This window comes from Delphinapterus leucas, chromosome X (genome assembly GCF_059928025.1).
Source record: "Delphinapterus leucas isolate spDelLeu-1000000601 "Yukka" chromosome X, BTC_Dleu_Yukka2, whole genome shotgun sequence".
Lineage (NCBI taxonomy): Eukaryota > Metazoa > Chordata > Mammalia > Artiodactyla > Monodontidae > Delphinapterus > Delphinapterus leucas.
This window is the reverse complement of record NC_143150.1, coordinates 125,060,911-125,205,089: the sequence shown is the minus strand read 5'-3', so window position 1 is coordinate 125,205,089 and position 144,179 is coordinate 125,060,911.

The window sequence follows — 144,179 nt, the reverse complement described above, 5'->3', positions numbered from 1 at the left end:
ATGTGTAATCATTATTCGATCATGGTATATTTGTACTTTATCATCCTAAACTTAGTTTCCTATCTCTTTATATCCCAAATATAAAAAGTTTAGGGCTTCCCTGGTGGCGCAGTGGTTAAGAATCTGCCTGCCAGTGCAGGGGACACGGGTTCAAGCCCTGGTCTGGGAATATCCCACATGCCGCGGAGCAACTAAGCCCGTGCGCCACAACTACTGAGCCTGCGCTCTAGAGCCTGCAAGCCACAACTACTAAGCCCGCATGCCACAATTACTGAAGCCCATGTGCCTAGAACCTGCACACCACAACAAAACAGCCCCCGCTTGCCACAACTAGAGAAAGCCCACGCACAGCAACAAAGACCCAGTGCAGCCAAAAATACATAAATAAATAAATAAATAAGTTTGCCTATTTAAATATTCAGTATAATAGAAAAGTCATTAAAATTTTCAAAAACAATTCTTGTAAAAACTTACGTATATGCCGTCAGATAATAGAGTCTAATAATCTGACTACAAATATTTTTATTAACTAATCCTTTCTATATACATTTACTGTCTTTAAACGCAGTTGTTTTTTTTTTTTTCGGTACGCGGGCCTCTCACTGTTGTGGCCTCTCCAGTTGCAGAGCACAGTCATCCAGACGTGCAGGCTCAGCGGCCATGGCTCACGGGCCCAGCCGCTCCGCGGCATGTGGAATCCTCCCAGACCAGGGCACGAACCCGCATCCCCTGCATCGGCAGGTGGACTCCCAACCACTGCGCCACCAGGGAAGCCCTAAACGCAGTTTTTAAATCTGTAAAGTTAGGGGCCTAATTACAGTGTCTGTTTGGAGTATTCCTTAGATGGTGGAATAGTAATGCTTTAGGAACAGTGTTTTCTGAATTACGGGAATTGGTCTCTGTGGTTCCATCTGCATATAAGAAGATGACTTGTTTGTCATTGTATATGAATTATTATGTGCTATCAATTTATCACATTAAGTTGGAATCGACACCATTTGCCCAGAATGAAATTGTACCTCTTTCTTTAAGACAAGTACCACTTCTGTTCTTAGGTATCCGTCATTTAGAAATTGATCAGTGGCAGGATTTGTCTCAAAAACACTTGGGAATTATCCCATCAGATTATCCTTGACAAATGTTAAAAAGTATTAGGAGAGGAGAAAAAAACTCCTTGCTTAAAAATTGTAAATAAGTCTTTAACTTCAGGGAAATCTGGATGCTGAAGCTTGACAGAAGGACCCAGATGGGAGGATTAGTGTTTCTCCAAGGAAACCCTTTTTTCATGTCTGAAACAGTTTGTCTGATATCGGTTCTTTCTGTGGTGGTCAAGATTATGCAAATACTTATTATTAGAGTATTCCAACTGCTGTAACAAACTCAGACTTAACACGATACAATTAATTTCTTACTCATGTCATATTGTCCAGTGTGTGTGGGGGGGGAGGGGGTGGGGGTGGGGAAGAGTTTCTGCCCCACACAGTCATACAGGGACCCAGATTTTTCAGTGTAGGAGGCTAAGCATGGTTTTTACATTTTTCCAATGTTTAAATGGCTTAAAAATAACACGAAGAATAATACTTGGTGACACATGAAAATTATATGCCATCTAAATTTCTGCGTCCACCATCCAGAGCTTAGCTGGCACACAGCCATGCCCATTTGTTTATTGTCTATGGCTGTCTTTCTGCTTCAAGGGCAGGGTTGAGAGTTGTGACAGAGCCCGTGTGGCCTGCAAAGTCTAAATAGTTTCTATCTGCCCTTTACAGGGAAACATTTGCCAAATCCCTGGTCTAGGGTCTTGGCTGTCTTTTAGGGTGTCATGGTACCTCATGGCCAGGGAAGAGAGAGGGAACCTGGGGGATCTCGGGAGAGGTTTCAGGGCAAGGCTGACACGTGGCTGTGCCCACACTGTTGGCCAGAACGCAAAAATGTGTCCCTGATACCTGCAAGGGAGGCTGGTCAATGCAGTCCAGTGAAGCGCTGTGGACGGGAGAGCACAGATACTGGTGGACAACAGACAATGTCTGCCATTTTGTACGAGAAATGTATTTTTGTAGACTCACCCTTGAGCCGTGGCCTCAACTCTTGTGTTCACATGATTTCAAGATCTGTAAATGCATGAGCTCTTTTATTCCCCCTCCCCACGCTGTCATTATTTCAGCTCATCACACTTTTTTTTCTCAATGTGCGTAGTCGCAAAATGAAAGACAGGTTGTTTGGTTTTTGTTTTTAGATTTGTTTTTTTTTTAGATCAAGATGAGCAATACGCTGAAAACAGCAGGGGTGTCCAATAACTGAGTTGGGTTTGACAGGCTCATTTGTGTATTTACTGAACTAGTCATGCAATAGGTGTTTGAAATCGTGATCAAAGCATTGTTTTATTTTTCTGGATCCTGTCGTCTTTCTTTTTGGTCTGATTGCACTTGCCAGTGTTTGTGAGGTATTGTCAAATGGGCACCTTCTCAAAGGGTAGTGTTTCATTGGAGTATAAATTTCATGTGAGAGTAGAAGCTCCTATAAATCCAAAGATTGTGATCAGCCAGATTTTTCTTTAAAGACAGAAGAAAGATTTAAATAACATAAATACAGCAATCAGAGATTTTAATATTTCTACAGGGAGGACTTTCATAATAAAACCCAATAGGAGCCTTGATTTTCTTTGGGTTCCTGGGAATTCTCTGACATCACAAATAACTTTTAAAAAGCTGGCAGTAAGAGAAATTTCAGACGTTTATCAGTACACCAAAGGCCATGTAAAGAATTGGTGTTTGAGTTATTACATTCAGGAGATTTATGTGTTTTGGAGTTGAGTTGGAACAGGACTGACTCAAATGTTGTCCAAGTGGGTCACTTCGGTGCCATCAGCAGTGGGTCATGAGAGTTCTTGGGGAACCTTAGTCACAACTGCATGGGTATTGGAGGGGGAGGAGCGTTTGCACGAGCAACTCAGCGCTGCCTAGAGACGGGCCACTGGGCGTGTCAAATTTAACCTTTACTTCCTTTGTGTAATTTATGTTTTAGGCCATTCCAGCCTGGGGTTCCTTCCGTCCATACATGCTGCTGCAGGCCTTTCAGCCTCTTGCAAACACCTCATCCCAGATCCCCAAACAGGGCCCGAGTTCTGTAGAGCACTCCGTATATTCCTGAACATATATTCATGAACAAGTCCTGACAGTTTCGGACACGGCCTCCCTTTTCTGACTCCTGCCCACTTGAGTGATGGGCTCTGAGGTGTCTGGTGGGTGAAACTAAGTGAACCTATGCAGTATATAGCTTCCATCACATTCATTGGTTCTCAACTGGGGGTAATTTTGGTCCCAGAGGCATTTTGGGGTGTATGACTGGCAGTGGGGCATATTCCTGGCATCTAGTGGGTAGTGGCCAGGGATGCTCCTAAACCTCCTACAGTGCACAGGATGGCACCCACCGCAAGGAATGATCTGGCCTAAAATTGTGAAGTCTAGTGCCAAGGCTGAGAAACCCTGAGCTAGATGATTTTTCTAGGCTGAGTGACCTTGGAACCTTACCAATACTCCAGTTATGACCAAAGTGAAGCCCCTAGGTATCCGAGCCTAGTGACCGAGTTCCCTGCCCCTTCTCTTTGGGCAGACTTGTGTCCTGTCGGGAGCCTGGCCATGCATCAAGAGGTTGTCATGATGTTCACGATTCATTGCCTCTTCTTTCTTGAATAGTATCCCTGCAGGGCTGCCATCAGAGCCACCTGGAGAGCTTTAAAATAACTCTAGTGCCCAGGCTGTACCCCAGGCCAGTTACACTGGAATTGCGGACGATTGGCCCCAGGCTGGGTTTTTTTTTTTAAAGGTCCTCATGTGAATCCAGTGCACAACTCGAACCCAGGCCACTCACTGCCCACCATAATTCTGTCATCCTTATTCCTGGCGTGACTGTGGACCCCTAAAAGCACCACCATGGAGGTGCCAGGGCAGCTTCTGTCCCTCACAGAATCAGCAAATGTACCTTGTTTGTCATTTACAGCTTTGTAGCTTACACATGTCAATGTGTTGCTGCCAAACCCCGGTATCTGAGATTTTGAAGTGAAAACACACTTTTTTTCCCCTCATTTTTCAGCTTTATTGAGGTATATCTTTTTTTAAATTTTATTTTATTAAATTTTTTATACAGCAGGTTCATATTAGTTATCTGTTTTATGCATATTAGTGTATATATGTCAATCCCAATCTTCCAATTCATCCCATCACCACCCTCCGCCCCCACCGCCCCGCGGTTTTCCCCCCTTGGTGTCCATACGTTTGCTCTCTACATCTGAGTCTCTATTTCTGCCCTGCAAACCGGTTCATCTCTACCATTTTTCTAGATCCCACATATATGCGTTAATATACGATATTTGTTTTTCTCTTTCTGACTGACTTCACTCCGTATGACAGTCTCTAGGTTCATCAATGTCTCTACAAATGACCTAATTTCCTTCCTTTTTATGGCTGAGTAATATTCCGTTGTATATACGTGCCACATCTTCTTTATCCATTTGTCTGTCGATGGGCATTTAGGTTGCTTCCATGACCTGGCTATTGTAAATAGTGCTGCAATGAACATTGGGATGCATGTGTCTTTCTGAATTATGGTTGAAAACCCACTTCTAACTTTTGCGTAGAGCTGTTTCTCCACTGCCATCATAGGGAGCCTGACCCTTGACTGGTGCTGCTACAGTGGTGAGTGTAAGACATCTTGAGGTGGACTCTGAATTGCTCCTTGGGGCCCAGCAGATAGAGAGAAAGCAGAAAAAGAAATTGCCAGGATTTACCCAGCATTCAATGGCCTCCTCTCACAGACTTCATTTCCTCTAACCTTTCAGTAGGTGCAACATCTACGTTAAGGCTGTTACCTGTCACAGGGATTGTCACTGAAGTTCAATGTGAACAGATCTGTATTTTAAAGGAATTACTATTTTTTTAAATTGAAGTATAGTTGATTTACAATGCTGTGTTAATTTCTGCTGTACAGCAAAATGATTCACTTATACATATATACATTCCTTTTAATACTCTCTTCCATTATGGTTTATCCCAGGATATGGAATATAGTTCCTTGTGCTATTCAGTAGGACCTTGTTGTTTATCCATTCTATATATAATAGCTTACATCTGCTGACCCCAGCCTCCCACTCCATCCCTCCCCACCCCTTGACAACCACAAGTCTGTTCTCTATGTCTGTGAGTCTGTTTCTGTTTTGTAGATGGGTTCATTTGTGTCATATTTTAGATTCCACGTATAAGTGATATCATATGATACTTGTCTTTCTGACTTACTTCACTTAGTATGATAATCTCTAGGTCCATCCATGTTGCTGCAAATGGCATTCTTTTCTATGGCTGAGTAAGGAATTACTGTTTTTCAGCTTGTAATTAAGAAGATTTAATGTACCTGCCCACATAGCCAACTCACCATTCTCCAAATAACTCTACACTTCTAATAAAATAAATGATCTTATTAGTTGTCTCTGCTCATGAAACCTGTACTTTAATTCATTGCATCCTTTCCAAACCTACCTGTTCTGAGAAGCATGCTGGATGGTGACTTTAGATAAAAGGAGTCTATATAATTTTATTTTAAAAAGGGAATATAATGCATTCCCAACTCATCCAAAAACTCCAAAAAATTTCCCCCAAATATCACTAAAGTACTCTGTAACAATCCACAGTGGATTTCTGCAGAACATAAAGTGTATACAACAAAAATGACCGAATTAGTTGACATTTGATGAATGCATTAATAGGTTTGTGTGCATACGTGTGCAAATTAATTATGGCAGGTTTTCAATTTAGTTAGTGAATTTGGAGTATAAATGTCTTGCAAGTTGTTATAGCAGGTATTTGGAAGGAAGAATCAGGGACATCACTTTAAGGCTGTTTTTATTCACAAAATGGGAGATTTTCTTGTCACTATATAGCATCCAAAGGTTCTTCAAATGGAGGAAGCACACTGTGGTTATTTTTTTTTTTTTTTTTTTTTTTTTTGTGGTACGTGGGCCTCTCACTGCTGCGGCCTCTCCCGCTGCGGAGCACAGGCTCTGGACACACAGGCCCAGCGGCCATGGCTCACGGGCCCAGCCGCTCCGCGGCATGTGGGATCCTCCCAGACCGGGGCACAAACCCGTGTCCCCTGCATCGGCAGGCAGACCCTCAACCACTGCGCCACCAGGGAAGCCCCCGTGGTTATTTTGATGGAAGCTTTTCTCTAAGACTGCACGGGAAAGTGAAGCAAGAGAAGCATTGATTCCAGTAGCTGTGCAGTCATCCTGGACCCACATTCCTAATGCAGAGTGAGCGGCAGGCAGAAATGGTTGAACCTGTTCTGTTCTTTTTCTTTTTTTTTTTTTTTTTTTGCACTCTGCATTCATTCTTCCAAGAAAGGACGTGTACCCAGAAGCTGCATGTGATTGGGTAGGCTGGCTGTCAGTTGGAGTCTTGCCCCCTGCTCAGTAAGTGACCCTTGCTTAATCTCATGGCTGGGGGAGGGGTAGTTCCACCTCCCATCAAGGCCCCAAGAAACAAGTGTTGATATATGCCTCTTCAGACAACTCACTCCACTATTTAGTGGATGTGAGGAGGATTTCCTTTTTTTCCACTTGAGGTCTCTCTTCTCTTCAGGCAGTGGAAGAAATTTTCCTTTTGCCCGTTAAGGAAGTGTTAACCGAACGCAAGTTCGTGTGCCCGATGCACAGTGAGGCCAAACAATACCGAAACGTTGGAGTTTGGAGCAGAGAAAGGTCTATTGTAGGGCCATGCAACGAGAACGAGGGCCTTATCCCCTTTCAAACCCCGAACTCCGCGAAAGGTTTCAGCAAAGCATTTTTAAAGGCAACTTGAGGGAGGGGTATGGTAGGATGTGGTAAACTTCTTGGTGTCGGAATCCTTTGTTCTTGCAGCTGTCCAGGTAGGTCAGGTCACAACGATGCTCTTGTAAATCTCCGACTAGACAAATGTTAGTCTCTGTGTTGCAACTTTTTGTCTCTTTATGAATGGAAAAGGGTTACATCCTTAAAGGTCAGAGCCTTGAGAATGGGCTATCCTGTATATGTCAGGCTATAGGTAGCATTCTTAACTCAAAGCAAAAGCAACAGAACACAAAGGTTAAAGTAAAATAAACGGATCTAATATGGAGTCAGATTTGTTTTTCCCTATTACAGAAGGAGTTCACTGTGGGCAGCTCAGCTAACCGGTGCCCTCCTTCTGATTTATTGGAGGGATGTTCAGTCTGAGCCCCGGTGTGTGGTTACACATTTTGAGGTCAGACCAGGGCCGAGCAGGGGGAATGAGAGTGGGCTGAAATCTAGTCTAGCTGTGCTTTCTCCCTCTGGCCACAGCAGCAGTGCAGTCTTTAGACCAGCAAGAAAGCAGGGACCCCACACCCTAGAGCAGCCCTGTCTAGTAGAACTATATTGCCATCCACAAGTGTTAGCCACGTATGTAAACACAAATGTAAATAGAAATTTTCTTGTAGCAACATTTAAAAAGGTACAAAAACCAGGTAGAATTAATTTTAATAACATTTTATTTTACCCCCTCTATCCCAAATGTCATTTCAAGGTCTAATCAATATAAAATTAATAATAGAGGTATTTTGCATTTTTTCGGTACTGAGTATTTGAAATCATGTGTTTTGCACATATAGCATGTCTCGATCTGGACCATCCACCACATTTCAAGTGCTCAGTTGCTGTGTATGGCTGGTGGCTCCTGTGTTGGACAGTTCTAGAAGGCCCACTTTGGTTCTCCAGGCATGCCTCTTCCCATGGTTCAGGGAATTTCAGGGACCAAGGGGATGTGTACTCTTGAGCCCGTACCCTCCTGCCTTCTAGACCAGGTTCCGGTAAACAGTGGCCTCTGGTCCATCGCCTATGTTTGCAAATAAAGGTTTGGTTTGGAACACAGCCATGCAATTCCATTTATATACTGTCTGTGACTGTTTCTGTGTAGTAATGGTAGAGTTGAGTAGCTGTGGCAGAGATAGTATGGCCTGTAAAGCCTAAAATATTTACTCAAAAAATTGGCTTTTTATGGGAAAAATTTCCCAGCTCCTGTTCTAGACCGTGTCTGGGGGCCTGGAATTCCTCACACCAACAGTCCAGAGCCTGCTTCCAGGCCCCTGAGGGTAGACCCACCAAAGATGGCCAAGCGGGGCTGTTTGCAAAGGGAAAGCAGACAGCGCTGAGGTACATGGGCTCTTGAGTAGGCCTGAGCACAAATTCGGAGGATAAAACGCTTATTTGATTTAACAGATTTATTAGCTGGATTTGGACCCTTTATATATTTAGACATTTAGTATGTGGGCCTCCATCCGTGTTCTTGTCCAGGCCCATGAATGTTGAGGGTGGGCACGCACAAAAGATGCTTGCCTCACTTAACGTAAAGGCACTTGTGTGCACAGGGAGATAGTTGCCTGCCTGAACCACCCTTTAATCTGGCCCTGACATCCTTTTAAAGCGCCTCTGCTGCCAGATGATAAGGAAAGCAGGGAAACAGTGGTTGGAATTCTTCCTTCACAAGAGAAGTGTGTCTGTGGCCTGCCCTGAGGCTCATTCAGCTCATAAACTTCTTATCAAGAGAAGAGGTCCCAAGAGTTGAGAAGTGCCGGCATGTGCTTTGTCAACCCCCAGATATTTACTGTGGGTACTCACCCAGAACAGTAAAGATAATTGACGTAACCCAGTGTCTTTTCTCCTCTGTCACGTACTCATCTTTCCTTGTCCCAGGTCCTTGGCTTGGTCCCATAGAGAATGTCCAAATACAGTCACCACGGATGGATTGCCACAGAGTTGCCTGCACTGTAAAAGGTTCTCGCCCCTTCTCATCCAGCCACAGATGCCAGTAGTGTTCATCCCGCCTTGGGCTTTGCAAACAGATGTTTTGCCAGCTCACCACTGCTTCTTGTGATTCATTTCCTTGGAATTACTGAACCCTGGACCTCATGGAGGTTCTGAAAAGAAGGCTTCACAGTCTGACTGCTGCTCTGTTAAAAGTTGAAGTCTTGGTTCATGTTGCATCAAAATGAGGTGTGATCTATCCTCCTGTTTCTAAAAGCTGACCATGCATTCATTCACTTGACTGAAACGAAGAATTTCAATCTCCCACCATCTTTTGATATGTAAAGGTTGCATTTCTGTGCTCTTAGCAGAGAAGATGCAAAAGTGGTAGAGAAATACTTGCAGGACTATTCAGCTCTTAGCATCCTTTCTTCACTGATGGTCCAGGGTACAGTGACTTGCTTTGGAACCACTGTGAATTCCAGGATGAGCCTGTTAATTTCCTTGGGCTTTTTGGTGTTCATTCCTTGAAATTGGAGTAAGACTAATTGTGAGGTTACTTTTAAGGATATAGTTTTCACATTCTCTGATAATGCTGTTAAACCACTTAGAGTCACAGGAAAAAAGCCATATTTTTTCTTTGCGTAATTCTTATGATAATTTCTATTCTTTTTTTTTTTTGCTGATGAGAAATAGTGCAGACAAAAAGATATACATATTGCATGAGATTCCTGAACCAGTTTAGCATTTTTTAAGCACATTTTAATATAATCTTTCCTGGACACCTTAAAATTAAGGTCTCACTTTCCATTAATGTGATGGCCATAGAGTATCGTTACATCTGCCAACAGATGGGATTCTTATAATTTAAAAAGAAAGGGATGAAAAATTCAGAAACCAGATTTGTATCAACCTAAGTCTATGATTTAAAATGAGAAGTGTGGGCAGTATTCCTAGGAGCAGGTTTTTTGGTCTAATGGACCAGTGGTTGGTGCCAACTGCAAACTTAAGGGGATTGGCAGAATTGGTGAAATTTGGCTTGAATTTTCTTGCCTCACGCTTTCTTTTCCCCACTTTCTTATCTTTAGAGCAGGGATTCTCAGACTCAGCACTGTTGACATTTAGGGCAGGATAGCTCTTTTTGGTGGGGCGGTCCTGTGCATTGTAGGGTGTTGAGCAGCAGCCCTGGTCTCTGCCCATTTGATGCCAGTAGCATCCCCTCCCCAGCTATGACAAACTAAAATGTCTCCAGACATTGTCAAATGTCCCCTGTGGGGGGAGGAGCAAAATCTCTTCCGGTTGAGGACTTCTGCTCCAGTGCTTTCCAGTCTCTGGGTGCGCCATGCTAACCCATCCCCAAGTGCCCTCTGGAGTACCCATGCTCCAAAATCATTGCTCTTTCTCCCCTAAGGCATGAGGAAGGGTGTTATTTGTCACCAGTTTAACGTGGTTCACACTAGTCCATGAATGTCTCATCGGCTGAACTCAGACACCTCTGCATTTTAAAAGAGGGGTTTGTTAACCTAAATGTCTAATTAGTAAAAAAATAAGAAACCATCTGTAGCTTTACTATTTGTCACATGGTCTTTTTTGAGACTTACAGCAATAAGGTAAGATTATGGAAGAGGAAATTGAGACTCGGGGAGATTATGTAATATGAACAAGGTAAGGCAGCTTGGTATAAAAAATAGGAATGCCATTCCATTTACATCTCTTGGATCTTAGCCTGGTGTTCAAGGTATTTTGAAAGGTCAAGACCCTTTCTAGGTGATCCCCAGTTGTCTCAGGTGATCACAATACTCTTCCTTCTCCTCCTCTACCTCCCACCTGGCTTAGAAAGTCATCTTCTTTTATACCACCTTGTTGTTCCTTGTAAATGAAAAAAGAGTATTCAAGAGGTGAAATTCCAGGAAACTTAAACGTCAGTTTCAGCTTTATTGAAGTTGGGGCAGGGGTTACAAAGTACCGATATAATACCACCCGAGGACACTCAGTAATTTTCTGTATAGGCATCTCTTTCTTTCCAGTTTCAAGCCTCACTTATCGCAAACAAAACCAAGAACAAGACTCTTCTTCATACTTGTCTTACAGGAGATGATATGCTCTTGCCTTAGTCATTCTCACAAGAGGTATTTTGACAGTCCTTCTAGAGGTCCGACTTACTACCTGGTAATTGATTTCTTGGTTTCCCAAGGAAATGTTATGGGTTTCTGTAACATGTTAGCAAACTTCTAAATACTGGGAAAAGTTGTTAAGGGTCATGTGCATGTATTTTATACTTAACAGCTGTGAAATTATTTTTTAAGGTGTACTGTTTTTATAATTATACTGTAGCAAATTTGGAAACAATGTAAAATGACAAAGAATAAAGCAAATTACCCATAATTCCACTGCTCAGTCATAACCACTGGTGACACTGTGGTGTCTGCCCTTTTAGTCTTTTTTTTTTCCCTTAGTCATACACATTTATTAGGAAAACAAACAAATAGGAGTTGTGGTAGTCATAGTATTTTTATGCATAAAAGGTTGTGGGCATTTTTTAGAATCATTATGTATTTGATCTTGGTGACTACCTGTGCTCTGTTTTATGTCATATCATGATGTTATATGTTTTTGAATATATTCTTCTGTTCAGAATCTCGAATATAATAGGCACAAAAAACATTAAAGGCATTTTGGGGGCATACTGTAGGTCCCTTGTGGTAGTAAATTTTGTTAGGAAAATACAGAGAAGGTAGAGGGAAGCATGGATGCCTGGACTTTGGTTTTTGTGAAAGTTGCAGGTCCGACTAGGCTCCATAGAGAAAAGTTGGTACTAACTTCGCCAGTCATATGCTGTAGGGTAGCATAGACTGACTGTACAAGCATGGGTAGGTCTGGCTGGCACTGAAGGCAAAGGAAGGATTACCCAAGAAATATGAGCTCGTGTTTCCTGCGGACATTGAGGGGCATTGGTGCCTTGGAGCAGCTGGATGGAGGGAAAAGGGGAGAGGGGTTTGCCTTCTATTTAATCTAGTTTTCCAGGGCAAGAAGTGCTACCAGCATCATCCCCAACACACATTTATCGACTATGTTCTGTTTGGTGGACCTCTAAGGAAAGTGGGATGCATTTGAAAGTATCTGCCTCATACTCCAAAGTATATTGGGAGAGAAAGAGGACCATTTGGGCAGCTTTTACAGAGACTTAAGCCATCCAAGTCATTCCCTCAGGAACTTTTCTAAATTATCAGAAGACAAAAAAGGTGAAAATGAGTTATTTAATGTTGGTTAAAGTGGATGTGTTAGATTTAGGACAAAAACCGCCAAGCTCGTCAAGTTGCATCGTGCAGTTATGTGTGTAATGGGTATTGACACTCGGAGCCCCTTGTGCATCAATGTGCCCATTTTGTAGGACTTAGTTTAGAATATAATTTTTATTGGATGGAGTATCATATTTAAGCTTATTTTTTGTTGGTTTTAATTATTAATTCTATATATGCTTATATCCTTTTGTGCAAGTTTTTTTTTTTAGTATAGTAGGCACAAAGGGCAAAAAAGGATTTTTTTTTTTGGTGTGCTGAAGGTCCCCTGTGATATTATTCTGCAAGCGAGGTTTGCTTGGTGACTTCATTTCCAGGAGCACACTGTGATACCAACTGGAAACTGCTTGTCCGTGGAGCAAGTCACAACTGAGCATTTAACCGTGTCTTCTGCCATCCCTAAATGAAAGGTTGTTTCAGGGTTGTTTTTCTTAACATTTTTATTTGGTAATGATTATTTTCACAGCAGATCACCAAACACGTCTGAACTTCTGATGAGCAGTTTAAAACATCTTATGAATTTTAAGGTATTTTTTTCAGAGTACCATATACAAATACTTCACTATAAAATCAGAATTTCCAGGTTTGACTAGATGTTTCTTTAGCAAAGTTCACTGCTAATGAAAGGGTATATACCTTTGAGGAGATTGATACATAGTATAGAATTAATTTCATAGAAATCTCTTAAGTGGATAGTTTCTGTATTTCAGTCCAATTGACTACCCTAGGGTAAGAAACTAAACATTTCACTACAGTGAAAATGAAAACTCATTTAAATTAATTTAGTGACCTTATGTTGTCAAAATTTTAAATTTAGCATAGAACTGCTTTTAAAAAGAGAGATCAATACTAAAAAAATATAAGCTTCTGCTCTCTTAATCCTCAACCAAAGGGTCATAACTGACAATTTATCCAATGGTCAAAGTGCTTTGTCTTAATTTGAAAAAACAACAACAACCACCACCACCCAAGTAGCAGGGCTGAGGTTGGATGGGAGCCGTGCCCCTTGTATGGGGATTGTGGAATTGCAGATGGAGAAGCCAGAAAGCACATGCTGTGTAGCTGATGCCTCCGGTCAGATGTCCCCAGTTAGAGCTGGCTTGGCCAAGAGCCCCTTGACCTCCACCCTTCTGTTCCCTTACTCCTCTTGGCCCTTCAGGAGGAGAGGCCTTTGCTCATGGAGAGTCCAGCCAGGCCCAGGGTCTACCCTCCCGTTGCTTCTGGCCAAGACACCAGAGCACCCAGCTGGAGTTCTGTTCTTCCCCTCTTTAAACCTAGCCTCACTGTGAGCACCGATCTGCCAGAAAAGGAATAACACTGCCAAACATCACAAATGGAATTTACGATTTGGTAAAATGGCCTCATGTTCAGAAATGAGACACAGCCAGTGTCTCAGCCAGTTCCCTCGAAGACTTAGGAGACCCACTTGGCCAAAGAACAGGGAGCAGGTGTCGTCCACGGGGAAGTCGGGCAAATACTCTGTGGTTCGCAGGTAGCGTAGACAACATCAGGGTCTGGCCTGGATTCCTTCATATCCTTTGTACTGTTTTTGTGCCCTCCATTAACCCTTTCTTGGTGATTCCCCTTGATTACTAGAACCCACTTTGAATCTACTTTGCCTGATTGCATAGAAAGCTGGAAGGACCTGAAAGTTTATGGCCCTATCCCCACCCGCTACATGCAAACACATAGCTCTTGAGCAGTGATAGGCTGGGACTGGAGCACCAAAGCCCAAATCCTTTGGCTCAGGTCAAGACAACCCTGAGGTTATGCATCACACTTCAGAATCCCCTGTGGGAATCAGGCTGGAGCTACGCTGTACTGGACATTTCCTGGGAGTCTGTCCCTCTACGCTTACTCTCCTTCCCTGCGCTGCCTCCCCTCCCCCTCAGCAAGTGTTCCTAGGGAGAGCTGCCTTTATGGTCCCTTGCACGCACGCCTTCAGCTCACTGTCTGCTTCTGGAGAGCCTGCACTCAGACTAGAGTAGAGGTCGGCACATACATTTGGGGAGGAAAGGAGAGCAAAGGAGCAGTGACATCCACACCAACAGGTTACAGGTGGCCATGTGGCCTCATAGTTGTGGCCACCTCTCTGAGCTTCACTTTCCTTACAAAGTGGAGGAAAAATAGAACCCAGCTCATGACGTTTTGTGAAGCTTGAAAGAAAGAACGCTCATGGCACATAATCTTTTCATGGCACATAATAAACCCTCAATAAATGCTAGCTTTATAGAAAATCCTGCTAAGATTCAACGGAGTCCATATGTTTAGGTAATTTTCTATAACACCACTCATAGAAGCTTTATGAGACAGAGCAAGGTCCCCATTTCGTAGGGAAGGGGATGGGCTCAGGAAAGTTAAGTGACTGTGTGTTAGGCTGCATGGTTTGTGGGGTCTGTGACTAGGACTGAGGGCTCTAGATTAGCAGGGCACTGCTTTATCCATGGTACACACAGTCTCCGGGCATCCAGTGGTCTGACATTTTGGGAATATGTTTGCTTGAACCAATGAGCACGTTGAATTCCAAGTATAAAAATGACCATGAGGGCTTCCCTGGTGGCGCAGTGGTTGAGAGTCCGCCTGCCGATGCAGGGGACACGGGTTCGTGCCCCGGTCCGGGAAGATCCCACATGCCGCGGAGCAGCTGGGCCCGTGAGCCATGGCCGCTGAGCCTGCGCGTCCGGAGCCTGTGCTCTGCAACGGGAGAGGCCACAATGGTGAGAGGCCCGCGTACTGCAAAAAAAAAAAAAAAAAAAAAAATTACCATGAGATTTTTAAAAACCAGAAGTAGTCTTTTATTAAAGAAAGATGTGTAAGATAACCCAGTAAGAGTATGTCCTCTAACAGTTCTTTGAATGCCACAAACAGTAATTATATTTCATTAAATGAGAGTCTTTCTTAATTTTGAATGATTCCAATCTCTGATATTGATTCTTCTACTGTATCTAGAGGAAATGAAAGAGATTGTAGATGATGATGTTCTCAGAAGCTATTGAATATGTGAATTTGAAAATGTCACATGGAAAATCTGAAGGTCATGTGCATAAATCTACATATGATTCCATCCATGTATGTGTTAATTACTTCCACAGAAATTCAGATCAGACATATGGAAAACCATATGTACTGGGAGGAAAAGGCTCAGGTGTGTTCAATATATCAAAGCCCGGAAATCTCACCTGGTCAGACTGATGTGTGGAGAGCACGTGTCACTCCGGTCTTTAATGTATAACGCAGCAAAAGGGACTGCATTTCACTAGTTTAGGTGGGAAGGTCGAGGACAGGAAACCTATTTAGAAGTAGGACTTTGAATAATGTATAAAGGACTTCAAATTATATTTGAGTTTCCTGGAGGGTTTGGGGCCGCCAGGTCTGAGAGATTTCAGCTATCTGAGAACGTCCAGAGGACAGAAGAGTTGCAATAGGAAAGACACAAAACAATGTCCTATAAGTCAGGGGTCTCTATTTTTCGTTTGTTTGTTTGAAGCAATGTACAGATACAAGCAACACATGCAGGAATGTCGGAATGTACTGGGAGGATTGTGATCTGGATGGATGAAGGTGTAGGATTATTGCCCAGGCTTCTGGAAGGTAGAACAAAAATCGGAGGAGAAGAGCTTTGGTGTCTTAACCAGGATGCGCTTTCTTACAGCTCAGCTGTAAACAGTGAGTTGAGTGAGTGGTCCATCACTAGAGGTGTGGACCTTTATCAAAGATATTATAGAAAGCTTCGGGTAAGATCTGACTCTCCCCAACTTCTATGAATATTTCATTTTAATTTTCATAATCATGTGTGGTCCTTATAATTGAAACAGAATCAATGTTCTTAATAAGATATTTTTAAAGTGTCATGAATTTTATACCCTGGTGATTTCTGTGAGTCTAGTTAAGAAGCTGTCTGTCTTGAAGTCAGATATACCGCACATAATGTCATCATCCTCTACTAAAAGCGATGGGTATTAATTATTCATGCTACTTCTCATATAAAGTTGAAGATTATATTTTTTCAAGTGGACAGAATTATTCCAAGCGTATTTTTAGTTAAAGTAATTGGGAAATGTGTGTGCGTAATGTAATAATATCTTGACAGTGCTGGGAGGGAGAGAGAAGGAAGGGACAGACGAAGGAGGGGAGTGAGGGTGGGAGGGACTCGACACCAATAATTAGGTATCCAGAAAAACTACTTCTCAAGCATGGGTTGAAATAAAAGATATTTTCCAGTAAACAAAATACAAGAGATTTTCTACTGAGAGATGAGAACTAAAGAGTGTACTCCAGGCACAAGGGGATATTATCAGGAGAGCATGTAAATAAGTTTTCTTTTTATCTTTTTCCTTTCTCCAGAAAGGGAGGGTCACCACGAAGGAATATATTTTTTAAAAAGAAAATATAGTGGTGCAGTATTTGTTGGAACAAATTAGATTGGACATAGGCAAGGGAGGCATATGAATGGCCAGTTTGTAGGCTACTGCCGTGCTTTGGGCGTTGGAGGAAGAGGGGTATTGAAAGTAGAGAAACAAAATGGTAGAATCTACAGGACTTGATGACTGACAGGATGTGAGGGGTGAAAGGCTAGCGGGGAGGCCAGCGTGAGCACCAGGGTAGAGGCCGCTGTCTTTTAGCAGGATAGGAAGTGGACTGACTTGGGGACAAGACTATGTGTCTAGTTCGGAGAATGATTACAGGATATTTGTGAGACATCCAGGTGAAGATGTCAGGTGGGCAGTTGAAGGTATTGGTATAAACTGCAAGGCAGCTGAGGCAGCTTGCTTTGGGATTCAAATGAACTTATGTAGAACCCTAGTCAACACACAGTGGGAGACACACAGCCCTCCCAGCGTCTGGGATTCCTGATGGCAGGCCTGGTAGTAGGGAGGCCTGCCTGCAAATTGTTTTGTACTCACCTCAGTCTGAATTTCTGCCTCCACTGAAATTGTTCAGTAGACTGATAGTGTTCTTGTCCTCGTGTGCTGTCTTTCTCTTCTTCTATATTGTCCCAAGTGTGGAACAGAGGCCCGTTTTATTGATCGCATCAGTAACAGTTCTATGCACAAGGCATTTATTTAGCCAAACTGAAGTTCCGGGGAATTGGAGGGGTTAACATTAGATCAGTTGTCTTTCAACTGCCTTGGCACCAGATTGTTCAGCCATCTTCTTTCTTCTTCACGACACTTTTTTCACTGTTTTCTGGATCCTTCCTCCAGACTCTTCTGGGAGTCTGTTCTCTTCACTTTGTAAAGCACAGTACTTTATGTCTTCATAGTCTCACTAGCTTGGTACTTTTTTTTTATTTATTTCACAATTAAAAAAAAACTGAAGTATAGTTGATTTACAATGTTGTGTTAGTTTCAGGTGTACAGCAAAGTGATTCATTCATATATATATATATATATATATATCTATTCTTTTTCAGATTCATTTCCCATATAGGTTATTACAGAATATGGAGTAGAGTTCCCTGTGCTACACTGTAGGTCCTTGTTGTTTATCTTATCTTATGTATAGTAGTGTGTATATGTTAATCCCAAACTCCTGATTTATCCCTCCCCCACTTTCCCTTTGGTATGGGTACTTACTCTTAACTTTCCCAAATCTCATTAATATCTTCCCCTACTCTGAGATCTAGGTCCTACCCTTCTACAGCCCACGGCTGCCAGAGCCATTGAGATTCAGCATTTTCCTTCCTGGTATGACAGCAGAAAAGCACTTAATTTTTTCCTTTAAATAAAATATGGCAGAAGTAGCAATAATTTTGATTTTAAGTAACTTTTATTCCATTCAGCACTGATTCTTCCGTTTAGAGAAGAGATTGACACCAGGGATACAATTTTGGATAATCAGCACACAGATCACGAAAGGCAGAGTGGCTGGGATAGGTGACTGCACTGCAAGCACAAGGTAGAAGGACAAAGGGGAATTGTCAGAGTTTTCTGCTCAGCTTTTCTGTGCCATATTGCCAGGAGAACCCTGTGTGGAGGTGGTACGAGAAGGGGTAGAGGGCAATTTCATGGTCAGGATATTGAGGAAGAAATACTATCAAATTACAGGCCTTGATTTGTCAACTGCTGTATTTCAAATATTCAACGAATACATGATTATTTCATCTCTGTTTATTTTTATTACAAGTTTCAAAACTTAAATTCCAATATATTAGATATTCAAGATGAAGTATTATTCTCCAGTGCGGTTGAAGGGAGAATTTGGCCATGTAACTGAATGCCTATTCATCAAGGTAATGGGTTTGCAGATGGAGGACAGAAGCCTCTCTCTTGCTTTGGTGTCTCTCACAGTGGCCATGCTGCACAGGGTGCCATATTGTTAACTTTATTTTGTGAAGACAGATGCAGAGGGCTGGAAACAGGACAAAGCCATGTATAGTAGTACTGGGCATTCCTTGTGTTTTGGGTACTTGATTCCGGAAGTTGGAAGCTAAGTTCTATCTTCCATGGGCCAGATCAGCAATCTGACATTGTCAGGTGCATAGGCTACATCTAGAGGTTGGATGCCAGTTTCAAGGGCAGGTGGCCAGTTATAATCACTTGTGCTTGACCATCACCCCACTGGGAGGCCCCCATAGGGTGGAATGTAGGCATATAATATGTGTGAGATTTCTCATTGGGTTGGCCTATGTGGATTTCTGACCCCAAACCCTGGGGTGTTCCTGACAAGCTCCATGGAGGTGTTGGAAACACAAATCTCAGACGCTTTCATGTTTCATCCAGAGATGTCCCTGTCCCAGCCAGTCCCCTTTCCCACAAACACTAGAGGAGGGTAGAACATAAGATGATAGATTGGGTCTACATGTCACCAGGTAGACACAGCTGGAACCTTTGCCCCAGGAATCTAGCCAGGTCTTCCTATAGACTAGTTAGGTCCATGAGCAGATAACCAAGACCTGTGCTAACCACCCCCTAGGGAGGTGGGCCAGGGTTTGACCCCGGTCGTCCCACTGAGCGGCTGTAAGCCTTGCACCCTCATGGCGGGGCATTCTTGACTAACCTGTAGCTGGGATCATCTCAATGGCCTGTGGCCAGGAAACAGTCAAGAGCAGACCCTATGAAAGTGTCCTGTTCATAATGTCCTATTCATGATGGTAGCACCTCATTTGTGGGTGTGTCAGTGCTTCCCAGCCTTTTCATGTCATGACAAAGGCAGAATCCAGTAAATGGGTGAGGTTATTTGTAATAGAAGGTACAGACCCAGAGGCTCCAACTGTCCTAGGCCACTTCCTCTGGTTAAATTATCTGGTTAAGAATCTCTAGTTAAATATCTCTGCACACTTATAACCCATTTATGGTATACCAGTGTACATTGGCTTTGGACATTATTTCACAATTCTTCCTAATCCTCTAAATGTTTGTTCCACTAGCACTGATGAAATCAAATTATTATCTCAGTGTTCTCATTTATTTAATGACTAAGGTATAGTGACTTTGTAAACATGTTTCCCAGAAAGGATGTTTACTGCCAAGCGTTAGAAATACCATCCAGCTTCTTATTTAAATTTTTCTTTTTATAAATTTATGTATTATATTTTATTTATTTTTGGCCATGTTGGGTCTTCGTTGCTGCACACAGGCTTTCTCTAGTTGCTACTCTTCATTTGCGGTGCGCGGGCTTTTCAATTGCGGTGGCTTCTCTTGTTGTGGAGCACGGGCTCTAGGTGCTCAGGCTTCAGTAGTTTCAGCATGCTGGCTCAGTAGTTGTGGCTCACGAGCTCTAGAATGCAGGCTCAGTAGTTGGGCTGAGTTGCTCCACGGCATGTGGCATCTTCCCGGACCAGGGCTCGAACCCGTGTCCCCTGCATTGGCAGGCAAATTCTTAACCACCGCGCCACCAGGGAAGCCCTCTTATTTAAATGTTGATTATCATACTAGTTGAAATGATTGTTCAGAGTTGATGTTTCTTACTTGGTTTTACTGGTGTAGTGTCTCTTGCCAACATTTTCCTTTTCTTTATGCTATGATTGTTTGGAGCTTACAAGTCATTTTGTTTCACCAGTATTTGGCTTTATGACCTTTCCTTGCAAATTCTCAAGGCCCATATGCCTGGATGAGGACAGCTTCTTAATTGAAAATGAAAATGTTGTCTTGGGTTTTATAGCACTTGTATTTCCTTTTTCTTTTCTTTTTAAAAATTTTTATTATTATTTTTTGCTCTCCCACCATCTTACAAATTTTAGATATGTGATTTACTCATTCCCCTCTCTTCTAACACCAAAAATAAACAGCAGCAACAACAACAAAAAACACCAAAAAAAGGTCATGCTTTGATTCTTGACTCATTTTCCATCTAATGATGCTTGAGGCCAAAGACTTTTCTTGTTATTTTATCTTGCCATTTCCAGCTTCATGGAAGTCCGTGTAAATCTTTCACTTGCTTTGTTTTTTTTCCCTTTTCTTATTTTTCCGATTGGACCGTGAGAAGTGTCATGGTAAACAAGATTGCATGAGAGACCTTTCTAATCTGCCAGGTGTATTGGAAAGAACATGGGAATTGTTTTTGGTAAACGAACCTGGGTTCCCATCTTGACTCTGCTGTTTATTAACTGTATGATCTTGGAGAATCACTTAATGCTCTGAGTCATTTCTTCACCTGAGAAAAAGAAAATCGTAATGCCTGCTTTATGTACCTTGAAGAACTCTTTTAAGGAGTCCATGGATCAACATTTATAATTATCTTGCCCCGTGCCGGGGACATAGTAGACATCAATAATTGCTGCTTATACCCTTGTGATGTTTTCTACTTAGAAAAACCTGCATACGTGCTTCCCTCCAGTTTCAGAGGATAAGGTGTCCCTTCATTTATTGAAGTTACCCCTCTACCTGTATTCCTGATCCCAGCCCTCTCACCTTCTCCAGGGTCTTGATGTTCATGAGGAAGTGGACGATGGTGGCTACCGGGTGCTGAGTTCCTGCTACGTGCCAGGCCCTAGAGCAGCTGCTTGATGTCTGTTATCTCAGACTCTCACAACACCTCTGCAAAGTAGGGATTATTATCTCTTTTCCCAGACGACACTCTCCCTGTGGCTCAATTTGTTTTATCTCTATGACCCCACCTAACTCCCTTGGGTTTCTGTGGAATAATAATAATAATAATAATAATAATAATAAATAAATAAATAAATATGTATATATATATAATACTCAGCCCTGGGTTTCTGCTACCATGCTCCTAAATCCCTTGGGATTTCCTGAGTGATAGGAATGTCTTTTGTTCTAATGTGGTGACTCTTGGTGAGCTCCTGGATGGGTGGGTCCTGGTCACCTGAAAGACTAAGCCATGATTAGAAGCTTGGAACTTTCATTTCCACCCCCTATTCTCCAGAGAAGGGTTAGAAGTTGAGTTAATGATCAATCATACGTACATGATGAAGCGTTCATAAAAATCCCAGAAGTAAGAGTTTCAGGGAGCTTCCAAGTTGGTGAACACATAGAGGTGCTGGGAGAGTGGGACTCTCGGAGAGGGTGTGGAAGGTCTGCATCCTTTGACCATATCTTTCCCTACTCATCTCCTCTATCTGGCCACTCCTGAGTTATATCCTTTTATAATAAACTGGTGATCTAGTAAGTGAAATGTTTTCCTGAGTTCTGTGAGCCGTTGTAACAAATTAATTGAACCCAAGGTGGGGGTCATGGGAACCTTCTGTTTACAGCCAGTCTGTCAGAAGTACAGGTGACAGTTTGGGTTTGGGATTGGCTTTTGAAGTGGGAGGATTTCTATGGAACTGAGCCCTTAACCTGTGGGAATGATGCTGTCTCCAGATAGTAGCACACCCAGCTGGTGTCACAGAGAATTGCTTGGTGGGGGCAAACCCCCTGCACTCAGAAGTGTTGTGAGTGTGGTGTTAGTGTGAGAGTAAAGGAGAACACCCAGGAGAAGTGAGTGTTTCCTACTCAATTTCCGTGTCTTTGAGTGTTGTCTTCTTTGTTACTCTTGTAGGTTCTTCTCATATCAGCATCTTGGATTTGGGTGTGTGTGGTTGTGACCTTGGCCTTTTGTCCTTCTTTGTCAACACGCATTCATTTGGTGACCTCATCCTTTTGTGGCTTTACCTGCACCTGTATGTTGGCGACTCCAAAATCTAAGTCTCCATTTCTCTTACCTGAACTTCGAACTGCATATGTCCCAGATACCTAAAAGACAGCTTCTCGCAAAAGTACTTCTCCAATTTCATCCTAAGAATTATTTTCCTTTTGTGTTGTCACAGTAAGTGACGCCACCCAGTCACCCAAAACAGAAGGCTAGTGGTGACCATCAATCCTGGCTCTTTACCAATGTTACGTCCTCTGTATGACTTTTTGAACCAGCTTCCTCAGCTTCTCACCATCCACTGCCTGGTTCTGTGTCATTATTCCTCACTGGATTTTATTTCACTAGTCCTTGATGGTCTCACTTATTAATCTTACCTCCTTCAAATCCATTATCTCCAGTAGCATTCTGGTGCCAAAGTGTTCTCTCTGAAATGCCAGCCGTATGCATGTTTCCTGTTCACGCATCAATGACTCTCCATTAAAGTACCAAAATCCAAGCTCCATAGCCTGGCGTCTGAGGCCGCGGGTGATCTCCGTCTCGCTCTGTCTCGCTCTCTTGTAGTCTTCTCTCTGCACTATACTTTACCCTCTAGTAAAACCGAACTGTTCTCGATCCCCCAATATGCCATGCTGCTTCACTCCTCTATGCCTTTGATGAAGACGGTGCCTCTCCTTAGATGCCCTTTTCTCTTTCCTCCATGTAGCTACCTCCTCTTATTCTTCAAGTTGACTCAAGTATCTCTTCCTAAGATGCCTTTAGGTTGGCTCAAATCGCCCTCCTCTGGGCTTTCCTCACACCCTGTGGTTTTCTCTGTTTACACTTAGAATGGTATGCAGAAATCCCTATTTATGGATCCTCTCCCAAGAGTAGCTTCCCTGAGGGCAGGGTAGCATGTCCCAGTACCCGACATAGTAGTTTCTGGAGCATAGTAATTGCTGAATTGTCAATAACATTTGCTGAGCAGAGCTGAGCTTCTTGCAGAGGACATGCTCACCTGGATAGAGATCTTGAGCCTGGACATGACTACAGATGATTGCTCATCATCCCCCAAAGGAGAAAAAAAGATGCCTTACTTAGTAAAAATCTGTGAAAATTGCATTTCAGAATCATTAAAGCTGACATGAATAGAATGCAAAATATACAAGGCTCTAAATTCTCTCTGATTCTCCTGGGTTTTATTGGTTTGAGGGAAAAAAAAAAGCGCAATGTTTTGATGCTTCCTAGAACCTCTGACTTCAAAAGCTGGTGATTTGCATTTATCCTCTTAAAATGCCATCCGTGCATCTTTCCTGCCTGCGTGCACACCACCAGGACTTGACATTTAGGGAAGAGGCTATCCGAAGCTGGAGGACTGGCAGACATAATTTTGGTGATAAAAAAGTACAAACAGCTTAGCCCAGCGAGATGTCAGGAAGAAAGCAGACTTAGCCCCCCAAGGAATTTAGGGCGCCGTGCACATTGTATTCAACGGTAAGTAAGGCTTTTATGTTTTTAACTGTTATGAAAATTTCTAACAGACATAAAGTAAACAATAGTAAAACAGCCCCTCATGTCATCCGGCTTCAACAATTATCAACACTACCATTTCTAGATCATCTCTACACCCAGACGGTCCCCATTTCCAGTTCTTTTTTGTTTTGTGGTAAAATTGAGGCTTTTTACATATTCAAAAGAACAAGGCCAATATACCTATGTTAAAAATATTTCTATCATGAAATTAATAACATAAATATGAAATATTAAATTTTTATTGCTTTAAATTATAGCAGTATAACTTATTTTTTTGTCTAGTTTACCTAATAAAACGTGGCAAAAAAAACTCACAAAAGTAATCAATCTTTGCTTATATGAATGACCTTATTTGCACTTCTCAGTTGTTTCTAGAAGTACTTTAGTATAGCAGGTTTAGAGTGGGAGCCAGCACACTCCAACTCCCAGGCCAAATCCAGCCTCTGCCTGTTTTTGAAAATAAAGTTTCATTGGAAGACAACAGTGCCCATTCATCTGTGTCATGTCTGCGACTGCTCTTGGGCTACAATGGCAGAGTTGAGTATCTGCCTTAGACCGTGTGGTCCACAAAGCCTAAAGCATTTTCTGTCTGGCTCTTTACAGATAAAGTTTGCCAGCCCCTCATCTGGAGCATGAACTTCCTCTTACCATCTGTGTGGCCTTAGACGAGTCACTTAACCTCTTTGAGTTTGTTTAATCATCTGTAAATAGGAATGGAAATCAGGAGGATCAAAAGAGTTAATACGTGTGAACACTCAGAAGTGTATTTAGCACATAGTAAGCAATAAGTGTTAGCTTTGTCACCAGTATTATCGTTATCAATATTATGATGGCGATGGTAGTGGTAGTATTGTAGTCAGATAAACCATGGGGCTTCAGATTGCGGCTATGCCACTTAGGGTTTGAAGAAGTAAGTCATTCTGGCCAAGCCTGTATCTGTAGCTGTAAAAGGGAGATAATAGTCCCCTCTCTGTGAGACTGCTGTAAGGAACAGAGATGACAAAGCTGTGGGTCATGGTGAAGGTCCATGAAACGGGGCTGTTGTTCTTAGTGAGTTTCTGTGGTATTCTCCTTTTGGATGCAGATTGGGGCATGTGGATCTTGTGGAGATCGGGGTAACGGGTGCTCAAGAAACCTCATGGGATAACACTCTAAATCTTGGTTAAATTGCTGCAATCCCAAGTCTAGGCCTCAGCTTTGAAGGTCTAGGAACCTTGTGTTGTTATTTCTCCAAGAGCAAGTTTCTCCCTCTTGAATGGACTTGAGGTCATGAGACTGATGTATCAACCTGGAAAGTCAGTTTGTACATTTCCTTTAAAATTAGAACTGTTAAAGGGATTGGCTGCTTGCACCCCCAGACTTCATGTTGTCATCCGTCCATGGAAGGTTTCGAGGGGATTTGGAACAAGGGCCATGTCTTAAAGCATTTGCCTATTTAATGGCTACTGCTTAGCAAGACTCCATCTGCACCTTCCAGCAGGGGCTGTGCCTTTGGCTGGCCTCAGACAGGGCTGGGATAGGTAGTAGCAGCCTTTGGTTGTTTGAGTCTCCACTTCAAGTAGAATCCGCGGTTTGTTGGCATGCTTTCTTTTGGTATGCACAGACCGTGAATCAGGTTATGGTCTGCCCTGCAGAACAGCAGACAAGTCCAAGGAGCCATGAGGTGGGGGACCTGGGAGGCAAGGGTAGCAATGAGTCACCCACTGACGTGGAAGGGGTTGATTTTTTGGGGGGGGGTGGTTGATTTTTTTTTACACTAGAATTTGGCGTACTGGTTGATGAGCAGCGTATGCCCTGAATTTTATAAGCCTCAAACTCTGGATGGCAAAATATATCCAGAAAGTGAAATCAAAGCAGTATTCATAAGACTGGGGAAGGAAGAAAAGCTGTTGGGAATTTAAGATTTGCCTCTTAAAATGAGATATTTATTTGGAAGGAAAACAAAGACTCCCTCAGCGTATCCTTGCAGTAATACAAATTTGTTTATGAAGCCAGTTGTGGGTGAAATGAGGTAATCTCCTATTGATTATAGTTCTTACGTTCACCAAGGAATAATATTGATCCTCTATTATCATCTTGAAACAATTTTGTCACCTTGAATCATACATATTACCCTGGAACATTTATTATATAGTATAAATAATTATTCCATTCAGAAAATATTTACTGAGCATCTCCTGTGTGCTAGGCGGTATTCTAGATTCCTGGGAATACAGCGGCAAATAAAACAGCCCTCACGGGCTTACCTTTTAGTGAAGGGAGTACGAAACGAAACCAATTAAATAACTAAATATAGAGCGTGTTAGATGATGATAAGGGCTCTGAGAAAAAGGAAATGATGAGATGGGATGCGGATAGGTGGGAGAGGAAAAGAGTCAGTTATATAAATAGAGGTAATGAGCTAATAAGACCCAGTGTGAGGGGAACACCAAGGAAGGCATCTGGGAGGAGGAGAGGTAGGGGGACCAACTCGTCTTCGTTTGTCCCGCATTCACTGAAGGTCCTACATCCTCTGAAACCTCTCAGTCCCTGGTAAGCCAGCGTGGTTGGTGACCTTAGGAGAGGCGATAGAGGCGATGCACATCACACGTTTAGGGCTTTGAAGGGCCAGCTTTGGCTTTGAACGAAATGCAGAGGCAGCAGGGGGTTACCATCCGAGCGACGTGGCTTGATGAAGGCCCATGCTGGCTTCTGTTTCAAGACTAGAGAAGGGAGCCAAACTGGCAGCAGGGAAAGGACTCGGGAAGCTCCCACAATGGCCTAGGCTCAAGAGGACGTTGGCCCTGGCCAAAGCCAGGGAGGGAGCCGTGGAAGTGAGAAGTGGTGGGATTCTGGATGTGGAATGAAAGAACGAGAAGCATCAGGGGGACTCCTAAGGTTTTGTCCTGAGTAACTGAAAGGAGGAAATGGCCGTTTCCTGAGACTGAGAACAGCTTTTTAACAGGCAGATCAGGAGTTAAGTGCGAGATACCTGTTAGATATGCAAGTGGGAATGTTGCATAGGAAGTTGGATTTTAGAAACCCAAGGTTCAGAGGAGAGGAGAGGGTTGGGTGTTGTCATGGGGGCTTAAGACATCCTCCACGTCATCAGTTCATGATGGGCGGGTTGATGCACTTCACACTGCAGCTGCTTTCCACAAACACTCTATTACAGTTCTGCCCTATATGAATATGTCTAACAATACAATGTAATAATTAATAAATCTATCTCTCCACAACAGGTGTTGATTAGAATTAAGTGACATGTAAGTGTAGACAACTGTATGTTTGTTTTCCTACAAAACTTTAATGAGTTTGTTTAACATAACCAATTTCTGAAAATCAAGAAATATTTGATGATGCCATAGTATGTTCCTGAAGAATGCCTAAAGCTACTGTTTGATTGATTTAAAAGCATTCTTTTACTAATTTTCAGAAGACACAATTATTTTAAATTATTCTGAATGGGGGAAATTCAGATAGGGAAATATGGAGTTGGGTTGTATTAATAAGCCTAGTATCTCCTGTGAAATCTACTAGTAAAATAAGCTGTTTTACTCCCCCATTCTCCTAAATAGGACCAGGGCAAAGCGCAGAGGTGCAAAGTAAGCCAGTTTTCGGTAGAGGAAAAATGAAGGCCTAATGCTGTACGTTACCATGGTGATATACTGCAAAAGAAAAAAAAAGTTCCCTTGTTGACTTTGGATTAATAGAAAAGCAAGGGTCACCAGTGTTTTGCTTTCAGCCTGTAGAAGTAATCAAAGACAAAGTACATGGTTCTCAACCTTGCCCGCACTTTGCAATCACCTGGGGAGCTCTAAAAATACCTGGTTCCCACTCCCAAAGATTGTGATGTCATTGGTCTGGAGTGTGACCTGGGCATCAGGATTTTGTAAATCTCTCGAGATGATTTTACTGTACAGCCCAATCTGAGAACCTATGGTAGAGAAAAAATTCTGATACTGTGGTTTGCTTGTTAGTTCAACAGTGAAGATTCTTATAGTAAATTAATCAACTTCTAAGAAGGAAGAAGAAGCCCAATAAGTGTAATAAGAGTCTTGTGTTTGTATGGGTTCTCATTCCTTAGAAGTCTTCTGTGAGTGTATTTAAAACTTTGAATTAAGATAGGTGTGGTTCATGCATATTTTCGCATTTTTATCATTTCCTTAGGAAATAATGTGGGAGATGCATCTCCTATGATTGTATGTTCAGAGTGGCCTAGAGCAGATTTGGGAGACTAAATTAGATGTCTGTATAATCAACCACTTGCCCTCTTTCTGCACACTGTAGATCTATCCATTTAGATGGAAAAAAAACCCAAAAAACTTCAAGCATGACTTTAAAAGCACCTTGTAATTTCCTCCAATTTGTTCTAGAATACCAAGCACTGGTAATTTTACTAAGCTTGGTTATTATGACAGCCCATTTCCCTCCCTTTATAATATAAAAAATGTGTGGTGCTCTAAATAGCTCCTTCTTTTTTCTAAGACAGATGGGATGCTTGGAAGTGAAATATTGAAGCATGTTTATTAGTGTAAGTCCTGATAAATTCAGTAACAAATTATTGGTTCACTTTTGGGTTGCTGGCTCTTGGCGGTGTGATGATAAGCTGTTATGTGTTGTGTTAGTTTACATGTATGTTTACAAAATGTTTGGGAGGAGGGGTTCACTTGGATATTATGGAGGTCTCCCAGAGTCATGTTAGGAGAAGCTAGCATTCCTTTCATCAAAGCCAGCCTTCACTAGAAGTATTGCTGAAGAGGACGTTAGCAGGAAAGCCCTTGGGAATTGAAATCCTTGAATAGAGGTGGAAAGGGTTTTATGACAATGCATGCCCCACAGTGGGAGACTGGCCTTGGGACTCTATGGGGAACATCTGTAACTCTCTTCTATAGGCTGAACCCCCAGAACTTGCCTGACAGTCTGCGGGGCATTCCCCTCCCCAAATGTGTTGCTGTCCTCGTTGTTTTTGTCAGGAGCAGTGGTGGTAGTTAGTTACACCCCAGATCTCAGTGGTTTGATACAATAAAACTTTATTTCTCGTTCACATCCCTGGTCAATGCAGTTTGGATCACGATGGCCCAGCTCCACCGGGTCATTCAGAAAACCAGGCTCCTTCCATCTGGTGGATCAACCTTCCTCTAGATCTGTAGAGATTGGAGAAAAAGAGTGAGGACCTCAAGTGGGAGATTTTCAATTGGTCAAGCTTGGAAATAGCACATTCACTTCTCCCATTGCATCAGCCTGACACAGCTATGGCCAGTATAAGGAATGCTGGAAAACCTAGCCTTCCTGTTTGCCCAGGAAGTAGGGGAGAACGGGAATACCCATGAGTGATAGCAGACTCCGGCATAGCCATGGACAGGAACATTTCAGGAGTCCAGATATTGCCAGTGCCCAAAGGCAGGAGCAGTGGACTTCACAGCAGGGAGTCTGGGTTCCAGTCTCTACTCTGAACTCATGAATGGTTAGGGGTTCATCCCTCATTTCTTCACCTATAAAAACAAGGGACTCAGCATCTTAGGGTGATTTTGAGGGTCAAATGAGCTAGTAGTTGGGAAAAACTTGGCAAGTATCATCTTTCTGTTGTATTTTACATCTCTGGCACAGTGCCTATAATTGCCTTTCTGTGATTCTTTCACATAAGCTGTTTTCCATTTCCCTGACAAGAGTAGCACATCATTAATTCCTCAGGGCGCACAGCCTTCTGCAAGGAGTTATGTTTCTGATTTGGGGGCGCTAACTACAATACTGAGGGCGTTTTGATATCATCGTCACTTTGAGTTTTACATTCCCACTGAGAATGGTCTTAAAGATTCTTCACTTTTCTTTAAAAAATATCTGCAGTTCTTTCCCTCCAATGGCAGTTTGGCCATAACCTGCCAGAGGGTGAAATTTGACTGTTTTTTTGGTTCTATTGCCATTTCCATCTTCTTTTTCCTGCTATTGCTTACCAGTGTGGCAGACTGGGATTATGGCTTCACATCACATAGCTAGTAGGTAATCTACAGCCTGTCAATAAAATGTAACCTTTGAATCATATGATTAAGAGTTGGGGAGAAGCCAACATGGCCGCCCAAGGTAACTGGACTAGAAACCAGACAGCTTGGCTCATTGGGTGATTGTGGAAAAATGCTTACGTCTTCAGAGGCCCTCAGTTTTTCTTCATTAATAAGATAAAACTTAGTCTTCTCCGAACCTCTTTTAAACCTTCTAGCTGTAGCTCTATTCTATATATTGATTGACCAGAAATTTTTTGAAGTTGGAATAAAAAGCTTATGACATCTCTGGGATCCACTCACATCATTGATAGGTACTGTTTCTAGTTCCTTCACATTATTTTCAATTTATTGTTGAGGCCGAGAAACTCTGAATTGAAGACAGAATGTGGAGACTCAAATTACCCAGCTCTGTGCCATTGGGATAAGGGGGATGCACTTTCAGGAGGGAATAGGTATTTGAATCATACGCAACCTAGAATTTGGACTAGGTAGATGAGGGGAGTGAGAAATACAGAGACTAATGAGAAGGTAGCCCTAAAACTCAGGTACTTAGGTTTGGTAACATTTAGTCCCCAAAGTTCTAATGGGCTGGTAGAAAGTTCTCTCTGGTGAAATTACTGATTCCTGGATCCTTCAGAAAGAACTTCTAGATACAAAAATAGCCGCCTGCTCGCTCTACCTAATATCATTTGCTGGCTATGGTATGGGCCAGTAAAATTTCTTTTTTACTTCAGTTTCATCAGTTTGATGTTTTTATCCTGAGCATTTCTTTATAATGTCATTCTGATGAGGAATATTAGTTAGCATGCCAAATGCCATTATCGTTTTCCAAAATATGCATTTAAAAATACCTTCTTTGGTTTGCCTTGGATGAATTGCTTAATTGAGCTATGTGTCAAATAATTTTCTATTCTCTTAAAACTCTACGACCATCTGGTTGATTCATAACTCCGGCAAACTGAAATCAGTGCATTAATTGCACTTAAGGAATTGTAAGAGAGGTGAAGATATAGAGCAGCCCCCATATTGCAGTTAGGTAACTGGTAGGACTAAATGATTCTGATCAAGTTATGTGACAGTGTCATGAACAGGAAAAGTTAATTTGCAGGTTCACCTAATGATCGCTTTACTCTTCAATTTCAGATATACATGCAGAGCTATAGATATGTACACATACATGTATATGGGTATATAGCTACATATAGATTTATATGTATATGTGTATATATATTCACATATATATGTTTATATAATGTGTATGGAAAGAATAATATCTCACAGTCAAAAATTAAGCAACGTATTTTTATTGTATTTACTTACGCATCATTGTTTCCTTTGTAAATCTATGAAGAGGGCCACAAAGTATGACATTGGCAGCTAAGGCAGAATATTTTTTTTAATTTAATTTTTATTCTATATTGGAGTATAGTTGATTTACAATGTTGTGTTAGTTTCAGGTATACAGCAGAGTGATTCATTTATACATATTATACATATATCCATTCTTTTTCAGATTCTTTTCCCATATAGGTTATTACAGAATATTGAGTAGAGTTCCCTGTGCTATACAGTAGGTCCTTGTTAGTTATCTATTTTATATACAGTAGTGTGTATATGTCAATCTCTATCTCCCAATTTATCCCTCCCCCCTTTTCCCCCTTGGTAACCATAAGTTTGTTTTCTACATCTGTGACTGTATTTCTGTTTTGTAAATAGGTTCATTTGTACCATTTTTTAGATTCCACATAATAAGCAATATCCTAAGATATTTGTCTTTCTCTGTCTGACTTACTTCACTCAGTATGACAATCTCTAGATCCATCCATGTTGCTGCAAATGGCATTATTTCATTCTTTTTTATGACTGAGTAATATTCCATTGTATATATGTACCATGTCTTATTTAGCCATTCATCTGTCGATGGACATTTAGGTTGCTTCCAGGTCTTGGCTATTGTGAATAGTGCCTCTGTGAATATAGGGATGCATGTATCTTTGCGAATTACGGTTTTCTCTGGATATATGCCCAGGAGTGGGCTTGCTGGATCATATGGAAAGACAGAATATTCTTATTGGTGAACTCTCAGTAGAGTCTGTAGTTGAGTTAACAGTATAGTGCCAGTGTGAATCACCTGGTTTTGACAATATTTTATCGTTAGAGAAGATTGAGTTAGCATTTGGAGAAACCGGATGAAGAGTACATGGGATCTCTCTGCATTATTGTTGCAATTTCTTGTGAGTATAAAATAAAATGTTTTAAAAAAATCAAAACAACTAGAATGGTCTTCCTGCTTCCAACAGGAAAAGAGTGTAAATAGTTTTCCTAAGAAGAGAGCACACCCTCCTTTTTTGTTGAAAAATGTAGTTATATTCCCATGTATACTGTGTAATTCCTAGCACTCAGTTATAAAAACTATTATTTTGCCTCTCTGTTAATTAGTGAGACTATTTTATAGAAATAGTGATTTCTTTTATGTAAACTTTTGGCAACATAAAATATGCCTGCAAAAATCCCAAGTCTACAGCTAGTAAATTTTCAGAAACTGAACACACCTGTGTAACGAGCACCCAGAGCAGGAACTGGAGTATGACCAACATCCAGAGCCGCTATCACCACCATCGTCACGCCATCGAGGGTGCTTTTTCCAACCCCCACTCCTGCCAAAGGTGACAGGATCCTGACTTGTGGTGCCGTAGATTAGTTTTGACTGTTCCTCACTTTGGCCTGGTGCAGTTTCCAGTGCCTCACGTTTTCTTCCAGGAGAAAGGTGTAGGCCAGCAGCCACCATCACGCAGGTTTCCATTCTCATGCTGGTGTGAAGAGCCGCTATGGAGCTCTTCTCTTAGCAGCTTACCTGTGCCAGGTGAGCTAACCTAAAGCTGGGCTGGGCACCCCAGATTTTTTTTTTTACTTTTGCAACTTAAATTTGTGACTTTGGCTTGTCATTTTATTCAGGTGAAAGTGGGAGATTTTGCAGGGTGATCAAAAAGTCTGTACTGCATCTTCTGTCATCAATGAGTTCCTTAGACAAGTGCTTGTCATACTTTGTGAGAATCTGCCTCCCCTGGGGATCTCTTTCAAATGCAGATTCTCATGCTTTGAGTGGAGGATTCTGCATTTCTACCATGCTCCCCCCCCACCCCCCCACCCCCGCTACTGACACTGTGGGTACAAGGACCACACTAATGTAGACATTTTCTTATAACCAGGGGCAGCACTCTGTGGCGGCTGACAACAGGGACACCGGGGCCAGATTGCCCAGATTCATATCCTTGTTCTGCCGTATACCTGTGGACTTCAAATAAGTTTCCTATTCTTTCTCTGCCTCAGTTTACACATCTGTCAAGTGAGGAAAATAGTAGTAGAGTTTTGTAAGGATTAAATGACATCATACACGTAAAGCGCTTTAGTGCCTGGCTCACAGTAAGCACTCAAGAAATGTCATCATCGTTATTCAGTGACTGGGCGTTTGGGAATATTCTCTGTCAACCATGACTTTGAACTTGCAGCCGCCTGGCCTTCTGGGTACGTAGTTATATATTGATATTTCTGGGAGAAGCGTTGAGGATAGAGTTCAGTCTTGGCATTTGGATTTCGGTGGGCATCATGAAAGCAGTGACAGCAGAACGTGGCATCCAATAAATGACCGGGGAATGACTGGAGTCATTAAAGCAGTGAAAGAATACAGGCTCCTGATGTCTGAGCAGCACCTGATGAAATAGATGAGCAAGGTGGTTGTGTGAGGACGACTTGTAGAAGGGGCAGGGCAGTCTGTAGGACTTTTTTTTTTTTTTTTTTTTTTGTGGTACGCGGGCCTCTCACTGTTGCGGCCTCTCCCGTTGCGGAGCACAGGCTCCGGACGCGCAGGCTCAGCGGCCACGGCTCACGGGCCCAGCCGCTCCGCGGCACGTGGGGTCTTCCCGGACCGGGGGCACGAGCCCGCGTCCCCTGCATCGGCAGGCGGACTCTCAACCACTGCGCCACCAGGGAAGTCCTGTAGGACTTTTTATTAATTCATCTTCTCTTTTTAAAAAAAAAAAATTTTTTTTTAATTTAAGTATAGTTTTATTGGCCACGCAGCACAGCGTGTGGGATCTTAGTTCCCCGACCCAGGAATTGAACCTGGGCCACCGCAGTGAAAGCGCCGAGTCGTAACCACTGGACTATCAGGGAATTCCCTTATTTAAGTATAGTTGATTTACAATGTTGTGTTTAATTTCTGCTGTACAGCGAAGTTATACACACACACACATACACATTCTTTTTCATATTGTTTTCCATTACGGTTTATCACAGGATATTGAATATAGTTTGCTGTGCTCTACAGTAGGTCCTTGTTGTTTATCCATCCTATATATAATAGTTTGCATCTATCTTCTCTTTAGATCATCTGATCTCAAAGTTCAAAGGTTGACCCTTGACCTATTTGAAATCTGTAACAGTTCTTCACTAGTAATGATTAGCTAGCTTGTGGAGAAATAAGTCAAGGTGGAGAATAAATATCATACGCAAGATATTTTTAAAAGAAAATACAATTCTTGCGTGAAACCACAGCTTAATAAAAGGAAAATGACTATCATTTTAGTTGCCAGTGTTACTGACGTACCCATTTAGTCTTTAAAGGAAATCCAGTTCCTGCCCTCTACCATTTGCGGTCTTGTTCTAGAAACATACTTTGAAAGCATTAACAAGTAAGTGTCTAAAATTGTTAAAGAAGGTTGCTGTCCATTTTACTCAACTTGGTTATATTTTATATTTTCTGCCAAAGTACAGTGTGACTTTTTTTTTAGCACTTACGGTAATTTGGCTTTCAAAACAGACACATTCGGAGACACTAGAAATTTTGCAAGCATAAAAGTTGACATAGGTTTATTTTCCAAATACCAATTGTTCCATGAATTAAAAAAATGAAAATGACATAAATAATATTTTATGTAAATGCATATCCTATGATATGCTAAGGTGATCGTACCCTCTTAGTTTATAGAAGCTTCTGGCTGCTTGTGGTGCCAGTGTCATCAGTGGGGATGGTCTTTTAACAGACACACACTAGAGTATATAGTGCTGGTTATTAAGGATATTTTTCATGATTTGCTCTTTGAGTGTTTGTGTCCTGCTGAGAGCCTGAAAGTCTGTGTGCTTCGTACATTTCATAAAAAAGAGACTTCTCGTAGAAGTCTCTTTTATGCTTCCTATACAGAGAATTACGTTGGGAAGACTTCCTGTTTGTACTGCATTTGCATTTCTGGGTATCAGAAATGCCTGTGATTTAATTTGCCTCCTTGACTGGAATGTTTCTTTAATGGGTTGTCACTGTCACTTTGTTTTCCTCCACAGAGGTGGTAGTATTTCCAGGCTGCTTTGCCATTTTTGTAAATGTGCCTACTTCCCTGTTATGGAGCTGTATGACATCACAAGATTTCATTCATATATTCATTCATTTAGTCATTTGTTGACTCATTCATTCACTCAAAGAGTGTTATGGGTCTTTCGTGTACAGAGCAGAGGCCTAAGAAGAGCACAGAATGTGGGATCAGTACATTCCCATGGGTTTAGGGGCCCCAAAATGGCCTCTAGAATTTTATTTTTTTAAGAGTGAAAAAAATAGGCTTAGGTATCTGCTCTTTCCAATGAAAAATGAAAAGAGAGCTAAAATCAGGCAAAGATCCAGGTTTTGTGGAGCCAGAGGCAGTTGCATTATGAGGAGCCCTCTTTGGGAAGAATAGTGCAAAATGATGAATACAAATGCCAGAACCTCACCCAGAGCCCCGGAAGGAGCCTTGCAATTAGGGCCCTTAAACGGAGGCATCATTAGCCTCTCAGTCAATCTGCTCTGAAGTAAAACCAGGCCACTTTACCCTGAACAAATGCATGCTCATTCTTGACTTCTGTACAGGAGAGATAGCGGCTAGAACAATAAAGCAAAGGAGCAATGTGATTGGGTTTTATCGTTCGCATCAGCGCCAAGCGATCCATTGACTGTGGGCCTCCTTTTGTTTCATGTATTGTTTCAGTAGCATTTGTTTCTGGAGAGGTGGTAGAAGAAGGAAGCAAGGATGGGGCCAGTCCGTGGTGCTCCTGTCCTCAGTGTGGGCCACTGTGCTAGTTCTACTTGGGACAGAAAGATGGGCCCTGCTTTTCATGAGCGAGTTCTGGAGATGACACGTGCACATAAATAACCACTGCCCAGCATAGGATGCGTTTCCTTTCTTAGAAGGCAGTGAGACATGCTGTTAAAGAAACCCAGAAGAGCTAAGTTTACTGCCAGCTGGGGAAATACGAGCTCTCACAGCAAAGGTAACATTTCAGTGTGCTTTTGATTGATGGGTGACATTTGAAGGTGTGGGGACGCAACGAATCGGGATTTCAAGCAGAGGACTTGCTGCAAAGCACGGAAGAGGGAAAGGCATGAGGCCAGCTTCCTGTGACAGTAATGCAGAAAATGTGGGAAAGGAGACCCCACCGTGGAACGCCAGCAGGGCTAGGTGGAATCTTCCTTTTTGTTGAGTGGGTAGTGGGAAGCCATGAAGAATTTTGAATCGGGAGTGACAAGGACTTTTGAGGAAGATTAATTGATAGTATTAGGGTGATTTTGGAGATCAGTTTAGCTCAACTTCTCACTTTACAACTTGGGTCCAGAAGGGGCAGCGATGTGTCAAGACTTCAGTGTGAGTTTGGGAGCCAACGTGGATCTCCAGATGGACAATTTCCCCTTCTTGCAACCAAGACGTTATGAGTCAGGATCAATCTCCAGCCCTATAACTTGGATCCCAAAAACCTTGTCCCTTCCTACAGCAAGGGGCTGGAAAGTGGCAAGATAAAACAGTTTGATGGTTATCTAAAATATAGGAGATTTATTTGACAAAAAATCTATTTTAAGTTCTTTTTATATAAAGTAGCACTGTCCAATAGAAATGAGATAAGAATTAAAAATTTTCTAGTAGCCATATTAAAAAAAGTTATAAAATGGTGAAATTAACTTTAGTAACATATTTTACTTACCCAGTAGACTCAAAGCATGATCACCTCAACATGTCATCAATAAAGAAAGTATCGTTAATACACTTTACATTTTTTAAAAGTAAGTCTTTGTAACTGTACAGTTAAGGCACATCTCTATTTGGACATACCACGTTTGTTATATGAGCTCAGTAGCTACCTGGGGCTATTGAACAAAGATGTCAAGCTTTAGACTAAGGTTTAAAAGAGGACAGTTTCTGAATTTCTACTATGGTATTTCATATTCTAATTAGTCTCACTTATGTCTGATCCAGCTAGTATTAGGAATTGCAAGAAATAACGGAGTAAATGTCCCCGAAGTCAGACCTCCTTGTGAAATGTGGAGTCTCACTTTTTGTTTTCTAATTAGAAATCTGGGTGAGGGCACTGCATAGATCTGAAGTCCAAGGCCACTCTTTTCCTTGACTCACTGGTCTCAAAAGAGTCCATTCTTCCAGGAAGGTGGTGAGTGCCTTTTCTTAATAATTTTTTTCCCACCTAAAGTTCAGGGTTCAACGTTAACAAAAAAGTCCTAAGAAGTACCAAGCCTGTTTTTTGATAGGAAACGCCAGGGATTGATTGTTTTTTTCCAGCCCCTATTTGAGTTTCACCCATTTCAGTTGCTACAGCCGGTCATTGATGTTCCCAGCCACCTGTTCTCTGAATATATTCTTTTCCCAACTGACGTCCCCATTTGTTTTGATACTGGAGCAAAGCAGATTCTAGCCATCACTCATTTATTAAGCCCATTCAATCCAAAAAGCTTTGTCCACATGCAGCCAGGAAGACAGAGTCAAAGGCATCATTTCCACATCTAGTTCTAAAATCTCAGAAAAGCTCATCAGTGGATCTAGCCTGTAGCTTAAATCCAAAAGGGAAAATTCAGAGGAAGGAAGGACACTCATCTCTGATTGGAGCTGAAGTGGAGGCTATGAGGGGGCTTTAGGAGGCCTTGATTTTTATATCACCCAGAGGACTTGGGGTAGCAAATGTTTTTAGGGCTCTGCACAAAACCCCTGGATGTTCACTGTGCCTGGACACATTGAGGGCTTCCTGTTATAAGCACCTGGGGTTCACTGTGTGATACCTGTCTCTCTCTTCTGATCTTCCATGGGGCAGGAAAAGTGCTGGGGAGTTGACATGACAGACAGGAGTTGGAGGGTAAATACCCCAGCTCCCTCCTTCCTCAGGTGGACCATCTCTGAGGCTTGCTCTACAGGGTCTCCCAGGGATCCCCAGCAGGACTGAGCTCCAGTTGTCTGCAGTAGTCACTTATTTATCAACATTCCTTTTATTGCCTTCCCTTCCCTGTCTCATTTCCCCACTCTCCATCAGAGCTTCCTAGAATTATTTCCCAGATAAACTGTTTTCACCGAAACCTTTGCCTTGGGGTCTGCTTCTGAGGAACCCAGCCTGAGACATCTGCCCTTGCCAGCATTGCTCAGAAGTCAGTTGTGTTTGGTGCCATGGCACATGCATCAGTCTTGGGCTCTGAGTGCCCCCAGGATAACATTCAGAGTCCCAAGTCTTTGCTCTGCAAATTCCTTCGCTTCCCAGCAGTGCCCAGGGATGGGTCCAGCATTCTTCCTGGTGGACCCAATCTTCTCGTCTACCATCACTTGTGCAGCCACCACCCTGCTGCCACCCTGGCTCATGGCAGTGCAACATTTGCCACCTTCCCACTGACCTGGGCGCTTTTGCTGCTGTCTTATCAAGCATAGAAGGCTGTCTGCTTTTAGGGATCACAGTGATTTTTAGGTTTTCAAAGAGACTGACTTTGTTCTTTCTTTCTTAAAGACCACCTTGGATGGGCTCGTGTTAGCCATTCCTGACAGCTCCTTTAAGCCAATTGAGGCAAGTTCCCTCGGGGCTGAGACAGGGGACTTCTTGCCTTGCATCTCCTCTGACAAATGTGTTCCTTTTCGCAACCCTCTTCTCTTTCATATGAGGTCCCAGCTCACCCCATGCCTCGTCCAACATACCCAGGGATTTCACTGCTCTGAATCTCAACATCCTGGGGAATCAACCATCCTCACCCTTTGCTCCAAGAGCTTCCCAGGTGCAGAGGTGGCATGCTTCTCTGTGCAGGCTGGGGGAGTCTGCAGAAGAGTGGGATGACCAAGACCACAGACTCTGACCAGAACCAGACCGCTCTCTGTGCCCCAGTTTCCCCATTTATGAAATGGGGATGACAACATGACTTAGCTCATAGGGTTGTCTGGAAGATGAAACAAGTTTGCAGATGTAAAACATACCATACCTGGGGCACCCTGTTGCTTCATGATTTAGCATGCACGCGCACACGTACGCATCTACCCTTGAATCTCAGACACGTGAGCACACAGCCTTGCAGTAAAAATAGCCTGAATAGTCAGGCTTCTAGTCTAAGCTTCTGCTACCAGTGCTTCATATTCAGTAAAACTCCTTTAAAAAAAGGATACGAAAACGAAGTTTAAGAGAAGATAAAAGCAAAGCTGTCCAAGGGAACACATCTCTAGTATAAATATTGAACCGGAAGTGGCTTGGAGGTGGAGATGCGGGTTATTTCTTAAAAGGAGTGGTCAGGGAAGGAGGGGTTTGGGCTTCAGTTCTTTGGTCTTGAACACCTCCTGGAACCTGAAAGAACCCCTGTGCCATTCCCTGGCAGTCAGGGCTCCCCCTTCTGGTAAATATTCATGGCCTACTGTTCAGTCGAGAGAGTTAATGCACGGCAAAAGTTGACCTGCTTCCTTGGAGCCAGAGGAGGCATGGGGATGGTGACTGCTCACAAACCTTGAAGCCCCAACATTGTAGGGGGAGCAGATCCATCAGGCTGCTGATAGGGGGAACCCTCCCATGCTACTGACCAGGACATTTGGAGCCCCCGTCTAGGGTCTTCTTTCCACAGGTCATAGCTTTCCCACTTAAACTACCTGTGACTTCAGACTAGAGACACACCTCTATGTTTCTGTCTGCCCACCTCAAAGTGGAGACACACATAGCAGACTTTCGGGGCTGCTGACACTGCCATCACCAGAGTCGCTGTCATCGTCATCCTCTCATTGTCATTGGCTGCCGCGTGCCTGATGGTGAGTCCATCTGCTTTCCGGTTTCTGCCTCCTTTCCCTAAGAGGATACTACGCCCTGACGCTGTTCCCTGAGGGTCCTCTCTCTCAAGTCTTACCAGTATTTTCCTAGCTTCTGTCTTCCATTCCTTGAAGAAAGCAAGCAAACAAACAAAGAAGCCCCAAGCATTATTAGGGAAAAAGGAAACAAACAAAACAAGGCAAAACAAAAAGCCGGCAGCTGCCTCTCTCTTCCTTTCCGTGGTGAATGCTGCTTCGTCCAGCCCAGGTGGCAGGGAAGTTTGGGTGATGGGAGGCCAACTTCTCTTCTCAGTAGAAAGTTCCACATAAAGTTAGGGTGGGGCTTCCCTGGTGGCGCAGTGGTTGGGAGTCCGCCATGCCGATGCAGGGGACGCGGGATCGTGGCCCGGTCCGGGAAGATCCCATATACCTCGTAGCGGCTGGGCCCGTGAGCCATGGCCGCTGAGCCTGCGCATTCGGAGCCTGTGCTCCGCAACGGGAGAGGCCATGGTGGTGAGAGGCCCGCGTACCGCAAAAAAAAAAAAAAAAAAAAAGTTAGGGTGAAGTACAATTTTCTTTCTTCAGGAATTTCATTTCCCAAACCAAGGGACTATACCAAAGAAGACAAAATCTGCCATGATCATCATGAATTACATTTTCAAAGCTAACAATTCGAAGCCAGTTGAATATTAAAAAAAAAAAAATCTCTTCCATTCCAGCAGCCTTTTATTTTGTTAATTTTATTACCAGGAATGGGATTTATGCTGTGAAAGACATTGTGCTTGGCAGATGTTATCTTATTTAATTGCCATCCCAATCTGGTGAGGTAGCTATTAATTTTTTCAGTGCGTTACTAGAAAATTGGGGTTCAAAGATGTTAAGTAACATTCCTAAGGTCACAGAGTTAGCAGTAGACCCAGGATTTGAATCTGAGTTAATGAGATTCCAAAGCCCATGATCTTGATCTGAGTTTCTCTCTGTACCAACCCTTTATCTATCCACGAATTCTTTTCTTTTTTAAAAATCTATTTATTTTATTTTATTTTTGGCTGCGTTGGGTCTTCATTGCTGCGCGCGGACTTTCTCTAGTTGTGGCGAGCGGGGGCTACTCTTCGTTTCGGTGCGCGGGCTTCTCATTGCGGTGGCTTCTCTTTGTTGCGGAGCAGAGGCTCTAGGTGCGTGGGCTTCAGTAGTTGTGGCACGCGGGCTCAGTAGTTGTGGTTCGTGGGCTCTAGAGCGCAGGCTCAGTTGTTGTGACACACGGGCTTAGTTGCTCCGCGGCATGTGGGATCTTCCTGGACCAGGGCTCAAACCCGTGTCCCCTGCATTGGCAGGAGGATTCTTGACCACTGCACCACCAGGGAAGTCCCCACAAATTCTATAGTATGACTAATATGTATCTGTTACCTGGGAATCGGGTATTAATGGACTATTGATACAGATATGATAATAGGTTAAGAGGCCCAGGGGATCGCTATGCTATCCTTTAATTGGGATTCTCAGTATTTTTAAAACAAATGAACTCAGATTTTACCAACTTGGAATTTATGCCTGGCCTAACTATATCTGATATTTCTCCCTTTGTGAAGCCCCTCACCCTCTCCTGACCCACAGATGTTCCTTACTGTCTGCCAAAGCGCCCGTAGGAAGTTACAGATCTTCAAAAACTGGAGGTCCAGGCCCAGGTGTGGGGCTCAGGAGGGCAGGAAGCCGGCTCTTGCTTCCCCATCAGGCAGGCACAGGGCTAAGGACTGCAGTCATTTTCATTCTTTTAAACACTGAAGAAAAAAACTGAACTTTTAGATGAAATGAAATGGTTTAATGTATAATATTAATATAATTGATGTCTTTCTACCAGTGTAGTTGTAAAATAAAACTTTTAATATTTTTTTATGGGTGAAGGGATGTACAGAGTCAAAAGTGCCTTGGGCCCAGTGGAAGCATCATGTGGCACATGGCAACTCACACCAAAGCCTGAAGCAAAAACTAACCTTAGCAAATCCAGTTGTATTATTTTGAATGCTTATGGGCATTTGAACTGTCCTGGAACTGGGCTTGGAGGAGTTCAGGAGAACACCCATATAGTGATCACAGCATCAATTTGCCATCTGCCAAACCAAGGAAATTAGAATCACCTATGAGGAGAGGGGGGCAGCCTTGTTTGAGCTACCTTTAGGGTCTACAACAGCTTGCTCTGAGCTTGACCACTTGGCCACACAAACTCTATACCGAAGTACCACAAGGCAAACAGATGCCTGTCATCAAGACAAGTCTACAGTGCGGGTCTAGAAATCTCCACGTAGGTCAGTGTCTATAATGGTGCTGTTCGGTACGAAGCCATTAGCCACAGGTGGCTATTAAAATTGAAATTTAGCTAATTAAAATTGATCACAATCAAAAACTCAGTTCCTCAGCTTCGCTGACCACATTTCAATAGCCACATGTGGCCAGGGGCTCCCTTTTGGACACTGCAGATACAGAACATATCCATTGCTGTAAAAAGTTCCATTAGGCAGTGCTGGTCTATGCTGTATGCACAGCTTGTTTACCATTATTGGCTTTGTGGTTTCCCAAGAGCAAAATCTTAAGTCACAGACCCCCACAGAGAAGAACGCTTGGACTTTCAAATCTTGATTCTGCTGGTGGCAACGCTGCCCTTGCAATGTTCCATCTGTTGCTGTGAGAATCCAGTGTTTCGGGAGGCCAAGTAGAGAACCAAGTGGGCGCGCCTGCTTTAATGAAAAGATGGGAATGATTTGCAATCAATTCCGTCATTACTTCTAAGTGAGTGTTTTTCAAGTCCTTGAGATCAGTTTGTTCTCGTGGGCAAATTAAGCATGTCTTCAAAAATCTCGTTTGTGCCATTAAACTGATGAGCGCACTCTTCCTGATGCAGAGATAAATTTCAGCTCCGACAAGGTCCGCGGATGACACATGCTAAATTGGTGAGCTCTTAATTAATGAGGTTTTAGTAGAACTATCATTTTCTCTAGTAAACATTTCGTTTCAGTTGCGCTTTCAGAATTTGAGTTGCCTAAGAGACTAATTAACATATAAGAGACATTGAATTCCTCTGTAACTATGTGAATGATTTCCCTTTTTCCCTTTGCTGGTATTTGTTCTCGCATTCATTTCCCAGACTGGCCCAAAGAAGCAAAGAATAACACCCTAGGCAGGCCCATAAGGTCACGTATAATATTTGTGGACTATAATATTAGGGACTCTTGTTCTTGATATTTCCTTAACATAAATTTAAGAAATTCTGGAAAACCTCTGTTTGAATGGAAACAGATGATAGGTAACCTTTCTCATCTAGATAGCTCAAGAACTATCTTTTGCTGTTCATTATACCACCGCACATTTCCCGACACTTGTGTTTTGAGTTACCCTACAGTTCCAGGAGCTGTAATAACAGGTTTTCAGAGAGAATTTAAAAACCTATGGAGAACTAGTGTGGGAAATGCTCACATGACTCACATAAAGTTTCTGAAAAGTACTTGAGCCCATAAATCTATTCAAGATGTTCTTGTTCAGCATTTCACATTTATCTGGTTATAGATCACCCCTTTTAAAAGCCCCTCAACGTTAGTGTATGTTAGTGTTGTTGTATGTTAGTGTTGGTTCTTGAAACTTTGGGGAAATACAGTATGGGCCTCAATATGAACTCATGAACTGCCCCTCATTCTGGTTACTGGCTCCCTTTGAAGTAGGAGCCCCTAGTTGGGAATCTTTGTTTTATATAAAACATTCCTTCTGCAAGGTACCCTGGGTGCCAGGCGGGTTACCTGACTGCCCCTTCCCCTTAGTCCTTCTGTCGCCAGACACTCCCTATGTTCCCCGAGTAGTATCTCCACCCAAACTGTTTCATGGTGCTAGCGCTTGAGCATCATGATGGGGTTTTGGTGTGCCTATCTTAGATGACTGTGATAGTATAGAGATATACAATTTAAGTTCCCAGTGGTACGCAAAGGAAGAAATGAGAAAGCTCTACTGTGTTGGAAAAATTATACTTCTTACTTTCCAAATTCATCCTATCATTTCAATTTTGGGCTGAATTTTCTTGCCTTATTCCTTTAGAATTTTTCTCTGCCAAGACGTAGCATCTTCAGTTCATGCCAGGCCAGCCTTCTCTTGGTGATGAATGTGCTGTGATGCGAGATAGAATATGTTGTACTGTATCATTTGGCTTGGAAAAAGTGTTAGTCGCTAACAGAATTGAGTACTAACACTATTTGTTCCTCCTTTTAAAAAGAGTGCGTTGGGACTTCCCTGGTGGTCCAGTGGTAAAGAATCCGCCTTCCAATGCAAGTGACACGGGTTCGATCCCTGGTCGGGGAACTAAGATCCCATATGCCGCGGGGCAACTAAGCCTACGCGCCTCAATGAGAGAGCCCACACGTCACAAACTACAGAGCGCGCGTGCCCTGGACCCCACATGCCACAAGTACAGAGCCCACAGGCCCTGGAGCCCGCACACCGCAACTGAAGAGAGAAAACCTGCACGCCACAACTAGAGAGAAGCCCGTGTACCGCTGCAACTAGAGAGAAGCCTGCATGCCACGACGCAGAGCCTGCACACTGCAACAACAGATCTTGCATGCCTCAGTGAAGATCCCGCATGCCACAACTAAGACCCGACACAGCCTAAATAAATAAATAAATAAAACATAAAACGAGTGCATTGATCATTCATTATTTAGTAAACACTTTTCTTCACACATATTCAAATTTGGCTCTGAAACTTGAGGCACAGGCACGTGGATGTTCAGCATGGTGCCTGGTTTCTGACTTTGGGGTCAAGAGAACAGTGTCTCTCTGGCTGTGTATATAGTAGAGCTAATAATGGGTCCTGCCTTGCAGGTGTGTTGGGAAAGGAGCTGATATAGCACAGAGTTAGCATGAGTGAAAAAAATGATGAATATTTTTATATTGTTGTCCATTTATTTCCATGGTTTTCTGAGCAACTGAATTGTGCGGGAGAGAGTCAGTGGTTTATACCTCATTGTTTTTCCTCTTTTTTCTTCCTGGGTCTTTCTTCCCTTCCATGCCTCTTCATACCCATGGTGTCTCTATTCTTTGCATTTGTCTACCTTCTTCTCGCTTCACTTCCTTTCTTCCTCTTCTTCGGTCTGATTTTCAAAATCCAGCCTTACCAGAAAGGGTTTAAAATATGTTAGGCTTGGCATTTTCCCATTGGTTTCTGACCTGTTTCTTATTTGCCTTGCGCTCCTCCTATATGTCACTGGAATTGAATCTTTTAAAAAAATATATTTTATTTTATTTTTAGTTGAAATATAGTTGATTTACAATGTTGTGTTAGTTTCAGTGTACAGCAAAGTGATTCAGTTATACGTATATAAAAGTATATGCGTATATATTCTGTTTCAGGTTCTTTTCCATTATAGGATATTACAAGATACTGAATATGGTTCCCTGTGCTATACAGTAGGTCCTTGTTGTGTATCTGTTTTATATATAGTAGTGTATTTGTTAATCCCAAACTCGTAGTGTATCCCTCACCACCCTTTCCCCTTTCGTAACCATAAGCTTGTTTTCTAAGTCTATTATCTGTTTCTGTTTTGTAGATAAGTTCATTTGTGTCATATTTTAGATTCCACATGTAAGTGACATCGTATGGTATTTGTCTTTGTCTGACTTACTTCACTTAGTGTGATCATCTCTAGGTCCATCCATCTTGCTGCAAATGGCATTGCTTGGAATTGAATCTTTTTTTTTTTTTTTTTTTTTTTTCGGTACGCGGGCCTCTCACTGCTGTGGCCTCTCCCGCTGCGGAGCACAGGCTCCGGATGCGCAGGGCCAGAGGCCATGGCTCATGGGCCCAGCCGCTCCGCGGCACGTGGGACCCTCCCGGACCGGGGCACAAACCCGCGTGCCCTGCATCGGCAGGCGACCTCTCAACCACTGCACCACCAGGGAAGCCCGGAATTGAATCTTTTTATGTTTACATTGTATTCGAATCTCTAGACCTATGTAGTCCAATACAATAGTTAGTAGCCCACATGTAGCTAGCTATTGAAATGATATTTTAATTAATAACACTAAATAAAATTAAAAATTGAGTTCTCTGTTGCACTAGCCACATCCCAGTGCTTAAAATCACACGTAGCTAATGACCATTGTACTGGATAATGCAGCTAGAACATTTCCATCCTTGCTGGAATTTCTATCGGAAAGTAATACTCTAGGTACTTGCCAGTCTTGCCTTTTTTGTTGTTTTGGAATATTTGGGGTGTACGGTGAGTCTCCTTAGATGAGGACTTAAAGAGGTGAAGGGTATTTCTGACCCAGCTCACAATGGCTTCCAAGCCTTCAGTGCATGGGTTCAAATGTTGGTGCGGATGCAGAAGAAAATCCTCAGCCCATGAGAAGGCTCAGGTTAATACTGAGCAAGTCCAATGCCTTCTTGCAGGTGTGGGAGCCTTAGGCCCAGACCCACCATGACACCCAGATAAATACAGCATTTCCCAAGAGCGGTCTCAAAGGTATCTGCACACCAGGATCCTGGTGAGGAAGGCCCACCATTCATTTGGGTAGTGTAGAGTGAGGAGGCCAGAGTCGACACTGCCATGTGTATGGGGGCACTTCTGTTTTGGGGTTTTTTTTCGTTTTTTTTTTTTTGTTTGTTTAATTTTCACATCTTTATTGGAGTATAATTGCTTTACAATGGTGTGTTAGTTTCTGCTGTATAACACAGTGAATCAGCTATACGTATACATATATCCCCATATCTCTTCCCTCTTGCATCTCCCTCCCTCCCACCCTCCCTATCCCACCCCTCTAGGTGGTCACACAGCACCGAGCTGATCTCCCTGTGCTATGCGGCTGCTTCCCACTAGCTATCTATTTTACGTTTGGTAGTGTATACATATCCATGCCACTCTCTCACTTCGTCCCAGCTTACCCTTCCCCCTCCCCATGTCCTCAAGTCCATTCTCTACATTTGAGTCTTTATTCCTGTCCTACCCCTAGGTTCTTCAGAACCTTTTTTTTTTTTTTTTTTTTTTTTTTAGATTCCATATATATGTGTTTTTCCATATGGTATTTGTTTTTCTCTTTCTGACTTACTTCACTCTGTATGACAGACTCTAGGTCCATTCACCTCACTACAAATAACTCAATTTCGTTTCCTTTTATGGCTGAGTAATATTCCATTGTATAGATGTACCACATCTTCTTTATCCCTTCATCTGTTGATAGGAACTTAGGTTGCTTCCATGTCCTGGCTATTGTAAATAGAGCTGCAGTGAACATTGTGGTACATGACTCTTTTTGAATTATGGTTTTCTCTGGGTATATGCCCAGTAGTGGGATTGCTGGGTCATATGGTAGTTCTACTTTTAGTTTTTTAAGGAACCTCCATACTGTTCTCCATAGTGGCTGTATCACTTTACATTCCCACCAACAGTGCAAGAGGGTTCCCTTTTCTCCGCACCCTCTCCGGCATTTACTGTTTGCAGATTTTTTCATGGTGGCCATTCTGACCAGTGTGAGGTGATACCTCATTGTAGTTTTGATTTGCATTTGTCTAATGATTAGTGATGTTGAGCATCCTTTCATGTGTTTGTTGGCAATCTGTATATTTTCTTTGGAGAAATGTCTATTTAGGTCTTCTGCCCATTTTTGGATTGGGCTGTTTGTTCTTTTGATATTGAGCGGTATGAGCTGCTTGTATATTTTGGAGATTAATCCTTTGTCCGTTGCTTGGTTTGCAAATATTTCTCCCATTCTGAGGGGTTGTCTTTTCATCTTGTTTATGATTTCCTTTGCTGTGAAAAACCTTTTAAGTTTCATTAGGTCCCATTTGTTTATTTTTGTTTTTATTTCCCTTTCTCTGGGAGATGGGTCAAAACGGATCTTACTGTGATTTATGTCACAGAGTGTTCTGCCTATGTTTTCCTCTAAGAGTTTTCTAGTGTCTGGCCTTAGGGAGTGTTCTAATTTCATTCTTTTATATGTAGCTGTCCAGTTTTCCCAGTACAACTTATTAAAGAGGCTGTCCTTTCTCCATTGTATATTCTTGCCTCCTTTATCAAAGATAAGGTGACCATATGTGCGTGGGTTTATCTCTGGGCTTTCTATCCTGTTCCATTGATTTATATTTCTGTTTTTGTGCCAGTACCATACTGTCTTGATTACTGTAGCTTTGTAGTATAGTTGCTAGTAGTAATCTCTCATGATCCTTTGTGTTTCTGCAGTGTCAGTTGTTACGTCTCCTTTTTCATTTCTCATTCTATTGATTTGAGCCTTCTCCCTTTTTTTCTTGATGAGCCTGGCTTATGGTTTATCAATTTTGTTTATCTTCTCAAAGAACCACCTTTTAGTTTTATTGATCTTTGCTATTGTTTCCTTCATTTCTTTTTCATTTACTTCTGACCTGATTTTTATGATTTCTTTCCTTCTGCCAACTTTGGTGGGGTTTTTTTGTTCTTCTTTCTCTAATTGTAAGGTAACGTTGTTTATTTGAGAGTTTTCTTGTTTCTTGAGGTAGGATTGTATTGCTATAAATTCCCTCTTACAACTGCTTTTGCTGCATCCCATAGGTTTTGGGTTGTCATGTTTTCATTGTCACTTGTTTTGAGGTAGTTTTTGATTTCCTCTTTGATTTCTTCAGTGATCTCTTGGTTATTTAGTAGTGTATTGTTTAGCCTCCATGTGTTTGTATTTTTTACAGTTTTTTTTCCTGTAATTGATATCTAGTCTCATAGCATCGTGGTCGGAAAAGATACTTGATACGACTTCTATTTCGTTAAATTTACCAAGGCTTGATTTGTGACCCAAGATATGATCTATCCTGGAGAATGTTCCATGAGCACTTGAGAAGAATGTGTATTCTGTTGTTTTTGGATGGAATGTCCTATACATATCAATTAAGTCCATGTTGTTTAATGTATCATTTAAAGCTTGTGTTTCCTTATTTATTTTCATTTTGGATGATCTGTCCATTGGTGAAAGTGGGGTGTTATAGTCCCCTACTATGATTGTGTTACTGTCGATTTCCCCTTTTATGGCTGTTAGTATTTGCCTTATGTATTCAGGTTCTCCTATGTTGGGTGCGTAAATATTTACAATTGTTATATCTTCTTCTTGGATTGATCCCTTGATCATTATGCAGTGTCTTTCTTTGTCTCTTGTAATAGTCTTTATTTTAAAGGCTATTTTCTCTGATATGAGAATTGCTACTCCAGCTTTCTTTTGATTTCCATTTGCATGGAATGTCTTTTTCCATCCCCTCACTTTCAGTCTGTGTGTGTTCCTAGGTCTGAAGTGGGTTTCTTGTATACAGCATATATATGGGTCTTGTTTTTATATCCATTCAGCCAGTGTATGTCTTTTGCTTGGAGAATTTAATCCATTTACATTTAAGGTAGTTATTGACATGTATGTTCCCATTACCATTTTCCTAATTGTTTTGGGTTTGTTATTGTAGGTCTTTTCCTTCTCTTGTGTTTTCTGCCTAGAGAAGTTCCCTTAGCATTTGTTGTAAAGCTGGTTTGGTGGTGCTGAATTCTCTTAGCTTTTGCTTGTCTGTAAAGGTTTTAATTTCTCCGTCGAATCTGAATGAGATCCTTGCTGGGTAGAGTAATCTTGGTCGTAGTTTTTTCTCTTTTATCACTTCACATATGTCCTGCCACTCCCTTCTGGCTTGCAGAGTTTCTGCTGAAAGATCAGCTGTTAACCTTATGGGGATTCCCTTGTGTGTTATTTGTTGCTTTTCCCTTGCTGCTTTTAGTGTTTTTTCTTTGTACTTAATTTTTGATAGTTTGATTAATATGTGTCTTGGCATGGTTTCTCTTTGGATTTAGCCTGTATGGGGCTCTTTGTGCTTCCTGGACTTGATTGACTCTTTCCTTTCCCCTAATAGGGAAGTTTTCAACTATAATCTCTTCAAATATTTTCTCAGACCCTTTCTTTTTCCTTTCTTCTTCTGGGACCCCTATAATTTGAATGTTGGTGTATTTAATATTGTCCCAGAGATCTCTGAGATTGTCCTCAATTGTTTTCATTCTTTTTTCTTTATTCTGCTCTGCAGTAGTTATTTCTACTATTTTATCTTCCATATCACTTATCCGTTCTTCTGCCTCAGTTATTCTGCTATTGATTCCTTCTAGAGAATTTTTAATTTCATTTATTGCGTTGTTCATCATTGTTTGTTTGCTCTTTAGTTCTTCTTGGTCCTCGTTAAACGTTTCTCGTATTTTGTCCATTCTATTTACAAGATTTTGGATCATCTTTACTATCATTGCTCTGAATTCTTTTTCAGGTAGACTGCCTATTTCCTCTTCATTTGTTTGGTCTGGTGGGTTTTTACCTTGCTCCTTCATCTGCTGCGTGTTTCTCTGTCTTCTCATTTTGCTTAACTTACTGTGTTTGAGGGTCTCCTTTTCACAGTTGCGGGTTCATAGTTCCCGTTGTTTTTGGTGTCTGCCCCCAGTGGGTAAGGTTGGTTCAGTGCATTTTGTAGGCTTCCTGGTGGAGGGGACTGGTGCTTGTGTTCTGGTGGATGAAGCTGGATCTTGTCTTTCTGGTGGGCAGGACCGTGTCCGGTGGTGTGTTTTGGGGTGTCTGTGAACTTAGTATGATTTTAGGCAGCCTCTATGCTAGTGGGTGGGATGTGTTCCTGTCTTGCTACTTGTTTGGCATAGGGTGTCCAGCACTGCAGCTTGCTGGTCCTTGAGTGGAGCTGGGTCTTAGCATTGAGACGGCGATCTCTGGGAGAGCTCTTGCCGATTGATATTACGTGGGGCCCCGAGGTCTCTGGTGGACCAATTTCCTGAAGTCGGCTCTCCCACCTGAGAGGCTTAGGTGTGACGCCTGGCCAGAACACCAAGACCTGGTCAACCACACGGTGTGCTTTTGACCAAAGACTCTTCTATTATTCTTCCTGAGATATTATCTCTACATTTCCAACTTCCTGGTTTCTTTTCTTTGAGTATTTTCTCTTTTATAGGATCATTCCTGGAAAGGACGGTGACTAGTCATCCAAAGAAAGATGGAGTTTCTGCTAGTGTTGGAGGGTCTCCTGCAGAGGTGGGGAGGTGGCTGTGGCTCACCGTGGGGACAAGGACACTGGCAGAACAGCAATTGTGTTTTTAAACAGAGAAGGAACTTTATCCAGAGGCAACCATCTTCAGTAGCCATGGTCCTCCAAGTTCATGGTTCTCTCCCCCACAGCAGCCTGGGAAAGGCCCAGACCTGGAGGTTGCCTGTTCTAGTCACCAAAAAGCAGTTCCTCCCTCAGAGAAATTAAGTAGATTTCTGTGTTAGCATCAGCAAGATAGAGATATCAGATACTTGCTTCGTGTTGTATAGGAGCAGAGGTGATGAAGAATTTACTGCCTGACTAAATTAATCTGATCCTCAGTCCAAAGAGGACTCTGGTGATAGCTTTATGTTGTTTATGGTGCCCAAACGTAGAAGAAAGAGACCAGGTTATGAAATCAAAAAACCATGTGCTTCATTTGTGGCTTTGCCAGTTCACCAAGTATTAACCATTGATTAAATTCACCAAGCCTCATTTTCTCCCGTCTAAGTGGGAATGAAATTTTAAACTCTTTTAAACGTGGCTAATAATGTAAGTACCGTGCTGGTAGTATCTTACTTTGTCATTGCTTTTCAAATGAGCAGGAAAGACACTTGTACATATTGACGAGTATTCATTTTAGGAGGAGTAAAACATTTCACATATATGACGCTTTTGGAAAAGGCAATAATGAGAAGTACAGGCACAAGATTTTTCTTAATGTTATGTACTACCCATATACTATATTTCTATCAGTCAAGTTGTTTGAAAACATAGTTACATGGTGGGGCTAGCAAGATGTATGTGTACCTGTATATTGCTCTGTTTAATATCATCCTTTTTGATATTCCCCATTCCAATTTCTACCACCCACTACACACATACATACAAATAGATGAACTTACATTTCACAGAGAAGTAGAGGTAATATTCAAAACGTTCCCTAAACACCTCAGGATGGACTCCTTACTTCGTTATGGCTTGATTTTTGGAAGAAGAGGGAGCTCCTTTCTTTTGATGCCATCCCTTCCAAAGCCCTGGATTTCTTCCTCTACCTTGTGACTTTAATTATCACTTCTCTTCTCGCATATATAATCTTTCTAGCTCCCTGGCTATATCACCAGGGTCAATTAGCATCTCAAATTGCCCCTTGGTTTAAAAAAAATCCCAAAAGACGTTTATCTTCCCTGTACTCCTTGCTACTCTCTCTCTCTTTTGAGTAGTTCCCCTAGGAGGCTTTAATTGTCAAATCCAAAGGCCAGTGTTTGATCTTCATGTTCCTTGAACTACTTTGTAACATTTCTTGATACCCCTTTTACTTTTCAAATCTTTCTTTCTCTTTGATTTCTAGTTCTTTGGTTTATCTTAATTTTTCTTATATTTCTTTGATTCATCTTATCATTCTTTGCTGGCTGTTCCATTCCCATCAAACCTTGTGATTCCCCAAGAATTGTTCTTGGCTTCCTTCAGGGCCTCACAGTACATTCTATCCCAGGATGATCTTAAATCCTCCTGGCTTTAAGTGTCATTTATATGCTAATTACTCTTGAATCTTTGGCCCTGGCTTCTCCCTCAGTCTCCAGATCTTTACTTGTAGATACATGACATTTTCTACATGGATATCTTATAGCAATATCAACTTTACAATTGCCAACTTTTATTATTGCTTCTCTCAGTGGTAGCAAAGTTTGCTCAGTTTGCCCAATAGAAATCACAGTCATTCTCATTGCCAAGTCTCTCCCTCCCTCGCTCAGCCACAAGTCACTTCTTAGTTCTACCTTGGACTTTTGCCTCGAGTCTGGTTTCCTTTCGTCCTAATGGTACTCATGCCTTAGTCTTATCTCTATTCTCTCTACTAGGAGTTGTTGCTTCCTGCTTAGTCTTTTTTCCCCTTTCTTTATTAATTAATTAATTAATTTTTTAATCTGCGTCGGGTCTTAGTTGCGGCACGCAGGATCTTTGTTGAGGTGCGCAGGCTCTTTTGTTGCGGTGCGCGGGCTTCTCCCTAGTTGTGGCGTGCGGGTTCTCTCCCTCTAGTTGTGGGCGCGGGCTCCAGAGCACGTGGGCTGTCTCATTGAAGTGCGCGAGCTCAGTAGTTGTGGCTTGCCAGCTTAGTTGCCCTGTGGCATGTGGGATCTTAGTTCCCCCGACCAGGGATCGACCCTGTGTGCCCTGCATTGAAAGGCGGATTCTTTACCACTGGACCACCAGGGAAGCTTCCTACTTAGGAACTAGTGTCAGGTGATTTGGGGAGTGTTCGAGAAGCAGGACTTTGCTCTGGTTGGATGCTTCAGAAGTAGAGGCTATTCTCTGAGTATAGAGAGGATTAACACATCGGATCTCTGAATCTTATCTATGAGGAGGAAGAATAAATTGAAGCTAAAATTATTTAGTAAAGAAGCAGCAGTCACTCACATGAGCCAAGTAGAGTGACGTTCGGCCATTTTTATGGTTTGGACAGTGTTCTTGTTTCACCTGAATGCAGATGTAATTATAGAGTGGTCTTGTGTTTGTCTTGAACCACTGTGGTCACAGAGTGGCTTTGTCTGATGTTGATGTTCTGTGGAATTGTTCCTGGTCGACAGGAGAACACCAAGGCCCAGCTGTGAGTATCTGCCGGCTCCTAGATGTCGGGGCTACTTTTTACTTCTCACGTTTTGCCCCCTGGTTCCAATGGGTCCCTCTAGCCTTCTACTCTACCCTTGACACACTCTCGCCCACTTGTTTCTACTGTTTTTCCTGCTTTTGCTGTTTTTCCTGTTTGTACTGTTTTTGTGATTTTGCAGCCACACTGAAAGTCTCATAGTTTTCGTAACCAGGCCATGCCATTTCCTACCTTTCTGTCCTTGGCTTTTTCTGAAAACTGACTCTCATTATCACTCGTATATTTCTGGCTGGAAAACACAAAATCATCAAGTGTCTCCTTCAGTTCCATTATGGCACTTTCTGTCTCACACTGTCATGTATTTGTTTCCCTCACTGTATTATTCCCTTCCCAGTGAATAACATGCCAGCTTACAACTTTGAGCCACTTATCCTTTAACCTTCTCAGTTTGTTTCTTTGTACATTGGGTAGTACCAACCCAAAAGTGTTGTTGTGACACTTAATACGTACGAAGCGCTTAGACCATTCCCTGGGCCATAGTAAATAACAAATAAGTTCTATTTATTATTATTATTATTATTATTGGTGGCGTTGGTGGCATACGGCAGTGTTGTCAATTTTATTATTGCTTTAACAATGTTTCGACAATGAATTCAGGGCCTGACCCACAAAGTGGTGGTAAAAGAAACGTTTTGTACTTGTATATTTCTTTCCACTGTAAAGCACTTGCGTGGTTATTATTTGACTTAGATTTAGGACAATATAAGGTAATTCTTTTCATCCCCAGTTTGAAATTGAGGGAACAAATGTAGAGTCATTAGCTGGCGTGCTCATGATCACACTCAAAAAAGTTGAGGTATGATACTTGAACTAGCGTCTTCCCATATCTGATTCAGTGTTTCTCAAACTGAATATGCCGAGTTAAATAACAACTTTTCCATATGCATTATTGTAATCAAACCACACTTCCCAGGTTGTGCGGTCTCTTGATATATACTCGAGAAAATACTGAATGATCTCAGTCATTTTAGTGTATTGGAGTCTAATTGAGAAAACTGAGCCAAAAGTTGAGTCTCTTCAAGGAATCCACATATAATGGATTTTGATATATGGGAGCATACACACAGACACACATACACATCCTAATATTCTTATATGAAACATGGAATATGGATTTTTAAAATGAAAGTTTGATAGTAACTGTAACTGTTCTCTCCTAGCAGGTTGTTCATGCCTAGTGACTGGTCTGTTTTTACGAAAATTTCAACTCTAATTTTAGCTGATTCAAGTATGTGCTTCCACGAGTTTGCAGCTAGAAGGCTAATGCTAGCAGCTTACAATATTAAGAATATAGTGGTGTGGGATGCTGGGCTGGGGAAAAGGATACTAAGAATTATGTAGCAGAAATAGATCAGATCTGGCAAATAGATTTAGTGTTTCAGTGGAGTCCATTTGCAGGGTTGCAGTTGGTATGCAATGTTAACGATTGCCTAGAGAAGGGCAATGATTTGAAATCCAACAGCAGAGAATAAATAGGCAAATTGTTCCATTCTTTGAAATAGCAAGATAGAATTATATCTTAATTCTCTTGTGCTGTCACTGTCCATTTTGATACGGAAACACTGGATTCTTTCTACCTTTCATTTGGTCATTGCCTTTCGTTAAATTTTCCTTGTTGTAGTGGGTGGCCACTGTTATAAAACAAGAAAGACTAATAAATGAAGATTGACTGCCTTTTATTGCATAAGCCAACGCCACAGACTTTGGAATTAATATTTGCTAATTTTGCTTGAATTTAGTGCAAGTCAACTGTTGTGATTTTTAAGTATTTTCGGTTTTAGAATGCATGTGGCAGTGTTTTTTATAATCTTATGTAATATTTTAGTATTGATTATGCTACAAATTAAATATTTCTACTTTGGTCCTTCAGTTGCACGCTATTGTATTACTTAACATGGGAATTATTTTACAAACCTAGCTTTTTCTCTGTACCTAAAGTTGAAATGTTTTATGTACTTGTCAGTAAATTTCATTTTCATCAAAGGTATCTTTGACTAAGAATAGTAGAGAGGCCCATGGAGCAATGCAGTATGCTTGGAGAAAGAGTAGACTCACCAGTCAGGGAGTAGTTACTGGGGACTCACTGGCCTAAGGTGGCAATTAGGTTCTGAAACAGAGCATAACACATAGTCCTGTGAACTCCAGAAGTTTACACTCTGTATCAGTGTTTACAAATCCCTTTCCTCTCTTTCTTCTTTCCTTCATGTCCTAGAATCTGTTTTTCAAAGAAGATATTACCAGATTGTTCTGTTGCAAGGAGGTATGGTGGGGTTGAGGAAGGCCACTGGTTTGCCCAGGTGGCCCTGAAGGGCGTTCCCAGAACTCTGAGGTCGCTTAGAATAAGGTGTGAAGGCTATTGCTCCACATGATGAAATAAAATGTTCTTTTGAAAAGCTTGTAGCATTTCATGGCAGCAAAAGCTGTACACCAATGAGGGCCGTGGATCTGAAGCCCAACAGGAGTTCGACAGTGAACCATGAGATCTAAGTAATTAAGTTTGTTCATCACAGAAAATATTTGAAACAGTATATGAATATCAGTAGCCAAGACCTGGAAGCAACCTAAGTGCCCATCGACAGATGAATGGATAAAGAAGATGTGGTGCATATATACAGTGGACTATTACTCAGCCATAAAAAAGAATGAAATGATGCCATTTGCAGCAACATGGATGGACCTAGAGATTATCATACTAAGTGAAGTAAGTCAGAAAGAGAAAGACAAATATTATATGGTATCATTTATATCATAAGTGATCTAAGTGGAATCTAAAATATGATACAAATGAACTTATTTACAAAACAGAAACAGACTTTCAGACTTCAAAAACAAACTTATGGTTACCAAAGGGGAAAGAGGGTGGGGGGAGGGATAAATTAGGAGGTTGGGAGTAACATACACACACTACTATATATAAAATAGATAAACAACAAGGACCTACTGTATAACACTGGCTACCATACGCAATATCCTGTAATAACCTATAAGGGGAAAGAATCTGAAAGAAAAATATCTATCTATCTAAGCTGAATATAACATAGACATGTATAACTGAATCACTTTGCTGTACACCTGAAATTAACACAACATTGTAAATCAACTATACTTCAATAAAAAATAAAAAAGTAATTAAACATTTAGAAAAATGTGTCCAAAAGCCCATAGCTGTAAACATACATACATACATACACACACACAGGTTCTTCTTATGCATGGTAAGTAGTAGTTAAATAAAATGTATTTGACCAAGATGTTACTCCATATGAGATGTGCATATGTCACAGGGATTTTACTAGATGGTGTATGATCTTTTTAGAAATGTGTTTGATTTATTTTGCAAAAGGTCAGTGGTAAAACTGGGGCCTCCCCAACTGAAGAGGGTACCTCTACCAGAGCAAGGACCATGTCACCCTAGTTATTCCTGTATCCTCACTTCTCAGTGCAGTCCCTGGTAAATACCTGTTTGATGAATAAGTGAATTCAGAATGCCAGGTGATAGACCTGATCAAGGAACTGGTCTTCAAATGCTTAGTCTGAGAATCACATTTTATTGTCCTACTGAGCATAAATTGGCCTCTCAAGGATGGAATCCTATTAAGGAAGTTCATAGAATTGAAGTGTCAATTTACATATTTTATTTATTTATGTAAACACACAGAGATCATATATGTAAGTTTCTTTCGCAATGGCAATGTATGAATCTACCTTGAGAAAGAAATACAATTCTCAAACAGACCGGAATACTCATTTTCATAGCAATACCTTCTTTTCCTGTAATTGAGCTATGTGATAAGTTAACTTATAATCAGACTTCCAGTTTATAAAGGCGTAATGAGAACTCTTGAGTCAACTCGAGGTTTGTGGAGGTTTATGTCACCTTGACCTGCTCACTGTTCCCTTGCAAGGAATCTACAGGAGAAACCAAATTTTCAAAAGGCTACTTTGGTGAGGCTGGAATCAGACTAAAGGTTGTGAATGATATCAGTTGACTGTGTAATTGCCTCAGGTTTTTGTAGTTCTGGGCATGCCCATCAGGAAAGGGTTATTTTGTTTGTCTGAAGGAAGCCTGTCTCTTCTAGCCAGTACGTGCATGGATTCTGCTATAGTCTCCTTTCCAGAAAGAACTGTTTCTTAAAATAGTAACATAGAATTTTTGTGAGGATCCCATGATATAGCCTCTGTAAGGTACTTACTGGGCATATAGTAATTATTTGTTACTTAAATAATGTGAATTTGTTAGTCCTTCTTTGTACCTGCCTCTTTTGGGTCTGTTCATCTTATTTTCATCTCTGCTTTGGATGACTAACCTTTTTTCTGATGGCCACCCTCTTTCTCTGTAGGTGTTCATCTTTTCTAGCTCTTTCTCTTCAGCCTAGGAGTTTTTTTGCCACTATAAGGAGTGTTTGCATGTCTCTGATCTAATTTATTATTTATGTATTTTGAAGTTTAGTTGTCAAACGGTAACATTTCTCATTTCCAAGTTTTTGAGGATTGTGGGGAACTTTGCTTTAGCATCTGCATCAAGAGCAATTTTTGTCATTTAGTAGGGAGGGCTGGCTGAGTCCAGTACCTGATGTGGTACCTGGCGTATGGTAGACATTAGATAAACATAGATTGAGTTAATTGTAGCCTTTAAAAACCCCTTCCTGGGCTTCCCTGGTGGTGCAATGGATAAGAATCCACCTGCCAATGCAGGGGACACGGGTTCGACCCCTGGTCCGGGAAGATCCCACATACCGCAGAGCAACTAAGCCCACGTGCCACAACTATTGAAGCCTGCCTGCCTAGAGCCTGTGCTCCGCAACAAGAGGAGCCACCGCAATGAGAAGCCCGCGCACCGCAACAAAGAGTAGCCCCTGATCGCTGCAACTAGAGTAAGCCCGCATGCAGCAACAAAGACCCAACACAGCCAAAAATAAATAAATAATGAAACCCCCTTTCCTTTAGAGCAGGCCCTATTGACATTTTAAATAGAATTAAGGGCTGGATAATTATTGTGGGGACTGTCCTGTCTACTGTAGGATGTTGAACAGCATCCCTGACCTCTACCCCCTAGATGCCAGTAATGCGTCCCCTTCCCAGCTGTGCCAATTAAAAATATTTCCAGACATTGCCACATATCCCCGGGGGGTCATGATCATCATCCCTGGTTAAGAATCATTGCTTTAGAGCAAAGGTTGCCCGTTAATGGTGTTCATATATTTATTATTTCCCTGAATTTATTAAATTTTCTCACCAAAAATACATGGGAGGGAAAGGCACTTACCTTAATATTAACTAGTTGCCACTAACTTAAGGACAGTAGCATTTAATGCTGAAGGCCAAAAAGAGTCAAAGCCACTCAACAATGCCCAAGAAAGGAAAATAACACGTTATTCTTTTACCAAGAAATTTTTGCTGTGAAAAAATGTCTTCTCTGTTAAACACTGTGCTTAATCATATACTAGTTTCACATTCTAGTACAAGTGTATCTCAGGTTGGATGGGTCGCACTGCCCTCTATCACTCAGTTCCCAGTGTATAAATGGACAGTCACTGAAGAAGTCGGTAATCAGACATTGAAGGCATAAAGGATTCAGTGAATTGTCCAGTAGTGATCAGTGAGGGTTGCACTCTGGGAAAATGCTCTGATAAATGTGACCAGCAGGTGGACCACAGTGTGTGAACTGGCCATTGCTGATGGGACACATTTTGATGAACACTGATATATATGATAAACACGTAATAAGAAATACTTTAAAGTTAAGAAAACTCATAGGCAGGTAAGATAAATATATATTTAAAGACATAATTGTGGGAGTAAGGGGGGAACTGAGGGAGAGGTAATTGTGGCAAAGAATTTGTGGAAAGATGGGGAATTGTGGGAGAAATGTGGAGCAGTATAAGGAATTGTGCAGACATAGGGTCCTGGGGGAAGAACAGCGAATGGTGGAGGAGGAAGGGATTCTGGGATAGAACAGGATTGTGGGAAAGGACAGAATTGTGCCACAGTGCAGAGAATTGTGGGAGACGAGAGGATTGTGGGAAGCACAGGGAATTGTGGGAGACAGTGCAGGACTATGAGAGAGAAGATTGTGGGAGAGACAAGTAATTGTGGGAGGGAATGGAGGATTGTGGGAGAGAAGAGGAATTGTGGGAGAGAATGGAGGATTGTGCAAGAGATGAGGAATTGTGGCAGGGAATGGAAGATTGTGAGAAAGAATGGAATTGTGGGAGAGAAGGGGGAATTGTGGGAGGAAAGAGAATTGTGGGAAAAACATGGAGTTGTGGGAGAGAATGGAGGATTGTGGGAAAGAATGGAATTGTGGTAGAGAAGGAATTATGGGAAAGACAGGAATTGTGAGAGAGACAGGGAATCATGGGAGAGACAGGGAGTTGTGGGAAAGAACTGAGTATTGTGAGACAAAATGGCGTATTTGGGAGAGAAGTGAGGATTATAAGAGAGAAAGACTTGTGGGAAAAAATAGGAAATTTGGAGAGAAAATGGGTAATTTTATAAAAGTAAGGGTAATTGTCAGAATGAAAGGAAAGTACTAGGAGAGAAAGGAATTATGGGAGAGAATGGCAAAATCTGGAATAGAACTGGAATTGTGGGAGAAATGGAGATATCTGGGAGAGAACAGTGACTTATGTGAGAGAATAGAGAATTGTTAGATAGTACCAAGACTTTGGGGATAATAGACGTTGTGTGAAAAAACCTGAGAATTATGGAAGGCAACAGAGGCTTATGGGAGAGAAGGGAGAACTGTGGGCAACACAGGGAATTGTGGGAAAGAAGTGAGGATTGTGGGAGAGAAATGGAATTGTGGGACAGTGCAGTGAATTGTGGGAGAGAATGGAGAATTGTGGGACAGTTCAGGGAATTGTGGGAGATGAGAGGATTGTGGGAGACCCAGGGGATTGTGGGACCATACAGGGAATTGTGGGAGACAAGTGGATTGTGGTATAGTGTAGGGAATTATGGGAGATGAGATTGTGGGAGAGTATGGAGAATTGTGGGAGAGAATGGAGGATTATTGGAGAGATGGAGGAATGTGAGAGAATTGTGGGATACAATAGTAAATTTGCAGAGAGAATGAGTAATTTCGTGAAAGAAAGAGTAATTGTGGGAGTGAAGAGAGAGTGGTGGGTGAGATAGGAGTTATGGGACATGGGAAATTCTGGGAGGGAAGAGAGAATTGGAAAGAACAGGATTGTAGTTGAGATGGTAAATTATGGGAGAGAATGGAGAATTGTGGGAGATGTGGGGGGTTATGGGAGATAACAGAATTGTGGGAGAGATGCGGAATTGTGGGAAATAACAGGATTGTAGGAAAGAAGGAATCGATGGGAGAGAATGGAGAGTGGTGGGATAGAGTGGAGGATCTTGGGATGCAACAGGGAACGTAGGAAAGAGCTGAGGATCATGGGAGAAAATAGAGCACTGAGGTGAAAAGAAAGCTTAGTGGGAGAGATAAGATACTGTGGAAGAGAAAAAGAATTGGCCCTTTGGGCTCTATCCCTCCTGTAGGGCCATGTCCCTCAGTTCTGGCCTTGTCACATGTGCTCTGCCCTAACCAATGCTCTCTTGTGCTTTCCCCACCAGAGCTACTCCCCTGCCACTCCCCATAGGGCTACATGGCCGTACCCCTCTCGCCTGCCGGGCCAGGTATTGTTCCTGATGATAGGTCTGGAAAGTTGTTTCTCTCTGGCTAGAAATGACAAGTGAAGTAATGTACCTCAAGACAGTTCTCTATCCCAACACTCTCAACCTTAGTACTCTGGGTTATGATCAGGATTACTAGTCATATCAGTTTTTTTCTGGCCGCACCACGTAACTTGCAGGATCTTAGTTCCCCAACCAGGGATCGAACCCGTGCCTCCTGCAGTAGAAGTGTGGAGTCCTAACTACTGGACCACTAGGGAATTCCCAGGATTAGTTATTTCAGTTTTATTAAACAATCAAATATTCATGGGCCATGAGAAATGCAAAAACGAATAAACTATCATCTATGCCCTCCAGGAAGTTTCAGTTGTGTAAGGCACAAATAGATGCATGTAGGAATGTGAATAAAATAGTATGAGAACACAGAATAAGGCAAGAATCACAAATAAGTGGATTTGGCAAGTCAATTATAAACTCTACAACAAAAGCGAAAGAAAGGAAAGGTTTCTCAAAGGAGGTAATTGAGGTAGACCTAGAACAATAGCAAAGATGTCTAAAAGTTAAAAAATGAAAGCTCACAGTATTCAAGTTAAGGAAATAGTGTAAATACATACATAAAGAACAGAGGTAGGACGTGGCCCCCGCCAGGACTGGCTGGTAGAAGGGCTCAGAGGAGGATGGGGAGGGGGCGATAGTGTAGCTTCAGATCTTAGATGCCAAACAGTTTGGATTTTCTGTCATAGGCCCTGAGGTGCTAATGAAGATTTCGATGTGGAAATGACCTCAATGTAAATGACAAGAAGGAGGACAAGGAAGGTGGAACAGCTCTCCTGACGCTCAGTGTGCCTGTCGGACTGGCAGATCCTAGTGCGTCTAACCGCCAGGGGGCGCCAGTGAGGCTCTGGAGGCAGGAAGGAGAAGGGACAAGAATCACTAGAACAAATGAATGAAAGGGGAAGCAGGAAAAGGGGAGTTTGGCCACAATAGGCAACGTGGACTTCATGCCACCCTTTCTGGACCTCAATTATTGTTTCCACTGGTGGAAAATCAGATCCACAGGGCCTTAACCCACGGGACTCTGGGACAGGTTTTGACTTGGAACAGAGTAGTGGATTCCAGGACCACAAGGAACAGAAGAGATGAGCACGTCGGCTGCCTCCGTTCTCCTCGCTATCCTGTGGGGCTCTCAACCTTAACGTGCCTCCTGCTGACCTCGCTCACTCCCTTCCCTCCCGCCCCTCCTGAATTCCGTGAGCAGAGTAGCAGTGTCTCCTTCCGCTCAGTTTTCCCGGGCTAGACATCCCTGTGGTCCTTGACTGCCTTCACGTCCACTTTCTCCAATCAGTAGCCAGGAGGCCCTGTAGATTCTGCCTCCTAAAGGTCTCTTGCTTCTGTCCCCACTTCTCCGGGCCAACTGCCCCTGTCACCACTGATGCACCGCCACCTCCTCCCTGACTCATTACCACTGGCTTATGGCTGGCATCTTGGCACCAGTCTGTCCCACACCATGCGCTGTGCTGGTCCTCCAAGCACATCTGAGCGTGTCTCTCATTCTTGAAAACTTTAACTAGCCTGTCATTGGCCACCAGCTGAAGATCAAACTTCTTAGCAGAGTCTTTAAAAGCACTTATCATCTGGTCCACCCCTTCCCTCCAGCTTCCCACGAGCCCTCCACACCATCCGGGCTGCAGCCATCCCCAAACCATACACACACATTCTGTTCTCCGTCTCCACACAGGCTCTCCTTTGGTTTCTCCTCCTCCCGTGCTGGTCTATCATGCCAGACTCAACCTGCACATCAGCTTCCGCAGAGACTCACCAATGCTCCCCAGATGCAATATGGTACCTGTAATTTCTTTCTTCCAAGTAAAACAATAGTCTTGTACTTAGTTATGAAATTTGTTAGTTTTATACATTATCCTGGTCAAGGACACTTGTCCCTCTGGATAAAATGGTGCTGACCATACAGTAGATGCTCAGTGAATATATATTTAGGATCAAATTCACCTAACTTGTGAAATATCCCTAGTGAGAGCCAGACACCATGTCAGATAGTTAATAATAGAAGCTCGATTCGAGCCGTTTGGCCTTGGAGTAAAGTAGTAGATACTTAAGGATACGATAAATAAGTCAGGCTTTGTCATGTTAATTTAAATAAGGAGAAGCTTATCTGTATTTATCATCTGTAGTTTGTATCTCTGGGCTTTTCCTCCCACATGTAGCAAAGTACTTCTTGTGTTATGGAAAAGCTCCCTGCCTTTACACAAGAGACCTACAATGAAGCAGCTGGAAAGAAGGAAAAGGAAACGGTCCAAGACTAACCCATATCTCAGTCCCAAGATGACTACTTTAGAGGAGAAGGCTGCCTGCTCCTCTGGGTTCTGGCAGCAGCACATAGCCTGTGGTACAGTAACAGGAAGCTGCTGTGTGGGGATCATTCTGCGTTGGGCTGGTTTCCTTACGTGTATCCACATCTTTAGCCCAGATTGAACTGCCTTGATAGTTTAGATGCAGAGTGGAAAGTTTCACTCTACTGTTTGACTTATGAATTCTCCTCACCAGCATTTGTTTCATTTTTTTCTCAAGCTGGATGACTTATTAGGCAGTTAATAGATAATTTATTATTGTTGTTATTTATTGACTGCCTACTATGTGTCAGGCAGTATTTAAGCACATAGCATACAATATCTCATTTAATAATCACAAAATCTTAAGAGGAATCTCTGTTGTTAGCACCCTGTTAGAGGTCAAGAAATACTAAGTGAGATGTGCAAGAAGGGCTAGTCCTTAGCTCACTTGGAGGAAGCTGAGATGAAGAGTCCTGTACCCAGATGCCACTAACCCTTTTTTGAGCTTACCACGATGGTTCTTGCTTAGTGAATGTGGCTATTATTTGAAGAGCTTACTCAGTATAAAATCTTAGTTAAAAAACAGGGTTGAGGAAGGCCCCAAATTCTCGAGAAATTTTGTAAAACTTGCAATCAATTATTCTTATTTTCCAGCGGGGCCTTTGGGAACCATGCAATACATACAAAGCTACAAAAACTGAAATTTTCCATCAAAAATTATAACTTCATATTATTATATACAGCTATTGGCACTTATCAAGTGCAGGGTTCAAGCAAGTGCAGTATGGTCAATGGAATGTGCTGAGATAGAGACATTGTATGTGCATTCTGGCGAAAGGTTTCAAACTGTAATGTATTAAATGAGACGATGTTAGGGAAGGAGAGGGGCTCCACAGCCCCAGTGGGGACACAAGAAGGGGAGAGCCACCTTTCTCCCCTAATGGCATTTATTGGAATCAACTCATTGGTCCCAAGAGGAGGGCACTGCCAACATAGAGACTCTTTTTCTTAAGAATTTCAATCTTGTTACTCAATGTTAAAAGGAAAATGGTTATTCAAGAAGAATCTTTAAAGAGGTTAAACCTAAGTATATAACTGTATTAAAAATTCAAGCAAAATCTTTTCCCACAAGCCTTAAGTAAAAAAGCAAGATGAGAGTTTGATTTTAGGCTGGTCAGATAAAGTAAGTAGGGGAAGGAAGGCAAAATGAATCAGTTATAATAATGATGTCATTGAGATTTAGTTGGAAATAAAGATCATAGGTTTGCTTGATTCTGTCTCATTAACCATCTTAATTAGAAGATAAATGAACTTATTGTAATATTAAATTCAGTAATATGAGTAAATAGTAAAATGATAATTATGAATTTAGGGTATGATTGATGACTGTGAATATATATATAAATATGATTGAACTCTTTTTTTTTTTTTTTTTTTTTTTGTGGTACGTGGGCCTCTCACTGTTGTGGCCTCACCCATTGCGGAGCACAGGCTCCGGACGCGCAGGCTCAGCGGCCATGGCTCACGGGCCCAGCCGCTCCGCGGCATGTGGGATCTTCCCGGACCGGGGCACGAACCTGTGTCCCCTGCATCGGCAGGCGGGCTCTCAACCACTGCGCCACCAGGGAAGCCCTGAACTCTCGTTTTAACCATTATCTTTAGGTGTTTTAAATTACAATCTTTTAAGAAACATTTACACCTTTAACTGGTACCTTCTCCCTCTTCATTAGTTGGATTAGTGGAAATAACCCAAATGAAAAGAACAGTAATTAAAAAACAGAAAAGAGGAATTTGTAAATTGTTAAGTTAGGCTGATGGTGGCACTATGGGGGAAACCTTCATGAAAATAGAGCTTTCAACAGCCAAAATGCTGTTGCCACCAGACAGGAAAACAGAGTTTAGAAAGAGGAAAGACTCAAGTCTAAGTAAAAGCTCACTTGCACAAGCGGTGTAAAAGGTTGAAGGCAAAGTCTGCGTTCTTTTCAACCATGAGGCTGACGTGTCCAAGTTGAGACCTTTCAAGGTAGACTGTGCACCCCTAACAAAGCAGCTTCCGAGCAGCAGCAAAGGCTGAATCCCATCATTGGTACCTAAGCAGATAATGAGAAAACGTGCTCTACCTACAGCTAGGTTTTCTTCAGAACGTGACGTGTGACTTATTTATCTATACGTGTGAACAATAAAATTAATTATGCCAATTGACCAAGGTGTCAGTACCAAATACGTCCTATGTCCTCGGTGCTAAGTTGCTAATTCTAATCATGGGAAACGAAGACAGAATTTGGGGCCCATTACCTAAAAGCCTTGCAAAATTAAAATGATAACACCAGGTTAAAATAGGGTCTCTACCTTCGCACTACTGACATTTGAGGCCTGTTGCCTCTTCATTGTGGGAGCTTTGTTATCTGTCCAATACATTGTAGGATGTTTAGCAGCATCCCTGACCTCTACCCACTAGATGGCTGGTACCCACCCCCCCAAGTTGTGACAAGGAAAAATGCCTCCAGACACAGCTTAGTGTCCCTTGAGGAGCAGTTCTCATCCCGTAGATGAGAACCAGTTCTTTATAGAAAGCCTGGAATAATACAGCTTATATTTTCCTTTTGGTCCCAAGAACTCTAAGTAAGAAAATAAGTCAGTGATGGGGCCACAGAGGTTGAATTGCCTGTCACTGTTCACTATCGTGGAGACAGAGCAGCCCCACTGTCTGCCTCTGCTCAGTGGAGCCGTTTTAAGGCAGCCCCTCGCATCACTCACTCACTCACTTGAGGCCAAAGCCACCCTGGGAAAATTTGTATTTTATAACCACATATAAAATGTAGATGCCTGTTGCATGATTTTGAATTTTGACTTGATGCATGTCATGTGAAATGAATTATTCATGTTGAAGGCATGGTACAGTCTACTGTAGAACAATGTGCGATAGAGAACCGTATTAATTGGGTGACTATCAATAAAATACGAACAGTGTAGTTCAGTTCTTACTCTGCCGTTTTACCAATTAGTTACAGCCCACTGCAAAATTATGGGTAAAGATGATTAGAAACTAGAAATGAGGAAACATGATTGATGGGAAAAATTCTTCGCGCATCCTGACTTGAATACAACTCCTCATAGGAAAACAGCTTTTATAAGGATTTTCCTCTGGCTTTATGCACTGAAGTAGCATCATATGCACAGTTAACTTACTCAGATGTGGCTCTATTTAGTGAGGCGTCGGGCAGGTAGACGGGAGCGGGATAGGTGAAGATTTCACATTTTCCCCAGGATCCTGCCACCCAGCTTTCTACCAATTAGCCTGTGCCCACAGGCGGGGCGGGAGGCAAACTCGAAACCTGCAGGTTAGCAAAGACTCTGGAAAGAATATTTGAATGACATTGCAATTTTCTCCACCATTGGACAGAGAAGTGAAGCGCCTTCTCAGGTGACAGGCAAGTGACCCCAGAGATATACTGACCAGGGAAGAATTAGAGGGAATCTGAAGATTGCCCCCAGAGGGCAGTGGTGATGACAGCCTAAAGTCCTATGTGGGATCTTCATAAATGTGCTGAGCGTCGGAAGCAGCAAAGTACTTAAGTGATTTTGTGGTTGAAATCTCTCCGTAGTTCTTTTAAGATTAAGGTATGCAAATTTCTGCACAGGGTTACTATGCAAAGCAGAGAAGACTGTATCTTAGGGGCAATTTTAAGAGACTCCAAGGGTGACTAGATGCGAGCTTAACAACCTGATGGCCACCTCAGCTGGATCTCCACTTTATACTTGTGCAAGAGATTCTGGTCGTTAATTTTCAGACGCAATCTGTGCTTCAAAAAATCCCCCTAAGCCTGACCCAGTAGAAGTTAGCTAATAATGTGTCACCATGGGTTCTAAATTGACAGCAGCTCTTTTTACAGAAATTCTTTCCACAACCAGAAATACTGATCTCATTTCTTGTTTGTCTCAGAAAGCTTTCCTCATGTGCTTTCTTTTTCCTCCAAGATTTTCTCGAAACAGTATTTCCACGGATTATTTTATTCTTATCTATTTTTTTTCTCCAATGGACTGTGAGACCCTTGAGGGTAAAAAGTTTATAGTCTGTGGTCCCTACACCCCACACATCTCCCAGCACAGGGCCTCGCAGTGATCAGTATTTAGGCGAACAACAAGGGATGAATATTTATTATGAGAACACAGGCTGACTATAACTAGTGACCCTTTCTTGTTAATTCTTTTCTTTCTTTTATTGTGCCCACAAAAATTAATGTCTTTTAAAGCCCTGTTTTATTAAAATTAACCCCAAACTGAACGTCATCCAACTAATTTACTTCTTCTTGATTTGCCAAATTCTCCCACTGCTTAAGCGATTAAAGGATTAATCTAGGTGAGTGTTTACTTGCTGAACGGAATTCCAGAAACCCAAAAAAAGCGACGCCCTTAGGATCATGACACGAGTAGCATCAGCAGTCAGATTGAGAAAAGCAGTTGGCCTTCCATTCCATCCAGTTCTCCAGGTGATTCTTCCTGGAGGAGAAGTCTCTGTGGTCAGCACGACTATGCCACCGGGCATAGTTGCCGAATCTTCAAATGTCATGGGCTTCTACGATGGGAAATAGGATGTTTTCTCAAGGCTTCCTGGAGGAGCTGGCATTTTTATATGAGCCTAGAAGGTTGTGGACATTTTCCACAGGCATAAATGAACGTAGTAGGGAAGGGGCATCCAGCACCCAAGCCATTGCAGAAACAATGGCCCCGAGAGGGAAGGTAAGTAGGGGTGCTTGAGCAGTGGGGAGAGATTGAATTTGACTACATGAACACAAACATGGGGGGCAAAGATGGGCTATAAAGCCTGGATGATGCATCAAATGCAGTAGCGGAGACCTGTGAATGGTAGAAAAAGGAGATTAGCTTTGTCTAGAAAGCCAGTGAGACGCCATTGGCACTCACATATGTGCTGTGGAGTCATATAATGGGAGTGTTGATGTGATGTTAATTTATGGGCTTGTGCAAGAAGCAGTGATGGGGAGAGACTGGACGTCAGTGACCAAGAATAGGCCAGCATAGGCTTCGTGCATCATAGCCCTGAATTGTGAACAACTTAAATGTCCATCGCAGTAAAATAGGTAAATACATTGTCATACAGGTAAATACATAGTAGTCCACTGGATGAGTGCACCGCAGTGAAAAAGAATGCATCATCGCTACATGCAACAATTGGATGAATCTCACAGACCAATGCTCAGCAGAAGTCCAACAGGAATGATTCCATTCATGTGAAGTTCAAAAACAGGCGAAACTAGCCTATAGTGTTAGTCATCAGAATGGTGTCTGCCTTTGGGAGGAGCATTGACTGAGAAGGGGCACGAGGGGGACCTCTAAGTTACCAGAAATAGTCTGCATACGTGAGTGTAGCCATATATGAAAATTCATCAAACTGCATACTTAAGATCTGTGCACTTTGCTGCCTGTATGTTGTACCAAAGCAAAGCAAAACACCAAAAAACTAAACCCAAAAAACTAGGAGTAAACAAAAGAAACAAACAAAAAAGCCACTGTAATAGTTTCGTGGAAGGGAATAGGGCCTGAACTAGAGGCCAATGAGAATAAGCGAGGGCTAAACGTGAGAGCATTTAGGAGGTTGATGGAGCCCAGGGCTTGGAAAATGATTGGATGAGGACTCAGAGAAGGGAGAGGAATTAGAGAGGGCTCTGGAGTTTTCAAGGGCAGGTAAATGTAAGGTTCTGTGCTTGTGTGTGTGTGTTTGTGTGTGTGTGTGTGTGTGTGTGTGTGTGTTACTATAGTGACTAAAGTGAGGATTGGTCGTAGTGTGTTGGGTCGCATATAGTTAAGATGACCATTTGATTTTCAGTTGCATGAGGAGCCTTGGCAGAATTCACCTGGGCTCTGAGGTCTAGCATATTCTGGCGTGCTTCTGCTTCCTTTGCTCACAACTACAGAAATAAAAGGACTCCCTGGTGGTACTTAACATTCCAAGATCCTCTGCATCTCATTAACATCTACCTTGGATTCCATCCTACAAATCAACTCTTCACTCTGAGATAGTTAAATATATACAGTCTCACCAAGGGCATTGCAAAGCTTACAAAGAAACCATTCTGTATCCAGAAGATTCTGCAGTCTGCAGTTATAGGAAGCTTTGTCTTTTCAGGGTCATTATGACCGACAAATGTTGATGCTTGGTAGCTAACATTCAAAGAATACTTGGATTTCATTACCATGATCTCAGAAAGAGGTCCTGAATAGGTGCTGTCTGTTCCTGTCTTTTTATTTCTTTGTGTCCAGTTGGGCCCTGGAGAAATGGGTTTGGCCTCCACACGTGGCCCATCGCCTGTGTTTGGGGTGTGTGCATTTGAACTGAACAGTGGGTTCTTGAAGGAATGACTGTCCTGGCAGTAGTTTTGGGCTTCCTGACGAACCAGCATGGAGTACCACGACAGACACTGCAGGGGTGGATGACAGAGAGCAGGCTTTCACAGGAAGGCAGCAGGCTGTCTAGGAAACAATTGGGGAAAATGTGCGCTCTTCAGAGCGGGACCCTGATCCAGGTTCACCAAAGCAGTGGAGGTGGCCCAGCAGCCATTCTGGCATTTGATAAGGAAGAGTGTTCAGATACTTTAATCACATGAAGGTGCTTTGTTTTAATAAAAGTCTTTATTACATAACTGCCTAGCTACTTCCATGGAGCCATCTTGGCATGCACCAGCTGCTGAAAGGGCCTTTTTCCCTGGCTGTTCACCAGTTGCCTGTGCATTTTATGTATGGCTGAGAAGGTCCCTTCCTGGATTCCCTCTATAGCAAACTTGTGCTGTAAAGGACCACATAGTAAACATGTTTTCTTTTGCGGGAAATGTGATCCCTGTTGCAGCTGTTCAACTCTGCCATCATAGTATGGCAGATGGCATAGACAACATACAAACAAATGAGCATGGCTGTGTTCCAATCAAACTTTATTTACAAAAACCAGGTGGCTGTGAGATTTTTGCCTGTGGGCCGTAGTTTGCCAGCCCTTGCTCTCAGGGACCTTTCATGCTCAGAGCCAAGTTCTGTTAGAGCCACTGTATATTGTTTTGCCTCTATGTGCTGCCACTGAATTCTGGAAACTTCATCTACATGAAGTTATCTCTGAGAGACACCTAGAAAGTCACTCTCACTCCTTAGAAATTAAAGTTTAAACCATTGAGGGAAAACTATAAAAAAATAAGGCCTGGAAATTCTCGAGGCCTACTGTTTTTTTAGAAGAGTGGCACCAAATTACTTTAAAACTTTTTAAACTTTGTCACTACTGACTAATAATTAAATCAGTTTTTTGAGGTGAGACATTGGCCTGTAAAGTTAAGCTGATTTGATCATTTGCTAAGCTGTGTACACCATGATGGTAGAGACCATCTTCTTAGCTAACCATTGTATACCTAGCTCCTGTCATAGGTGCACAATCAATATTTGTTGGATGAATTAAGGAATGGGGCATTCAGATATAATAGTCTGATATCTGAGAGTATTTATTTTAGGAGCAAACCACCATAGTATTATTCCAGTGCACAAAACATGCTGTCCCTATATGATGCCTTGGAGCAGCCTCCAGGCGTGACATCCTTGCATTGTGTCTGGTGTTCCAGATTTTCTCTGCTCTGTTGACAGTCTTGCTGATCCCCTTGGTGTAAGAGTTGCTGATTGGATCAGAAAGGACATCTGTGCTTGTGCAGGAGCAAACCTAACTGGTCTCCATAGATTGGATTCTGCTCATTTGTGTTCTGAGCGCTGCCCTCTCAGCCTAATGAGCTAAACAATGTCAGCATAACTCCTTACTGGTCTTAATCCTAGGCAATCCCCTCAGTAAAAATGAAGGGAGAATGTTAAAAGTCGGAAACCATCAAGGTAGAAACCAGCCCAATTTTTTACCTTGCCTCCAATGAATAAATATCATTGTCATTAAAGAAATCAGTAGTTTTTCTTGAGGTATATCCAGCATAAAATAGCATTCATGTGGAGCAAAGGAGTTACTTCTTATAGAAGCAATACTGTCCCCAAGCTAACACAGCTAGGTTGACATAATTTAAGAAGTTGGTCATAATGGGTAACTATTTTCAACTTCAGTGGTAACATACCCTAATATAACCAGAAACCTTTATCTGCCCAGCAGGGAAGAAGATCAATAATTAGTTTAAAATTTCCACTCTCTTTCTGTTGGTAGGTAGATGTTCCTCTCTAGATTTTCCTACGCTTTATTTATCCTTGAACTTTTTTCTACTATCTTAAATTTTATGTTTCTTACGAGCAGCATAAAGTTGAATTTAAAAATATTTAATCTGATTTTATTTTAATGTGAGCATTTCTTTCATTTATATTTAATGTGTTTATATTAAAATACTTATCTTAAAAAGATATTTATGTACATAGATTTAAATCTACCATCTTATTCTATGCTTTCTGTTTGTCTCAATGATTCCATGTTCCATGTCCATTTTTTCTTGCCCTTTTTTTCTCCTTTTTTTGTTAGGGGCAGGATCTGGGCCTACCAAGGTAAGGCCCTTAATGATCCTATCTTTCTATATATCCACTGCCATGATGGCCGGGTATGGGTGTGACACTCCAGTGCTATCCATTTTCAGGACTAGATGATTTGGCAGGTTTCTTTCCTTTCAGTGATTACTGTAGAAAATAAAACATGACTTGTTAGCTATCAAAGTCTATCAAAGTTAACTAATACTTTCATTCTCCTCCCACAGAATAAAATAATATTTAAACTCCATTTGCTTGCTGCCTCAGTTATAAATGTATATGCTGTTGTAGTTGTGTATTTTAATTTATCCCACAACATGAATTTTACTTGATGCAGTTAGTGTTTGTTTAGTTACCCAAATATTTACTACTTTGTATGCTTGTCTTTCTTCCCTGCATCTTAGAAATTTCCTCTGGCATCTTCTCTCTCTTTTTTACCCAGTTGAAGTACATGCTATAGAATTTCATTTAGAGTGGTTCTGTTGATGCTAATCTATTTTTATTTGTCTAAAAATGTATTTATTTTGCTTTTATTCATGAAAGCTATTTTTGTTGGGTTTATTATTCTAGGTTGGCATTTATTTTCTCTCAGTTCATTAGGGGTATTATTCTACTGTCTTGCAACTTACATCGTTGTTGAGAAGTCAGCTCTAAGTCTAAATATAATTCTTTTGAAGACAGTCTCTTTTACTGTTTATCTTGTAGAATATATGCATTTGTAGATGTGCATTTGATTTATTTTATCCTTTTCAATAATTTTTGGGGACGTCTTAAAACTGTGGACTATTGTCTTTTATCAGAGTAAAATATTCTCAGACTTTCTTTTTGAATATTGTTTCTGCTCAATACTCTATAGTAAATGTAGGTTAGGTTCTCTAACTGGATCCTCTGTATCTTTTACCCTTTCTTTTGTGTTTACCAACATGTTGTCTCTCTGTGCTGCATTCTGGATAATTTCTTCAAATCTATCTTCCAGTTCACTAATTCTTTCGTCAGCTCTGTCTGGTCTTCTGTTAAACCTGTCCATTGGGTTTTTATATTGTTATTTATATAATTTCTATTTGTTTCTTTTCCAAATCTCCTCCATTGCTTTTTATAGTTTCCTGTTCCTTGTAGATTTAAGATGATGCTTTTTTTTGTTTGCACTTTTTCAGTTGTTTTCATACAGAGAACTGACATAAATAATTAAACTTTTCATTACTAGAAACTGGATTACCTTCCTTTAGCCGTTCTTTCCCCTTTTTGGAAGACAGCGTCCTGAAATTCTAGATTTCATTATCCTAATCACAGACCCCCTGCAATTATAAATTACCTCTTTTAAGAGACTGAATATTTTCTTACGGTGGGCTCTCTCTGCAAACTGATACCACCCCTGCTTTTACTACAAAGTGGAATAGCAGGCCAAGAAACCAACAGCAATAATTTAATATGCACCCATGGTGCAATAGGAGGACAAAAAGTGGAAGGCCAGAGCCTTGGCAGGGGATTTCAGAGAAGACTCTTTGGGGGAATGATGGGTGATGGATGGATGAGGACACCCAGTAGAACGTGTCCCTAAAGAAGAGGGAAAGACTAAGTCTGGAAAATCATTGTTTTTTGGATGAGGTAGAGGAAGAGGGACCAAGAGGAGACTGAGAAGTAATATTTAAAAATCAGAAGAACAGTAGAGCTGTTGACATCTGGGGAAGGAGGGGCAAGTTTCAAATTTGAGAAAATGAAGACTGGAACAGGTAATACAATCAGGCAGTTTGGTGGTCATTGATGACCTATGAAAGAACAATTTCAGAAATAATAAATAGAAATCAGGACTTCTGGGGTCTGGTAGTAACATAACAGGATTTATAGTTTAAGAAATGGAGCCATGAGATAGGGCCTTGAGGAGATTACAGCAGGGGTTGTTTAACTATGGCTTGCAGGCCAAGTCTAGTCCACTTCCTGTTTTGTAAATAGTTTTACTGGAATGTGGCCACGCCCATTTCTTTTTAACCTATTGTCTACAGAAAAGTTGAGTAGTTGGAACAGAGACTGTATGACACACAAACCTGAAAATATTTACAATCTGGCCCTTCGCAGAAAATGTTTGTTGACCCCGGAACCACACAGTTTTTGCTTGTTTCTTTGCAGTAGTACAGAGGAGCACATTTTAGGCCAATTTGAAGGGAGGAGTGGAGGAGAAAGGCTGAAGGTCGTAGTAGGAGAGTGGCTAATTGATGAGGACCTTTCCCAAGGAATTGGATCTGAAAGCTGGTGGAAAGATTAGCTTTCAAGGAGTTGGGATTTGCTCTGAGTCACTATAAGGCAAGAGAGAACAGAGAATGATTATATCTACCAGAACTTTGAATTGAGAATTCAATGATCAAAGAACTCATGATCAAAGTTTCAGAGATCTTTTTCTCTTTGTAATGTAAAATATCCAGGAAGTTGAAAAACCCCAACTCTTTGAAAGGGTAAGGTTTTGTGTGTTCTTTCTTCCATTTCTTTCATCTTTATAACCAACTCCATTTAATTTCCTGAGGGGTGGATAGTTTCATTTTCATTGTGTAAATCTAGTTTCTGACTTGAGCCTTTCACTATTTTTTTTTTTAAATAAATTTATTTTATTTATTTATTTTTGGATCTGTTGGGTCTTCATTGCTGCACGCGGGCTTTCTCTACTTGCGGCGAGCGGGGGCTACTCTTTGTTGTGGTGCACAGGCTTCTCATTGCAGTAGTTTCTCTTGTTGCAGAGCACAGGCTCTAGGCGCGTGGGCTTCAGTAGTTGCAGCATGCAGGCTCAGTAGTTGTGGCACACGGGCTCTAGAGCGCAGGCTCAGTAGTTGTGGCACACGGGCTTAGTTGCTCCACAGCATGTGGGATCTTCCCGGACCAGGGCTCGAACCTGTGTCCCCTGCATTGGCTGGTGGATTCTTAACCACTGTGCCACCAGAGAAGTCCCCCTTTCGCTATTTTTAATTTCTATTTTTTCACTCTAAGTGGAGTTAACCGCCTCCCCGCCACGAATTTTTCAAAATTTCTCTGTCTTTAAAAGTTAAAGTGGAGCTTTTCCAAAATTGAATGTAATGAGTGTAGTGAAAATGTAAATGCATTAAACTACAAAATGGAAATAAGGACCAGGGAATGAAATGTTGTATATGTAAATGATGTTAAAGCTCCTGTAGGGTTCAAATTTGTCGAATATTGGTGGAATTCAGGTAAAACCCAAGACATTAAAACTTAACTCTCGGTATCAGAAAGCTAGAAGTGTTTACTCAGTGAACTGATTATTGATTGCCTTCTGTCAGTTAGGCATGGAGAAATGTATAAATCTGAGATACTCTCTTCAAGAAGTTTAGAGTGAACAGGGAGGAAATAACTGAATGAATTCCACCAGAGGTAATAAGGGCAGTGATATAAGAGAACTCTGGGTGCCTTGGATATACAAAAGATGGGCATTAAAACCAGCTTGGAGTTATCAAGCAGGCTTCCTGGAGAAGGTGGGTCTAAATTGTCTTAAGCTGTGGTTTGCAAACTTTAGGGCACCTAAGAATCACCTGGAGACCTTGCCAAAAATATGTATTTCCAGACTCTTCCTCCCAGAGCTTCTAAATCAGTTTTGGGAGTGAGGCTGAGGATTCTGTGCAGTGGCCTGGTGGTCTGTGGAACCTACACTGAGCAAGCAGGCTGTGAAGGATACGTAGAAGTTACTCAGCGGTACTCGAGATAATGTCCCGTTGGATGCTCAGAACATAAAAATGTCAATTTCAAGTGTGCCTATAGTTGCTTTGGGAAAATCTGAGGTTATGAACATCGAGTGCTTATGGTTTATGTATGTTTTATGACTTTTTAAATAACTTGGTAGTATACTCGTTAGGCCTGTGTCTCTCTCTCCATCCTGAATGTGGTGCTGGTCCACTTAAGAGACAAGTGACTGGGGACAGCATGATTAGAGAGGGACTCTAATTAGTGACACAGCTAACACTGTGAAAGCAGTGGCATCTGCTACCATTGCTAAATATAATTGCTAGAGAAAAGTTTATAAATATTCATTTAAATGTATTTCTCAAAGGCTCATGTTTGGAACCACAGCTGCTGGGTTGCCTAAAGAAACACAAATGCACCACAATTAGTGCATTCTTAAAGGAAAAAAAAAAGCTTTATCCTTAATATGCAGGCATTGAGTAAATACCATGGATCAGCCATTTCTATAGCTAACATTTTGCATGTCATGTTTATTAGACGGTGTTACTACTTTAGATATTCAGTAGTTTCTCTGATTATGGCTTTCTCAATTTAACAGTTATAAATTTAACTTGTGTCGAGTGACTAATATACTATTTAATGTCTTGTGTGATTATGTTTTGAGTTTGCTTGCCAGAAAATTTGTCTGAAGACTGTTAAAATGAATTTCATGTTCTTACAAAGAGAAATCTGGAAAACCCATTTCATTTTAATATTGCAAGCAAATGGGGTTTTTTGATAAAAAGTTTTTTGGGTTAACCTTCTATTTTGTTGTTTTGAAAAGAACGTAGTAATAATTATCCACTGACATACTTGAGCCAATATGTGTACAAATATGAACTAAATGACAGCATTTCAGTGACAGGCTCATACTGTAGGGGAGGAGAAATTCTTTCTCCTTCTGTCCTCCCAGGTTCTCTAGCTGGGGCCCTGAAAATGGGCCTGACAAAAGACAGATTAACAAGAGAAAAGCACATACATTTATTTAATATAAGTTTTACTTGTCATGATTGCCTTCCTAAGGAAATGAAGACTGAAAGAAACAGTTAAACATATGCATGTTTTCTTTTCAAAAAATTTTTTTGGCTGCTTTGGGTCTTCGTTGCAGCGTGCAGGCTTCTCTAGTTGTGGCGTGTGGGTTTTTCTGTCTCTGGTTGTGGCGTGCAGGCTTAGTTGCCTCGCAGCAAGCATGCTGGATTTTAGTTCCCCGACCAGGGATTGAAGCCGTGTCCCCTGCATTAGAAGGCGGATTCTTTACCACTGGACCACCAGGGAAGTCCCAAACATATGCATTTTAATAGTTGTTCCCCCTTATCATCGGTTTTTTTTTTGTTTTTTTGCAGTATGTCGGCCTCTCACCGTTGTGGCCTCTCCCGCTGCGGAGCACAGGCTCCGGACGCGCAGGCCCAACAGCCATGGCTCTCGGGCCCAGCCGCTCCGCGGCATGTGAGATCCTCCCAGACGGGGGCACAAACCCGTGTCCCCCGCACCGGCAGGCGGACTCTCAACCACTGCGCCACCAGGGAAGCCCTTATCATCGGTTTTGCTTTCTGTGGCTTTACCTACCTGTGGTCAGCCGAGGCCGGAAAATATTAAATGGAAAATTCCAGAAATAATTCATAAGTTTTAGAGTGCGTGCCATTCTGAGTAGTGTGATGAAATCTCGCGTGGTGAAATCTCGCGTGATGAAATCTCGCGATATCAGCTCTGTTTCCTCAGGGATATGAATCGTCCGTTTGTCTAGCGAGTCCCGCTCAGTAGTTACTTAGTGGCAGAAGTTATCACCTGTCACAGTGTCGCAGTGCTGTGTTCAAGAGGCCCTGATTTTACTTAATTCTGGGCCCAAAGTGCCAGAGGAGTGATGCTGGTGATTCGGAAATGCCGGAGAGAAGCCCTAAAGTGCTTCCTTTAAGTGAAAAGGTGAAAGTTCTCGACTCAAGGAAAGAAAAATATCAGATGCTCAGATAGCTCAGACCTCTGGTAAGAGCACGTCTTCTCCCCGTGACACTGTGAAGAAGGAAAATGAAATCTCTGTTCGTTTTGCTGTCGCACCTCAAACTGCAAAAGTTAACAGCCGCAGTGTGTAAGCGCTTAGTTACGAAGGAAACGGCATTCAGTTTGTATGGTGATTTTTTTTTTTTTTTTTTTTTTTTTTTTTGCGGTACGCGGGCCTCTCACTGTTGTAGCCTCTTCCGTTGCGGAGCACAGGCTCCGGACGCGCAGGCCCAGCGGCCATGGCTCACGGGCCCAGCCGCTCCGCGGCATGTGGGATCTTCCCGGACCGGGGCACGAGCCCGTGTTCCCCGCATCAGCAGGCGGACTCTCAACCACTGCGCCACCAGGGAAGCCGTGTACGGTGATATTTTGAGAGACAGAGAGAGAAAGAAAGCACATTCAAATTACTTTTTTTTTTTTTGCGGTACGCCGGCCTCTCACTGCTGTGGCCTCTCCCTTTGCGGAGTACAGGCTCCGGACGCGCAGGCTCAGCGGCCATGGCTCACGGGCCCAGCCGCTCCACGGCATGTGGGATCTTACCGAACCGGGGCACGAACGTGCGTCCCCTGCATCGGCAGGCGGGCTCTCAACCACTGCGCCACCAGGCAAGCCCTCAAATTACTTTTATTACAGTATACTGTTATTTTCTATTTTATTATTAGTTACTGTTAGTTTCTTTCTGTGCCGAATTTATAAATTAAACTTTATTATCAGTATGTATAGGGAAAACCATAGTACGTATAAGGTTCTGTGTTCTACAAGGTTTCAGGCATCTACTGGGTTCTTGGATCATATCCCTTGTGGATAAGGGGGTCTACTGTACTAGGTTTGCTGAGGAGTGGAAAGTCGTGGAAAAACATGGTAGGAGAAAAGAGTGTGAACTGTGGGGTTGTCAACTAGAGGAAACTTAGCAAGGCCTCTGCGTTCATATTCCTCTCAGTGACCCTTGGTCTTAGGACATTAGGATGTTTCTTTCCTCGGGTATGGGGAGGGCACCTCTCCCTTGAGGGTCTTATGACCTGCCTTAGGGGAAGAGGGAGAGGGGTCATAGGGTCCTTCTTGCACCTGCTGTTTCTCAGATTTCTTCAGCTTAAAATATCCAATATGCCAAGGTGCCCTGTTTTGAGTAGCGTGCCCTATTTTGGGTAGTGCGTTCTGAGTCCCACCACTACAATCACATATCTTGAACTTGGTGGATTTGTGGGAGGGAACATAGGAAAGACCAAGAGGCAGTGAGCAACCTGTGAAAACCAGCTGGTGATCATTAGGGGATTTCTAGGTGTCCCGAGAATAAGAAGGGAAGGGCATGGATTAAAAATACGCAGATTCTGCAGGGTAAAGTAGGGTAAGCCACATTAGAGGCCCGAGCAAGGCCTAAGGTGGAATTCACAATGGACAGATGAGAATGAGAACTAGGTACCAGCAAACCAAATGTTGTCATGTGGGCTTGATACTTAGACGAGGTTTGGCCAAAGAATGTTTGTGCCTGTGAGTGGTTCTCAATGGGTTGGTACTTTTGCCCCTCAGGGAGTATTTGGCAATGTCTGGGGACATTTTTGGTTGTCACAAAACGGGAGCGGGGGGCGGCGGGAGGACAATCGGCATGCAGTGGATAGAGACCAGGGATGCTCCTAAACATCCTATATTGCACAGGACAGCTCCCACTACAAAGAACTGTCTGGCCCAAAATATCAATTGTGCTGAGTGTGAAATGCTGCTCTCCTTAGCCAAAGGAGCTGACAGGGGACAAGGGTGGTATTGAAGGTAAACACAGACCTTAAATGACAAATCAGGCTTAGTAAACTAGGTGAATTTTTAAAATGTGATTCTTTTAGTGATTCAAAGAGGTAGGTACCATTATCATTCCTGTTTACAAGGGAGAAAACTTGGCACAGAGAATTTAATTACCTCACCCAAGGTAACACAGTTGGTAGGTGGTGGTGCTTTTACATCCATTGAAATATATGGGGTTTGACTCCTATATAAACACTTTCTTAACTGATACAGTAGTGATGGAAAGTTTTCTAGGAAGGAAGAAACAAACCCGCTGAAGTCCCACTCCCGCAATAACCAAATATCAAGGCCAGGCTTGGTGAACCTGAGTGACAGCAATACAGCCTAAACATTACATGTCTGTGCCCCACCTAAAATGGGTGAATAGTTATAATTTGTGTACATCTCCAGATTTCTTAAAGAGCAACATCTTAGGTGGTAATTGGATGATATAAATTCTGGAGAGAAAGATAAAATTAAAAATATTCTAAACCATAGAGTGTTTCAAGTTGATATAACCATAAGTTTTATTAAACTCAATTGAAAACTTGATTATATCATTGATTTTTTATCAAACATAATGAGTTTTGTTGATGTTTTTCACATTTTCCTTTTCTTCTCATTATTTTAGATCCTCTTCTGAAATGCATCCCTTCACAAGGGTATCCAGGTAAATCCACTGTGTGGTGTGCTTGCTTTCAGCATTACGAGTACCGTAAAAATCCTCCAGGGTTCTATGGCATTCTTTTTTACATTACAAAGGTCGGTTTAAAGTCAGGAATATAACTGCTAGAATGCAGTGATCACACTGTCTGATTTTGAAGTAAAAATCATTTATAGTTACGGGGATCATCATTGAAAATGGCATGCATGGTTTAGCATTTTTCAGTGTTACTAAAATCGTTGAAATTTATATTCAATGAAGAGTGTTTAGTTCTGATTTAATGAACTTCCTATTGCCGTTTTAAGATCTGAATATAGAAGCCATTTGAATTTTAAGGTCTTTGATGACTGCGTAAATTGTATTGAAAGTAAATGGCAAAGACTTATTGTCTTGTCGCTAATATGAAACATATTTCCTTCATGCTATTTTGTTCTAGTAAGAACATAGGGAAAATTGTCAAGAATGTTTAGGTGAATGACATGACTTAAAAATTATAATTTTCGGGGTCTCTTTTGACTGTCTTTTCTGGAAAAGTCTGAGTTATTTGGGGTGAGAATGCGATGAATCTGGTTAATTACCAAGTGTTAAAGTAAGTTTCCCTAAAGCATAAACTGCCTTGTTAGAGCAGAGGCCAAATGAGAGCTGGCTTTCCTTTCACTGTCCTGACTGACTGATGTAGTGGGTGCCTTAGAGTCCTAGAGGCTGAGAAGCTTTCTGGTTGATGTGCAGTGTTGGCCAGTGGTGTAGAAAAGAGGATGCTGGTGCGCTTTCTGTGTTCTGACCGTCCTTCCCAGGCCCTTTAACACTGCCTTCTGGGGTCCTGGTCTCCAAAGCACTGGCAGGTGCACCATGCTGATCCAGGTGTGGAGCTTGATATTTGCTTTTTATCTTAAACAAAATATGAAACTTTTGTACCATACAATGTACAGCTTGATGTCAGAATGCTCATTTTGGTGTATAGCATGTGACCACATTTCATGTGCGATCATGTATCTGGAAGGAAGTGTGAAAGTTTTATAACGTGGAGGGGTTGTCACCTGTACTCTTGCTCCTTCTTTTTCTTTCTCCTTTTTTTTTTGGCTCTCAGTGTTTTGCAACATGTTGTCGGTGACATCCTGTAGGACATCAGTACTGTGCCTAGCTTATTTAAAACATACCTTCAAATAGTAGACTCTTTACCGTCCTTGGTAATGAGATGGCACCTGGATGTGAACATCTTGATGTATGTAGAGGCGAAACACTTACCTCATTGCAAAACACTTCTTAAAGGTGTTGTCAAAATTAAAAATATTCTTTATATGTTACAAAAATTCTTTTCAGATATGAAGAGAGGGTGTTAACGGTATGCTATCTAATAGATCCTTTTGAGACATAAACATACTTTGTTATTTCAAAATAAAAATTTAAACACTGAACAAGCAGTTAACTGCTTTTCAAGAGAAACATGTTTTAAAATTCAGGACCATTTTGCAAATGGACGTTTGTCAGTGTTTCCATTGTTATATATTCTTAAGTGAATATATTGTCGCTGAAAAACATGAGTGTTACCTATCATCACCCATAGCTGAATGCTTAAAATTCTTGGAAATAGAGTTTTCTAACCTGCTTAAAAAGCTTCCAGAGTTAAGGTTTTAGTGGGCTCTGAACTCATGTATTTAAAATGTGAAAATTGACACATTCCCATTAGTTTCCAGGACAACTGATCGTTGCCATGGAAGGTGGACATTTACTGTCACAGGTTCAACAAAAATGATTCCCTGGTTGGTGTGAGTGGGTTGCAAACTGAGATTCATGGGTTGGAAAACTCAGCCAGTCCACATTTGGGTCGACATCTCCCTGTGAAGTTTTTCTTTCAGTCTGAGAGCCGCCGATCCCAGTTTAGCAGTGAACTTCGAGCCAGACCTTCAGATTGCTGTATCATAGTGTGTGAAACCAAGATTTTCAAAATTAATTAAGCATATTAAAACAAATTGCTCTCTGTAAAAAAATATTAACAGGACTGGTTCCACAGGAGCACCTTCTGTACTATTAATAAACACACAGTTAACCATACATTTACTTTGTCCATTGAAAATTTTCATTTGTGTGTTTTATGATGTATATAACATACTAGCACCATGAGACACATAGATAATTGAGCACCGTCTAGGTCAGGGGTCAGCAGAGTAGGGCTCAAGTGCCCAATCTGGCCCTGTGTCCATTTACATATTATCTAAGGGTGCTTTTGTGTGGCAAATGCAGAGCTGAGTGGTTTCAACAGAAGGTCCTGCAAACCCAAAAGTACTTACTATCTGGCCTTCTACAGGCAAAGTTTGTGGACCCTTGGTGTAGGCAATAAGGCAACAATGGAAAAGAGGTGTCTCCTGCCCTGTCTTCAGTCAGTAATAGCTTTGGGAATGCCTTACAGCACTGGTTCTCAGATGCGGCTGTGCACTGTGTTAGTGTTGAGAGTTTCAACAAATACTGATGCCTGGACCCGCCCCTAGGGATTCTGCCGTAATTAGTATGGATTGGGGCCTGGACACCAGGAATCTTCTGTGCAGCCAAGTTTGAGAACCACTGCCTTCTGGTGCTGGACACTCCTGATGGGAAGGAGTTTCTCTGCAGCTGGAGCTGCCCCCAAGTAGCTTCACAGCAACCCTTCTTGCCTGCGCGTCTGGCTAAGTAATGCTTGAGGCGAGCTGTCCCCACATGTAGTAGGAAGATGGCAGGCTTGGGAATAGCAGCCCATAGTCAAACCTTAAATGTCCTCAGGGCTATGGCAAGGAGAAATGAGATTGGTGCTGCAAAAGTGCCTTGATTGGAGAACCAGTCATTTGGAGAGACTTGGGTGAAATGTAAAACCCAAGGGCTTCTGTTGTCTCTGTTTTCAGTGCTTTCCTTGGCCCACTGGTGCCTATTTTTATCACTGAACAAAGAAAGTCTATTGGCAACTCTCCTGGTAGTTATCTTCTATGCAAATATTAATGGAAGATGATCGGAAGTTCTAGAAGTTTTGCCATGGTGGATTTTCTTTTCCTACATGGTTTAGGAACTGAGGATTATTTTAGTAATAATCCGATTTCTGAATGTTTGCCACATAGTGTTATTTTGCAGTTCCATGCATGGCTGTCGTTGTAAACACTGTTTATAGAACCTTTATCAGCATTTGCCTCTGGAACTTATAAAGCGAAACCACTGGTGTTTTTTTTCTAGCTTAATAGAGTTGCACATGTGGAGTATTTGGAAGATAGCAGTTTACATCCTATAAAATGGCTTGCGAGTCTAAAGCCCTTTTAGCCATTTGAAATGATTGATTAGTTAATTCACACAGCCAGGTACTGTTCTCATTTTCCAAATGAGGGAAATGAGGCAAAAAAGAGGACAGGGGACTTCTTCAAGGCCATGAAGCAAGGTAGGAGCAACTGAGAACTGGATCTCAAGGTTCCTGGTTCCCCAGGCTGAACCTTCCCATCACTGCTTTCCCCCACCTCAAGGCAGTGATAACGCCGCCTGCATCTCCATCCTCCCAGAATGCAAACACCGTCAGCAGGTACTTGTAGTAAAACACAGGACCAGATCACTGTTACTGCCTTGAGGAAAACTCCTTCAAACTTTATTATTATATTTTGCTTGGAATGGCATAAATGCAAATAGATCCATTGGGAAATAGACGTTTTGCTTTTTAAAATTAAACCAGGACCCCAGGTAGGTAATGTAACCTACACAGCAGTTAGGAATTAATTCCACCAGTGTTTTATAGGGTAAGGTGATAACCAGCAGTGTGTTTTCTAAATGGTTTGATTTACCATGTGATTCTGCTGTTTATTTCATTTAGAAGGCTTTTAAAAGAGGTACTTCAAAACCTTGATTAGCTGCAAGACGAGGAAAATAGAAGTGTACCCAACTTAATAGTACCTGGAAAGAATAAAATGATGGGAAAAAACCCTTACTAGTAGTTTATTAAAAATTTTAATTTCCAGACTAAATACCAACAGAGAATCTCTTTCTGTACAATGTAATCATGTTTAATATTCACGGCAATGACCCTGAGGGGGAAGCGAGACACTCAATTATCAAACAAGATTCACTTCTCTATATATACCTTTTAAGGCAGCAGAATAAAATTTTGTTTTCTTTTTTTCTTTTTTGCGGTATGTGGGCCTCTCACTGTTGTGGCCTCTCCCGTTGCGGAGCACAGGCTCCGGATGTGCAGGCTCAATGGCCATGGCTCACGGGCCCAGCCACTCCACAGCATGTGGGATCTTCCTGGCTCGGGGCCCGAACCCATGTCCCCTGCGTCGGCAGGCAGACTCTCAACCACTGCATCACCAGGGAAGCCCTAAAATTTTTATATTATCAAAAATATTCTGGAACCATGGCTAAGCCATGTTTATTCACCAAGAACTCTAGTTAATTGAGTTTATTGTTTTGATGCTTTAACTATAAGCATCTCTATTTTTTTTTTCTTTTTTTTGGTACGCGGGCCTCTCACTGTTGTGGCCTCTACCGTTGTGGAGCACAGGCTCCGGATGCGCAGGCTCAGCGGCCATGGCTCACGGGCCCAGCCGTTACGTGGCATGTGGGATCCTCCCAGACCGGGGCGCGAACCCGTGTCCCGTGCATTGGCAGGTGGACTCTCAACCACTGCGCCACCAGGGAAGCCTGCATCTCTTTTTTTTTTTTTTAACATTTTTGTTGGAGTATAATTGCTTTACAATGGTGTGTTATTTTCTGCTTTATAACAAAGTGAATCAGTTATACATATACATATATCCCCGTATCTCTTCCCTCTTGCATCTCCCTCCCTCCCACCCTTCCTATCGCACCCCTCTAGGTGGTCACAAAGCACCGAGCTGATCTCCCTGTGCTATGCGACTGCTTCCCACTAGCTATCTGTTCTACACTTGGCACTGTATATATGTCGATATATATACTACCACTCTCTCACTTTGTCCCAGCGCACCTGTCCCCCTCCCCGTGTCCTCAAGTCCATTCTCTAGTAGGTCTGCGTCTTTATTCTCGTCTTGCCCCTAGGTTCTTCATGACCATTTTTTTTTTACATTCCATATATATGTGTTAGCGTGCGGTATTTGTTTTTCTCTTTCTGACTTACTTCATTCTGTATGACAGACTCTAGGTCCATCTACCTCACTACAAATAAATCAATTTCGTTTCTTTTTATGGCTGAGTAATATTCCATTGTATATATGTGCCACATCTTCTGTATCCATTCATCTGTCGATGGACACTTAGGTTGCTTTCATGTCCTGGCTATTGTAAATAGAGCTGCAGTGAACATTGTGGTACATGACTCTTTTTTGAATTATAGTTTTCTCAGGGTATATGCCCAGTAGTGGGATTGCTGGGTTATATGGTAGTTCTATTTTTAGTTTTTTAAGGAACCTCCATACTGTTCTCCATAGTGGTTTTATCAATTTACATTCCCACCGACAGTGCAAGAGGGTTCCCTTTTCTCCACACCCTCTCCAGCATTTATTGTTTGTAGATTTTTTGATGATGGCCATTCTGACCGGTGTGAGATGGTATTGCATTGTAGTTTTGATTTGCATTTCTCTAATGATGTTAAGCATTCTTTCATGTGTTTGTTGGCAATCTGTATATCTTCTTTGGAGAAATGTCCATTTAGGGCTTCTGCCCATTTCTGGATTGGGTTGTTTGTTTTGTTGATATTGAGCTACATGAGCTGCTTGTAAATTTTGGAGATTAATCCTTTGTCAGTTGCTTCGTTTGCAAATATTTTCTCCCATTCTGAGGGTTGTCTTTTCATCTTGTTTATGGTTTCCTTTGCTGTGCAAAAGCTTTGAAGTTTCCTTAGGTCCCATTTGTTTATTTTTGTTTTTATTTCCATTTCTCTAGGAGGTGAGTCAAAAAGGATCTTGCTGTGATGTATGTCATAGAGTGTTCTGCCTATGTTTTCCTTTAAGAGTTTGATAGTGTCTGGCCTTACATTTAGGTCTTTAATCCATTTTGAGTTTATTTTTGTGTATAGTGTTTGGGAGTGTTCTAATTTCATTCTTTTACATGTAGCTGTCCAGTTTTCCCAGCACCACTTATTGAAGAGGCTGTCTTTTCTCCATTGTATATTCTTGCCTCCTGTATGAAAGATAAGGTGACCATATGTGTGTGGGTTTCTCTCTGGGCTTTCTATCCTGTTCCATTGATCTATGTTTCTGTTTCTGTGCCAGTACCACACTGTCTTGATTACTCTAGCTTTGTAGTATAGTCTGAAGTCGGGGAGCCTGATTCCTCCAGCTCCGTTTTTCTTTCTCAAGATTGCTTTGGCTATTCGGGGTCTTTTGTGTTTCCATACAAATTGTGAAATTTTTTGTTCTAGTCTGTGAAAAATGCCAGTGGTAGTTTGATAAGGATTGCATTGAATCTGTAGATTGCTTTGGGTAGTAGAGTCATTTTCACAATGTTGATTCTTCCCATCCAAGAACATGGTATATCTCTCCATAAGCATCTCTTAACTATAAGCATTTGTTACCTCAAGCAAGACTTTGAGGTAATAAATGTGTCAAGCAACATATGTTCTAGAGAACACGTTTTTATAAAATGAGACCTGTTGACCACTTAATAGACGTCTAAGAGTTTCCATAGCAGGGCATATCTGGACAAAGGAGTGAATTGTACAGTTTATAAATCATAAACTTAGTGGATAGAAGTATACATTTATATTAATTATGACAGTATTACCGGATCTCTGTCCTCATGAGGCTTACAATCTAGTTCGGGGAGTCTGGTGATAAGCAGAGGATGGGATAAGTCCAGATGTGGTTAATGCTGTAAACAAGAACTAAGCAGCCCCTAAGCAGCAGTGGAGCTGCTAGGCTGGCCTTCTACCCTTGCATAAATTTATTTATTTTTATTTTTGGCTGCGTTGGGTTTTTGTTCCTGTGCGCGGACTTCCTCTAGTTGCGGCAAGCAGGGGCTGCTCTTCGTTGTGGTGTGCGGGCTTCTCACTGTGGTGGCTTCTCTTGCTGCAGAGCATGGGCTATAGGTGCACAGGCTTCAGCAGTTGTGGTACGTGGACTTCAGTAGTTGTGGCTTGCGGGGTCTAGAGCGCAGGCTCAGTAGTTGTGGTGCACGGGCTTAGTTGCTCCATGGAATGTGGGATCTTCCCAGACCAGGGCTCGAACCCGTGTCCCCTGCATTGGCAGGCGGATTCTTAACTACTGCGCCACCAGGGAAGTCCCTACACTTGCATAAATTCATCTGTATGCAAACAGTGAGCCCATATTGATCAGGCAGTTCACCTTGGTTCCCTTGCCTCTCTCTAAGTTGTAGCAGGTGATGTGCAGGGTGGGTCCCTGAGTAGATGCTGGGCACACAGTGGAATTGCGTCACAGCTTGGAAACACCAATCGTAGCAAAATCCCACCTTAGAACTGCTAGCACACCTGCCTGTCTAGATCCCTTCCAAGGGAGATTCTCTTCATGCTGCTAGCCTGAAGTGAGTGTAAGCAGGTCTTCTCTAGGGAGGGAGGGAGACTTTCTGATCCTTTACTGTCTCGGAGTGCAGGGGAGATGAGGACGAAGGGAGCTCTCTATTTACTCTCCTGGTCAGGAAACAAGGCTGTGACTCAGGGCTATGCAATCTCTAGCTTCCCAGGGTGCTTGCTGTCCCAACATCTGTGGACGAAGCTCTTAGTGCCCTTGACCCAGAAGACAAGCAGAAACCCATGAATTATCTCCCCACATTGAAATGAGGTGATGCGACATAAAGTGACCGACGGGTGTCGGGACTGGGAGCACGTCAGAGATGCTACAAGAAGCAAGCAAACAGTAGGAGTAACTCAGGAAGGGCATTTCAAGCGAGGAAAGCATGAGGTGGGCGAAGGTGCTCGGTGTGTTCAGGGGACTTTCAGAACAGCCTGGCAGGGCCTTGTGGGCAGGCACGAAGGTGGTGGGGCAAGTTTGGGAGGTGCAGGACCCAGGTCGTTCAGGGCCCTGTAGGCAGTGATTTGAGTTGGGAGTTCAACAGAGGTGTGATGGGAAGCCTGCACCTGTGTATAAGCCTGTAAGGGACCTTTTGTATTTTCCAATTACAACTTTAGACCATGCAGCTGGTAAATCAGTCAGTATAGTTCATCACAGCAGAATCAGGCCAGAAAAATATCAGAGTGCCTTGTATGTAGTGGCGTGAGTATTGCTTCACGAAACTTTAGTTTTCATATTTTGTTAATATTAAGTTGCACATCTTTGTGTGTTTTGACATCTCAAATCAAGGTGGGTCTCAGAATCAATGGCATCTAAGATTTGATGAAATATGGTAAAAATGTTTTATATATGCATGTTTGAAGTGGGTTCCTAGGCAATATTTATTTTTAGCTGTGAGTCACCGTCAGTATTTTACCAGAGCCCTAGTCCACGGTAGCAAGTTTAGGGCAGCCTGGGGGTTAGAATAGTAAGCAGAATTGGGTGCCCGCATTCTGAGTGGGATGATTCAGAGGAGGTAGAAGTAGCCTTGGCTCTAGAAGCAAATACCATTGTCACCTGGGCTGACTCTGTCAGAAGCGTGTGGTCAAGCCAGCAGACTCCGGCACTGAGAACCAAATGTAACAGGTTGGGGAGGGTGCCCAGGGGATAGAGGGAGCCTGGAGCTGGCAAGGCTTGGGGCTGTTCGTAGTACTGTGTCCAGGTTGGCAAACCAACAGGAGTAAAGACTCAGCCTTTAGTGGCTCATGGATAGTAGGATGGTTAACAAGATGAGGTCTGTGGTAGAGAGAACCAGACCCGAGCCCCCTTGGAAAGCATGGGGCAGCCAGGCTGTGACACTGTGGAGCCAGCCTCTGGAGGAGGAGGCTGCTCTTTACTCATGTCACTTCTTTGACCTCCTCTCAACCAGACCCAACATGTGGCTTGCTCACTGCTTCCTCTTTATGCTGGAGTCATTTTTAAAAAAAATTTTATTGAAGTATAGTTGATTTACAGTGTTGTGTTAATTTCTGCTGTACAGCAAAGTGACCCAGTTATACACATATATACTTCATATTCTTTTCCATTCTGGCTTATCACACAATATTGACTGTAGTTCCCTGTGCTCTACAGTAGGCCCTTGTTGTTTATCCATCCTATATATAATAGTTTGCATCTGCTAATCCCAAACTCCCAATCCTTCCCTCCACCCCTTCCTTGGCAATCACAAGCCTGTTCTCTATGTCTTTGAGTCTGCTTTTGTTCATTTGTGTCATATTTTAGATTCCACATGGAAACGATATCATAGGGTATTTGTCTTTCTCTTTCTGACTTACTTTGCTTAGTATGATAATCTGCAGGTCCATCCATGTTGCTACAGATGGCATTATTTCATTCTTTTTTTATGGCTGAGTAACATTCCATTGTGTATATGTACCACATCTTCTTTATCCATTCGTGCGTTGATGGACATTTCGGTTGTTTCCATGTCTTGGCTATTGTAAATAATGCTTCTTTGAACATAGGGGTACAGGTATCTTTTCGAATTATAGTTTTGTCCAAGTATATGCCCAGGAGACGTTAGAGTCTTAATTGCCTCTTCAGAGGGGTTACTTTTGGGGAATAATATGCTCAGTTAGAGATCCCACCTGACCCTGCTTTAGGAGTCTAAGGTTTGGGAACTGGGCCTCTGCAACTAAATGGAAGCCAATTTAAGGCCTTTCTAGCAACAAGGGCAACTGGAGTCCCACGGTGTTGGGTTGGGCTTACGTAAACTCCATCTGTATACATCTGAGTTCAGATCCTTTAAGAGCAAGGCTGAGCCTCTGGGAGAGATGAGTTGGTTAAGGAAGAGGAAGGATGCATTTGTTGGAATCCTGGTGTAGCTTCCATCATCTCATGTCTTGAGAGATGGAAATAACTGATGGGCATGCAAATGGCCACAGGTGGGTTGAGCCAACAAAGAGAAGGAAGAATCTGCATGTCTTGCCTTTGGAGTAAAGCCCTGTGCTGCTTTCCTCTCCAAGTTGTCCCAGGCAAAATCCTACCTTCATTTCTCCAAAGTAGACAGGAAGAGACAGCAAAGATCTATCTTTCACTTTTGAGGCTGGGTGGGAGCCTCGCTTTCACTAACTTTATCTTTGCCACCTGATAATGTGTAGTTCAAGCTGTGTAACCTTTCCCCAAGCAACTGAATTTAGTCATAACATATTCTTTCCCAACACGTACTTTAAAATACGCCCTTTATTAATTGTCAGATTATGTCTAAAATTAATCAAGTCGTTGAAGGCTGCGCAGGACCAGTAAATTAGCATGTGATAATTTGCTCTTCACCTAATTCTTCGTTCAAACCATAGCTTCTGCCCTAATTTAAGGTGTGCCTCACAACATGAAAAAGGCATTTCCTGAGCTTGACAAAATGACACATTTTGCTTGTTTATTAATTGTTCTCAAGGAAAACAGTTAAAATTTTTAGCATAATTTTAGTGCATTATGAAATAGAAACTGCCACTTAACTAAAAGCAGTTTGAAAATAAACATGTCACAGTGAAATTTTCCTAATTTTCTTGTTATTTTGGCTTGTCAATAATAAATTGAGTGCTTTATGTTCTCAAATAGTTAAGTTCCCAGATTATTTTACTTCTCTTTTTACTGATCTGAGTGTATGTTCATAAAAAGATATGTTGATGCATGCAAATTAATCGCCTTCTCCTTACTCAATACTTTTAGAAAGCAATTTCTATTACTAATAAATTTTCTAATTAAGATAATGGATATGGACTTTTTTTTCATAATATACTTTTACCAAGCACAAGCTGATGTTTTATAGTCTTATAACATTTTCATGACAAGGAAAGTTCTACAGATTCAATAAAATTCTGTGAGGACAGGAAACAGTTTTGTTTGATGCTTTGTTAAAGCTATAAGCTCTTTAATGTAAGCTCCATTGGGTTGCTTTGTATTTCTATGATGTTTCCCTCACCCAAAACACAAGTTAAAATATGCTAGAAGAGTGACTTTTTTTAAAAATTAATTTATTTAATATATTTATTTTTGGCTGCGTTGGGTCTTCGTTGCTGTGCGCGGCCTTTCTCTAGTTGCGGCGAGCGGGGTTACTCTTTGCTGCTGTGCGCGGGCTTCTCATCGCGGTGGCTTCTCTTGTTGCGGAGCACGGGCTCTAGGCATGCGGGCTACAGTAGTTGTGGCTCACAGGCTCTAGAGCACAGGCTCAGTAGTTGTGGGGCACGGGCTCAGTAGTTGTGGTGCACGGGCTCAGTAGTTGTGGCTCGTGGGCTGTAGAGTGCAGGCTCAGTAGTTGTGGCGCACGGGCTTAGTTGGTCCGTGGCATGTGGGAACTTCCCGGACCAGGGCTCGAACCCGTTTCCCCTGCACTGGCAGGCGGATTCTTAACCACTGTGCCACCAGGAAAGCCTGAGGAAAGTATTTTAAATTAATCCAACCTGTTTTCCTTTTTCTATTCTGGAAAAATACTATTTGTTGTAATGTATTATGTAACAGTTTCATATACTATTTTGTACTTTTTTAATCAAATGTTGTTGAATGAATACTGAAGATGTAGTGTGAATTTTCTAATTCTTGGGGATTGAAAGCTGTCTACACTGATTCATTCAATCTCACTTATAAGCAGTTTTCCCTTAGAAGGGAATGGTAGCAGCGGCCATGTTGCACACAAAGCCAAAAATATTTGCTACCTGGCCTGTTACAGGAATTGGGATCCAGACGCATTATTAGAGTTACTTGGGTACTTAATTGGATTCATGGGAAGTGGTCATATTATTGAAAGTTTGGCATTACAGCTCTGGAATTGTAGCAGTTCCAATGGCTGCACTGCAGGCCTGATGGCCTTTGTCCCAACTACTGAACTCTGCTGTATCACCAAAGCAGCCATAGATAACATGTGAACAAACAGATATGGCTGTGTCCAATAAAACATGTTACACAACTGGCTTTGGGCTGGGTTTGGCCCAGCAGTTGTTCGCCAACCTCTTCAAACCCTTGTTATTCAAAGAAGGAGGACCCCCGCGTACTAGGAACAGGAGCGGTCCCTGGAGTTCTTTAGAGAGGCAGAATCTCAGGTCCCACATCAGACCTACTGAATCAGAGTCTACATTTTAACAGGATGCCCAGGAGATTCCTGTGCTCTGTCTCATTGCAGGAGCGCTGGCCTGCGCTGCTCTTCAAAGAGGGGAAACAAGTAGCTCCTAGGAAGCTCTGAAATGAGCAGGTATTTTGACTGGCTTACTTCTAGGCTGAGGGGTAGTGGCAAGCTGTTTCCCTGTGGACTTCTAAATGCTCGGATATGGAGACCTTTATCTGGGGCACCAGCAACTGCCGCTTTCTGCCCTAGATCTTCTCAGATGGTTTATTCCATTTCCTTAGGGAAAAATCTCCCCGTTTCTTGTCCTGGAAAAATAATGACTCTGGGCACTTCTACGTGAGGGGAGTAGGTTGGGCGAATTATTTCATGTAGAGATGTTTAAACTATTCCTTGTATGTTCTGTCCAGGGCTTGTGCCACCCAATTCTGTACCTGGCATTTCCGAGTCCCAAACTTTGCCGTTTTTTCCAGTCACATCAATTTTCCCCTCCATTCTAGATCCCTCTGACTGTACCTGAGCTTCCCAGCCTCTGTGCTGAGACTCAGTGGTGGGCTGCAGATGGACCACTACAGGGCTTCTCAGCCTCGGCACTATTAGCATTGGAGGACAGATTGTTCTTTGTCATGGGGGCAGTCCTGCAGATTATAAGGTGTTGAGTGGCATCCCTGGCCTCCCCTCTTTCAGTGCTAATAATCCCCGCTTCCTTCCCCCCGTAGTTGTGATGGTCAAAGATATCGCCAGGCATTGCTAATAGTGCTTTGAGGGGCAAAATTGCCCTGGGCTGAGAACCACTGAGTCACAGGAAGGCTGAGAAATCAGTGCCTGCCTGGTGATTTTAGGGCACCTAAAGGCCCAGGACTTTGGCCTTTAGCCTTGAGTTTATCCAGTAAGGTAATGTTATTTTCCATGTGAGTCATGAAATGAAAAGTTTGGAAAGCACAGTAAAAGCCACAGCATCCCTACCCTGCTTTTCCAGGCCCTGCCTCTCCCTCAGCCCTTCATCCTCTGCACACTTGCCCTCTCTTAGCTGCCGATCCATCCTCTTTCCTGTTCTTTCCGTTACAACCAGATCTTAGTCCTTTTTCTCATCTATATTCACTTTAAATAATCTCAAGTGGGAGGAGAGATAAATATATATTGTCTGCCTGGCATTCCGAACTGAAATGTCCTTCATAATGTCCTCTATATATTGCGGATTGGGAAACAAAATGACTTTCCTAGTTTAGGAACCTTCTTTCCAATTAGAATGTGGCTATTGCTTAGTTTTCATTATGTAGTCCATGGTATACTTTGAGGAGTCATCACCAAATAACCTCATTTCTGTAGCTGGTTGCCCTCACTGCCTCATCACAAGTCGGCTGGTACTATGACTGTCCTTTGTGAGGAAGAGGGCTGGCATTTGCTGAGTTTTGTGAGTAATGGTGGCCTCTGAAAATCTTCCCAGTCTGATCAAACCAAATTCATTTACTCCTATAAGAAAGTCACTTTATATTATGCCATGATTAAAATATTAAGTTTTCAAATCTTGAACTCTATTTTCCATTTGCTTATTTCCTGCGTGCTGTATGCAGTATACAAATTTGCAGTTGATTCAATTGACTGTAATAAAGGTTGCCAGAGGGAGTAAGTCTGGGTCAGCCGGAGAATCAACTCTGTGATCTACCTCCTGAGATGAAAGTAATGTAGAGGATCTGATTTACAGTTTCATTTGGATATTTCATCATTTTCTGGAGAGAAAAAGGTTACATCTAGACCAGTGTTCTTAACTGTACGTTCCGCACCTTTGTGAATATCGTAGATTGATTACAAAATTAGTTCCGTTTCTCCATCTTTGCCTTTGTCGATGTTGGCTGCACTGGGACTTTTCAGCTCCTCCCATCAATAGGTTGACACCTATTTCTGCTCCCCTTAAATCTGGGGTAGGCTTGTGCCTTGCTTTGGCCAGTGAAATTCAGGTGCAGTGATGATGCACCTGTCTGAGCCCAGTATGCTTAAGAGGCCTTGCACACTTCTTTTCTGTTTGTCTTAGAGCACTGCCCAGCTCCCATGAGAACAAGCCAGGGCTGCACTGCTGGGAGATGATAGGCCACAAGTGACAGACGAGAGCCGTCCCAGTTGAGGCCACCTTAGGTCACCAGTCCTAGCCAACCCAATTTGACTGCAGATGCTTGAGTGAGCTCAGCTGATACCAGAAGAACTGCCCAGCTGGGCCCAGTCCAATTGCCAACCTGCAGAGTTGTGAGCTAAGTAAAGAGATGCAATACATAAGTTGTTGTTTTAAGCCACTCTATTTTAAGATGATTTGTTATACAGCAACAAAGTAACTAGAATTGGAAAATGTTATCCCCTTTGGGTGGATGAGTTAGATAACGGTGTCCTTATTCTGGCACAGACCCTTATTTTTTATTTATTGAAGTATAGTTGGTTTACAAATATGTTAATTTCTGCTGTACAGCAAGTGATTCAATTATACATATACATACATTCTTTCCTATATTCTTTTCCATTATGGTTTGTCACAAGATACTGTGCTCTACAGTAGGACCTTGTTGTTTATCCATTCTATATATACTAGTTTGCATACGCTAAGCCCAACCTCCCACTCCATCCCTCCCCCATCACCCCCTCCACCTTGGCAGCCAGAAGCCTGTTCTCTATGTCTGCGAGTCTATTTCTCTTTCATAGATAAGTTCATTTGTGGCCCAGACCTTTCCAGAGAGCACATCTTTGCTCTTTCTGTCGGGTGTCCTCACGCAAGGCTCTAGCATTCACAGTTGGAAGTGGCGGCCATGAGATCTCAGCCAGGTTCTATCCTAGTCACAGCCATGTAGAAGCTTTGTGATCTCTACGTGGGCACCTCATCTCTATAAGCCTCCGTATTGCTTTTCCAGGTTTGGATGTCTGAAAATATTCATGAACTACTCAGAAAATACTCACATGAGGCATTTTTTTTTAATTTTTATTTTGCGGTGCGTGGGCCTCTCACTGTTGTATCCTCTCCCGTTGCGGAGCACAGGCTCTGGACGCGCAGGCTTAGCGGCCATGGCTCACGGGCCCAGCCGCTCCGCGTCATGTGGGATCTTCCCGGACCGGGGCACGAACCCGTGTCCCCTGCATCGGCAGGGGGACTCTCAACCACTGCGCCACCAGGGAAGCCCTCACATGAGGCTTTTGTTTAAAGGCAAAGTTTATGGTGCAGCAACAGAAAGCATATGTGAGCAAGCATTGGAGTCTGAGAGCCATTCCAACAACTCAACTCTCCAGGGACCTTTCCTGGAGACACCGGGCCAGGCTGAGTCATTGTCTTGAATCCCAAGATCTGTGTGAGGGACCCTGGCCTGAGGGGAGTTCAGGGTAACTTTCAGTGCAGGGCACTCCTCAGTTCACTTGGTCCTAAATCCCACCAGGGTTGTCAAAGCAATTAGGGTAGTTGCAAATCATCAGTAAAGAAACTGATGGGAGAGGGGAATTCTAACCATAAAAATATATATCATAAATCCCACTGCCCTTATCTTGGTCAAGAGTCAAAAAGCAGACATTCAGCATCCTCGGGGTTAAAAATAGAGCTTTTCCCCATCTAATTGTAAAGCAGTTCCATCTACACAGCCTCAGGTCCTTTATTTGTAAAATGGAGTTGATAATAAACCTTTTCACAGCATTGCTGTGAGGATTGCATGGCGTGATTCATGCAGAATAGTTACTACAAGCGCCTGGAACTTAGTAAACACTCAAGAATACATTCACTGTTATTAATTAAACGCACATTCAACTAGGAATCAAGAACTGAATTCAAGCAGTGTGACTTTGGACACAGCACCTCAGCTACCTGGGCCTCAGTTTCTTCTTGTGAAATGAGGCAAGTCATAGGTTGGTCCCATCCTATGATTATATCATGAATACTTTCAATTGAACTGATGCCCCCAAGCGCAAGTAAGAGAACACTTTTATTATCCATAGTTCATGCAGGTTAGCCACTAGTAGGTAGAAAAGCTAGAAAAATGACTTTTTAAAAAATTCTTAATTCTGAGGGGATAGTGCATAATTGGGAGGATAATCTAGTGAGCTAGATAATTCAGAGTGCAGGTGAACTGAAGAAAGCTTGCAGTGTAGAAAACGCTGCTGAGAAGAGGCTTCAGAAACTCTTGGTATTGAAAGTCTGAGTGTCACAGAGAATAATCTTTTTAGGGTCAACTTGTTGGTGCTCCATTGTGGCCTATGAACCATTGGTGAGCAGTAGATTTTCACCAGTGGTCAGTAGAATGCTGGAGATCTTTCCTTGGGATGTCACTTTCTAAACACCCATGAATATGTACAAGGAGAGTAAATGGGTACGTTAATTTCACCTCTGAAACAATCTATATATATGGATGGGACCAACCTATGACCCTCATTTCATATGAAGAAACTGAGGCCCAGGTAGCTGGGATGCTGTGTCCAAGGTCACACAGCTTCATATATATATATGTATATATATATATATATATATATGTGTATGAAAGACCTGAAAGGTTGGCATTTTGGTATTTAACATAAAACTTATTTGGGGAAAAAAAGTTTAAATTCTTTATGCTAAAATTTTATTTTCCTGGTTTTCAAAGCAGCCAATATATAGAAACATTAGCCCCATTAAATCTAAAGAAATAAGTGAGTTCATCACACGTGCGCATTGGGCACACAATAAATAGATGAAATGTGAATATTTGCTGGAAATAAGATTAAATGCAGAGCTTTTAAGGTCATTATAATATTTATATTGGAATTCATTTTCTTTTAGGAAACGAATAGATAAATTGTAATTTACTTATTTTACCCACACTTGGATTGCAACTAATCTTGAAACTTAGGATCTCGGGTTCGGGAGTTAATTGAGAATCCTGAAAGCCATTTTTTTTCTGGCTTTCTTTAAAAATAAAATTTTTAAATTGCTCAGCGACATAATTTAACATTTCTAATTTAAAAATGAAATCCACTAATAAGCACACTATATTTTTTATTCTTTCTTCTTGAGGGGTTTGCTCTTAAAATACTGCATCAGGAAGCAAGATGCCCTTGCAATCTGAAAGCAACATATGGACAGAGTAAATATCATCCCGATTAAGCTTCCTATTTTATTTGGAATGCAGCATAGCCAGACATTTTAAATACCTGCAACTTGTCAGCCCTTAATTTGTGGTTTCCCATAGGACTGAGGCAGTCTAGTATACTTTTTCTATATTTTTACTTATCCTACAGATGTTTGCCATTTTTAACCATAATAAATGTACCAAAAGTTTTTAAAGCATTATATTTTCTACCCCATTTAAAGATAAACATCTGTTTGCTTTAAAATTGGAATAAAGTCTATGAATCATAGAAAAAGTGACACATTTTATGAGCCATATGCACAAGCTCTAGAAATGGGCCAATTTTCAAAAATTATTACGGACAGGCAATTATGTACTTGAAATTTTGCCAGCACATATAATTCATTACCTACGCCACATTGAGAATTTGTTGAATTTAGAGTGTTTTTATAAGAAGGCAGCCACTAGGCCGTGTTTCTTTTTTGGATTCATAGTTACAGAGGCGTGGCCAAGATAAAAGGTAAGTGAAATTAGCCTATGTTTATGAAAAAGGAATTATGACCCTCAGCAAAGGTAGCTTTAGACGTAACAGTGCCAACAAAACAAGTCCTTATTCCTTCAAGTTAAGCAGAAAGAGATGTGTCAAAGGATGCCATATAACCTGGGTGTATTTCCACTTGTCAGATTTAAAATCTCAGCTACAAATGGGTAGAGTTATACCTTATAATTTATGCAAAATTGGGATTTACCTTTCGTGACCCTGTGTGGTCTGTGATGTCAAGCAGAGTAAATGTGTAAACATAACTTTTTCGACCACAGATTACAATCATGATTCTCCCTTTCTATGCTTTAACAAGCCATCTGACTGAAATGTGTTTGGGGGTGAAATTTAATTAAAACTGGGGAGTCTTTGGGACAGTCCACATAATTTACATAGAAGGCATGCAGGCACCTTGCTGGAAGAAACATTCAGGTATGTAACTTTTTATTGTTGTGGTAATCTTCAAATTGTTTTAGTTTAGGGTTGAAAACCATGATTATGTCCACTTTCGAGAACATATATGCATCAGTTATAGACGATGAACCAGGTGTCCCTGGGTCCTTAGATAATGGGTGGTCTTTTCCAATGTGTGTAAGGTACAACCAAAATCTGTGGTTCTTCATTATCTTTTCCCTTTGAAAGATCCCTTTTCTATCCTGTGCAATCATATGCTTTTATCAGGGGATCCTGGAAAGCCTCCTTGCCTCTCTTGCCCTTTAAATCGCAAAATGTTACTGAAGTATCATTAGTATCTCCCTTACACTGGAAAGTAAGTTTGACAGTAAGCTTTATCCTCTATCTTTCATCTTACTTTCTTATTTCAGGGAGAGAACAAGTTCTGCATTAAACTGGTTTAGAAGTATGAATTAACTAGTGTCAACCTAGTTATTCGATTTGCATGCAAATAGCATTGCCTCAAGCCTTCTGTCCTCTCCTCTCCCTACCCCTTCTCTCTCCTCCTGCCCCGCTCCTCCTCTTGTCAGGGCCAGACTACTCTCTCTCTCTCTCTCTCTCTCTCTCTCTCTCTCTCTCTCTCTCTCTGGCGCCGGAAGTCATCTCCCCCTCAAGGATCTGCCTCAGTGGCTGAGATGTGCAGTGTTCCTCACACTGACAAAGCAGCGGGTCTGACGGTCAAGTGCAAAGGCAAGACTTGAATGCCCTGTACCCTCATTCTGAATGTGTACTTTTTATAAAAAGGCGTACACTCTTGGGAAATGAGGCAAGTTTCTGCATCGTCTAAGTTATTAAGCCTCTTTCTTCTGCTCTGTTTAAATAGGTATGGTATTTGCAGAACTCTATACATTGATAAATAATCCAATTTTTATATAAGTAGGGTGCTAGAAGAGGTGTTTTGGCCCTCGGGGTTATTACCTGACAGTTCTAATTCTTTCAGTTCAATTCAGCAAATATTTATTGTGCACCTGTATGCGCCAGCTGTGCTATGGGGTTGGATGATACAGCACCTGCTCCCAAGGAGCCCAGGGGAAAGACACACAATGACGGCTCTAGTACACCTCCTCCAATGACTAGTACTTACTTGCTAAAATGAATGTTTATATAAATGCCGGGTATTGTTTTGAGCCCTTGACATATTATTACCTCACTTAATCCTGTAAATAGCACTATAAAAATTAGTATCCCGTCTTAAGGATGATACAGTTGAGGTTAAATAACTTCTTGAAAGTCACACACTTCCAGGCCTGCTTCACTTGTAACTTCAGCTCAAAGAGTTGTTGGGTTTACATTTTTGTGCGGCAGGCACTGCATTTGGACTCAGAGATCTGTATTAGTTTGTGCAACCTCCTTACCTTCTTGACTTTTTATGAAGCATTTTTGGTTTTCAGTAATAGTTTCTTTTTTTTAATTTCTTTTTTATTTTTTATATAATTTTTAAAGGTTACACTCCATTTACAGTTATTACAAAATATTGGTTATATTCCCCGTGTTGTACAGTACATCCTTGTAGCCTGTCTTATACCCAATAGTTTGTACCTCCCAATTCCCCACCCCTATATTGCCCCTCCCCCCACACAGTGGTAACCACTAGTTTGTTCTCTACATCTCCGAGACTGCTTCTTTATGGTTATATTTACTAGTTTGTTGTATTTTTTAGATTCCACATATGAGTGATATCATACATTATTTGTCTTTCTGTGACTTACTTCACCCTCGAAGTCCATCCATGTTGCTGCAAATGGAAAAATTTCGTTCTTTTTTATGGCTGAGTAATATTCCATTGTTTAATAGCACATCTTCTTTATGCATTCATCTGTTGATGGACACTAATAATTTCTTTTAAAATAATACATCACCTCTCCCCCATCACCAGGAATCTGTTATGGGCCTCTTTCCCCTTAGACTGTGAATCTAGCCTCCCCTCATTTTCTGGGGTCATCTCCTTCCCCAACTCTCTTCTCCAAATTCCAGGTCAGTCAAACTTCAGTTTCTATTAGAGTAATGCGTGGACTTGTTACCTTCTCCCGCAGAGCAGATTTTGCCTCTTCTTTCTCTTAACCTCTTCAGAGAATGAGCCTTGAAGCTGAGCTTTGCATAATCACAAGTTCTATTAAGGTATTTCCCAAACGAAGGAGAAACTCACCCCTAAGGAGGACCTTGGCTAACCTCTTAGAGAAATTAGCTTCCAATACATTCACCTTTGACAAGGTCATTTTTTTTTCAGTCACCTCAGTTGTAACTCTAATTTGCACAAAGGCACTGACTGCATCTTTTCAAAGGAATTTGGATTCACTTTAGTATTTGTTCTCAGTGACTGAATCTGCCTGGTTGTGGTTCGAAATGCAAAGCCTTTGATCTTGGCCTATCATATTGTTTCCCTATGAGTGATCTAGTTTGAGGAAATGAATTTCTTCATCATCAAGATTTTTTTTTGTCATGAAGGAGAAAAATATGGCGGAGACCAAGATGAGTGGCCCATCTTAATCTCAGTTAAGAGATGATCTCCAAGTTCGAGGATTGATATAATAAGGCTTGCTTTCTTTACATCTTGTTTTAGCTCTCTCTAAGGTGGCCATGGCAAGGTTTAAAGTTTAGAGGCCACTCATTAAGACGTGTACAATCTGTTTCTCTGTCCATAGTCAACTGGACAATTATTAGAGCTTTGTAAGTTCTCTGTGTCCACAGCTGGCATAACTATGTGGAGACCTGACAGTCCACATTAGCAATGGCCTTGCCAAAGCCCAACCTGGTAGCCCTGAGCTGGGAGGATTATTTCTCTTTGGGTCACTCCTCTGGACATCATAAGGTATGGGACTCAGAGAGCTGAATGTTTCCTTTGCTGTCCTAGACACCCCTTACTGAGATGAGGAGGTGTTTTCTGAGTAGGGCGAGACAGATACATCTTCTTTTAAATAGGAGCCTAGGGTGGTGCCTGGCACATGGCCGATTCATGGTTGGAGCCACATCTGTGGGCACCACAGACACTGTGCAGGGCACATCTCACACAGGAAAGCTGATCTGGGAGGAAAGGCCAACAGGATCTTGCCTCATAACATCTCTATGGACTTTTAAGAACAACTATCTTTTGGATTTAGCTGAATAAACTAATCCCATGCTGAGCCTGAAGGGTGACACAGCTGGCCCAGGAAAACTGTCCAACTTCAAAATCAGGCCTTTCTCGTAGGCTGCATAGACAGGAAAAGGGGAATCAAAATGGTGAGCGTTGTAGTCGACGGCTCAGAGCTTTGAGGGGGAAGAGCAGGGGAGCAAATGGAGGATGGAAAGAACCTGGGAGCGTAGCAGGTCTGGGGGTGGGCTTGGGGGTAGGGTTGGGCGCCGAGCTGGCAGGGCGTGAGCGGACCAAACGCTGAGCAATGGTGCATCCTTGCGTGTGTTGGGGGCCGACGGGTAACAGAAAAAGCAGAGTTTCAGAGGTTAGGCTGTACAGAACAGACTGAAGGGGGGAAATTCGGAGACATTTTGACCAGTAAGGGAGCAATCATAGCAATTCAAACACAAATAACCAAAAATTATTATTATTAAATTCTTGCAGTGTACATTCCTTGGTTTATGATTAATGCTAAAATTGAAGATTTTTTTTGTAGGCAAGTATTCGTTAGGAGACATTTCTGTTATGTTTATTTATTAGCTCAATATATTTTTCATTGTGAAAGTAAGATAAAAAATTATCTTTACTGCCATTGTTCAACGATATGGGGCTATTTAGAATTGCTAATTGAGGAACCAGAGAGAAATTGTATGTACCTGACTAGAAAAATACAGTTAGGATTTATAAGGAATGCACACATATTCTAGCAGTATGTTGTGTGATATTTTTAAGTGTCCAGTTTACAAAATTTGTTTGGGATATGGGTTCAAGGTAATGAACTACACTGTTATGAACTATCTCGATTATGTAAGGAAGCTGTCAGGGGCTTCTTCTTTTCCAAGTCTGATAACCAAGTCTGCCTTTGAGCCTAATGAAAGCATAGATGCTGGGCAACTAATGATACAAAGAGGCCAGTCAGAGAGCGTCGTGAGGTCCCCTGTGCCTTTGTAGAATAAGCCTCGAGGACAATTGGCCATTAGAAAAAAGGCAGTTAGGGAACTTCCCTGGCGGTCCAGTGGTTAAGACTCCACCTTCCAGTGCAGGGAGCACGGGTTCGATCCCTGGTCAGGGGAGTAAGATCCCACATGCCACAGGGCGCGGCCAAAAAACCCCCAAACAAACAAAAAAGGCAGTTAGTGAGAATTGTTCCTTGTATGGTTTTATTGCTTTACTGTTAATTACCGATGTCAGGCCCTCCTTCCTGATGAAAATTTCACTCAGCATTTGGTTTGATTTGACTTAGAAACATAAAGAAAAAAAGGTAGGTATGCTCATGTGCAGAACTGTGTCTAGTCATAGACATGTGTCCTGGACAGCACATAGTCCTCTGGAAAAGGAAGGTGAAAAGCAGCTTTAAAGGGAGGTTATTATATCATCTGTATGAACTTGCCTGTGACCAAAAAAAAAATGCACCTGTATTATTCAATCAGCCATCCATTCACTCAATAAACATCTATAGAGCGCCCATTGTAGGCACTGACCTTAACACCTACTCTGTACCGATCAGTGTGTTTCGTATAATACAAATACAAAGATGAATAAAGCTGTCTCTTGTCTGGAAGAATTCACACACTATGGGGAGATACAGACTTGATTTTAAAAACTACAAATTCATAAGTGTTAGAAATGGATATGCAGTATTTTAAAAACTTAGGCATGGTTGCTTAATGTTACCCAAGTAAGAGAAGCATTAGAAGGGAAGACCCAGGGCTTCCCTGGTGGCGCAGTGGTTAAGAATCCCCCTGCCAATGCAGGGGACACAGGTTTGAGTCCTGGTCCAGGAAGATCCCACATGCCATGGAGCAGCTAAGCCTGTGCTCCACAACTACTGAAGCCTGCGTGCCTAGAGCCCGTGAGCCACAACTACTGAGCCCACATGCCACAACTACTGAAGGCCACGCACCTAGAGCCCGTGCTCCACAACAAGAGAAGCCACTGCAATGAGAAGTCCCCACTCGTCGCAACTAGAGGAAGCTTGCACACAGCATTGAAGACCCAATGCAGCGAAAAATAAATAAAATAAATAAATTAAAAAAAGAAGAAGGGAAGACACAGCTGTGCGAGGTAGACTACCTTGATGACTTTTGCCAGGCACCTGGTGCAGTATTTAAGGCTTAAGACTCTCAGGTAGCATCGTTGTTGCCTTTTTACAAATAAGGAGAGGCTTCCAGAGGTGAAGCAGCTTGTAGCAGAGCCAACGCATCCCCAGGAGTTGAGCAGGATTTCCAGCTCAGCCCACTGCAATCTGCAGCCCATCTTGCCCACTGCTCCATGTTGGATCTTGAAGAGTAAGAGGGAGGTCAGCAGTTGGCAAGAAGAAAAAAGGAAATTTCGACCTGAGAACAGAGCGTGTAGAAAGGCCCGTAAATGTCACAGAGTTGTTGAGTTGGGGCCAAAGCATTCTGGGGAAGGAGCAACAGGAAGAAAGGAACTTAGGGTTGGTGCGAGGCGGGGCAGGGAAGCAACTATTTGTAAAGAATCCGGGGTTACAATCCAGACAGGAGAAGCAAGAGAATGGCAGAGAGAAGGCTGAACATTCATCTGGGACCAGGAAATTGTTAGTTTATTTTAGAGAAGCTCTCTTCTAAGGGTTTTTTAAAAATTAATTATGATTTCAATCTAGACAAATGATTATTTTATTGAATCCTAAATCATGGTGTTTAAAAGTTCCAAGGCACTTTTTACATGTTTGAACGAGATTCACATCATTATTTATAGACACCAGACTTCTGTTGTATCGACCATAGTTTGCATGAGGTTTGTTTTCTGTTTCTTTCTTTCTTTCTTCTTGCCTTTTTGCCTCGGTATTTTATATTACTCTGTCATCTTTGCTTTTTACAACTTGAACCCCACTGATGACATTCCCACGAATCCTGCTAACCTACATGAGACCTGTGTCTGTGTGCAGGTCTACAGTGTGCAAGCTCCTTAATTTCTGGCATATTTCATTCTCTCCACATTTCTAGGAACATATGATGTGAGAGATGAGCATAGCCTGACCAACTTCTGGCTGACACATTACAGTATCATTGCAAAAAGTTTAAGCAGGTTAACTTAGCAAACAAATTTGGGAAGCAATCAGGTTACTCAGTGGGAAATGGGACTTCCCTCCACCTGTTCTAAGAGTCAATTCCAATTTCCCTTAGCTGTTCTCCCTGATGGGCCGTGGCTCTCCACCACGTCCTGTCCAGTAATGGGCTTCCCATCACTGGTGCTCAGGGCCTGTGTGCTCCGGTTGCCAAGTATTGCTTAGGCTGATTGCAACCATGTTAAGCCCATGCAATGTGGATTGTATCATAAGAGCTGTTAACCATCCCGTCAATGTCATGTTTGCCAATGAAAGCGAATACAGCATTTCAATACTCAGTACATTTTAGACACCCTTAATTATTTGCGTGCACATTTAGTTATGAGGAAAGTGGTCTATAGACCATTGTGAAAGAATAAAGAAGACAAAAAGGATTTCTATGAGAGAGGGGAGAGGAAGAAAATCAGTCTAGGGACAGTGAATGTTGATTGAAATTTTTGTGGAAAACTGAAAAGCTGTCTGGCCAAGAGGTCGAATTTTTCCTTTAGGCCAACTAGGGTTGGCCAACTAGGGTTATCAGAGAAAACCATCTTGGTTCTTATAGTTTCTCTGGAAAACCTTGAGGTTTTGGCTCAGAAGCACACATGATTAATTGTTTCTTGATTTCAAGCTTATTTTATGCATTTAAGGGTTTTGATTTTCACATCAACATTGATTTTCAGTGGGTTCCAAACCTTCCTTGCTAGAGTCAGTTGCTCTACTTTTTAAAGATGTGCATCTGTGTAACTGGTATTCTACCTAAATGATCTGTTTCAATGAGGTGACTTCAATCCTGTCCTATCTATCCCGTTACTGCCCTAAAAGGTAATGGTATTTAAATCACATTAGGTGAGCTGACCAGCACTCGCTGTTGTCAGCATGCTGGCTTGAGGGCTGGGATCTCTTAACTGAACTCTTACCTCAGGAGAATTGCAAACTTCACTTTATGAAGTTCATGACTCCAGCCCTCAGCTTAGTTTAATTTTGTAGGGGTTTTTTACTTGTGTTTTGGTTTTGGTTTTCAAGTCAGTTTATTTGTGAGATGACTGGGCTTGGAGACCGTGGTTTTCAGATTCTTTCAGCCTTAAATTCTCTGGCTAGGACTATCCTTTATGAAGTCTTCCCTCCCAGAGCATTCCCCTTTGTCTTCGAGGCATGAAATAATTCCTCAGAATTGCATCGTTTTAAGAAGTGAATCTAAAATATTGATTAGAAAGTAACGATGCATAGAAGGGAAGCATACTGGAATATCACTCTGTGCTGAGCCATTGGTCTTTTTTCTTTATGACTGCATTAGTGATTCTACTAGAACCCAAACTGTGATTGCTCCCTAATGCATGGGGACTTTTGCATCTTGATTACTGACTCAAAAGGAAAGGTCAAATTTGTTTTCCCAATTGTGTCATTGTCATTGTGATTAACATACACCACTTACTGAGTGTAGGTTACTTTTCAGGTACTCTGCTGTTTTACAAGACAGGCATTAGTGTCTTTACTTACAGTTAAAGAAACTGAGTCACAACACTCCCTAACACCATACGCAAAATAAACTCAAAATGGATTAAAGACCTAAATGTAAGGCCAGACACTATCAAACTCTTAGAGGAAAACATAGGCAGAACACTCTATGACATAAATCACAGCAAGATCCTTTCTGACCCACCTCCTCGAGAAATGGAAATAAAAACAAAAATAAACTAATGAGGGCGTAATGAAACTTAAAAGCTTTTGCACAGCAAAGGAAACCATAAACAAGATGAAAAGACAACCCTCAGAATGGGAGAAATATTTGCAAATGAAGCAACTGACAAAGGATTAATCTCCAAAATTTACAAGCAGCTCATGTAGCTCAATATCAAAAAAACAAACAACCCAATCCAAAAATGGGCAGAAGCCCTAAATGGACATTTCTCCAAAGAAGATATACACACTGCCAACAAACACATGAAAGAATGCTCAACATCATTAATCATTAGAGAAATGCAAATCAAAACTACAATGCGATATCATCTCACACCGGTCAGAATGGCCATCATCCAAAAAATCTAGAAACAATAAATGCTGGAGAGGGTGTGGAGAAAAGGGAACCCTCTTGCACTGTTTGTGGGAATGTAAATTGATACAGCCACTATGGAGAACAGTATGGAGGTTCCTTAAAAAACTAAAAGTGGAACTACCATACGACCCAGCAATCCCACTACTGGGCATATACCCTGAGAAAACCATAATTCAGCAAGAGTCATGTACCACAATGTTCATTGCAGCTCTGTTTACACTAGCCAGGACATGGAAGCAACCTAAGTGTCCATCGACAGATGAATGGATAAAGAAGATGTGGCACATATATACAATGGAATATTACTCAGCCATAAAAAGAAACGAAATTGATTTATTTGTAGTGAGGTAGATGGACCTAGAGTCTGTCATACAGAATGAAGTAAGTCAGAAAGAGAAAAACAAATACCGCACGCTAACACATATATATGGAATGTAAAAAAAAATGGTCATGAAGAACCTAGGGGCAAGATGGGAATAAAGACACAGACCTACTAGAGAATGGACTTGAGGATACAGGGAGGGGGAAGGGTAAGCTGGGACAAAGTGAGACAGTGGCATGGACATAAATACACTACCAAATGTAAAATAGATAGCTAGTAGGAAGCAGCCGCATAGCACAGGGCGATCAGCTCGGTGCTTTGTGACCACCTAGAGGGGTGGGATAGGGAGGGTGGGAGGGAGGGAGACACAAGAGGGAAGAGACATGGGAACATATGTATATGTATAACTGATTCACTTTGTTATAAAGCAGAAACTAACACACCATTGTAAAGCAATTATACTCCAATAAAGGTTAAAAAAAAAATTTGACTGTGACTGATGGTGTAAAGAAAATTAGCTCTGATCCAAAGAAAGATACAATTGAATTTCTATGTCACACAGTATATGTAAAAATAAACTTTAAATGTATTAAAGTTCTAAATATGAAAGTAACAGTATTAGAAAAACAAAATAAGAAAATATCAAAAAAAAAAAGAAACTGAGTCACAGAGCTGTTCAGTGACGTGAGGTCACCCTTTTGGCAGATAGATTGAATCTTGATAGATTCAAGATTTGAACTCTGTCAGACTCTAAACCTTGAGCTCTTAGCACTCTTAGTACACTTTTGCTGGTAGACTATTGTTATGACTCTTCCCCATAGTCGTATATTATTTCATATCTCCTAACACAGACAGTGAACAATCCTTGATCCAAGTAACTTTTTAAAAAATGTCCTTTTTCAAATATTTTAAAGGCTCTTGGAATTAAAATTATGTTTTAAAGGCTCTTGGAATTAAAATTCAAGAATTCCAGAAGCACCGTAATTAATCACAACTAGAAGCTCATATAGAATTGCTTTCTTTGTAGTCCTTTGGGGTAAATTAGAAAACATTAATCGGAAAGAAAATAATTTATTAACAAGATATTGACTTTTTTTAGAATTGATATTCAGTAGAATAGAGTAGAATTCAGATTTATGAACCTGACCCGCAGATCTGTTGTGTTCCAGCAACTAACACGGGAGGATTGACTTCTAATCACTCATTCAACAGAGACTTGGGTTTTGACAGTGCCTATTTGGAACTGGGTATAGTACAAGGCAGTGTAAAAGCAATAAAATAGCCTTTGTCTTCCCGGGTTCCACAATCTAAAAGAGGGAGAAATATGAAAGCAAATAGATCAATTTCTATAGACAATTACTAGTACTTACTGTTTTTCTCAGTCAGGTGCTGTCCTGTACATGTATAATATGTCCCATTTGGTGTTCAAGCCCCTATAAATAAGATGCTATTTTAATCCCCATTGTATATTTGAAGAAGAAATTGAGGCATGGGGAGATTACATGACTTGCCCAGGGTTACACAACTATTGGAAGAGAAGGAAATTCAAATCCAGGCAGCTTGACCCAGAATTAGCACCCTCCGTGGGGTCATTGGTGGCTGCGGTCAGGTCTAGCTGAGAGGCCTGATGGAGGAGAGGACATTGGAGTTTGACTGTGATTGACAGGTTCACACTTGCTCTCTAGACCCTGGGAGTGGGGCTGGGAAGCTTACTCCAAATTGAGGAAATCTTTGGGAAAACAACAGAGGCAGGGAAGTACAAAGATGTTTGTGGAGCAGTGAAGGTTCAACCTGGTAGGAATGGCTTGTGTATGAAGTGATGCGCCTAAAAAGGGGTGAGGGTCAGCTTGTAGATGGCTGTGAAGGCCCAAGTGAGCAAACGAACTCAGTTTACTTAGTTGACATTTACATAGAATTAACCATGTGTCCACTTCACACATATTAATTCGTTTGTTCCTCAAAATGCGATCGTGTGTCATTATAACCATTCCCACTTCACAGATTGGGAAACTAAGAATACAGAGATCAACCGGCCACCATCACACAGCTAGTAAGAGGTAGAGCTGGGATTCAAACTGAGGAAGTGTGGTTCCAGGGGCCAGGATTTTAACCACTGTGTAGCTGTAGATATTATTTGGAAGTGGAGTGATGTAGTCAGAGCTCAGGACCCATGAGTAAGGATCCCTGAAGAGGAGAAGAAGAAGAAAGACACGTGGCAGGGAAGGAGAGGCCAGCTGAGGTTACTGCCCTACTCCACATGAGAGGTGGTCAGCGTTGTGGTAGGACGGTAGCAGCGGGAAGGCTGGGAGGTGAGAGAGACTAACGAGATAGGGTTGGGTTGTGGAGGTTGGAGCTCTGAGTTCAGATTCTGATCTTATCCTTTATTGGTTGCTGTGTGACCTTGGGATGAGCCTCTGTGATGTGATCTTGTTTACAAAGGGGGGAAACACCGCAGAGTCAGGTAGTTCTATTTTGGCCTTCCTGATCACGAGGTATCAGTCGGCCATCCATCTGGCCATGCCCGGCAGGTCCGTTGGTAATCTGGATCTGGAGCTCAGGAAAGAGGGAAGGGCTACAAATGGTCTCAGGAGTCACCACCAGGGATACAAGCGTTGAAATTGCGAAGACGGGCGACTAGACGGGAGAGGAGTGCTGATGGAAACCTACCTCCCTGCCCCTAAAAGCGGTCGGGATTGATAATGAGGTTACTAAGAGCATGTTCCAATTTTCTAGAGCCCTCGTCCTATAGTTAATATCTTTTTTGATCGATGAAGCTGTCGCTGCCCTCTCCTCACATCAGCATTTTTATCTCTGCACGATTCATCATGAGCTTGAGGCTGTGAGCGCTAATGACACTTCTTTATTGCTCTCTACATTTGCTATGTCCAGATAAAATCACTTCAGCAGCATGACCTTAACAGAAACCTCCTGTACTAAATCCATACGCAAAACCTAAAAGCCTGTTTTCCATTCATTCTTGATGTCCCATAGTCCTTTTCTTTTCTATGGGGCATCGTATGTTGCCAGTGAAGTTACGATCTTGTTATTTGGTGTTTCATTAATGCATTCATTGCCTTAATTTAATTTGCAATTCGAAATTGTAGTGTGCAGTTAAAGTTGGCTGGAGGAGCAATTGTCCAAAATGGTAAATTTCAGCAATGCCCTTTGAATTGTCTTCCGTGAGTGCCTTTTTGTTTCTGGCTCCAAAGGCCCTTAGTCCACGTCTCCCGTGTCTACCTGGGCTGCCTGCTCTTGCCTTCAGGCTCATCTCAGCAGGCTGTGCCCTTCAAAGGAAACACAAACACAACCTCAAGAAGCTTCGTGAAAGCAACTGAGGTCCCCGCTGAAGGCCTGGAGGATATGGGTGTGTGTGGAATGTGGGCCCATTACTCTCACTGCAAAACTTCCCCCATTAAACTCTTACCCACATCCTACTCCTTTGGATATTATACTTACCTCTTCTTCTCCTCACTTGCATGCCCCATGTGCAGTCTTTGTGAAAACCAACACACCTTCCTTCTTGTTCATTATCATTAGTAGATGGGGGAGGAGGGATTGTAATGCTTTGTTCCTCTCATGCAGATACTAATTTCATCATGCTAATTATTGAAATAGAACTGAGCCACAGTCAATAAATCGTGTACAATGGATTGATAGCCCAATAACATTTGTTATTTGGGACGTTAGTGTTGCACCTCTAAGCATTTTCCCTCCAAATTCAGGGAGGCTGAGTAACTTTACCAATAACACAGGCTCAGTTAGTGGTAGACCTGGGCTCCCCATCGAGAGCATCATGAGCTGTCAACCTGGGTTAGTGATGGTGAATACCTGGAGAATTCCGGAACCTTTGTAATTCCTCATGTTGCTGATTTTTGTTACTCCCTGCCCGTTTCCCAGTCGATAAGCCTACATTTTATGATATGGATACGTGATTTGTGGCATATTGGGAGACTGGGAGGGATGGTAGCAAAATCTAATTTGTCACTAATTTAGCCAATTTTGTTCACTCCTGTTAATTCTGTACTTTATTGAACACTAAATCTACGCACATCTTATAAAAATTATTAATCTCTCTACCTCTTTAAACTATAACAATGTATGATGTGCTTAAGGCTTAGAAACTTGACAAAGAGCCCAAGAATTTTCTTTTTGCTTTGAATTTGTAAAAAGCATTAGTTAAGCCACTTTATGAACAAGAAATCTATAGAAACAGAGAAGGAAGCATCTCTAGTGTTCCTGTTAAGTTTCAGAATATGATTTTGCCTTTAAAATCCGTTTTCCATGAGAATTTCATTAAAAAGTTTTTAATGTGTATTGTAAACATAATTGCTTAATAAAGATTAGTGCAGTTGACTTGAACTACTCAAAATTGTGCAGCCAGTTAGGGTAAAGCAAACCAGTAAGCAAAGATGTGGTATGTTGTGGGGATGGCCAATGGATGGTTAATTGAAAGTTATCATTAATGAAATATCATTATGGTTCACTGCGAAATAATTGGAACGTGTTTCTTGGGAAGATCAAATTTTGCTAGAAAAATATTTGGTTGCATTGGAATTATGTAAATAAAGGACAAACAGAGCCCAGTCTGAAACTGTCATGTTTGGGGGTTGTTGCATCTTGACAAGGCTTGAGCCTGATGGGTTCACTGTCTCCCCCTCATTCCCGCTGAAACCTTGGCAAAATTATACAGTTCCTTTGCTTAGATTTCCATTATCTGTAAAACTGGCAAGACAATACCTCCTTCAGAGAATTGCTGTGTGGATTATTAATTCTACAGCAATTCTTCACTGCATACCTCTTGTAGATGGTCAGCTGCTTTCAGTGCCCCTTACAAATATTTTGCAGTCTGCCTCCTAGTTCTGGCAAAAATGGAGGGTGCATGTTTATTCTCTATCTACCTTATTGTTTTACCCCTTTATTTGTTGAGGGGGGAGTACTGATTCTTTGATATTTTTCTTACATTTGTATAGAGAATTTTTTATTTTTAGATCACAATTTTTATTAATTCTGATGATTGCTGTCATTATTTCCCTGAATACTATAATAAAAATATTCTTTTTTAAAAAAGGGTAATCTTAAATTTTAAAAGACCTTTCATTAATTCATACTACTAGAATTGGCATTTATAGATAGGATATGAAATTATATGAGATCTATTATCCAATATTCTGAGACGAGTAGTTAACATAAATAATATTTTTCAGGGTCGCAAAGTGGTTGTAGATTTTTTTTCATGTAATTAGTTGGGGTAGCTGTGATAATATGATGGTTCAGCCTAGTGACGCATATTCTGTTTAATCATATAATCTGATCGAGGGAAAGCTGCTTTTTTTGGATTTGGAACCAGGAATGCAGACTGGATAAATTTCATATTCCTGCTCCTGAAAATATGTCTTTCATATTTTATATATTTAGTCTTTTCTATGGATGTCTGTTATAAGAATTCTGATAGTATTTCCCATCTTTTAAAATCTACAGTTAAAAAAAACTTAGGAAATTAGTAAAAAATTTTTACCCCAGGTTTAGTTCAATTATACATATGAAAGTGTAGGTGATTATTTTGGGGAAGAAATATAAATATATAGTAGGTAATAGAAAGTTAAATTCTTAATTCCTAATTATTTCATAGAAGTTTTAAAATTTTTGAATATTTTACTTTGTAAACCAAGCTGCTATAAATTTATTTAAATTGTTATTATTATTTAAATTGTTCAGGCAAGTGGAAATAGTTATTTTTAAAGTAATATTATAATGAAATGTGACTAGTATTATTTTGGGGTTTTTCCATTTATTTAAATGTTTTGTTGCATTATATGTACAGAAATTTCATAGTTACTGTAATTTTTCCAACCATCATTATGTAATTTAAATTAATATTGTCAATTTTCGTTTGAAGCAGTATTTCATAAGTAAGCATATGTACATTTAACTGTTTGCTGCTGGGGTAATCTAATTTATGAACAGTTGTTTAGAGGGAACACTTGAAGTATTAAGGACAGGTTTTACTAGATTAAATTCATTAGGCTGGTAACGTAAACTATTCCTTTATGGTCATTTAAAATGTTTAGAAACCCTTCCATTGCGTGAGCAGCAACTTATTTTAACCATGAACCAAGATGGAAAATGAAACTGTAGGTTTTACGTTGATGAGCATTCCTTTCAATGAGCTGATGACCCTATTTAGATGGTCAGGACTCTCCATCCACTCAAGTTGACCTCTGAGATTTCTTAGGCTGTAAGTGAAGGAAAATCTATCCATTATGTGTCCTATTTCCATGTGTGAGAGCGAAGCAGCGAATGAGGATGCCTTGTGATTCTATTTCTCAAGTTAGGAGGAATCAGTGAATCGGAGCTCCCCTGGAATTCTGGAGCATCCCCGAAGGGAGAGTGAGGACGGGGGGCCAAGTGCTTCTCCTGTCCTGGAGTAAGAGCGGAAGACGCAGGCGCGGGGCCTCCCCTCTCCAGTAGGTGCGTGCGGGAGGAAATTCTCCCAGAGAAAAGCGGCCCTTGAATGAGTGTTTGCCGTCCAGAAGGCCGCCCCCAGAAAGCATTTAGAAAACAAGCTTTGATCATAAACTGAATAACAAGTAGCCCGTGGGCTAAGTCTGGGTCCCACTTTACTGAACCCAACAATTTTCTAAATGGAATAATGGAGAAATTTGCTAAAGGATGTCAGAGTTAGGGTGTTCTGACCCCACTCCCCTCCCATCATCTAATGGAATAAACAACAAAAGAGAATTCAGAACTGAGAAGAAAACTCTCTTTTGATGAAACCAAGGAAGTAAGCTATGAAAGTCTGTCAAATAAACAAATCCCAAATTACCAACCATAACAGAGAACTGCCACAATCAATTTTGAAATTTAGCCTAAACTGAGGGGCCCCTGGAGAGAAGACAACATCTCAAGGAAGGGAGCTCTCCGTGAATGGGGGACACAGGTGTGAAAGGGCCCAGTGAGTGTCCGCGAAATAGCAGGACCCAGGCAGGGGCACATCCTGTCCCTGCTAGAGTGCAAGGGGGAGGTGGCCTTGAAAGAGAAGTCACACAGACATGCCACGTGTACAGAAGGCCAGGTGGAGGAGAGACGGTGGGTGCAGTCAGCTCGGCAGCAGCTCGTCTCAGCCGAAGATAAAGAATCAGAAACCATAAAATCACCATAAACACATGCAGACCTTGCGACATATAGGGCTTCCCTAAAGCCACATGCAGACCTGCAGTTTGTACTGGAAATGGGAAGGAGGACAAGAATCCTTTAAGTCCTGGTGAAATCAAAAGCAAGTCACCTGGAAGGGGTAGGGATCAGGTCAGCAGTAAGGCTGCCTCCAGAATTTTACACACCTAAGCTTAGGCCTGCAGTAGCCTTGTATCTGCAATGCACAGGAAGTCGACAGAGAGCAGGGAATCTCATGTACAAAAGCAAAAGAGAGACATCTTTGAACATGCAAATGAGTGTGACATTTGTGAGCTCTTCTGGAAACCAAAGACTTGATTTTGAGGTTTCTTTAACCAGGAATTAATACAGATGCAGAAATGAGTAGTATGTCCTTTTCAGTATAAAAGTCTAAACAATTGTGGGAATTAGGATTATAGAAAAGAATGCAAATGTTGGACGTCTTCCTAATGCATCATTAATAATATAATTTATCTAACACAGTTAACAAAAACTCACAGCAGGAGGGTGTGGGAGTTTAGGGATGTGGGTTTCCTCTTGTTTCATAGCCAGCAGTAAAAAAGACACTGCCCAAAATGAATACATTAAGCAACCAAGGCTTATATTGTAAGTATTGCTTGAAAGTGCAAAGATAACAAGTAAAGGAACTTCAAGCACATTGTAACAAATCAAAAATTTCAAGTGGAGCATGAAGGGAATTAGGGGGAAACATGTGCGTTTATTTCTCTTAAAGTCCATCGTTAGTAGACCCTGTCTGAAATTAGTAATGCATGAAACAGATGTTTGAGCATATAATACACTTATAAAGGTAATAACCACAGGACATCTGAAAAATTGACTGTAATACATCCAAATTGTCAGGAGCAAAACACAAGGAAAACAGAGCATATAGCAAGATACTGTTGATGCAGTGTGAGGGAGACTCTTCTTTTGTTCCTTATCCCCTTAGTTCTACAGGATTTGATTTCTCATTTTAGATTTTCATATCCTGGACCTGTTTTTGAGTAGAGACTGTTTTTTCCAGTCTTCACATTTCAGATTTGCCTTAATGGTTGTTATCGTTCTTTAAGTGCAAAACTTCTGGCCTCTTCTCTTGCCAGGTTTCAGAAGACGAACCAGCAGATTCATATGTGAGAATTGTTTATCGAGGCCCACATCGGCCTTGGTCATTGTGACTGTATCTTAATGGAAAAGGAAGGTTGTTTTGGAATTACAATAGTGGGCCGAGATAAACTGTCTCATGTTTAATTAAATTTTCAAGCTGTTTTTGATTAAAACTACCTTGATAAGAACTGTATGTTGAAACAGTTCAGACATTTCAGATTAACTGTGTAATAAGTTAAAAACAGGTCAAGAGACAGGAAATGAAAACCTGAGGTGAGCAAGGAAAATCTGAGTAGAAAAAGTTCATGGAAAGTTCTTGCAGAATGAGCGTGTTCTTAAAGCTCTTGACTAAACCCTTCAAAAGACGGTACATCGTGACAGAGCAAGATGTGCCAAAAGTAGAAGATGGCAAGAAATGACAAAGAACATTTGGAGTCAACATGTTTGCCTATAATGTGTGATTTTGCTACAGTTCTTTCCACAGAGCACGGTGTGTGGAGACTCCAGAAATTTGTAGACATTACTGCTATTTCTAACCCCTTTTCTGGTGACTTCTTTCATTGCTCTATTGGCATGAGTCCCCCTTAAAAATAGAGCTACATACAACCTACTTCTTTATGCGTGAGTTTCTCGGAGGCCTCTAGACAAGCAGTTCCCAGCCTTGGGAATCTCACAGTCTCATTCATTTTTCTTTTAATTGAGGGATTACAATAGTGACATTCTCCATCGTTATAAGAAAGAAGGACCATTCGAAGGTAAACTTTTTGTGAACGTATAACATACAGAGAGAAAAATGCACAAGTCATAAGTGGACAGCTCAAAGGATTTTCACAAAGCAAGCACGCACGTGCAGTAGCACCTAGAACAAGAAAGAGAACAGTTCCAGCCCCTGGAAGCCCCTCGTGCCTCCTTGGGGCCACTCCCTAGCCCAGGCGTTAATGTCTATCCTGACTTCAAACGACACAGATTAGTGTTGCCTGTTTTTAAACTTTATAGTAATGGAGTCATACAGCATGTGTTCTTTTATATCTAGTTTCTTTCACTCAACATTATGTTTGTGACTTGACTTCACGTAGTGCTGTGTTCATTCATTTTCAGTTCTGTAAATTCCATTGAGTAAATATACCACAAATTACTTAGCCATTCAGTTGTTGATGGACATTTGAGTAATTTCCAGTTCTGAGCTATTACATTGTCAGTGTCTGTCAACATTCTACTTCCTGCCACCTGGGGACTGTATCTGTATATTTATGTGAGTACATCTCTAGGAGTCTAACTGTTGAGCCAAAAGGAATTTTTTGTATGCTCAGCTTTAATGCTGACTTCCAGTTTTCCAACGTGTTTGCACCAATCTCTACTCCCACCAACAGTGTATGAGAGTTGCTTTTCCATCTCTCCCCAACCTTTGTCAATGTGTACCTTTTTCATTGTAGTCATTCTGATGGGTTCATAGTGGTACCCCATTGTGAGTAGGGTACCTCAAAGAAGGCATTTTAACAGCAGAATTGGAGAGTGTAAATGCAGAAGAAGATGTAATCCTTTGTCAAAGAGAACAGTAGCTAATTTTTGTTGACCTGCAAATTTTGAAACACACATACATAATGAAAATATGAATGATGAAAAATGACAACCTAAAAATTTCCTTTCACCCTGTAACATGGACCTTTGTTGTTTCCTTGACATACCTGTGTTAAATTGTTCTTTGCTTTTGTTTTTTGTTTTCGCCACGCCTCGAGGCGTGTGGAATCTTAGTTCCCCGACCAGGGATTGAACCTGCGCCCCCTGCAGTGGAAGTGTGGAGTCTTAACCACAGGACCGCCAGGGAAGTCCTAAATTGGGGGTTTTAGTTACCTAGTTCAACATAAACCCAAGTAGTCACGCCTGGGTATTCACTCTGTTCTGGTGTTTCCATTGTTATTACATTCATAATTTAAAATGGAATGAATATCCAGATACTGGTTCTCTAAATCTAGACTGTTCTGGGCAGTCTAAGAGAAGCTCATATGCCTGAAGCCCTTGGCAAGGCCAAGAAGAAAGTGTGGGTTGGCTGGCTAGTCAGGACCTGAGAAAGGGAAGTCCACCAGGCCCGCTCCTCTGTGTGCGGGCTCAGGGGAGACGCTGTGCTGACTTGCACCCACTGGGCCTATACAGTGATGTGTATCAGATGCGGCTGCCTCCGGGGAAGTGCCTGCCATTGACCACTAACCGGCACCAATCCACAGAGTGGCTTTTAGAGACAATGGCTGTAGCTGATTCTAGAGGCTGTTTTCATTCCACAAGCACTTTTCTCTCTCTGCGTGGGGTTGCTCCATCTTAGCTCATCACTTCACAACTTTGGCTTCGCACTTTTCTTCATCCACTAGACAGACTTCCCAGCAGAGTGACTTCTGCCCTTTGGAAGGCTAGAAACTAGTCATGCTGCATTCACCAGCTGAAGCTCAAAATGTTTGTGCTGCTCATCAGACAGTTGTGTAGAGACAAGTTTGCCATGAAGCTAATGACCCTTAAGTTTTAGAGCTCTTCACTCGCACAGGCCCTTTATGAGGCTCTACACCTAATTTTGTATTCGTAATTTGGTATTCTTGCTCTTAGAGCAATCTCACCCCAAATTGTATAAATGTCAGGTCCCACAAAACCTGGAGAAGCATCTGGCTTTGGATGTCTTGCATCTTATTTGTTTGCTGTTGGTGGTGGTGGTGTTTGCCTTTGGACGAGGATTGGGCGTTCAAACTGGTGAACAGTTCTCAGCAGTGGCATGCTGCGGTCAGTTGTGCGCTGGTTTTTGGTTAATGAGGACAGCGGCCAGTATTCGTGGAGTGCTCATCTCAACAGGATTTCATTGAACATTCATGTCCCTTCTAAGACAAATACGCTATTATTACCCTCACGTTTCAGAGGAGGGAACTGAACCGCAGAGGGGTTCAGGTAACTTGCCAAGGTCATGTTTCTATAAAGTGGTATTGCCAGCAAGCTTTGCTTTTTCTAATAACTAACTATTAAAATGTTTAATTAATTTTGTATCTCACACCCACTTAAAACATAACACAAATTCAGAAGTATCCCCATATTGTTTTCACTTGCCTAACAGGTGCACGCTTTGTTGGGAAAGAGTTGTTTCTAACCCAGGTTCATCTCATCCAGCCCATCTTCTCTGATGAGTCCCCCCAGAAAGCAGTTTCTTCCCATGTGGAGGTCAGCCACTTTCACATGGAGGACGAAACGTGAGAACAGCTGGGCTGGGATACCTACCAGCCAGGCTTCAGACCCCTCTGAAGAGGCTGCCCCTGAGGAGTGGGGGAGTGACCAGCAGCTTGATGCTGTGTCAAGTCCATACTTTGCCTCCGACTCAGCTGACCTCAGGGGCAACCTACAAATGTTGACAAGGATGGAAAAAATGGCTGCATGAAAGCCTGAACCAAGCTGAAGTCATTTCCTTGGTTTCAACTGTCTTTCCTACTTTATTCAAAGATTTTATATCATCGGACACTATAGAGTTAATCTTCAGCTTCAGGTTTGGGCCAAAACCGTATTCCTTTGCTACCTAATGAAAAGCTTTCCTGGTCTTTAGACCCAATTCTGATACTGCTTCTGATAGTTGAGGCCTTTAGAAAATGTAGCACACTGTGATCTTGTTTTCAAGTAGCTGTATGATCACTAATATAAATCCTTCTGCTGAAGATCACATGAAATGATCCTAAAGAATTCTGACCAGAACTGTAAAATCTAGCCACTGGTGTCAAGTAACAGAGTCAGATGTCATTGCCTTTTTTCTCTCCCTACTGAAGGAACGGGGATTAAAATGTCATGAGATTAAAGACGGTTGGGGAGAATATTACCAAATCTTACTTTAGTATGTGCAGTTTCTACATGTGATGGGCTTCTAAGCTTTGCTTTTCCTTGATATAATACACCTGCATTTGAAGTATATGGAAGAAAAAGCCATTTTGAAAACTTATAGTATGAGTAGTATGATATTTTTCCTCTAAAGGACAAGTAATGGAATAATTTTTCTTTCCTGGTAATTCAGTATCTAATTAGCACATTACAGATATGTTTTGCACTAAGGTTTCCATCTGCAGTGTTCCAATACTAGTGAGACACTCCTGTAAATACACCTGCAAGCACTTCCATATATGTTTTAGGCATATTTTACAGATTCCTAAGTAGGTGCAAAGTCGTTTTCTTTTTTTAACATCTTTATTGGAGTATAATTGCTTTACAGTGGTGTGTTAGTTTCTGCTGTATAACAAAGTGAATCGGCTATACATAAACATGTATCCTCATATCTCTATCCTCTTGCATCTCCTTCCCACCCTCCCTGTCCCACCCCTCTAGGTGGACACAAAGCACCGAGCCAATATCCCTGTGCCATGCGACTGCTTCCCACTAGCTATCCACCTTACGTTTGTTAGTGTGTATATGTCCATGACTCTCTCTCGCCCTGTCACAGCTCACCCTTCCCCCTCCCCATAGCCTCAAGTCCGTTCTCCAGTAGGTCTGTGTCTTTATTCCTGTCTTACCCCTAGGTTCTTCATGACACATTTTTTTTTCTTCTTAAATTCCATATATATGTGTTAGCATACGGTATTTGTCTTCTTCTTTCTGACTTACTTCACTCTGTATGACAGACTCTAGGTCCATCCACCTCATTACAAATAGCTCAATTTCATTTCTTTTATGGCTGAGTAATATTCCATTGTATATATGTGCCACATCTTCTTTATCCATTCATCCGATGATGGGCACTTAGGTTGTTTCCATCTCCGGGCTATTGTAAATAGAGCTGCAATGAACATTATGGTACATGACTCTTTTTGAATTTTGGTTTTCTCAGGGTATATGCCCAGTAGTGGGATTGCTGGGTCATATGGTAGTTCTATTTGTAGTCTTTTAAGGAACCTCCATACTGTTCTCCATAGTGGCTGTATCAATTTACATTCCCACCAACAGTGCAACATGGTTCCCTTTACTCCACACCCTCTCCAGCAATTATTGTATGTAGATTTTTTGATGATGGCCATTCTGACCGGTGTGAGATGATACCTCATTGTAGTTTTGATTTGCATTTGTCTAATGATTAGTGATGTTGAGCATCCTTTCATGTGTTTGTTGGCAATCTGTATATCTTCTTTGGAGAAATGTCTATTTAGGTCTTCTGCCCATTTTTGGATTGGGTTGTTTGTTTTTTGATATTGAGCTGTATGAGCTGCCTGTATATTTTGGAGATTAATTCTTTGTCAGTTGCTTCATTTGCAAATATTTTCTCCCATTCTGAGGGTTGTCTTTTGGTCTTGTTTATGGTTTCCTTTGCTGTGCAAAAGGTTTTAAGTTTCCTTAGGTCCCATTTGCTTATTTTCAATTTTATTTCCATTTCTCGAGGAGGTGGGTCAAAAAGGATCTTGCTGTGATGTATGTCATAGAGCGTTCTGCCTATGTTTTCCTCTAAGAGTTTGATAGTGTCTGGCCTTCCATTTAGGTCTTTAATCCATTTTGAGTTTATTTTTGTGTATGGTGTTAGGGAGTGTTCTAATTTCATTCTTTTACATGTAGCTGTCCTGTTTTCCCAGCACCACTTATTGAAGAGGCTGTCTTTTCTCCATTGTATATTCTTGCCTTCTTTATCAAACATAAGGTGACCATATGTGTGTGGGTTTATCTCTGGGATTTCTATCCTGTTCCATTGATCTATATTTCTGTTTCTGTGTCAGTACCATACTGTTTTGATTACTGGAGCTTTATAGTATAGTCTGAAGTCTGGGGCCCTGATTCCTCCAGCTCCGTTTTTCTTTCTCAAGATTGCTTTGGCCATTGGGGGTCTTTTGTGTTTCCATACAAATTGTAAAATTTTTTGTTCTAGTTCTTTGAAAAATACCAGTGGTAGTTTGATAGAGATTGCATTGAATCTGTAGATTGCTTTGGGTAGTATAGTCATTTTTACAATGTTGATTCTTCCAATCCAAGAACATGGCATATCTATCTGTTTGTATCATCTTTAATTCTTTCATCAATGTCTTGCAGTTTTCTGCATACAGGTCTTTTGTCTCCTTAGGTAGGTTTATTCCTAGGTATCTTATTCTTTCGGTTGCAGTGGTAAATGGGAGTGTTTCCTTAATATCTCTTCCACATTTTTCATCATTAGTTATAGGAATGGAAGAGATTTCTGTGCATTAATTTTGTATCCCACTACTTTACCAATTTCATTGATCAGCTCTAGTAGTTTTCTGGTAGCATCTTTGGGATTCTCTATGTATAGTATCATGTGATCTGCAAACAGTGACAGTTTTACTTCTTCTTTTCCAATTTGGATCCTTTTCATTTCTTTTTCTTCTCTGATTGCTGTGGCTAAAGCTTCCAAAACTATGTTGCATAATAGTGGTGAGAGTGGGCAACCTTGTCTTATTCCTGATCTTAGTGGAAATGGTTTCAGTTTTTCACCATTGAGAACAATGTTGGCTGTGGGTTTGTCATATATGGCCTTTATTATGTTGAGGTAAGTTGCCTCTATGCCTACTTTCTGGAGAGTTTTTATCATAAATGGGTGTTGAACTTTGTCGAAAGCTTTTTCTGCATCTGTTGAGATGATCATGTTTTTCTTCCTTCAATTTGTTAATATGGTTTATCACATTGATTGCTTTGTGTCTCTTGAAGAATCCTTGCATTCCTGGGATAAACCCCACTTGATCATGGTGTATGATCCCTTTAATGTGCTGCAGGATTCTCTTTGATAGTATTTTGTTGAGGATTTTTGCATCTATGTTCATTTGTGATATTGGTCTGTAGTTTGCTTTTTTTGTGACATCTTTGTCTGGTTTGGGTACCAGGGTGATGGTGGATTCACAGAATGAGTTTGGGAGTGTTCCTTCCTCTGCTGTATTTTGGAAGAGTTTGAGAAGGATGGGTGTTAGCTCTTCTCTAAATGTTTGATAGAATTCACCTGTGAATCCAACTGCTCCTGGGCTTTTGTTTGTTAGAAGATTTTTAATCTAATATAAACAGACCAATCACAGTGATTGGTCTGTTTATATTTTCTATTTCTTCCTGCTTCAGTCTTGGGAGGTTATGCTTTTCTAAGAATTTGTCCATTTCTTCCAGGTTGTTCATTTTATTGGCATAGAGTTGCTTGGAGTAATCTCTCATGATCCTTTGTATTTCTGCAGTGTCAGTTGTTACTTCTCCTTTTTCATTTCTAATTCTATTGATTTGAATCTTCTTTTTTTTCTTGATGAGTCTGGCTAGTGGTTTATCAATTTTGTTTATCTTCTCAAAGAACCAGCTTTTAATTTTATTGATCTTAGCTACTGTTTCCGTCATTTCTTTGTTATTTATTTCTGCTCTGATCTTTATGATTTCTTTCCTTCTGCTACCTTTGGGGGTTTTTTGTTCTTCTTTCTCTAATTGCTTTAGGTGTAAGGTTAGGTTGTTTATTTGAGATGATTCTTGTTTCTTGAGGTAGGATTATATTGCTATAAACTTCCCTCTTAGAACTGCTTTTGCTGCATCCCATAGGTTTTGAGTCATTGTGTTTTCATTGTCATTTGTTTCTAGGTATTTTTTGATTTCCTCTTTGATTTCTTCAGTGATCTCTTGGTTGTTTAGTGGTGTATTGTTTAGCCTCCATGTGTTTGTATTTTTTACAGTTTTTTTTTCCTGTGATTGATATCTAGTCTCATAGCATCGTGGTTAGAAAAGATACTTGATACGGTTTCAATTTTCTTAAATTTACCAAGGCTTGATTTGTTTCCCAAGATATGATCTATCCTGGAGCATGTTCTATGAGCAGTTGAGAAGAAAGTGTATTCTGTTGTTTTTGGATGGAATGTCCTATAAATATCAGTTAAGTCTATATTGTTTAATGTATCATTTAAAGGTTGTGTTTCCTTATTTATTTTCATTTTGGATGATCTGTCCATTGGTGAAAGTGGGGTGTTAAAGTCCCCTACTATGATTGTGTTACTGTTGATTTCCCCATTTATGGCTGTTAGCATTTGCCTTATGTATTGAAGTGCTCCTATGTTGGTCGCATAAATATTTACAATTGTTATATCTTCTTGGATTGATCCCTTGATCATTATGTAGTGTCCTTGTTTGTCTCTTGTAATAGTTTTTATTTTAAAGGCTATTTTCTCTGATATGAGAATTGCTACTCCAGCTTTCTTTTGATTTCCATGTGCATGGAATGTCTTTTTCCATCCCCTCACTTTCAGTCTGTGTGTGTTCCTAGGTCTCAAGTGGGTTTCTTGTATACAGCATATATATGGGTCTTGTTTTTATATCCATTCAGCCAGTGTATGTCTTTTGCTTGGAGAATTTAATCCATTTACATTTAAGGTAGTTATTGACATGTATGTTCCCATTACCATTTTCCTAATTGTTTTGGGTTTGTTATTGTAGGTCTTTTCCTTCTCTTGTGTTTTCTGCCTAGAGAAGTTCCCTTAGCATTTGTTGTAAAGCTGGTTTGGTGGTGCTGAATTCTCTTAGCTTTTGCTTGTCTGTAAAGGTTTTAATTTCTCCGTCGAATCTGAATGAGATCCTTGCTGGGTAGAGTAATCTTGGTCGTAGTTTTTTCTCTTTTATCACTTCACATATGTCCTGCCACTCCCTTCTGGCTTGCAGAGTTTCTGCTGAAAGATCAGCTGTTAACCTTACGGGGATTCCCTTGTATGTTATTTATTGCTTTTCACTTGCTGCTTTTAATTTTTTCTTCGTATTTAATTTTTGATAGTTTGAGCAATATGTATCTTGGTGTATTTCTCCTTGGATTTATCCTGTATGGGACTCCCTGTGCTTCCTGGATTTGATTGACTATTTCCTTTCCCATGTTAGGGAAGTATTCAACTATAATCTCTTCAAATATTTTCTCAGTCCCTTTCATTTTTTCTTCTGCTTCTGGGACCGCTTTAATTAGAATGTTGGTGTGTTTAATGTTGCCCTAGTGGTCTCTAAGACTATCCTCAAGTCTTTACATTCTTTTCTCTTTATTCTGCTCTGTGGTAGTTATTTCCACTATTTTATCTTCCAGGTCACTTATCCGTTCTTCTGTCTCAGTTATTGTGCTATTGATTCCTTCTAGAGAATTTTTAATTTCATTTATTGTGTTGTTCATCATTGTTTGTTTGCTCTTTATTTCTTCTAGGTCTTTGTGAAACATTTCTTGTATTTTCTCCGTTCTCTTTCCGAGATTTTGGATCATCTTCACTATCATTACTCTGAATTCGTTTTCAGGTAGACTGCCTATTTCCTCTTCATTTGTTTGGTCTGGTGTGTTTTTACTTTGCTTGTTCATCTGCTGCGTATTTCTCTGTCTTCTCATTTTACTTAACTTACTGTGTTTGGGGTCTCCTTTTCACACGTTGCAGGTTTGTAGTTCCCATTGTTTTTGGTGTCTGCCCCCAGTGGGTGAGGTTGGTTCAGTGGGTTGTGTAGGCTTCCTGGTGGAGGGGACTCGTTCATGTGTTCTGGTGGATGAGGCTGGATCTTGTCTTTCAGGTGGGCAGGACTGTGTCTGGTGGTGTGTTTTGGCGTGTCTGTGGACTTATTATGATTTTAGGCAGCCTCTCTGCTAATGAGTGGGGTTGTGGTCCTGTCTTGCTTATTGTTTGACATAGGGTGTCCAGCACTATAGCTTGCTGGTCGTTGAGTGGAGCTGGATCTTAGTGTTGAGATGGAGATCTCTGAGAGAGCTTTCGCTGTTTGATATTACATGTGGCCAGGAGGTCTCTGGTGGATCAATGTCCTGAACTCAGCTCTCCCACCTCAGAGGCTCAGGTCTGACACCTGGCTGGAGTACCAAGACTCTGTCAGCCACATGGCTAGGTACGTGGGGAGTTTCTTGCATTTTAGGAAGTCTGAAGTCTTCTGCCAGCGTTCAGTAGGTGTTCTGTAGGAGCTGTTCCATGTGTAGATGTATTTTTCATGTATTTGTGGGGAGGAAGGTGATCTCCACGTCTTACTCCTCTGCCATCTTGAAGCTAACTGGTGCAAAGTTTTAATAAATAGGTCGTTAAAAGGCAAACTTTATTATACTAGGAACCTGGGGAAAGTGGAATAAATTAGTGAATTTTCTTCCTCCCTAATGAAAGACATATTTTCAAGATAAATGTGGTAGGTGAACTATTTGACTCTTCTTCTAGTTTTCTTTTGTTATAGGACTGTAGTTTCCTTCTATTAGGAAGGAACTTGTCGATCTCACATTAGTTCTGTGTGTTCACGGTATTAGGTGGCTAAATCAAAGCCATTATAAAAAAGTGGCACAGAAGAGAGATTTTTGGCATGAGAGTTGTTACATTTGAGTATGAGCTATGTGTGTGCTGTGTGACATCAAGTAAGTCACTTGTTCGTTTTGCCCATCCTAAAGCAGAATGAAGCCAGGAATAGCTGCCTTACCTGAAAGCTGTTAGACCTTCATAGACTCCTATTTGCTATAGAAATAAAAGGTACATTACTTATTGTTATTTTCATGACTCTTAATTATCTTTAATTTCAAAGGTAAAACCAATTAAAATATCTTTTAATTTTAAAGGAAAATTAATTCAATTTTCATAACCTAAAAAAGAGATTTAAATCCATAATATATAAAGAGTCTTATAAATCAACAACAGAATCCCAAACAATCTGATTAAAACATGAGCCAAGGACTTGAATAGACATTTCCCCAAAGAGGGTATACAAATAGCCAATAAGCATGTGAAAAGACGTTCAGCATCACTAACATTAGGGAAATGCAAATCAAAACCACACTTCACATTCATTAGATACCACTTCATACCCATTAGATTGCCTGTTACTAAAAATAAAACACCAGAAAACAGTTGGTGAGGATGTGGAGAAATTAGAATCCTTATGCGTTGTTGGTGGGAATGTAAAGAGATGCAACCACTGTGGAACATGGTATGATGATTCCTCAAAAAATTAAACAGAATTTGCCCTATGATCCAGCAGTTCCACTTCTGGGTATATATCCCTAAAAATTGAAAGCAGGGACTAGAGCAGATATTTGCACACTCAACTTCATAGCAGCAATATTCACAATAGCCAAAAGGTGGAAGCTACCCAGGTGTCCACAGGTCACTGTCTCACAGAATTGGGAGCATAGAATGAAAACATTTGCTCCAGCACCAGGTGTGAGAAACTGGAATCAAAAAGACCAGGTCTCAGGTTAGAAGGCTGTCCAAAGGCACAGTTAGCCTCGCATAAACCTTTGGAGCCTTGCTCTTTGATGGTTTTTTTTTTTTTTCAAACCTCTTTATTCTGCTTAAAGCAGCTCACCCACTTTACGTATAAGTCAATGTTTTTTAATAAATTTACTGAGTTGTGCAAACATCCTTTGTGCTCATTTACAGGTAATCCCTATTCCCATCTCCAGCCCCTAGCAACCACTACTCTACTTTCTGTGTCTATAATTTTGCCTTTTCTGAACCTTTCATATAAATAGAGTCACACAAGATGTTGTCTTTAGCGACTGCCTTCTTTCACTTAGCATGATGTTTTTGAGGTTCATCCGTGCTACAGCATGTATGTATCACCTCTTTGTTTTTATTGCTGAATTGCATTCTGTTGAAGGGATATACCAGTTTGTTGATCCATTCTTCGGTTTATGAATATGTGTGTTGTTTCCACTTTTTTGGCTACAAGTGATTTTTTAAATTGAGGTATAGTTGATTTAGCATGTCATGTTAATTTCAGGTGTACAGCATGGTCATATATTCTTTTTTTTTTTTTGGCTGTGTGGGGTCTTCGTTGCTGCTCGCCAGCTTTCTCTAGTTGCGGCTAGCGGGGCTGCTCTTTGCTGCGGTGCGCGGGCTTCTCTTGTTGCGGAGCACGGGCTCTAGGTGCCCAGGCTTCAGGAGTTGTGGCTCACGGGCTCTAGAGCACAGGCTCAGTAGTTGTGGTGAACGGGCTTAGTTGCTCCACACCATGTGGAATCTTCCTGGACCAGGGCTCGAACCCGTGTCCCCTGCACTGGCAGGCGGATCCTTAACCACTGCACCACCAGGAAGTCCCTGGTCATATATTCTTTATCAGATTCGTTTCCCTTATTGGTTAGTACAAAATATTGAGTATAGCTCCCTGTGCTATATGGTAGGTCCTTGTTGCTTATCTATTTATTAACCTCCTAATTTATTCTCTTCCTTTCCCCTTTGGTAACCATAAGTTTGTTTTCTGTGTCTGTGGGTCTGTTTCTGTTTTGTGAAGAAGTTCATTTGTATCTTTTTTTTTCAAATTCCACGTATAAGCAATATCATATGATATTTGTCTTTCTTGCTGTGATTATTTTTTTTAACTTACTAGTGTTTTCCCAAATTATGCAGTCTACACACAACACAACTTCTTATTTTTCTCACAAGCCTCTCCCTGTGCCCACACCTCCCATGTATAGACAAGGAATACGTTGAGACCCCAAGGCCGGCAGAAATGCCTCCTGCCTGGAGAAGATGACTTATGAGTAAAAGTCAGTGCTCTTGGATGCTAAGATCCAAGGGTTTATGCATTTGGAACAGTGAATCTCTTATGTTGTATATTATTCTGTGCTATTTGGTGACAGAGGAAATATGGTGGTTCCCATATTGGTGGCTTAGTGTTTCCATTTTACAGGATTGCACAGTAAAGGCGCTTGTCCTGCTAGCCTTGTGAGTTGTCATTTCCTTGGACTTTATAAATCTGCCTAAAGACCACAAAATCTCATTTCTTTTTTAAATTTATTTTTTTAATTGAAGTATAGTTGGTTTACAATGTTGTGTCAATTTCTGCTGTACAGCAAATCAAGTCAGTTACATACATATATGCAATCTTTATTTTATTTTATTTTTTGGTACGCGGGCCTCTCACTGTTGTGGCCTCTCCCGTTGCGGAGCACAGGCTCCGGACGCGCAGGCTCAGCGGCCATGGCTCTCGGGCCCAGCCGCTCCGTGGCATGTGGGATCTTCCCGGACCGGGGCACGAACCCGCGTCCCCTGCATCGGCAGGCAGACTCTCTACCACTGTGCCACCAGGGAAGCCCTGCAATCTTTTTAATATTTTTTTCTATTACATTTTATCCCAGATGATTGAATATAGTTTCCTATGCTATACAGTAGGTCCTTGTTGTTTATCTATTTTATTTATAGGAGTGTGTATCTGTTAATCCAAACTCCTAATTTATTCCTCTCCCCCTGCCTTCCCCTTTGGTAACCATAAGATTGTTTTCTATGTCTGTGAGTCTGTTTCTGTTTTGTAAATAAATTCATTGGCATCATTTTTTTAGGTTTCACATATAAGTGATATCATATGATATTTGTCTTTCTTTGTGTAACTTACTTTAGTTAGTATGATAATCTCTGGTTGCATCCATGTTGCTGCAAATGGCATTATTTGGTTCTTTTTTATGGCTGAGTAGTATTCCATTGTACATATGTACCACATCTTTATCCATTCATCTGTCGATGGACATTTAGGTTGTTTCCATGTCTTGGCTATTGTGAATAGTGCTGCTATGAATATAGGGGTGCATGTATCTTTCTGAATTATAGTTTTGTCCAGATATATGCCCAGGAGTGGTATTGCTAGATCATATAGTAATTCTATTTTTAGTTTTCTCAGGAACCCCGATACTGTTTTTCATAGTGGCTGCTCGAACTTACATTCCCACCAACAGTGTAGGAGGGTCTCTTCTCTCCACACCCTGTCCATCACCAAAATCTCAGTTCTTAAGGTGGCTTTACTCATCCTTTCTAAATCCCTTCCTTTGATAATTAAATTTAGAGTTCAGTCATTGGGAACATCTGAGAGAATTCTTTACTTACCCTAATTTAAATTTAAGGAGACAAAATTGTGAAACATAGAGAAAGAGAATTCAGTTATAGTTTTCAAAGCAGAAAAGGGATGGTTTCAAAAATTCAGTGCTGGATGTCTGTAAGAACAGGTCAGGGAGCATCTACTAAAACTGTTCAGAATGCAGGTATCTCTTGCTTGCTCTATGTTTTATAATTTGATTTTTGCCTCATCAAATGTGTCCCTCCTAATAATGACTTTTAAGTGGATTTCCAGATTGACATTATCTCTCTCTCTCTTCCACAACATTGTAGAATGTGCCACAAAGCTTGCCCTGGAGGGAATAGTTGCCTTTTTAAAAAAAATTTAAGCAAGGGTACTGGATGCTGGAAGCTATCATCAATGCTAGATGGAGAGAATGTGATGTATGTTTCCATGATGCTGCGACTGTTATTGCTGGTAGATCTATTAATAGTCCAGAGTTGATTTTTGACCTTGAATTTGTTAAATTAAAGAAGCTATAAAAATAGAGGTGAATAAAATGAATAAGATAAAGGAAACCCAGGGCAGATTACCCACTTAGCAATTTTTTCTTATCAGTATTTAGCATGTTGTGTGTGAAGGGGTACAGACATACTACATATAATTAGTATTTCCTGTGTCAGCCATTTCAGTATGTCAGTTTTTCTTTCAAGTTTATCTGATAGGAAATAAGAAATCTTGTAGAGCTCATGACTCTCATCTTTCTACCCTTTCGTTTGTTTGTTTACAAAGAACCTGTGTCAGAGGGCAGTGTGTGGACGGGGGGCAGTTTGCAGTTGGTAATACTGTAGTGCATCTGTAGATCCCAGCGTTCCTTACACGACATGGAAGTCCCCACTGCATGTGGTGCTGATCGCAATAGACCTTTCAGGCCAGAGGCTTGATCAAGCCTGCTGAGCCTGCCCCTTCTGAGATTTAAGTTTAGAATTAATGCTATCTTTCTATATTTCAATAATGTACTTTGATTGTTCAAAGTATGTTTATTTTTGTTTTTCTGGCAGGCTTATCAGGTTGAATGTGGAGAAAATAGCAGTCGAAGTATGAACCTTACCAGTAGCTCCTGAACCGTAAAGGAATTTGATACTTTAGATATGTACCCAATTAAATTGTATCAGCCAGTTATGCCTCAAGTGTGAATAGATACTTGTTATTCTCTTCTGGATCTGATTGGGGTTAAGGGGCATTGACACCAAATTCCAATAACTGCAAAATTTTGCGAAAGATTGGCCTGCTCAGTGATCAGAGCTGAAGAAACATAGAGTTCGTTGGGGCACATGAGGATGTTAATGCAGGCTATTGTCCATCTGTGTACATTGGCAAGCTTCATGCTTTAAGCTTCATTTTCTATATCAAAACTAAAGATGTAGAAAAAAATGGATGAAAGGAATGATTCCTTTGTCACTTACACAATTTCTAATTCTGAACAAGTGTGAGTCACTATTGGTCACCAGTGTTCTGCATCAGTAAGAGTAGTCACATTTGTCAATTACATCTCACTAAGGGGGGGCAGGGGGGGTGGAGAGTAGTCCTGCCGGCCAATTGATGAAATTCCTTTTCAGCCTCCCACAAGCACCATATTCTCATCGTGCTCTGGCTAATTCCTGACATTTCTTTACTACTAAAAACTGGTTGTTTTCCAGATACTTAGTCCATGTTACGTATTCCTCCGGAATGGAGACGGTGACCACATGTTTGGAAAGCTATTTCAAGAAATAAGTATATTTAAGAATTAGTTTGTGCTCAGGCAATATTGAGTTTATTTTTCTAACAGTTAAACAGTTCTGCTTTATATGTGCATTTCTTTTTCTAACCATTTGAGGGAAACAGGGATATGTGTGGCATTTTTGTGTTTTGTGGCTCTTGTTCTTTTTTTTTTTTTTTTGATGTGGACCATTTTTAAAGTCTTTCTTGAATTTGTTACAGTATTGCTTCTGTTTTATGCTTTGGGTTATTGGCTGCAAGGCCCGTGGGATCTTAGCTCCCTGACCAGGGATCGAACCCTCCCCCCCTGCATTGGAAGGTAAGGTCGTAACCACTGGACCACCAGGGAAGTCCCGTGGCTCGTGTTCTAAAATCTCAAGTCACATAAGAAGAAACCAATAAGTATTTTGAACTCTGCAGACCTCAGTGGAGCTCTGAGGTTTAGAGAATGATCACAGAAGTCACTCAAAATTACTCTTGTTTTGTCAGCTCAGAGTGGGAAGATGGAGTTTCTAGGAAAAAACTAAGCCAATGCAATGGAATAGTTGAATTTGATGGCCTTGTCTTACAAAATAATGCAAATCAGCTCTTTCTTGAATGATGTCAGACCGTGCAGTCCTGATGTTGCATTTTTCCGAATTGAATGCGTAAGGTACATTTTGAAGAATATTCATGTATTGGTTAGGAGATGGCTTTTACAAATACCCAGAGCTATGAAAGTTCAGTTGAAATATTAAGGAGATCGTCTCTGTAGAATGCATAAGCAGTAAAAGAAAATTGTCAAGGGGAATAATGGGTTTGCCAACTCTGGGAAGATTCCAGGTTGATCTTGACGTCACCTCTCTGTGATAATTTAGAAATCACAGGAGCAGGCTTGCCTTAATGCCGGAGAGCAGGCAGATGAACCACCAGGCTTTGTAGGGACACCTGGCCTGTCTGTCTATTTGCTGACACATAAGATTTGATCATTTAGCCTTTTCTGCTTGCAAGGGAAAGAGCTAGACGCAATAGTTAAATGCAATGATTTTTAAATGTTTTGAGACAAGGACACATTTTTGATTATTATTTGTGCCTTTTGGACTTTGAATGTACATATGACAGGATATTAGTGTCCTGTAGTTGCTGTAACAAACTGTTGGCTTGAAACAGCGGAAAGGTCTTCTGCCACAGTTCTGGAGGTCAGAAATCCAAAATCAATGTTTTGTCAGGGTCACACTCCCTCAGAAGACTCTAGGGGAGAATCCTTTCTTGTCTCATCCAGCTTCTGGTGGCTCCAGGTATGTTTTTGCTCATAGCAGCTTGACTCCAGTCTCTGCCTCTGTCTTCACGTGGCCTTCTCCTGTGTGGTTTTTCCTGTCTGTCTTCTAAAAACTCTTTTGATAAGGATACTTGTCATTGAATTTAGGACCCAGACAGTTATCCGGAATGATCTCATCTCTAGGGCCTTAATTTAAGTATATCTGCAAGGACCCCTTTTCTAAATAAGGTCACATTCACAGGTACAGGATGTTAGGACTTGGACATACGTTGTTGGGGGTCACAATTCAGTCCAGTATAGATAGCAAAGGAGACTCAATTGAATTAGTATTTAGTAGAAATCTGTCCATTGCTTTTCTTCCAGCTCATGTGGGCAATCTTAACCTTCTTTGGGTCTCTGAAAATCACCCAGAAACTTTCTTGATCCTACACTATAGTAAGTTGCAATTGTAAACTACATTCCTACTAGCAGAATATTTTATTCTTTCAAAATACTTGCCGCATTGGAATGATACAGTTCCATAGGCAGTGTGGCAAGAATTAGCTAAATGTTTCCATTTCTCTTTGAGTCCTGGGACATGCAGGACTCCCAGGGCGTAGAAATCAGCAGGACCGCATCTCAGACTGTGTATGTCTTAATAGCTCAGCCACTGGGCTCAGCTGATCAGGTAGGTGGCATTCCAACAGCCGGAGTGCCAACCAAATGCAATTGTGGGTGTCTGCCTCTGCTGTCATCTGGCACATGAAACAATTCAGACACTCAAAGTTTGAGTCACTGTGAGGGGGTTCATTCCATTGTTGTGGCGTGTGTGTTTTTTAAAGAAGAATTTGACAGCCTCTTTAGAGGGTACAGTGACAAGTTGTCAGCACGACAGCCTAGAAAGTGGCATCTTGCAAATGGAGAGGAAGGTGATGCCCCAGGCGGTAGCTCCGTGTGGTTAGAAGCAGGAGGGCATGGTAGGTGACGGAGAGCACTTTGGGATGAGGTCAGCAGACTCCTACATCCCATTCAAACATCTGTGCCACGAGTTTATTTACAACCTTGAGGAAGCTTCACTTATTTATGTTTAAAATCTATGAGATGTTGAAAACTTACATGTTTCCATATCAAGGGAAAAATGAAACTTCCATTTTCTCTAAAGAAAACTGGACAATCAGATCCTCCACCTACACCATGCCAACACACACACACACACACACACACACACACACACACACACACACAGACACACACAGTTCTAAAATATAGTATGTTAATAGAAAATTTGAGATACAGTAAGGCCAAAAGATCAGGAGATGATTGCCATTGAAAACATAGTTTATTACTCACAGTTCCTAAGAAGAGGGGCACACTGTGCCCTCAGGGGCCACATGGGAAGCACCAGGGTCAGTCAGGAGGTAGAAGGAGCAGGGGAACTGTCCCAAGAGCCTTTATTGTGGTTTTTGTAGGAAGGAACAGGTGAGGCCTGGCAAGTGGGTTTAGGGTTCACTAGTTTGGATAATTTCAGTGGGCTCTGGGGTATAGGGCATGGCCCTGGGGTGATTACGGCAGGGGAACCGTGGCCTGGCGTGTGAGAACCCGGTAAAGGAGGCGGTTAGGGGTGTGGGCCTGGATGGGTTGGTTTGTATTTGCAAAGCGTGCTTCCTGTAGGAGGAGGACTCCTCCGTAGGTGGGATGCAGATGGTGAGGGGCGCAAGAGGCCAAGGCAGGGTAACTGGGACATATTCTTGTGTTGTCCACACTAGGAGTATCTGGCATATGGCCTGTAGGACAGATGTTAAAGCACCCAGTTGACAGAAGTCAGAAACATGGTTAATACACACACACACAGACACACACACACACACAGACACACACACACACACACACACACACACACACACACACGCACGCACGTGCTGTTATTAGAAGAGTTTTTCCAAACGATAGAAGCCAGTTTGGATCCTTGCAGTCCCGGTCACAAAGCTGCAGAGACCGGCTTAGCGAGTTTCACATAGCTTTCCTTGGTAGGAGACTCCCAGAAATAGTGAAATGCTTGCTGATTGGCTGATTCCTTCCTTCCTTCCTTCCCTCCTTCCTGCCTTCCTTCCTTCCTTCCTTCCTTCCTCCCTTCCTCCCTTCCTCCCTCCCTTCCTCCCTCCCTCCCGACTTGGTAGCTGTACATGGGGCAGGCTTTCAGCTCCTGTTCTCCTGTCTGCGTGTCCTGGACTAGAGGCTGCTGCATCCAGCAGGGTTTGTGCTGTGGCGTGGGCCTTACTGTGATTCTGTATGTTTGCACACTGCCTGTGTGAAAACAGTCCAAGCTCAAGAGGGTAGAAAGGAAGCAGAAATCCAAAGATACTGGCAAACTTGATTCTACTTCTCGGTGTGAAGGGTCATTTGTGGGAGTGAAGGGGGTAAAAAGGAGCCCGACATTTGGGACTGAAGACCTAGGTTCAAATCAGAGACCCGCAGCTCATTCTATGGGACCTTGGGAAAGAGACGCCTCTTGGCTGTGGGCTTGCAGCTCTGAACTTGTGTAGCAGTGACTCCTGTTGGAAGGATCGGCGAGATGGGCTGGGGAATGGCTTTGCAGACAAGACAGTACTGTACCCCTGCCTTCCGTGGCTGTGGCGCCTGCCCAGGCCTGCAGGAACAGGCAGCTGAGAGGCACTGGACTCGCCTTGACCGCCCTCAGCTTCTGCTCTGCTGCTCCTCTGCTCTGTTTAGCAGGTTCTAGCGCCTTCCTGCTGTCCTCCATCAGCACACGTCTCTTTGGGGACAGACCTCGTTTGATCCTCCCACAGCTCCGTGGTGTATACATATCTTCCTTCTCCTCCGTCCCTCACAACTGACCTGCCTTGAGCCCATGGGGCCCTCTCTCCAGGGGGGAGAGCTGTGTCTCCCACCCGGGGAAGGCAAGGGCAGAGGTGCCGGGAGTGGGGGGCACAGTGCTAGGAGTCATCTTCGTACCTTATCTTAAAATTGCCACCTGTTCCTCTCGCCCTCGTCCCTTCTTATCTTCTGCTACATTATTCTCTGCTTCATTTTCTCCTTTTCTGCTACATTTTCTCCTCCTTCAGTCATTCCTATGTTCTTTCAATTGTTCGTTCACTCATTGATTCTTTCACTAACTTCCCACATCAGGCTTCTGTACTGCCCTCAGAAGCTCAGATTCACAACAAACAACTAAATAAGTAATGGTCTTCCGGGCATTTTGCCTTGTAGGGACTGGGATAGAGAGTTGTAGGAATTTAGGGCAGGATGTTACTAACTAGGCTCCAGGATTCAGGGTAACAGCAGTGCAAGTACCTTTGGGGCTGGGTCTGCAGGACACAAAGGGATTTGCCGGGCCAAGAAGGGGTGAGGACATTTCAATCAAGGCAAAGAGTATGGCCAGCCTTATAAGGGATGCAGCAAAACTTAGCCTCTGTGGACCTAGCATGCGACCTGGGAGCCATGGGAAGCTTAGGCACAGCTGAGACTGGATGATGAAGAACCCCATCACCATAATCCGGGACCGGAGATGTATCCTGCGGGCCGTGGGCATCCGGTGGGATGGAGCAGGGGTGTCAGAGGACGGGACGGGATTACCTCAGTGATACTCAGCCCTGGTGGCCTTGCAGAGGCTGGAGTGCAGTACTCAGAGACTAGTGCCAGGGTCGAGGTGGGAGGTTGTGGCAGTTGTCTGGGAGAGAGAGAAAAAAGACATAAATTAACCACAGTACCAGTGATCTTCATGCATCTGTTTATCAGCAATGATGTGGGCACTGGATATGAACGCACCCACCCAGTGTCCCCATGGGCCAGACTCCATGCCAGCTCCAGGAATAGGACACCCAGCCAAAGTGACACAGCCCTCACTCTGGTGGTCGCACAGCCTCATGGGAGGGGGCATGGGACCCAATGGGCCCTCGCCTCAGTGGGGCGTGCTAACGGCTTTGACGGAAACCTCCAGGGGCTGTGGGGACTCGTCCCAGGGCACTGGGCTGAGATTGGCCTTCAGGGAGGGCCGAGGGCTGAAGGGGACTGAGTCGCATTAGCCATGCGTCAAGGCCGAGGGAGGCCCTGCTGGCGAGCCCTGAGGGAGACGAAGAGATGGGGGGGCAGGGGGGTGGGGGGTGGCGAGAGCTGGCCCCCGGTGCCCACTGCCTGAGCGCGGCGCTGAGCCTCGGTTTCCTCCCCAAGTCCTGGGGCCAGGCGCCCACGGAGTGAGGTATAGAAAACCTCGAGACCTTGCAGCCCAGTGGTTCAGCCTTTACCATTTCCGGTAGCTGGAGATGAGAGTGTTCAAGAACTGCCTTTACAGGCGAGGAAGAAAGAGGCTGAAGGCGAGGTACCACCGCGGTTAGTGAAAGCAGCTAATAAGGTGGATTATTCACGCCGTAGTCCTCCCGGTAGAGTGAAGGCTGGCTCCGCTGAGAAGGGAAGGAGAAGGCTAGAGGGCTGGCTTGCAGATCACTACCCAGCCAGGGGACATGCTGTACAGTTTCTGCCCTTTGCTATTGTTTTCGCAAGTCAGCAGACTTAAAACATTTAAATGTGACCTGTTATCTAAAAACAACATTATATGTAATAAAAGCTATAAGTTAACACCAAATTTACAAAAAGCATATGATAAATTCGGGCCAAATTTAAATACTTTCTGCTTCTCCTTCTTTCTCTCTCTTATACTCCTCCTCTTTCTTTAGAAAGGTAGCCCCCCAAAATAGAATTTGGTAGAATTTTATTGGGTTAGCATTCTCTGATTTGGAGATACCCTCTTTTTTCAAGGGGCAGTCTGGTCAATGTAAGGACATTTTCAAATGAAGCTCAAACTTATTTTCATTTGGAGAATTCTTTAAAAATTTATGAAACCGTGCAAGTATTTGAAATCACACTGGTCTGTCTCCAAACCAGGTTTAACAAATAGTATTTTAGAGCATGGGTGTATCTTTTAGTTAACTCAGGCCCTCCTTTTGGCTGAATTGATTTTGAATTCAATTCAATACATATTTACTTGGGCTAGGTATTGTCTTGGTACTGGAGACACAAAGATGTTAATCAGAATGGGAGTCGTGTAGTGTAGAATGGGAAGCAGATTCAAACGCATAGTTATCCAGTGTGAGAAGTGTCGTAGGTCTGTATAAAATGCCATGGTGGTTAATTACATGCCTGGGCCATTCTGGGAAGGCTTCATGGAGGAGGCATTGTTTAATCTGGGTCTCGGAGATTCATAGGAGTTCAATAGTTGGAGAAAAATAGTGAGAGTCTCATAATCAGTGGAAACCTTTGTTATAAAGAAGGGCCCTGAAGTATAAAATGTATCCTGGATTTAGTTTGATGTAGTACAACAGCACATCAGTGAAGGAGGGTGAGGCCATATTCAAACAGGCCTTGTTACTATGCTAAAGAGTTCGGACTTAGTCACAGTTAGTAAAGGAAATCATCAATTCAGGCTACTGATTTTCCTCCTCTCTTATATGTAAATATGCATAGTATATGTTTTATATATGGCATAGATGTGTGTGTCTATGTATAATTTTTGCCGCCTCTGTAAGATTAATGGCCCTCTTTTTGAACAGCCTCAACTTTGGCGTGTTGAAAGCATTTTCTAATATTGAGCAAGTGTTCTTTCAGTCCTATAATGTTCCTATTTTTAAAAAGAGAAAATCTATGCTGTTCGATAACTAACATAATTGACCAAGAGAATGTCCACAGGGAATTGGTTTCAGATTGGTTGCTTCATTCAAAGGTTTTGAAATGGGAAAGCAGATGAAGAAAAGTAACAAAAAACAAAAGCTGCATGGGTTGGGAGTTTTTCTAGTCATTTCTCCAAGGAGGCTCAAGTCAGCCCTCTCTGGGAAGGCGGCGACCCGCTGTCTTTGGGCTTAGCCATGTGGCGCTGGGATCCCTTGCTGGGGGCAGTAGAATAAGCTATATAGGCAGCAGGGCTGTGACAGCTGCGTGCAGCCCCAGGGCAACGTCTCTCTTCAGGATCCATCCCACGTGCTATGAAAATCTAGTCACGCCAAAAGGCAAGGATTCTGGAAGATGCTTGCAAAATGTTTCAAGTGTTCTAGAGACAAAGGTATGAGGTAAGAATAAAGAAAGGTTCTGACGAACCATGGGCTGTTACTGTAATTCTTCAAGTTGCCCTCAGCCAGACGCCTGGTCGTTTCTAAAACTGCTAAAACCCAAACCTTCTTCCTTAAACATATTTTTAATATTTGTTTCTTGATTGCTTCGTGCTCAGGGATTTTATCCTTAAGAATATTTGGAACCCAGAATGCTTCTGTATCTCTAGTAAAATATAAAAATAGACCCAGTCTACTGTGTTGTCTGGAGAGCTAGGTGATGTATTAATCTTACTGCCGGGGGAAATTTCTCCCACCTGATAGCATGTTTCCTATTATTAGACAGGAAACCCAGTAATAGATTGTGTTTCCCTTTTTGCCTCGCCTGCTGGGAAGCATGTAGTTAGGTTTTACACTAGATTGCCATTGCTATCTTTAGCCTAGATTTTCTTGTAAAACTATCCCATCCCCTTTGCTACTTGAATTTTGTACTTTTTATACCTGTCTTAGTGGGGTTTTTTTTAGTATCTGTGCTTCTTTGTATAAGTCATCCAAATAGCATGTAGATAGGAATTAGTTACCCCACATAGCTCCCGCCACGTCATGGCCAGACCATTTGGTCATGATCACGTCTGAGAATTATGATGGGCCACGGTGTTTGAGAGGCATGTGGAATGACAGGAAGAGAAAGAAAGAAAGAAAAAAAAAGCATGGGGAGTGGGGGAGAAATTTCCCTAATTAAATTTTATTTTCTATACTAATTTACTCATAGCTTAAAGAACTGAACCTCAAATTCCTATATTAAGGGTTTCTTTTGGCTTCATTTTAATACGAGTATGTCAAAGATCTCATTGAAATCAGCTGTTAGGAAGTCAGGACAATAATGATTGCAACCATTTAAGGAATCTCATTATAAGCCAGGCCCTGGACTTTGTGCATTGTAGACTCATAGTTAATTCGCCTTACATCCCGTGAGAAGCGCCCTGTTACCTGGAGGGGAATTGAAGCCCAGGAACACTAAACCATTTGCTGCAAGGCCCACCGAAAGTGGTTCAGTTGGGCATGCACACCTAGCCCTGCCCCCAGCGGTTTACCCATGCTTACTATCTCGAGACAGGAGAGCTAGAGGCCAAGAGATTAAATGCTTAGCGTGGTGGCTGCACAGGAGATCAATAAATATGCGTATGGTAACAATGCAGACCAAATATGAGTAGAGTGGCCTGATGTAGTGAATAAAAACATAGGATGCACAGTTAGGTTGAATTGCAGGTAAACAACACATCGCTTTTAGGACACGTATGGCCCAAGCAATATTTTGCATATACTTATGCTAAAAAGTATTATCTCATGCAATATTTGGAGCATATTTATGCTAAAAATTATTAACCCTTGTGATATTTGAGTTATAACTTTACTAAAAATTATTTATTGCTTACCAGAAATTCACTGTTAGCAGGGCATTCTGTGTTTTATCAAGTGATCTGAAATAAGAACAAATGTGGAACGATGGCCCATGATAAATGCTGAGGGACTTCCAGAAACGACTTCTCTGTGGAGAAGACTCGCCCACTCAGCATCTTGGGTGCTGACCCAGGTCAGGCCGGGGCTCCATCAGAATTTCTTGACTTGATTCAGATTTCTGGTCTCTACAGTCTGGTTAACTTCAGTCAGATGTAGCTTCCCTATGTTTCACATGTGCTAACTTCTGGAAGTTGCCGGCCACCTGCCTGCCTTACTTTGGGGCTTCCCAACCTTGGTTAAATGTGAGCATCACCTGAGGATCTTTTAAAAGTCCTGATGCCCAGGTCCCAGCCTAGACCAATGTCAGAATCCCTGGGGTAGAACCAGACATGAGTCTGTTGAACGCTTCCCACATGATTGCAGCACACCGCCTGGGATCAGAGCCACCACATAGATGTACAGGTCCTCTGAAGCCTTGGCTGAAGCATGGTGACGCCAGCCTCTGCTAGTCCCTGCTGGGGTGGTCTTCCTTGTATTCTGTCCTGCCCGTGGCCATCTCTGCCGTCAGCATCCCCTCGCGTTCCAAAGTAGCTCGGTTGGATTCTTGCTAAAGCTGCAAGGACCTGGCATGTTGGGTTCTCACAGCAGTCTGTCTAGGCCAGGCCATTGTCTTTTGCTCTAGCTTCTGTAACATAGGCCCAGAAATGGTTAATAAAATTCTAAAAGATTCCTAGGAAGATGACGTGGCCTTTTCCCGTTTTGTCATATGCTTACAGAGCTGGCCTACACTTGGGTTTGAGGCACTTAATCACAGAAGGAGAGGGAGTTTTGAGTGATGGAAACATCCGTATCTGATGAAACAAAGACATCAGTCCTGCAGCACCACCAGGCCTGACACCATCTTTCTGGGACTGGTCTCTGAGAGAGGCCGGGAGCCAATGGATCCCTGGCCTCGTGGTGCCATGATGCAGCTGAGATGTCCTTTAGAACTTTGTGGAACAGCTCTGCTGAGTTCTCTCTTCCTGCTGCGTCATCAGATAATTCTACAGTTACAGGACAGTTTCATCATATTTTGGTCTTTGTTAGGTACAAAGTGCAAAAACCTTGCATAGATTAGCCCTGGATTTGTAAAGTCAGGTGCAAAATCACCATATGCGCGACGGCACGTTTTCTCGGGGCAGGTTGGCATACCCAATTTGCTCTGTATGTTCTCTTGAACTGTTAGAATTCTAACTGATTGCTTAGTGGAAAGGAAATTATTCATGTTGCAGAGAGACTATTACATTTCCCATGCTTTAACCTGTGTGTTTAAAAATTCAAATTCTCAGATGACATTTTGTTGCCTTTGTGCATTTTGATTATTATGGAGCCTTTAAGAGAGTTCAGTCATTAAGTAATAATCAGATGCTGATTGCTTAAACTGCAAAGTGTTTGCTTTTAAAAACCTTGGTCCCAGGGCTTCCCTGGCGGCGCAGTGGTTGAGAATCCGCCTGCTGATGCAGGGGACACGGGTTCGTGCCCCGGTCTGGGAAGATCCCACGTGCCGCGGAGCGGCTGGGCCTGTGAGCCATGGCCGCTGAGCCTGCGCGTCCGGAGCCTGTGCTCCGCAACAGGAGAGGCCACAACAGTGAGAGGCCCGCGTACCGCAAAAAAAAACAAAAACAAAAAAAAACAACCTTGGTCCCAGATAATAAATGGTGGGAGTTTATCAAAGCAAGTGCCGTATACTTTTCCTCTGTATTTTGATTCAGATGTGTAACAATTTCTACCTGCTGGTTTAAATTGGCCCTGAGAACACCTTTTGTGTTAAGCCCACTCACAGCTAGAAGGAACCAGCATCAATATGACAATAGAATAATATTATCATCTCCCAACTAAACAAAGCCCAAAAGCCAATGGGACAGATTGTTCTGTCAATAATCCAAAGGCAAACGGTGTGGTCTCCTGCTATTTTTAGAATTTGAGGGGAAAAGAATCCTCCTCATTCTAAAAATGATCCAATTAAATATGAAGTCAGTCACTGGGAAGCTCAGTGTTCCCTTTGAGCACCATTTTGGACACCACTGTTCGTTTTATTAGAACAGATATTGAAGCCCACACAGGCGTCGGTCTTTCAAAGGAGGAACAGAGAATCTGTGATCACTGGTAACCTGCCTCACACAGGTCAGCTGGTGATTCCGGCAAAGCTTCATCACCGCCTACATGGAGTTGCGGACGTAGTTTGACCTCATTATAGGAAGAATACAGAAAAACTTCCAACTCTGACTTAGCTCTCCTTGAATTTCACCAAAGCCTTAAATTCTGTTCACCTTTCTTTATAGGTGAGCTCAATGTCCAGAATGGGAGCTCTGTAGATTTTCTGGAGTGAAATCACTCTGATTTGACAGTAAAGTAGATTAATACTTTGAACATACTTAAAGCTGCGCATTTATACATCTTTATGCATCCTAGGAAGCGTTGATAACTTTTAGAGTCAGGCTGCCTTTGCATGAAGAAGCAAAATTATCTATACAATCTTAGAATCTGAATTTTAAGACTAGGATGAAGTGAGAGAGCATGTCCTCTAGTCCCCTAATTAGAAAGCCTAAGTTAAAGTGCAAACAATTTTTCTGATGATCCACTCCAGTATTATCCATGTTGAGCTCGGACTAACTCCTGCCCCGCTGGTTCTTCACTTCCCGGTCTGCCGTGTGCTGCTTCACTCCAGGGCAAGGCAAGTGAGGCAGTCTCCCGAGGAGTGCAATGTAAGAGGGTGCCCTGACATTCCGCAGTCGAGCTAAAGAATATCTTCACGCAGTATTTCAAAAAATCAAAGTGACTGTAAAACATCCAAGATGAACAAAATATAAATGTCTTAAATGCAGACAGGATCCCACGGGGATGAGACGGGGGTGAGACCGGGGTGACGGTGGCAAGGTAGGGTATGCGAGTGCAGGATCGGAGCTGGTTTTTACATAAAATGTTGATATTTTGATAGTTGGTAACTGATAGTTTTTCTTGGGGGATGGTACACACGCAGCCGCCAGCTTGGGTATTCACACCCCCGTGGCTCCACAGGGACCCCCCCCATCCAGCCTCCAAATGGAAAGAATGGCTTTACGCTCTGCTCCTGGCATCTCACTTAGTTCTGCTTTACCTTCTAGTCAGTTACCGTGTCTCCTCCATTCTGTTGTAACACCCTGGAAGACAAGGACCTTGCCTTCCTTGCCTCGGAATCCCCGGGACCTGGCACAGTGTCTGGCACTTACTTGTAATATGTCTCCCCCTCTGCTCCATCATTCCTAGCCTCTGGGTGTCCCAATCCTGACCTAGTATCTTTCGAGGCTTGGGATGTCCGTCTAGTGACATCTGTGGCCCTGGTGGGGGGGGTCACCCTCCCCAGGGATGAGCCAAAGGAATGGACACTGTCTGAAAAGTAGGATGGTTAGTTTACAGATGATCACTAACCTCGGCCACGGGCATCCCTGGTTTATTATCTCTTGCAGTGTAACAAATAACCACTACCTTAGTGACTTACACAGCCCCGGTTTATTATCTCACAATTTTTATAAGTTAGAGGTCCGGCAGGGCATGTCTGGATTCTCTCTTTGGGCCTTTCCAGGCTAAAATCAGGGTATCAGGGCTGTGACTCTCAGCTTCTAGAGGCTGGACGCTCCTCCTAGCTCCCTGTTCGCTGGCAGGATTCAGTTCCTGGCAGTTGTAGAGCCGAGGTCTCCATTTTCCTGACATGTGCTCCATTCGTTTTCAAGCCAGCACTGACACACTGAGCCCTTCTCAGGCTTTGTGGAGCTGTGACTTCCCCTGCCACCTGCCTTTCCTGCCTCTAGGGGCTCATGTGAGAACACTGGGCCCACTCGCATCATCCAGGCTAATCTCCTCATTTTCATGTCAGCTGATGAATAACTTTAGTTACAGTTACACCTGCAAGGCCTCTTTTGCCATCTAACAAAACCACAGGTTGACACCAGAAGGTGAAGTTCATGGTAAACAGCTGGTCACTTATAGTTCCCTCTGGTACTTCGGGGGCCAACCATCCTTGGATTTTCTTGGCTTCTCTCTCCCAAGGTATTTGGGAAGATCAGGGCCAGCTGTTTAGAAACCCAGGGATATCCTTTATGAATCTGAAATCCCTCTTGTAGAATCCTGCATTGTCCATTTCTAGGACTGGCAGAAGTATTTCTCGGGGAAAATGAGGAAAAGCATCTGAGTCCCAAGACCATGAGCCCCATGTGGTCAGGAAGTATGATCTATTGTTCATTTCTGTGTCCCCCAGTGGGCAGCACGGAGCATGGCCCGTGGGAGGCATTCTGGACATGCTTGTTTGAAGAAATGAATGGATAAATGAATCCATCCATCCTGAGCATCTTCTATTAGGAATTTTTGAACTGATATTTATAGTCACCATTTTCTACCAGCTATTTCCATATTCCCCCAAATAGTGGAAGGCATCCTCTGACTGTCCAGGCTCTCTGTGAGCAGTCATAATCATAAATAACTTCTGAGAGAGCTGGATGGAAAGCTTGTCTAAAAAATTTCTTTCCTAATCATCAGTGCCAACATACGCACCTGTTTCTCCTCCCCGTCACCTCTCATGCTTCCCAGCCTTACACTAATGGCTTCAAATGACTGTGCTAGGATTAGACATGGAATTTATATGCTTGGGTCTGTTGTTGAGTCTAAGAATCTACTAGGGTTTATTTTAACTTGTTGATTTATCAGCCATTTATAAAATCTTGTAACCATGCTTTTAATTTCCCATTGACTTCTAGGATGAGATTTACATAAATTTATATTCATTCCCATGCTATCAATGCATTCTCTCTCTCTCTCTCTCTCTCTCTCTCTCTCTCTCTCTCTCTCTCTCTCTCTCTTTCTTTTACACTCAGTTTCTTAGTCCATGGAGGACAAATTGGCCACGGTTTCAAAGAGAAGCTCATAGGAGGTAATGTTGCCCTGCGTGGTTTTTACTAGATTTATTTATTTATTTGTT